Below are 144,179 nucleotides of genomic sequence, written 5' to 3' on the forward strand. Positions count from 1 at the left end.
CACAGGAATACTGAAGGCTGGCAGTATGTAACTCACAATAGGGAAAAAGAGAATCTATTTATAATATGTGGTGTGCTAGGTGTGTGTGAATTCAAAGCAGAAGTGTTTGGTTACAGCAATGACTTTCTTTTTCTTTTTTTTTATTGAAGTGCAGTTGATCTACAATGTTGTGTTAGTTTCTGGTGTACAACAAAGTGATTCAGTTATACATATATATACATATTCTTTTCCATATTCTTCTCTATTATGGTTAATTACAGAGTATTGAATATAGTTCCCTGTGCTATACAGTAAGACCTTGTTTTTTTTATCTATTTTATATATAGTAGTTTGTATCTGCTAATCCCAAATGCCTAATTTCTCCCTCCCCCCTTTCCCCTTTGGTAACCATAAGTTTGTTTTCTATGTCTGTGAGTCTTTTTCTGTTTTGTAAATAAGTTCATTTTTTTAGATTCCACATATAAGTGATATCATATATTTGGCTTTCTCTGTCTGACTTACTTCACTTAATATGATAATCTCTAGGTTCATCCATGTTGCTGCAAATGGCATTATTTCATTCTTTTTAATGACTGAGTAGTATTGCATTGTATACATATACCACATCTTCTTTATCCATTCATCTGTTCATGGACATTTAGATTGTTTCCAGTCTTGGTTATTGTAAATAAATGAATATTGGGATGCATGTATCTTTTCAAATTATGGTTTTCTCTGGATATATGCCTAGGAGTGGGATTGCTGGATCATATGGCAACTCTATTTTTAGTTTGTTAAGGAACCTCCATACTGTTCTCCATAGTGGCTGCAACAATTTACATTCCCACCAACAGTGTAGGAGGGTTTCCTTTTCTCCACACCCTCTCCAGCATTTATCGTTTGTAGACTTTTTAATGATGGCCATTCTGACCAGTGAGATGATACCTCTTTGTAGTTTTGATTTGCACTTCTCTAATACTTAGCGATGTTGAGCATCTTTTCATGTGCCTATTGGCCATCTGTATGTCTTCTTTGGAGAAATGTCTATTTAGGTCTTCTGCCGATTTTTTATTGTGTTGTTTTTTTGGTTATTGAGTGGTATGAGCTGTTTGTATGTTTTGGAAATTAAGCCTTTGTCAGTCACATCATTTACCAATATTTTCTCCTTGTCCATAGGTTGTCTTTTCATTTTGTTTATGGTTTCCTTTGCCATGCAAAAGCTTATAAGTTTGATTAGGTCCCATTTGTTTATTTTTGCTTTTATTTCTATTGCCTTGGGAGACTGACCTAAGAAAACATTGGTACAATTTATGTCAGAGAATGTTTAGCCTATGTTCTCTTCTAGGAGTTTTATGGTGTCATGTCTTATATTTAAGTCTTTAAGCCATTTTGAGTTTATTTTTTTGTATGGTGTGAAGGTGTGTTCTAACTTCATTGATTTACATGTGGCTGTCCAGCTTTCCCAACACCACTTGCTGAAGAGACTGTCTTTTCTCCATTGTATATTCTTGCCTCCTGTGTTGAAGATTAATTGACTGCAGGTGTGTGGGTTTATTTCTAGGCTCTCTATTCTGCTCCATTGATCCATATGTCTGTTTTGTGCTAGTACCATGCCGTTTTGATTACTGTAGCTCTGTAGTGTTTTCTGAAGTCTGGGAGGGTTATGCCTCCAGCTTTGTTCTTTTTCCTCAGGATTACTTTGGCAATTTTGGGTATTTTGTGGTTCCATATAATTTTTAGGATTCTTTGTTCTAGTTCTGTGGAAAATGTCATGGGTAATTTGATAGGGATTGCACTAAATCTACAGATTGCTTTGGGTAGTATGGCCACTTTAAAAATATTAATCTTTCCAGTCCAAGAGCATGGGATATCTTTTCATTTTTTGAATCATCTTCAATTTCTTTTATAGTTCTCAACATGTAAGTCTTTCACCTCCTTGGTCAGGTTTGTTCCTAAATGTTTTATTTCTTTTTATGTGATTTTAAAAGGGATTTTTTTTTTTTTTTTACTTTCCCTTTCTGATATTTCATTGTTAGTGTAAAGAAATGACACCGATTTCTGTATGCTAATCTTGTATCCTACAGCAGTGATTTTCACATGATGCTCTGAGGACAGACTCTCAGGGACTGGGGGAGGTCATGTGAGCTGGATCTCAGGCTCTCATCCCACCATGGACCTAGAACAGCTCTACTTTTATTTGTTTTGTATACTGAGTTTTCACACAAGTTTTCTTTTGAATACATAACTCCTTGGTTAAAAATCATGTTACTAAGTTTTGACATTGGATCAAGAAGAGATTATGATTTAGGTTAAAATCACAGTGTCCATCTCTGCCTCAGCTGACCATATAGGTATCTGGCTGATCTCTGTACACTTCTAGGTAAGGGAATTCAATGCTTTACTGGACTGTCTGCTGTCCAGGTCCCCCTGTTGAGGGAACCACAACTGGGACAAGAGATAGAGCATTTTTATTTTTTTTCTTTTTTCTAAGCTGTACTGGGAGACTTCTGGGCAGACACTGGCTAGATGAGATCCTCTTCTAGAAAGACAAAGTCTTATCTCCATAGAAAGTTCTTGCTCCTCAGGCTCAAAAAATACCTGCTCCCATGCAGATATTCCCAGGCTCCTCCCCAACCTTGTTCTGCTTTGCCTACTTTACTGGCTTCCTTGCCTAAATCTTTGTCTTTCTCAAACTCACATCCTCACTACCTCATTAAGAGTGGGAAATCATTTTAAGATGCTGAAATGATTGTAAGCCCATAACTTTAACCAGGTGAAAAAACATGGGGGTAAATAAAATAGGAGAACACATTGACACGAGATGCTTCTGGGAGACTTTGCAGATAAAGTGAATGAAAAAAACACCCTCCCTCCTTCCTCCCCACCATGAAGAGAAGGCACAGGTGCAGCTCTTGAGAGCAGAGCTGAAAGAGCGCCTGTTATATAAATACCATCTTATTCCATAACTGCCAGAGACTGTTTCTTTCTCTGTCTTCTCGAACCAGGACTTTTTCCACCTGTCCTGGTTAGAGAAGACAGAGAATGAGAGTGGTAGGGCTCTCCTGGTATCTCAATGGATAAGTTAGCCTGAAATCCAGTGCCTCTGTAAGGAGGAGGAAAAAAATGCATCTTCCAGATGTACCAGAAGCCCTTTATTTAGGGAAAGCCTGAAATTCCTGACTTTCAGACCTCCCCAAAGGATCACAATCTTGAAAAAAGACATTTTTAAAGATACTAATTCATGGTTTGAGTTTTTCTCCATAGCAGCAAATCTGTGACAGGCAGTGTTTTGCTCCAAGTCAGAGTTACATCTACTCAAATGCAAATTTGCTTGAGCCCATCTCAGGCCCAAATGACCCAAACCTACAAAACATGAGTTTCAAATGGCACCAGGGTAAATACTGAATGTTTTCACAGTCTTTGTCCAAAATAAATATTTGAAAAATCCCAGAGGTTTTAGTTTCCTGAAGTAAAGAAAAATCATATTTCCAGCTGTCATTGGAAAATATCACACAAAATCCCACGTTTTTATCTTCCCAAATATTTTTACAATTACTAAATACTTAAAGGACTATTTTCATTTGTTTTTATGTTGGTGAGCTGTTCACACAGAAAGCAATTACATCAGGAGTCCTAAGGTATTAACACAGATCAAATAAAGCTGCAGAAGAGGCTTCCTTACTTTACTCTCCTGGTTTTTGGGTGAAGTAAGAGTCTGATATAATTGCCCATGTGGTCAGTAAACGTGCCAAAGCCCAATCTTTTGTCTTCACTATTGAGAATGTTTTATAAACACATGGTGATCAGCATATGCTGACTTTCAGAAATATTAACTGCAAAATTGGCAGCAAACTCCAGCATTTGCAAAAATCCATATGTTCATTAAATTATTTTATTTGTGAGTGTGCGTATCTGTATTTGAAAACAATTTCTGTATCTTTTCTTCTCAAGATATTTGGACTCCTTTAGAATTTTAATTGAAAGTAAGGAAACCAGTGTCTTTGCTGAAATTCATGTTTATAAGTCAAGATTTTAGAACATTTCCTGAGGTTTGCAAGAGTGATACTAGTTGAGATTTAAAACTTTTTCATAGGGCTTCCTTGGTGGCGCACTGGCAGGGGACATGGGTTCGAGCCCTGGTCCAGGAAGATCCAACTACTGAGCCTGCCCTTTAGGGCCCGTTAGCCACACCTACTGAGCCTGCGTGCCACAAGTACTGAAGCCCTCACGCCTAGAGCCCGTGCTCCGCAACAAGAGAAGCCACTGCCATGAGAAGCCCACACAAAGAAGAACAGCCCCCGATGGATGCAACTAAAGAAAGTCCACGTGCAGCAAAAAGACCCAACGCAGCCAAAGATAAATAAATAAATAAATTTATTTAAAAAAAACCTTTTTCATAGATCAGCAGTTTTGCTCAATTTGTAAAACACACAAACACTATAATATATTATTATCTTTCAGTGACTAGAACGGTACATATATTTTAGTAGATATAACCCAGACAATCTTTCAGGATTTGACACTATGAAATCAAAGAACTGGAAAAGACTTGGAGAGGTTATCTGTCCCAGTGTTTGCCTTCAGCTCCCTTAGGACCACCCCGGAGAAATAAAAATGTATTCTATTTTTAAAGCTCTCCCCTGTACTCCCAAGTACTCCTCCTTGACAATTTGTTTTACATTTAGTAATCCCTATTGCCAGAGGATGCTAGCTAGCTAGCTAGGGAGACAGACAGGTAGGTAGACAGCTGCATAGGGAGATAGGTAGGAGATTGAGAGAGAGATTTTTTTCCAGATTTCTTCACACTGATTAGCTAATTTCAAAAAATCCCTTGCAGAGTGTGGTGCTGCCACTTCTATTTTATGGATGAAGACGCTGAGACACAGGAGTTAAGTTCCTGCTCAAGCCTCATTAGAGACATGAGTCACAGTTGGGAGTGAGAACACAGAGCCACAGCCTTCATTCCTGAGCCGTTTCCTCAACTCTGCATTTTTCTTTAATACATCAAAAAGCAAAAACAACCACATTTGAGTGACCAAACAAAGATAAGCAGACTGTGCACGAGCCAATGGCTACTGCGGGAAGACTTCAGCCACCTACAGAGGAGCGTCTGTCTGTGCGTGTGCAGATACCAAGCTTCCATTCTGCTCATGTCTTGATTTCACCAAAGGGAAAACAAAGGGCAATTACTGAGACCGAGGATACACTTCGCATTGCTTTAACTCCAAATATGAACAAGTGAAATTCAGCTACTACCATAAGGCAAATTATTTGTTGATTTGCAGCAAGCAGTGCACTTGAAGCTGGCTGTCTCTGTTACTATTGTTCTCCTATCAGTTCCATTGGACAGCTTTAATTAATACCAGAAACGGCACAGGAAACATCCTTTAATTATTCCTGTTAGGTTTAGAGAAAATGTAGCTTACTAAAAACAAAGTAAACTGCAAGCCTTTGAACTTGAGCGTTATCTTTGTCCTTTGGCTTGCTAGGGCTCTGTGTTATCAGACATGATAATTTGTTTTCAGTGATACCCTTGATGAAATTAATTGAGTTTTAGACTAGCATACATTTCCTCTGGCTGATACTTTCACTCTTGGCAAGGTCTTATCTGGGCAGTTAGTCCTGTTCTCGTCTGGTTCTGACTGCTGTGATTCAATAGCTCAGGGTTGTTGTTGTTTTAAACAAAGATATTTATTTTTGTTATTAATGTAATATTCAGTTCACTTCCCCTTTTTATCTTCCCATAACGCACAGACCAACTCCCTTTTTTTGATAGAGATGACAGTTTTGGACTTCAATGCTGTTTCCAGGCCTTTCCAAATATATCATCATCAGAAGGGGGAAAATCCTTTTCAGACACCCCTATCTGTACACTTGGCTTGAATTCAATTGATATCTAACTTCAAGGTCCTAAACATTTCTCTTTCTTTCCAACTGTGTTCATTTCTTTTTTCAAGCACCAAAGTAATTTATGCTTATTGGAAAAGAACTTAAAAATGAAAATAAGATCTTCCCCATCTGCACCCTGATATCACCCAGTGTCAGTTCATGCTGTGCATTGAATATCTTTTGTGAAATTTTTTTGCACATAAAGGATATTGCCATATATGAAACAGATTAGAAAGATGATAGCTCTCATCTATCATCATACTGTATTTACTGTATCTATTGTTATGTAATTAGCTTTTTTCATATGTCAATTCGTCTTGGACATCTTCCCAAATGTGTGTTTTATTTAATTAGTGCCTTATTGATAGAGATTAAGTTCTTCCCAGTATTTTTGCTGTTATAAAACAATATGAGTTTATTTGGAGCAAGGAGTAGGATGTTAATCCAACTTTAATATTTCAAAATAGTATGTTTTTTGAGTAATCCATTTTTTCCATGACGGTTTGAAAGGGAATCTCTACCATTTAATAAATGATACATATATTTCTCCAGAAAAACTACTGGTTGGACCACCAACTGTTGTTTACTGTTAAGCAACGGTGGTCCCATGGCTTATACATGAGCTACTGTAATTACTATAATAACTGTTGTGGGACTCTGTTATTTTTAGTGCCCAGCACCTTGGAACAATATTTTGACAGTTTGCTATTTCCCACATTCTGAGTCCTGCTTGCCCAAGGCAGAGCTCCTGATTTTACAGACTGCTTTTCAGATGGGGAGCAGACATAGAACCTAGATTTCATCGATCAAAAGCAGCACGAGAGTCGGAGGTAGAAGGGAGGAGCATGAGGCAGAAGCCCCATGACCAGGGGTTTGAACGCCAGACAAATTTGTTGGCAGAAGCGTCTGGAATTTTCCCAGGGGACTGTGGTGAGCCACAGGCAGCAGCAGCAGTGGTCCTGGTTGTGTCATCAACCCCAAATACTATGTCTGAAGAAACTGATTTGCTTCAAAGCCTATAACAAACTCATCTTGGGTAGTTACTTTGCAAAGGGGGGCAGGCCAATTTTCTTCACGGCTCGCTCCTGCCTTCAGTGCACCACCTGCATCTAGAGTCAGTTATTCAACAAACCCAAGAGAAGAAAGCTTATGCACCAAAATAATTGCATGCATTCTTTTTTTTTTTTTTTTGTGGCACGTGGGCCTCTCACCGTTGTGGCCTCTCCCGTTGCGGAGCACAGGCTCCGGACGCGCAGGCTCAGCGGCCATGGCTCACGGGCCCAGCCGCTCCGCGGCATGTGGGATCTTCCCGGACCGGGGCACGAACCCATGTCCTCTGCATCGGCAGGCGGACTCCCAACCACTGCGCTACCAGGGAAGCCCCATGTATTCTTTTAAATGAATCTTAACATGTTAATCCACAGGGCATGGCTCCCCTCAACCTGGAGCCCCAGATTGAAACCCTTCCAGAGTTTTCCACTGTACTTAGAATAAAGACTCAAAGCCTTGGCAGCCCTATGCATCCTCATGTGATTCCGCCTCTGCCTCTCTCTGCAGTCTCAATTTGCACCACTCCTATCATTGGTCTTTCAACTCTAGTTACACTGTCCTTCACACATGCCATTTTCCCCAACCTGCAGCTCCCCTTGAGCCCTTCATATCATCTGGTAAGTTTCACTCTTCTTTCAAATATCAGCAGAATCTTTCCTTGCTCCCTGCTCCCCCTCCCCAAATCTAGGTCAGGTTCCTGGATGATAGGTTTTTGCTGAACCAAGTGCCTTGTCTTCACAGCATTTATTTCTATACGCAATTAAACTCTGGCTTTTGGGGGTGATTACTTGACTAATGTTTCCCCCAAGAGATTTTAAGTTCTGTTAGAGAGCAGAGACCATGTTTGTTGTAATGCTCATCATCATATCTTCAGCATTTAGCATGCTACCTAGGTACATAGGAGACGCTCAATCAATGTTTGTTGATTGAATGAATAAAGGAACAAATCTCTGTTTATTCTCGAGGATGAAGATAATGACTATTTCACAGGCACTTTGCAAGTTCTGAGGGTACTGATAGCACATTGAAAAGTGGGCAAAGGAAGAGGGGCCTGTGAAGACCATAGCGTCATCAGAGGAAGAACAAGAGAAGGAAGAAAAAGGAGTGATGGAAGCCTTGGGAGAGAAAGTGTCAAGAAGCATAATGTAGGCAATAGTGTAAAACAATGTGGGTGACCAAGGGGTTACTTGGAAAGGGGTCAGTGGATTTGTAGAGGAGGTGCAGAAAGAAGATGCATGCTTGCATAGAAATCTGCAGCCTTGGTGTTAGAATCTCTATGCAGAACTCTTATTTAGATTTGAATAAAAAGAAAAAGTCACACAAATGATATCATTGTAAAAGTACACAAAACTATCCAGTCAGATGGACAGTATTGAATGTTTTTACACTCACCTCAAAACTGTCACAGAGTTAGAATAAAGCAGAGATGAAGGCTTCAGTGGGCCACACATCTGCTCTCCATCCTGTTTAGCTACATACAGGTATAACAAATACGTTCTTGACCCATCCTGTAAACAGTTTTATTTTTAGAAGGTAGAGTATAGAATGAATGGAATTACCGTGCAATTTCGAACAATGTCAGAATTTTTCAGTGTGAAATTATAGGTGGATCCAGTTTGAAGGGAAGCGTAAAGTACTGATTCTGATTTTGTTGCCTAGTGGGATCCTATAATTAGTTCAGATTTTAAAAGAACAAGTCATAATATTTTCAAAGGCTTATGCCTTACAGTAAAAGTCACTTAACTTTCTTATTTTATCCCCACCATAATTCCATGAGATAGAAATTAGCTTTCCCATTTTAAAGGTAAGGAAATAAATCAGGGGGATGAAGTAAGTAAACACTGATCACAGAGCTTGTTGGCATAGGGTTTCTGAGAAGCAGCAGATCAAAGAGTACACACGGGACTAACTCAGTAAGAGATGTGTACGCAAGGTCATACTGAATACAATTAATAGTTTCACTAATAACAATCAAATAAGAATTAACGCTCATTTTACAGCTTCATCAAGGACATTCTTGTTTCCTAACAAACCATGAAATCCAAAATAATTATTCAACACTGAAAATTTCAGCACCATTTGTGTTTGTTGCCAACAAGTCACATATCTTTAACAAGTTGATGCCATCATTGATGAAAAATAAGCAAAACCACAAGTTTAATCCTGTCAGTAGATTCACCCATCTTTAAGGCAAAGTATAATTCTGCAGACAATGTATTAACCTAGTCTTCATGTTTGCAACTAAATCTTTAATTTGGCGTGTTGTCATCTTGTTGGAAAGTAGCAGTACAGTTCTTCCTCTCACTAACTTTTCATGCAGCAGGCAGCCAGCAAGGCGAACTCTACAAAGCTTTGTTAGTGTCTCAGCTATTGGACGTGCTCCTTTGGCCAATGCAACATGATAAGTTAGCCTTTATAATGTCTCAGTGACTTTTTCATTCCTAGTTGGAAAAGCTATAACAATTATTTTTTGGATTTTACTGAGGTTATCCTTGTCTATTTTTAAACTATCAAATCTCCCTCCGCCATTTTTTTAATTTAAAATCATGCTGCAGGGGCTTCCCTGGTGGCGTAGTGGTTGAGAGTCCGCCTGCCGATGCAGGGGACATGGGTTCGTGCCCCGGTCCGGGAAGATCCCACATGCCGCGGAGCGGCTGGGCCCGTGAGCCATGGCCGCTGAGCCTGCGCGTCCGCAGCCTGTGCTCAGCAACGGGAGATGCCACAACAGTGAGAGGCCCGCGTACCGCAAAAAAAAAAAAAAAAAAAAAAAAAACATGCTGCAACTTAACCGGCATCATAATACTATTCAGAAATGTTCTGTTGTGTGAGACAAAATAAACTATTAATATCTATAAAGACAGCTTTCATCATATTTTATTTTTATTTACAGTTGCATTAGGAGTAGATTCTTCTCTTCTATGAGTCAAGAGAACTTTATGAAATGTCAGTTTTATCTTTTTCAATATCTTGAGAATAGACCATGGGTTGAGAAAGTGAGCCTTTAATTTTCCTTATTTAATTAAACAATCTATCACTAAATATAAATTTATTTATAAAATGATATCTTTCATTTAAAAATAAAATACTATACAATTGTAAAATAACATTCATAAGATTTCTAAATTTAGAAAAGTTCCACAAACAATTCAAAAGTATTATTACCAACCAAGATAACAAAATTTACTTATTCTTGATGTATTTCCACATATGGGGAAAACTTGATTTCAAAACAGTGATCTATTGGAATGATAATGGGGTTACAAAGTTTATAGCAAGTAAAACCAAAGAAGCATCATAAGAACACAGTAGAAATAGTGAGGAAAAGCTGAGTTAATCTCTGAAAATGCACATATTTATACTTTAAACTCATTACTTTAGAAAATTCGAGAAGACACAAGAATATAAAAGCATACATTCCATTGCTATCAGAGTGATCATATCATCAGACCACATAGCCTCTGAAAAACTCTGCTGTGGGCTCACAAGAGAATGAGAGTGCAAAAACGTCTTAGTGCTTTTATGCAAATACTTTTGATCTTACTAAACTTGGAAAGGGTCTTGGGGACCCAGACCATACTTTGAGAAATAGCTGCTTAAACTCTAGATCACTAAGCATCACATTAATTGGGGGCAAAATTTTAGAATGCCTTGGAATCCCTAACATTGTTTCTTCCAGTGACTTTCAATAAAGGCGTGTATTCTCTGAAGGTGATTTTGTGAGCAACTAAAGAAATAGTCTCCTGCCTAATGTGTTTTAGGGCAGGATTTGGAATAGTCAAATTGTCTTCCAAAAATATCACTTTTTTCCTTCACGGTTTGGATAGTAGTTGATCATCAGTACATTCTAGGCAGCGCGTGGCATACAGGTATCACGTGCAGTTAGGCTAGATATTGAAGTTTCGTCATCCAGGTGACAGTGCTACGTCTGTCAAGACACCTGTGAGACAGGATTCGCTTGGTGTCTCTCAGTCAAAGGGGTCACTAAGTACCTGGGCTGTGGATGCAGCAAGCTAGAAAAAAATGAAGACACAGTAAGTCAGTTAAAACAAACATACTGAAAGATTACAAAGAATAATAACAAGCCTAAAGGATCAAAACATACACAAACAGAAGTTAAATAGGATAGGAGATTATGGGACAAAAATCAAGTAGATTAAAAGAAAAATTAGATGGCTAACTGTGTAAGTCCCCAAGTTCAACATCCCTCATGCACTCAGGCTTCCTTCAAGTTAAATGTGTGGGCACTGCAATTTTCACAGATATTTTCTGTTAACTAACAGGTTTAAAAAATTGTATATGAATGTCTTTAAGAGGGAACTGCCTCTCCAATTCATCTTGAGTCCCACCATTCACTTCCCATTATCTTATATACTTACTTCACAGCTTCCGTATTTGCTTACCTGCCTGCCACTGGCATTCCTGAGCTATGGTGATCAGGATAGCTCAGCAGACCTTCCCCATGGGTTCAGCTAACCTAGTGTTTGAGAGATTAAAATATAGGTTCCTAGGATAAACTTTGGGAGGATTTTCTTTTTTCTCTTCCCTTCTGTTCTCTTCTTTCCCTTTCTTCTTTTTAGCCAGCACCTCAGCCTGCCATACAGGTGATCAAGGAACCACACTTTTGAGAATCACTGATATTCTTCTTGTGTACCTCTGACTTGAGTCTACAGCCCTAAACTCCTGCCTGTGGAGAAATTAATGGACTTCAGTGGGAGATTGGGATTGACATATATACACTAATATGTATAAAATAGATAACTAATAAGAACCTACTGTATAAAAAATAAATTTTACAAAAAGCATATCACTTTCATTCAATAAGAAACACACCCAAGATTTGATGCCTGCCTGGCTTCACACTGTCTCTACAGAATGCTCATTCTGAATGATGCTTCCATTTTGTCTGGTTTCAAAACAGTCTCAGTGCTTAGTGATAGAATCTTTATTTCAACATTTTTAGATAGTGATTTTTATGTGACCCAGGTCAACAAGGATTAATGCTTAAACAAATCTCTTACATTTTTAACTTTCTTGAAATCCCATGTAAGCCACACTTGCTATCAAAAACTTAAAAAAATAATAATGAAAATCTAAAATCTACATAGCAAATATTGACCTTGGATAAGCATGTCGGATTTTCCCCATTGAGCATATTGGGCACAGTTCAAGGTACACATCCATTCCAGAGTGCACTAGATAAAAATAAGAAATCCACATCCCTGTGAGGGACATGGACACATCTTTTACCCTCAGTTGCAGAGTGGTTGTTTTCAAAAATTAAATATTCATAGTTTGTTTGCAATTCTTGCTCTTATAGGCTAACTTGCAAATCTTCAAGGCTGCATTTAGCTGAAAAACTCCTGCAAGTGTCAGTGACTCATTCTCAATATAAGTAGTTTTCACAGCTACAATTTTAAGCAAAAGTTTGAGTGGTGTAGAGCATTAACCCCTTTCATTACAATCGTGCCTTCATTTAAATTTAATTTTCAAGAAAGCTAATGAGCTGACATGCAACTTCCAACAACAACAATAAAAAGCCCAAGTTCCTTGAATAGAATTTATTTCAAGGTTGTTTATATACTTTCCCACTTAAAATTATGTAAGCTATAAACTTGGTATATCTACTTAGTCAAAACATGTGATTGTTGAAGTACTACATTTTTTTTTTTTTTTTTTTTTAACGGTACGCGGGCCTCTCACTGTTGTGGCCTCTCCCATTGCGGGGCACAGGCTCCGGACACGCAGGCTCAGCGGCCATGGCTCATGGGCCCAGCCACTTCGCGGCATGTGGGATCTTCCCGGACCGGGGCACGAACCCGTGTCCCCTGCATCGGCAGGCGGACTCTCAACCACTGCGCCACTAGGGAAGCCCCTACATATTTTAACTTATCTGCTATATCAATTGTCTAATTTTAAAATACTAGCAACAATTTCTCACTGAGTATTTGTGCTAGAACCTTATGAACACCAGCAATGGCATTTTCATTAGAAAGTAATAATGTCTGAAAAGTAAAGAAATACTGTCACAAGTCCCGGTGGTGAGCTAGAGAACAAAGGATAGAGTAGGTTTTTTGCCAACACCATAATGAATTCAGTCTTAAACATACTGCTATTGAGATAATCTCTGCACCATGCAAGAGAAAAGTTCTAATAAGCCATAGGAAATGAGATCTGGCACTCAGAAACAAGTTTGGACTGGATATCTTTATTTGCAGATTGGGCTGGGGATAATTACTATGTACAGCCTGTTCACACCTACACCAACACCTCCCACAGCTCCTGACCCTGTTGATGAAAGTCTGAAGGAGGATGTGCCCCAGGGTGACAAATTTATGAACACATCTCTTACCTAATTTTCATGGCCTAGTTCAGAAGAATATTTTTATCAAATTCTCTTTGTGTATGGAACTTGAATTAGATAATGAGAAATCCAAAATGTGTTTGCCCATTAGAAAGTTCATGTGGAGATGTCATGAGATAGAGTTAAGGCTCACAGGGCCATGGGTGGTAAGCCAAAGCAACGTGGGAGCCAAAGTCACAGGGAGAAGAAGCTGATTAAGTAGAGAAAGCCATTGGGTGGCAGGACAGAAACAAGGGTAAATGTGGCTGAGCTGTGTCCACAGAGAAATTAGTGTGAAAATAATGAACTCAACAACATAGTTTCCATGAGTCACTTTGGCTCCAGAACCATAGTCCAGTTTCAGTGACTATTGGCCCAGCTCTATAATGGATCATATCTTAGACTTTCATAAAGTACATCTTTCTAATCATTTCAAATTCATTTTTACTATAAACCCTTCTTATTCCAATAAATATGAGGGGTCTCTGTTAAGAGCAACCAAATGTACTTGGCTAAAAAATGGTCGTCAGCATTTGGGACTCAAGAAAGCTAGATTTAATATTGATTTCCTACGTTTTTACTTGTGAGTTTGAGCAAATTTGTAGTCTCTTTGAGTCTCAGTTTTATCACCTGTAAAGTCATGTTATTTTGAGAATTATTGATATAATATGTGTAAAGTACTCATTACAGTAATTGGCATAAGCCAGGTCCTCAATGGATGTTCGCTTCTTCCTTCATGTCTTCTCTAAGTGAGAAGAGAAAAAGGTAAGGACAAGCTCCACATCAGCTGTCATCAAGAAAATGAAAATTAAAACAGCAGTAAGATGCCACATCACACCTTTTAGCATGGCCAAAATCTGTAACGCCAACAACATCAAATATTGATGAGAATGTGGAGCGAAAGGAACTCTCATTCATTGCTAGTGGAACTGCGAAATGGTACAGACACTTTAGAAGACAACTTGAGTTTCTTACAAAACTAAACATATTCTCACCATACAATCCAGCAGTTGTGCTCCTTGGTATTTACCCAAAGGAGCTGAAAATTTATGTCCACACAGAAACCTGCACACTAATGTTTATAGCAGCTTTATTCATAATTGCCAAAACTTGGAAGAAACTAAGATGTCCTTGGGTAAGTCAATAGACAAATAACTTGTGGTACATCCAGACAATGGAATATTATTCAGTGTTAAAAACAAATGAGCCATCAAGCCATTAAAAGACACGAAGGAACCTTTAATACATATTACTAAGTGAAAGAAGCAAGCTGAAAAAGCAACATATTCTATGATTCCAACCATATGACATTCTAGCAAAGGCAAAACTATGGAGATGGAAAAAGATCAGTGGTTGCTAGGGGTTGGGGTGTGGAGGGATGAATGGGTGGAGCACAGAGGACTTCTAAGGCAGTGAACATAATCGATATGTTACTGTAATGGTGGATACATGTCATTATATATTTTTCTATACCCATAGGATATATAACACCAAAAGTTAACAGTAATGCAAGCTGTGGAGTTTGGGTGATTTTGATTTGTCATTGTAGGTTCATCAATTGTAACAGATGTACAACTCTGGTGGGGAATGTTGAGAATGGGGAGGCTATGCATGTGTTGGGGCAGGGAGTATATGGGAAATCTCTGTACCTTCCCCTTACGTTTGCTGTAAACCTAAAACTTCTCTAAAGAAACAGTCTTTTTTTTTTTTTTAAGGTAAGGATAAAGCTCCAAGGATTATATCTGTAATGCCCTATATTTTAGCTTCAAGTGTTTCTGTAATAAGGGCATAAAAACTCCATTGGCTATGATTTAGTAATTCACTCAACAAACACTGTTTAACACTTACTATGTACAAGGCACTTTGAGGATGAAGAATGACATATATACTCCACCAAACGTAAAATAGATAGCTAGTGGAAAGCAGCTTCATTGCACGGCGAGATCAGCTCTGTGCTTTGTGACCACCTAGAGGGGTGGGATAGGGAGGGTGGGAGGGAGACACAAGAGGAAGGGGCTATGGGGATATATGTATACATATAGCTGATTCACTTCATTATACAGCAGAAACTAACACAACATTGTAAAGCAAGTGTACTCCAATAAAGATGTTAAAAAAAAAATGAAAAAGACATAGTCATTGCCTTCAAGGAACTTTACTGTCTAATAGGGCAGATAAAAATGATAAAAGTGATGGATGTTATACGAGAGTTAGGCAAAGTGCTATGGAAATGAAGAAGAGAATGAGTTTATTTCCAACGGACAGAACAAGAGAGGTCTTCATAGATTAGACATCATTTGACTTGAGCATTGGAGGATTACTAGGATTTGGAACTGTCCGGGAAGGGTGAGAAACAGTTAAGATGGGAGAAAAAGCGCGAAGAAATCCTTAGAGACTGAGACGCCTAGGGCACGTACTTGGACGACAGGTAGACTACTGGCTAGTGCTTCAAATGTGTGAGAGTTCTGGGTCATTATGGCATGAGAACAACAAAAGGAAGAATTTTTCATGATGTCTTCTTGGAAGTAGTTTTTGTTTTTTTGGTTTTTAATTTTTTTTTTTTCACAGTTAGGAGCCACCCATGAGTTTTACATATTTCCCACAGGATGACAAGGAAACAGTTCCCTAAATTGTTCATCAGTGGTGGGTATGAGTACATGTTCATTCTTCTTGTAGACTAACTATAAAATTAGGCATCAGATTATTAGTTAGATTGATGGATGGCCACTTGTAGCCACACAGTCATATACAGATTCAATGATTTGCCCCTGGCCACTTACGACTACTTGAGATCATTACACAGTTTATATACTGACAATGCGAGGGCCTTCTGTAAGGCCAAACAAGCAGTCAAATCAGTTACTGCCAATGACCACTAGCTATCTCCTACTGTAAATTTTATTGCTTGTCCTCTGAGCAAATACATTATTTGGGAGTATAAATTAATTTAGATTGAGAGAGTTTTTAAAATACACTCAGCTATACTCTGCTACGTATTGTAGAAAGAAATTGAACAAATTTCCCTCAAACTTAGGAGTTCAGAAATACAAAATAGATAATATCTATAACTATATTAATATTCAAAGTTGTAAAAATGCCCTAATATCAAGAAGTAACATGTGGATAATTCTTACTAATGAAGTTTCCCTATGAAGTCCCTGTAGTTTTTTGCCACAGGGAAGGGATAGCCCAGAGGTGTTTTGTGGCAGTCGGGCTTTACTCCTGATTTGTTAATACTGCTATCCACCAGAGCATCTTTTCTGATGAGAGATGATGGTGGTGGTGGTGGTGGTGATGATGATAAGCAAACTGGAAAACACGAATTTGACAATTACCTCAAAACTGAGTGGAGCTTCCCAATCTCCCAATTTATCCCTCCCCTCCCCCTCTTCCCCCGGTAACCATAAGTTTGTTTTTTACATCTGTGACTCTATTTCTGTTTTAATACATTCATTAGTACCATTATTTTAGATTCCACATACAAACGATATCATATGATATTTCTCTGACTTACTTCACTCAGTCTAACAATCTCTGGGTCCATCCATGTTGCTGCAAATGGCATTATTTTGTTCTTTTTTATGGCTGAGTAATATTCCATATACACACTACTCTATATAAAATAGATAACTAATAAGGACCTACTGTATAGGACAGGGAACTCTACTCAATACTCTGTAATGACCTATATGGGAAAAGAGTCTAAAAAAAGTGGATATATGTATATGTATAACTGAAATCACTTTGCTGTACACCTGAAACTAACATGACATTGTAAATCAACTATACTCCAATAAAAAATTAATTTAAAAAACTGAGTAGAGCTTAGGTTAATATGTTTTGAGGCATATGGAAGCCTTTTTGAATTAAGGTGCTTCTGGGGACTCATTAGCTGAGGTTCATTGGTTGGGTAAGAGCCCAAACAGAGTGCTCTGCGTTGTGTTGTGCTTCAAATTATTCTTCACATCCTATCCCCTCACCCTGCTTAAACCAGCGCTGACTTTCATATTTCTTTTTAACATTTTATGTGTAAAATATAGCCTACACACAGAAAAATGTAGAAGGATATACAAGTTTAATAACTATAAAGATACAACCTGTGTAACTACTGATTAAGAAATAGAACGTTATCGGCACCCTAAAATTTCCGGCTGTGCCCCTCCCTTACCATAACTCTGCCCTCCCCTCTTTAGGTAACCGCTTATCTTCTGTGCTAGTACTTCCTCCCTCTCCTTTATAGCTTGACCGTTTACATATGTATCGCTAGACAACATTTCTGAGTTTGGAATGGTTTGAACTTTATAGAAATGGCATCACACTTGAAGTCTTCCCATGTTTTTGGATTCTTTCACTCAACGTTATGTTTTCAAATGCTTTTATTTTATTGTAAGTAGATGTAGTTCAATTTTTCTATCGTGTTCAAGTACCAAAATAAATTATCTATCTTATCAGAGTTGGACGTTTGTGTTATTTCCAGTTTTTTGGCTATTAGCAACAAACGCTGCTATGAAGACTGTTGTCTAGAGGCTCTGGTACACACATGCTTACATTTGTCTGAAGGATATACCTGGGTGTGGGACTGCTGAGTCACAGAGTGTATATGTTATATTCAACTCTACTAGGCAATGCTGAACTGTACTCCAAAGTGATTGCACCAGCTGACAAGCGGTGAATGAGAATTCTGGTTGCTCAGTAGCCTCACCAACACTTGGTATTCTCAGACTTTTTCACTGTTGCAAGTCTGGTGGGTGTGTAGTGGCATTTCATTAGGGCTTTAACATGTATTTTTCTGGTTAGGAATGAGGTTGATAACCTTTTCATATTTTATTTTCATATATTTATTACTTGAATTTATTTATAATGTGCCCATTTAAACCCTTTCTATTTTTTTTTCTACTTGTCTCTCTTTTTTTCTACTTGTCTCTCTTTTTCATATTGGTTTGTAGCTGTTCCTTATGTATTCTGGACACTAATCCTTTGCCAGGCATATGTGTCGCATGTAGTTTCTTCTACTGATTACTTACTTTTTTACATTTTTAATGATGCCGTTTGGTGTACAGAAACTTTTCATTTTGTTGTAGTCAAATTTATTAATTTTTACCTTTGTGGTTAGTGTTTTTAATATCTTATTTAAGGAATTCTTTCCCAGCTCTAAAATAATGAAGATACTCTCTTATACTGTAGTATACTATAAAAGCTTTATACTTTTGACTTTCTAGTTTGTCTTATCCTATGGAAGTTCATTTTTTGTGTATTTTATGAGTCTTACTTCAGTTTTTTATCATCAATATTCAACTACCTTAGCATCATGTATTGAAGTTTCTCTGTATCAAACAATGTTACTACTCCATCCAGATCACTTTGTATTAAAAAATTTTCTTGAACAGGTAATGCTTTTACTACCAATTGGTGATACTTGCAGCTCTTTTATAGAGAACTATCCTTGGACTATTGGAGACCATCTTGCCTATATACTTGGAAAGCCTTGGAAATGCCTAGGAATTTACTTGGCCCCAAGGTGGCTCTTGACCCGTGACTGAGGATGTCAGAGTATACAAGCCCAGCTCCCTTGCCTTTTGGGGGACAATGCTGAGGCATGACTTACACTCCAGTGTTCCCCTTTGGGGTCATGCACATTCCTTTATACACAAATCATTGTCTCAGTGTCTGCTTCCGGGAAACTTGACCCAAGACATCATCCTTTTTTTCACTGATTTGCCAAGACACTCATGTCCGATATCAAGTGCCCACACATGCATTAGTCTATTTGGAGGTTCTCCATTCTGCATCCATATGTCAGTGTATGTACCCCTGAGACAAAAATTGTACTATGTTAATTACAATAGATTTGTGAGAATTCTTCATATCTGGGAGAACACCTTTTCACACTTTTTTCTTTTAAAGGGTTTTGGTTAGTCTTAGTGCATACAAACTTTAAAATCATCTTACAAGTTAAAAAAAAACTTATTTTCATTTTTATCTATAAATCAATTTTGGGGAAATTGACATCTATACAATATTGAGTTCTAATTCTTAAACATGGCATATTTCCCCATTTAATTAAGTTTTCTTTCATGACTTTCAAAACAATTTTATAACTTTCTCCATGGATGTCTTATTACCTTTTGTTGGATTTGTTCACAGCTCCTGCATATTTTTGACGTTATTGTAAAAGTATCTCGTGTTTCATTCATTCATTGTTTCTTGCTTATATATATAAATAAATTGGGTTTTTATTAAGTCCAAATATGTATCTACAGACTTGGGGGAGATTTTCTCCACACACAGTCATGTCATTTTTAAAATTCACTTTTCAGTAAGCCTTGTCCCATGAGGCTATCAAAACTGCAGCTCACTTCCACAGCCCTTTCCTTCAAATTGATAAATTCCCCACTAGCTGAATCAGCTTTGAATACTGGGTTGATCTCTTTGGGTTCTCATTTTCTGCAGATTTTGGCCTTATAATTCATTACTTTCTTTGTAGCTCCTTGATTTTTTTTAAACTTAAAAATGTGTATTTTGGGCTTCCCTGGTGGCGTAGTGGTTGGGAGTCTGCCTGCCGATGCAGCAGACACGGGTTCGTGCCCCGGTCCGGAAAGATCCCACATGCCGCGGAGCGGCTGGGCCCGTGAGCCATGGCCACTGAGCCTGCGCGTCCGGAGCCTGTGCTCTGCAACGGGAGAGGCCCGCGTACGGCAAAAAAAAAAAAAAAAAAAAAAAAAAGATTTGAGGAGGAGATGGGCCTATGAAAGTTTCCCATCCCAACATGAAGCAACAAAGTCCATGGGGTACTGAGGCCTGGAGTTATGTTTCATGATTTGCCTGATTCAGTATATCTTTACAATTAAGTTGAATAATCAGAAAAACAGTGAATTCTAGTTGATGCACTTTTTGGTCCTTTGCTTCCCTTTTATTTACTGTGAAGCTTTAGTCTTTGCTGGGAAAGATGAAGCTAGATAAGAATGAGTTTATGACACGTTTATTGAGGTCATGAGGTTTATATCATGCTGGGTCTGGAGTGCGGATGGACCAGGGAGATTGTCACTGTATTCTTTTCTCCAGGTGGTTTGATAGCATCAGAATCACCGGAAGTATCTCCTGTAGGGCCATCAGTTCTTGATGTTGCAACTACTTTTGGAAGACTTGCCAGAGCACACCTAAAGGACTTAGTGATTTTTGATCACCTTCTAAAGTAGAATGATTTGGTCATTTCCCCATCTCCCTTCTTAATTAACATCATCCTTTAACCCCCAAGAAGGGACTTGTGATGAGCTAGGAGGGTATCATATACATTTTTAAAAAGAGTCAGGTAATCAAGTGGGGAAAATGTTATGCTTCCAGGAAACACTGTGAACCAATATGGGTATTTTTGTTCCCGTAATGGAATTCCTGTAGTTACATACTGCAGCGATTTAGGCTGGGTTTGGCCCAGAGGAGCTTCGCAGCAATAAACTTTCATCTTGAGGAGGGTCTGCTCCCCGCTTACCAACTGCCGTGATCCACTAAGTGTGGTGAGGGTTAGAGAAAAACACCAGAGGCAGTATGTTCAGACAACACAGGGGCCAAGGGAAGCTGCCGCTTCACTTTCACTTCGTGGTGGAATTGGTGGGGAACTTCTAAAAGCTGGATGAATACTAAAAAGGAGGGATGCGGGTGAACTGGGGTTGGGGGGTGCTGAGAGCCCTTGGTGGACGGAGGTGTGAGTGAAAGCTACAAGACAGGGGGGACAACAGGTCAAAGGAAACGGGAAAAGGTTGCTCTGCAAGTTGCAGGTGGCTTGGAGGACCAACGGCACTTTTAAAAAATATGCAGGCTGATGATTAACACTTACCACATTTTACTGAAATTTTTACAGAGCTGTCCAAATGTCTCAACACCTGCTTTACATGAGGCAAAATCCTCTTGTAAACAGCAGTGAGTCATTACCCACGGCCTGTGCGAAAGGTGCTCTTGGGTATACGCACATTTTCTCCAGGTTCCCTTTGATGGACGGTGACTAAAAATATAGCATAACCTTCTTTGCCCTAGAAATGTCTGCTGAAAAAGGGAAAATTCTTGGGGAAGAAAAAAAACAGGACACGTATTATATACCTTAGCACATAAATAAATCCAACCCTTATGTATTTATGTAGGTGGAAAACATGATAATTACATTTCCAAATGGTTTTTGAAACCCCTGCAAATGTATACTTAAAAAGTCATAGCAATGAACGGAGACTGGATGGCTCATTAGTCGTGAGATAAAGAGCCATTCCCTTTGGATCGCCTATTCCAAGAAGGATGAGGCCAGAAGCAATTTGATTGAATAGCAAAAAGGCATCCTTTGTGAATAGGTGGGATTACAAAACCCACACTGCAGCTTTTAGGATCATTATTCATTTATTCCTTCTTTCAGTCCGTATTTATTGAATGTCTGTTATATGACAGGTATGTTTCTATGATAAGAGCTAGAAATGCTAAGAGGAATAAAGCATCATTTGTCCTCAAACAGCCCATCATATAGGGGAAGAAAGACAGGTGAACCTAAATTATCACATAACGTCATGGAGGTGATAATGGAGAATTTATAGATAGCTGTGGAAGTACAGAGGAGAGAGAGAATTTAAACTGGGATAATAATAATGCTTTATATTTTAATAGCTCTAAATGACTTGGTGAAAAAACCCAGCTTGGTTGGAAGCATGCTAGATGGCCTAACTCTTTCATTAAAGTGACAACTTAAAAGAATATCTACTAGGTTTAAAAATAGTGGCACTGTTGTATTAAGGAGTCGTTTTGCAATCCTTTATGAATTTTAATAATTTTGTCCATTTTCATGGCTTCTTACTATGCCCTTTACATTTCTTATTTATTTTAGCCAACTCCTCTTAAAAGTAAGCTTCATGAAGACAGGCACTACATCTTTTTTGTTCATGATTTTATCTTTAATATTTATTACAGTATCTACGAAGGAGGTTTTCAACGTATATTAGTGAGGAAATGAATGAATTATTTCAGTATGCACAATTTACAAATTTCAAACCCTGGGACTACCTTCGTGTGCAGCGGTAGGAGTTCTTGTCCTCTGCACAGCTGTCCTTGACAAGCTTTCTTCACTTCCATCTGAGATATTTGTGACGAAGCTCTTTTAGAATCTTTGTAGGATACCCAGAAATTCAGTTCTAAGCCCCAAACAACGCGTTTTCAGGACATTAAAACATCTGATGTTTCCGTTCTTCCCATGAATATGACATGACCCTGCACTACATTGCCTTTTAAAGAGACCTCTAAAATGGTAAGTTTATGGTAATATCAGTTGTCACCAGGGAAGGGAACTGGCTGATTGGAGGACAATAGTTTGAATCTGTACCATGTAATTCTATCCTGTTAAAAAATAATGAATTTTAAAAAACATGCTTATGTAAGGCACTGTGAAATTCTGCTAAATTTGTCTTTTGGGAAATTCCATCAAATACCCTCTATATGCATTCAATATTAAACTTGATTGACATCATTTTAAGCTAATGTATCTTTCTTAATCGTACTTTTTTTTGTTCAAAATAAAATAATATAATCCTTATTCTAGAGATTTTGAAGGGATGTGAACATAATATGATTCCCTCCTTTCTGAGTGATAATTTGAGGGAAAGATTCATCTTACATTTGTCATGTTAATATATAAATTACATCTTTACCAATCTATGGCCAATGCAGAGTAATCATTAATCATAACTCATGCAAATACCCTGATTTGGTCATTGGAAGGGTTGAACCATAAAATGCATCTACAGCTGTAATAATGAAAATGGTAAGATAATTTGGCCACCTGATTGATTTTCAATCAATTCTCTGGTTTCTTAGGACAAAGTGATGAACCTGCCAAAGAAGCATGGTTTCAAATATGACTTTTTATTTCTTTGATTGTATACCATAGCTCAGATATGCAAAATCAACAAGGAACAGAGACATCCTAAAGGCGATGAAAGCTTTTTAAAGCCATTTTTCCTTCCTAAAAATATTTTAGGATCCAGCTAATGAATTAAGTGACGTATTGTGACTTTAAATTTTAAAATATCCAGTTCACTAAGAAATAACAGGGTATACAACGATGACTCTCATCCCGGCTCAATAAAAAATTCTCCTCGTGACTAGGTGCTCTCTGCAATTTCATTGGCTTTTCCCCCTGTAATTCTTATAGGAAATGTCTTTGGTAGTAGTGATGTGCCAACTTCTTAACCAAATTTTGCTCTTAGTGCTGGGCAAAGTGTGTGATGCCCTTTTTTGGTTTGAAAGTGAACGACATTCAGACACAGTGGCCTATTGACAGAGGAAGCCTTAGCTACAGAAGAATTGCTGCGTCCAATTACTGACTCAAATAAAGAAAAATAGAGGGCAAATGAAAAGTTACCCTAAAATGTGATTCAAACAAAGAATAATAAACAGTGCCATTATCCTCCTTTTAAAGAAATACACAAATGTGTTCAATATGCCTCTATTAGCGCAATATAGTCTCAGATTTCAAATATACTTTCTAGTTTTATGGGGCAAATGCCAAGCTCTCAATGAATTTATCCCTAAGAATCATATTTTTGTGTGTTTTTACTCCAGTGTGTCCTCAGAAAACATCAACAGATTTCAAACCCCGCTAATCCCATGGAAAATTGCTCAGGGCAAAGCCATCACTGAAGCTCTCAAGGAGGCAAAGCTCAATAGCTCTATGCCAAAGCCCCCTCCTCTATGTTTATCTTAGAGTAGCAGCTGTCCCAACAGGCACGCCATTCTACATGTGGGAAGGAAGCAGCAATCGTAGTTTCAATATTCCCAAACTACTGCTACACCCTCATACATAGGATGCCATACACTGATTTTTTTAAGGTGCAACTTAGATCTGATGCAGCAGAGTACTTGAAATGGTATGTATTGGTAATGCCAGTTTACAAGGATGGTTTTCTATCCAAGTATGTGGAATTGGGAGTGAGAGGGTTGAGTTTGGAGAACTGGAAAAATAAGTAAGCCTGGAGGGACTGCAGTGTGACAGAGCCAGGAACATAAGATGAGCCTTGGAAATCCTGTTAAGGATTTTGAACTTTATCTAAGGGCAACGGGGAGCCTAAGTAACAGATTGGGTTTTAGGATTTCCCAGGATTCAGTGAGGAGAGTAGATCAGAGTTACTCAAAACACTTGCAGGCATTGAATTGACTTGGTTAATGTTGGCAAGTCCTCAGCCCTTACTGCCCGTTAAGTTTGCATTCCACATAAGCTGATCATATAGATCAGTTGAGTGAAAAATAAAAAGCTATCCTCAGCATCTCTTTCACATCACAGAAGCTCTAGAGATGCCAACATTAGACAAAAAGTCTGTTAATACTTTCATTTAATTTATTATTTTTGTAGTTAATAAACCATATAATAAACTGTGTTGCAAACTGAGTACAGAAAGTAAAGAGTTCCCTGATTTAAAGGAAGAAAAATCCATTTGGGTTGGATTTAAATCTCAAGAGACTAGAGTTCTATAAAATGCAATTTGTTGCAGCGTATTTCACAGAGTGTGTTTAATATAACTTATTGACATCATACATTTTATGTGGCCTTTAATGCAGCAATTCTCTACTATAAAAATTGCCTCAAGTTCAGAATAGTTTGAAATCATTCATTCAGAGGAAAGAGTAGGGATGGGCTTGCTTGCTGAATAACCAACACCCCTCTATGAGAAAAATAAAAGAGCCAAAATTCTAGTCACACAGCACGTGAGATTTAAAATATACAGTAGTTTTATTTTTATTTATTAAAATTTTTTCCATCTTTAGTTTTTTTTCCAGCTTTATTGAGGTATAATTGACATATAAAATTATAATATATCTAAAGTGTACAACATGAAGGTTTGATATATGTACACATTGTGAAAGGATTCCTACCATTCAGTTACCACATCCTTCATCTCACCACATTTACCTTTTTTTTGGTGAGAACACTTAATTTCTACTCTCTTAGCAAATTCAGTTATATAATACAGTGTTATCAACTACAGTCACTGTTAACATTAGATCACACTTTATTCATCTTACAACTGAAAGTTTATACCCTTTAACCAGCCTCTCCCTATATTCCTCACCTCTCAGCCCTTGTCAACAACCATTCTATTCTGTTTCTATTGAATTTGACTTTTTCTTTTTATAGATTCCACATATAAATGATACCATGCAGTACTTGTCTTTCCCCAGCATATTTCAGTTAGCAAAATGCCTTCCAGTTTCATCCACATTGTCGCAAATGGCAGAATTTCCTACTTTTTAAAGGCTGAATAATATTCCATTGTGTACACACAAACACACACACACACACACACATGCGCACACACACAAGCACACACACACACACAGCATCTTCTTTATCTGTTTCTCTGTTTCTCCGTCAGTGGACAATGTTTCCATACCTTGACTATTGTGAATAATACTGGAATGAACATGGGAGTACAGATGTTGCTTCAAGATAGTGATTTCATTTCCTCTGGATATATAATCAGAAGTGGGGTTGCTGGATCATATGGTAGTTCTATTTTTAATTTCCTGAGGAATCTCCATACTGTTTTCCACAGTGGCTGTACTAGTTTACATTCCCACCAACAATGTACAGAGTTACCTTTTCTTCACATCCTCACCAGCATTTATTATTTCTTGTCTTTTTAATAATAGACATCTTAGCTGTATGTGGTAATATCTTATTGTGGTTTCCATTTGTATTTTCCTGATGTTAGTGATGTTGAACAGTTTTTCACGTATATATTGGCCATTTATATGTTTTCCTTGGAAAAATGTCTATTCAGACCCTTTGCCCATATTTTTTTTTTTCTCTGGCTGCACTGCATGGCTTTTGAGATCTTAGCTCCCTGACCAGGGTTGGAACCCAGGCCACAGCAGTGGAAGCACCAAATTCTAACCACTGGAACACCAGGGAATTCTCTGCCCATTTTTAAATTGGGTTTTTTTTTTTTTTTTTGATATTGAGTTGTATGAGTTCCTTGTATACTTTGGGTATTAAACCCTTATAGAGTATGTGGTTTGCAAATATTTTCTCCCATTCCATAGGTTGCCTTTTCATTTTGTTGATGTTTTCTTTTGTTGTGCAGAAGATTTTTAGTTTGCTGTAGTCCCACTTGTTTACTTTTGCTTTTGTTTCCTTTGCTTTTGGTGTCAAATCCAAAAAAAATAATTGCCAAGACCAATGTAAAGGAGCTTACCCACTATGTTTTCTTCTAGGAGTTTTACATTTTCGGGTCTTACATTCAAGTCTTTAATCCATTTTGAGTTGATGTTTGTGTATAGTGTAAGATAGGGATCTAGTTTCATTTTGTTGCATGTGGCTATCCAGTTTTTCCAGTACCATTTATTGAAGAAAATATCCTTTCCCCATTGTATATTCTTGGCTCCTTTGTGGAAAATCAATTGACCATATATGCATGGATTTATTCCTGGGTTTTCTATTCTGTTCCATCCATTTTTATGTCTGTTTTTATACCAATGCCATACTGTTTTGATTACTATAACCTTGAAATATAATTTGAAATCAGGAACTGTAATATCTCGAGCTTTGCCCTTCTTTCTTAGGATTGCCTTTGCTATTTGGGGTCCTTTGTGATTCCATATGAATTTTAGGATTGTTTTTTTCTATTTCTGTGAAAAATGCCATTAGAATTTTGATAGGGATTGCACTGAATCTGTAGATCACCTTGGATGTGGACACTTAAAAATATTAATTCTTCCACGCATATGAAATATACCACAGGCTTTTATATTCTTTGTTTTCTTGTTTGATTTCTAATTATAAACACATCATTCTGTATCTCTGTATAGTTAGTACAGGCAGGACTTCATCTTCCCTTTCCCACAAAATTCTCCCATATTTTGCAATTTACAACTGATTGGCTCTTTCCAATGTAAAGTATGAGAATCAACAGTAGAATTAAAAATAAGGTCCCAAACCAGTTGGGGAGATTTCTCTAGACTAATATTTTTAGAAATTAAGGTATAACTCATATACAGTTAAAACTCACACTTTCTAGTGTACAGTTCATACCACAATAAATATATTGAAAAATCACATCACCTCCAAAATTCCTTCATGTACTATTTAGTCAGATGCATCTTCAGCTCCAGTCTTTACCCATTCTCACCTCTTTTGGAACCATATATCTTTGAATGACATATAAATGAAATTATAGAATATTTAGCCTTTGGATTGGGCTTCATTCACTTAGCATAATGCATTTGAGATTCATCGATGTTGTATATATCAATAGTTCATCCATTTTTGTCACTGAGTAGTAATCCATTGTATGGATGTACCACAGTTATTTATCCATTACCCAGGTGAAGGATGTTTGTGTTGTTTACAGTTTTGGATGATTATGAATAGAGTCTATAAACATTTGTGTGGGTATAGGTTTTCATTTCACTTGGGTAAATACTTAGGAATGGAATTGCTGGATTATCCTGTAAGTACACATTTAACCATCAAATTGTTTTGCAAAGTTGCTGTACCTTTCTGCATTCTCACCAACAATGTATGAGAGTTCCAATTTCTCCACATCCATATCAAACCTTGGTATTGTCAGGAATTTTTATTTTAGCCTTTTTCATGGGTATGTAACAATATCTCATGTAGTTTTAATTTTCATTTCACTAGTGACTAATGATGTTGATCATCTTTTCATGTTCTTGATTATCATTCATATGCCTTTGGCAATGTGTCAGTTCAAGTCTTTTGCTCATTTTTTTATTGAGCTGTTTGATTACTTGAGTTCTGAGAGTTATTTATATATTCTGGATACAGGTATTTTATCAGTTATGTGTTTTGAAAATATTTTATATAATTTTGTTGGTTTTCTTTTCATTCTCTTAAGAGCATGTTCTAAACAGCAGAAGTTTATAATTTTGGTAAAGTCCAATTTATCAATTTTTTCTTTTAGTGATTATGTTTCTGGTGTCATCCCTAAGAAATCTTTGCATAATCCAAAGGGCATAAAATTTTTCACCAGTATCTTCTTCCAAAAGATTTAAAGTTTTAGGTTTTACATCGGCTCTATGACCCATTTAGAGATAATTGTCTCAGGTAGGGGTTGAAGTTCAAGGTATGAATTGCAGTGTATGGGTTGAGGTTCATTATTTTTTTGTACTTGAAGGTACAAATGTTACAGTGCCATTTGTTGAAAAGACTATCCACTCTCCATTGAATTAATCTTGTACCTCAAAAATTTAAAAGCAGTATAATTTAAAATAGCACCAAAACCATGGAATACTTAGGTATAAATCTACAAAACGTGCAAGATCCATATGCTAAAAAACTATAAAACACTGATTGAAAGAAAACAAAGAAGACTTAAATGAAAGCTGTATTGATGGAATGAAATATTGAATATTGTTAAGATGTCAGTTCTTTCCAACTGCTCTATAGATTCACTACAGTCCCAATCAAAATCTCAGTAGAATATTTTTGAAATTGATAAGTTGATTCTAAAATTTATATGAAAATTCCAAGGATCTAGAATAGTCAAAACAATTTTGAAAACGAACGAAGTTGGAGGGCTCATACTACCTGCTTTCAAGGCTTACTGAAAATTGCATTAAGCATAACAGTATGATATTGGCAAATGGCTATACACAGAGATCAATGGAACATAATAGAGAATATAGAAATAGATTCATAGGGATCATCAGTTAAGTTTTGGCAGACTCAAGGGAAATTCAAAAAAGAATGATATTTTCAACTAATGGTGCTGAAACAATATCTATATTTTTAAAACAACAAAAACAAAATTAAAACCATGGGGCAGTTGTGGATAAGAGACTTACAGTAACCCAAAAGGAAAAGACTCACTTCTTTTCTCTATAGATTTCCAGTTCTCTCTTACTCCAAGTCACCTTTTCTTAGCCCCTCAATATGATTCAATAAGACAGAAGAACTCACCTTCCTATGAGAGTTCAGGCTTCCAGAGTTTTCTTCTATGTTTATATAACAAATACTTTGTATGTCTATTGGCATTTGTGAATTGTCTTCTCATTCATTTATTTTTTTCATTGGGAGTATTAGTCTGTCTCTATTTCATTTCTAAGAGCTCTTTATATATGTAGGATATTATACTTGTTTGACACAGCATTCAAGTATTTTTTCCAAGTTTCTCATTTGCTGTTTATTTTGGTTCACATGCTTTTTGGCATAGAGGAGTTCCATTTTTATGCAGAAAAGATATAAATCGTTTTCTTTTTGCCTACATTCTTATTCTGAATTCTCTTGAAGAGCTTCAAAGTGTCCATGAACCTTTCAGAAATGCATCCTAAAATTCGATGTACATATAAGCATATAAAATGTACATATAAAGTAGGTTCAATTTCCCTTTTATGAATTCTTGTATACTTTGGTGTGTAGTTTTCTTTTCCAGTATAATATAAGCTGAGTGGTAAGAGAATCTTTCTCTATATAAACATTCCTAAGATGTTTTAAAGAGCACTGGCAGGGGCTTCCCTGGTGGCACAGTGGTTGAGAGTCCGCCTGCCGATGCAGGGGACACGGGTTCGTGCCCCGGTCGGGGAAGATCCCACATTCCGTGGAGCGGCTGGGCCCGTGAGCCATGCCCGCTGAGCCTGTGCGTCCAGAGCCTGTGCTCTGCAATGGGAGAGGCCACAATAGTAAGAGGCCCGCGTACCGCAAAAAAAAAACAAACTCTAAAAGAGCACTGGCGATTACAAAGAAGTTAACAACTTAAATTGCAGAATTATAGTGCAAGCAAATAATAAAAAAAGATTTAGAAGATACTATTTGCTTATCTACCTCTAACTCTCATGTCTAAGTATTTCAAAGCATTTAATTGGCCCCATAATAGTTTACTATTGTCTTCCTCAAATGGTACTTTTAAGGTGTTCCTGTGATGTGGAAGCTTCCATGCTAATTATGTTGAAGTCTAGAGCCTGAAATAGTAATCAGCTCAATCCACACATAGGCACATAAAATAAGGTGGACATTTCTGAGCCCACTTTTAAAAGGGAAAATGAATACCAAGCTGCTAAAACTCAGTTTCCATGGTGAATTTTTTCCATAATTATTATTTTTTAAAAGCCCAGGTCCATGATACCCCGCCTAGAACTGGTTGATGAATAGAAAAGAAATGGGGAATTGCTGATGTTGAAAAAGATAAGAAGATTTGATAGTGACATATTGCACAGATGGGTAACTTGCCTATTGAGCCGTCTAATGGTGAGTTGGCTTGGACATGCTACAGCAAATTTTTTAGAAATCTAATATTTCAGTTATTGGAAAGAACCCAATGATCTAATCCTAACACAGTGTCATGTTTCATGGCTGAATAAGTCAATGCACAACATAGAATTAAGAGGCTTATTAATTATATGGTCATAAATTTCAGAGTGAAAAAGGCAAATTGGGTATTTTGGAGTAATTATTGGCTTTGGGAGATGAACAGCCAATTTAAGGTAATTAATCAAATGAAAAGCTCACCTAGGCTCCTTGGCAAAAAACTCACAGAGCCCTTGACAAGGATGGCACTTGTGTTTGCCACTTTCCATCCATATTTTTGGCTAGGCTTTTTAAAAAGTCTTTAAAAACCAAAAAGAAATAATTACAATTCTTAATTTATATCAGCATATAGGAGGAAAACACCTGATATTTGTCAGGAACAGCTCTGAGTGGGACTTGCTTTGAGAAATCTTTCTGCTCTGCATTCAATATGTCCCCTCATCCTGACCAGATAATACCACTGTAAATACACACAGAGAAGGAAAGGCCAGAGGGAAAATTCTTTTCTAATTAGAGAGAATGATTCTTTAAGTTTACAGATCACAGATAATTTTTCAATAGCTCAAGATGTCATAGCTCTGGAAGAATATATACATTTAACTGAATGGAGGTAAGTGTAGTATCACTTACTTTAGGCATTTAATTGATTCTGTAGCAATTTGATCAAAGCTTATTCTTAATACAAGAACAATGTTTTATAAAGTCAGCACCTGGATAACAACTCTGTAGCCAGGTGAATGAATCTTTACAGAAATGATTCTTGAATAAAGAGACTGTCAACAAAGAAATTATTTCCAGTTTCAGATCACAGGAAAAATATGTGTCAAGACATGAGTGACACAATAGCAAGTTAACAAGTGTTCGTGCACTATTTTAATGGGAAATATGATTAAGGATGAATCCTAAAAAATAGTTTCAGTACAGACAGACTCAAAAGCCAAACAGGTTTATGCCTAATCTGGGAAAGCATCCATAAGACATGTATCTGCACTATAGAGCACCAGCCACTTCCTATCCCACGAGCGGCAGGACTTCATTTGCAGCAAATGCTTTATTTTTATTTTTTTCAAAGGAATGAAGTTAAGGTCGAAATCAGTTATCTCAAGTCAACTATCTGCTTTCCAAGAAGGTCACATAATCATTATGCTTCTGTGTTTCCAGAGCAGACTGGACCCAAGGTGTCTGCCACTTGGCATTGAAATGGAGGGTCCCAGGGCGATTTTCCTGAGGTGCGTGTGTGCTTCAGCGCATGGGGCCCTGTCTCTGGAACCCAGCTCAACGTGTGAACAAAGAGAAAAATTAACTTGTCCTTTGTCCTCATGAGAGGAAACCTTGTGTCAGAAAATATCAGCCATATTTCCAAGCCGAAACTGACTAAACCTAAAGCTTTAATTGACCGAGGGTGTCCTACCTTCTGGAATGTCTGAAGCTCCAGAGTCTCACTGCCACTGTAGATTCACAGGGGATGTGGGGAAGCCACACATGTCTAAGAGGACACATCCTAAAGGATACATCACCAAAAATATCATAAGGACCTCATTAGAAGAGTGTGTCACCTGTAACACAGTCTATATGCCTGGGCTCCCCAAGGATTATGTCATAGAAATGTTCTGGTGAACCTCAAAGGTTAGAGAAGCAACGCAGTAATTTATCCTAACCAGAGATATTTCCATATTCTCATGGAAAATTTGAATTAGATGACCATGGGGGGGCAGTTAAAGTCATTCAGAGTATTTTTTTATTGTATTTATTCTGAATACAACATTACAGAAATCAATATGCATTTTATGTTGTATCAACCATTTTTGGGATATGAGGGCAGCACTGTTTGGACTAAGCTGCAGGCAGGGTGTGAGGTATGGAAATGTAATTTAGAATCAAAGCAGGTTAGAGCTGGGAGAAACCTTAGGAACGCTCGGGGCCAGTCATTTCCAAACCTCCAGGTGCTTAAGAGTCATTTAGGGAACTTGGTGACAATGCAGAGACGCCAGTTCTGGGAGTCTGCTTTGGTCCTAAAGCAGTATTAACACTCAAAACACTACTTAGTCCAACTACTGTGGTGCACAGTACAGGAAGTTGGGAACCAGAGAGGGTACGTGCCATGCTCAAGGACACACAGGAAAGTATTATCAGACATACTTCCCTCTTCTGGACAGAACACTTGAAGACTGTCTGACATCCTAAGATGGTAGGAAACCAGCCACTCACTACTGTCCCTGACTGAATAGTCTGCTTGATACCAAAACGGCAATAGCTTTTGTGAACAAAGCAAATTAGCTTCTGCCATTAGTCATGTGGGAAAAATGTGTGGGTAGCATTTTACTGCCCTTTCTGTCATAGGGACCCACTCATATATATATATACACAGCATTCCCAGGGAATCAGGAATGTTGGATTCTAGAGCCCGCTTCTCAATAAGATTTTCTTAGGCAAGTCGCCCTTCTCACTTTCACTTCGTGCGTTGATCAAGATGCAGCTGAGAGACCTCAGATTATGTTTTACCACAGGCAGAAATATCCAGCGTCCTTCTTCCGTTTTAGTCACTTAATTGTTGTGTGAATGATAGTAATTATACTAATAGTTAATAGTGAGTACTAAGTGCCAGACAGTATCCTAAGCATTTTTCACAATTTCTTGCACTTAATTCTTACAATAGCTCACTGTTACTATACCCATTTTTCAGATGCAGAAACTGAGGTAAAAAGAAGTTGATTAACTTTCCTAAGGCTACGTAATTAGTGCATTGTAGAGCTGGGAAGAAATCAGATAGAGAGGGAAAATAAGAAAAGCAAGATATTATGATGACATAATATATTTAAATATTAGTCTTTTGTCAGCATTTTACTTTGCCCTTTGCCTTTCCCCTACATAAAACAGGGGGAATGTATGCTTATTGCCTCAGAAATGGACATGACAGACAAAGGAGTCTTTTCTGGCTTTTATCTTTCAATCACTAAGACCTTTAGAGGAAAAATTATACAGAAAAAATTATACAGAAATGTAATCAACAAGAAAAATTTTTTTAAAAAGTTGATTGAACTGTCAGGAAGCTAGGGCTATCACACAGTGCATAACCTTTTCAATGCCACAGTGCTTACCTCTTTAATGCTTAGTACAAACAAAAAGACCTTCCTAGCCAGCCATATTCAAAGTTACTAGAACCTCTGGTCTCTTGTGTAGTAAGGACTCCAATACCCAAGACTGATAAAAAAATTTTTTAAAAAGACTCAACTTGGAAAGATGTTGCTCTTTTCTTTAATCCTCAAGGTAAGATGATCCGATTTTTTATTCCTTATTTACTTCTAAAGAATCAACAAAAACCCACTGCTACAATTTTATGTATTCATGGTATCAATACAGATATTTACATAACACAAAGTTCAAAGCTCTGTAGAAGTCTTTTATATCCTTTAAAAATCCCCCTTTCTATTTTAGAATAACAAACTAGACTCTTTTAGATCCAAGAAAAAATTATGTGAACATTATACTTTATATTAAACCAATTAAACTTAACAAATAGTAGAGTTGCTATCTAGTAATTTGAAGACGATCACCAAACTGAAACTACCTATTTAAGATTATATAATATCTGGCTACAATTTTAAAAGAATTTCCTAGTACTTTAACAACCCCTAAAAAATTACACTAATATCCTCCAGATAATATTCAAATACTTGTTTTCTAGAAACTGACTGGAGTTACATTCTATCCCATAGCCAAACCCTTTAGTGAAGAAATATCTTCTGGTTTACATTGTTTTCTTCTGATTGTCTACAAAAATTTGTGCTTCTCACTCATAAAGTAAAATTTCAAAGCACTCATTTTTTAGGGGAAAATGGATATATAGAAATTATTGGAAAAAGTCCAGATTGTACAAAAAAAGAAAGAGATGCCAGAATGAATTCTTTGCATTTGTACAGTATCTTGCACAGAGTAGGCATGGTCTATTTTAAAAGTTTATATAAAAGAAGAGTATTTTATTTCAAACTAAATTAGTTGGATGAGAACAGAAGGCTTTCTTCTTTGAGGCTACCTCACATTTGGTTAGTATTTGACACATCCTTCCAAATGCACTATATCATTTGGTTTTGCAACAGACCTTATTAGAGTTGGCCAAATCTACAGAAAAAAGAAATGAGCTCAGAGAGATTATACAGTTGGTAAGCTCACCTAGCTAGGAAGTAGCAAAGTTAGACTTCAGCTCAGGTTTCTAATTCCACATCCTGTGCCCTTCACTTTCCTTCCAGGCCATACGGAAGCCTATCTCTCACACCACATCTTTCAGGGTAGTTTGTCAACTGGGTTTACGTTACAATAAAATATAACTTTCCTGCATGATTCCTTGATCTTGAACTGTTGTAGCTAATCAAGGCCTATTTGTTACCAGAGTATAAACGGAGGCAAATAATATACTTTGATCTCTTTACACATAATCTATTTTCAAGCTTCAGTTCCTGTAGTATATACTTGCTAAATATCATTGAATATTAAAGGGGCAGGAAAGCATTTTACCCCATTTATTTTCTTGCTTAGCTAGAATGGCCAAGAAGAAGCAACTAAATTATAGTTGAATATATAGTAAGAAATGTTATCACCAGGAAATCGTCAGATGTGATGTTATCATTTTTGTAATTACAAAAGAAAGATCCATTCCACTGGAAGTTACCACAATATGGGGATAATTGCTATGCTACTACAGAATAGTTGCACAATATGGTTATTCTTTTCATACAAACTATAAATTATGTACTAAACATAATATAATTTATAATGAAAAACTTAACATGGCTTAAAGTAGCTGCAAAATTCAAGTGGCGTTCTGTGGTTGTTGCAAAGTAATTACATAATTATTTAAGCCTCACAAGCTTAGAAATTACAAAGGACTTATGAAATGCATCACCACAAGAAGTTAAATGGAACTTAAAATAGTTACTAACCTAATTTGGGTAATGTTTTCTGTTGTGCTAAATGGCAATCCCATTATTATCTTTCTTGAGATAGCATCTAATATATTTCAACAAATGCTTCTCATTTGTCTTTATTCACAGAATCCTAGACTCTCAATGTTGGAAGAAAACATTTAGACCAAGTTCTCTACCCAAACTATGAGCCTCTTCTACAGCATTCAAGACAATTTATTATTGGGCTTCTTGAATCAAAGCAGCCCAGAACTCCAGAAATTAAAAATAAAGTCAGTGAATTGGTTGAGATTCTTTGGTTGCATGTGACAGGTGATCAACTCACCCTGGCTTCAGGGAAAGAAGACATTTACAGGTTCAGGTACTTGAAAAGCCCAAGGTTATTGGCTTCGAGCCTGGTTCGATCTAGGTGTTAAAATGATGTTCTAAGTATTCAGTCTTCTTTTAAGTATCTGCTTGAGTTTCTCTGTTGACTTCGTTCTCAGAGAGGCTCTCCCTTTGTAAGTGGCAAGATGTCTGTCAAAAGATTCATGTACCGCCTACTGACTCAGTCATTCCAGTAGAGAATTTCTCTTTCCCAGTAGTTCCAGGAAAGACCTGGAATGTTCTGATTGGGATGTTCTGTATCATATGCATTTCTCTGAATCAATTACTGCATACAGGTGTCCATGGATCACATGAGCATCCCTAGAACCAGGAGGGTAGGGTGTTTCCCAAAGGAATACTGTGATCCTGTTAATGAAAGAAGAAAGAATGAATGCTGAGCAGAGAAGCACAACAGATGTCCACAACAGCCGAGATTTATTACTCTTCCTCTAACAGAGATATTTCTCTTCTTCCTCTTTTGTAGTGGGGGACCTCTGGGAGTTGAGTTCTGGTGAAAATAAAATGGATCCAGTCAACAAACTGGGCCAAGCTGGAAGCTGACATCCGTACTGTTGGCATTTACCACGAACACACCAGAAGGGTAAGTACAAGTTTACAGAAGCTCTCCTTTTATTTTTCATCCAAAATGCAGTTACCCTGGACACAATGTTCTTTAGCCTCAATCCACAGAGCATTGATTCACTAGAACCAATCTTTCAAAAGTACTTAAAATTTTCTTTTGTCTTCTTTTTTAAATAGTAGCCATGCATGACTCAGGATCTCTGCAGACACCATTCATCGTCCACAGAACACTGATGAACCACAAAGCACTGCTATCTAAGTGCTAATGATCTTAGAATCGCAGCGTAGGGAGACAGGAGCATCTTATGCTCATAAGGATGAAGGAGTAAGTTGTGCGGTGCTAGAGAAGCTTGCCACGCTATTTCTCAGGTGTAGCAGGCATCTGTTATTCCTTCTGGCTGCCAAGCATCTAAACCTCATTCCCAAGGGGCAGTTATCCATCTTATGGGTTTTTGATGGGAGACACAGACATCTGTCATCACTGAAGTCAAAAATGCCCCCAGCTCACTTTCCCAATCCCCCTTGCAGCTAGTGTGTGGGCATGTGACCTAGCCTCTACCCATCAAATACATCTACTTTGGTCTTTGACTAGGGGACTAAAGATGCAAGTAAGGAAGCACTGAGACAAAGTTCCTCTGGCAGTGGAGGACATTGCTACGAGATCAAGTTCTGGGTGAAACAGAGCAGCAGGTCCAGCAGCTGTGTTCGATGTCTGAGGTCATTCATGTCCACAGCTTAAGTGCGTGTTTAGGACTCAGCAACAGCACTTCCAGGGCCATCCTTCCTGGACCCATTTTGCGGTGTAAATTTGGTATTGTTCCTGACTGCGGTGCCTCTGAGCCTGGATTTCCAGTACCCCCAGAGCTTCTATGAGCTCCCCATTATCTTTTTTTTTTTTTTTCTAAAATAAGCCAGAATCAGTATCTGCTGCTTGCATCCAAAAACCAAGGTTGATATAAAAGTTCTCGTCTTATGCAGTCTAGAAGGATTTTCCAGCATAGTGGTTAAGGGGATAGGCTGCAATCTTGTCTTTCACATAATAATTCTTTGATTGTGCTTAAGATACATACCTATTCTCATTCATAATCATCTTTGTGAAATGGGGAGAATGGTATCTACTTGCTAAGATTTGCTGCAAAACAAAGCACTCAGCATGTCTCCAGAACGTAGTAAAGTCTCAATATGAGCTTTTAAAATTATGAAAGAATTCTTAGTGTGGTGACATGGCTTCTGAGTTATAAGAAGCATTTACTCGCATAGAGGGATGAAATGAGGGATTTATATTTAAAAGCTAAAATTCTGTCACGAAGGACACTTAAGCATTTAAAACTTTTATAATTTTTAATCTATTTAACAGTAGTGGCCTCAATAAAGGGTGGGGGAAAGCCAAGTTTGGCGAAATGACTCATAGATTTTTCTGAGGCATCTATCTCCCTGTGCAGGGTGAGTGCTCTCCACTGGGTTAGCTTACAGTTGTGATCACTATAAAAATGTAAAAACATTTGTTGTGACGCCCATCATTTATACTTCAGCATGACTAGTGGGTCTGATCAGACATTGGTGTAAAGGTGTGGAACAGAAGGGGATGGCTTGTGAATCCTGAGAGGGAATTGGAGCCTCACAGCTAAATTAGCATGAAAATAGTGTACAGAGGTGCCTGGGCCCCCCTAGATGGGAAGAGCGAATTTTCTGTCATACCTTCACTCTCCTAAAATTGGTGATTGACTCCTGTTTTGCTATGGAATTTTACTGAAACCGAAAACGTATGTGCTTATTTTCCTTTAAGACTATAATTAAGGCAGAAAATGCTCCCCCAACTCTTGCAGGCATACATCCCAAATACTCACAAAATTGTACCAGAAATTGGAGATGACAGCCATGGTAGAAGGATTGAGAAAGCAGAGGCAAGGAAAAAGCCCATGTTACTAAGTTAATAACCAGAAGAACATCTAAATAGGGGCAGTTCCCTTACAATACCACATACTATTTCTTAAACAGAGTGATTCTGTGGTTTGTAATCAAGTGTCTGAATTCTGAATTTATGGGCCCCAGGATGGTAAGTGTGGTTATATGGTATTTAGCAATTTTGTGTGGTGTTGTGCTAAATATGGAAAAGTCAGAAAAGTATTTCAGTGCTTTTCCTTTGAGTCTTCTCTGAAAGTTGGGTTGAGTGATGGAAAAAAAAAAAGTCTGGTAAGGGGCAATCAGGTATATCTTCTTTGGAACTTTAATTTCATTTGAGGGACATCTCTTTAGAATATGTCTAAATTAACTTCTTCCTTTTTAGCTCATGAAATTGCAATCATTTCTCAAAATCTTGAAGTACGTAATACACGGAGGAGAATTTCTGCTCAATATGCCAAAAATGATGTCCTGTTGGTTACAATCTGATCAAGGGTCAGAGATGAGGTCTCCTCGTCATCCCTGGAGGTTTTAAGCACAGGATGAAGGCTCACTAGCCAGGACTTTGGACTCTAAAAACATTTCCCAAAGTGTTTGGGGCCCAGGACACACTGGAAAGGACTTGCAATCTGAGTGTCTGGGGTTCAAAGGTTTGCTCTGCCACTCACTGATACGGAATTTGAAAAAAAAATTCAGTGGCCTCTAACAGCCCTTACAAACTTCTAAGGTTTGTCAAGTGTGGGATTATAGGTTTGATATAAAAGTAAAATGTTCACACTTTCTATACCTAATCCTACTCTTTCAGGATCTGTGGTGGTTTAGAAATTCCAAAACCGATGATATTTTAAATTATCTTTTAACTCAGTTAAAAAACCACACATCATTCAATGTGTTTCCTCCAGAGTCAAACTTCATTTTTGGTCCCAAATCATATTAATGGACCCCAATCTTCTACCATGTTCACCACGCTTGGTTCCAAAAGTCTTTTGACTCTTGACTATTTTTTAAACTCAAATTCATCCTGAAAGTAAAAAGATTCATTACTATTGAGTATATTAAGTGAATATACCTTAGGTTCTAAAAGCATTTCCAAATAAATGTTTTGAGTCAACATGGCAGAATAAGAAGAACCTTATTAGTTCTTAATAGTCTTAATTAGTCTCAAACTGAATTTTGACCAACAGCTAGCTCTGCTACTAGCTGACCAAGCTGTTGCCCTTTGGGAAGAAGTTACTCAGTTTTCTCATCTATAAAATTAAGATAGCAATGCTTACCTCCTATGAATGCTCTAAGATTAGAGATTATAAAGCATTCATAGCAGGGTCCAGCACATGGTAGGCATTCAATAAATCATAACGAAACAGAAATGGCAATATGATTTTCCTAAATGTGCAGTTACCTAAGGTAACTACTCGGAGAAAAAAAATAGTTGCTTACATGTATAAGTTATGGTAAGCGTTTTAAAGAATCAGTTCTATGTCACTGTGGTTAAATTGATTGTGAACTGTTGAGACCTTCTTCGATGGATGGCTTTCCTAAGAAAGCCCTCCATTTCTAGTTCATGTATTCATTCACTGATTCAACAACACCCTTAAACACACTCATCACTGCAGTTTATTTGAAATGTCTGCAGGTAGTGAATTTCAGAGAGTGTTGCCATGTTAGTCTACCACCTCCTCTCCCACCAGAACTCCTGAGAACCACTGAAATGCTAGACAGGTATTCTTCCCATAGAGAGATACAAACCACCACAACATAAAACAGTGTTAAAGCTGTGCTTGTGATGTGATGGTAGCAACTACCCTTTCCCTTCCGCCAAAGTTCCTGGCCTTGACATAGTTCGTCACTAGTTCTGGGGATGGCAGACAAGTAGGAAGTTCTTCCTCTGGAGGTTCTTTGCTTCTGTGGCTGCTGTCTCCCCTGTGTCATGTGTCCTTTGTTCCGGAGGACGTCGAGGAGCTTCCGCCTGCCCTCAGCCCGGTGCCTGTCCATCCTTCCTGGATTATAGACAGAGCCTGCTCATTCCCCGGGGGAAGTGTCCTTCTATCACCAACCTCATGATCACCATGTTCCTTTGCTGCAGGCAGTCAATCCTGGTCTCCCATGTGCTCACTCCCCGTGGCCTCTGCCTGTCGCCCCTCTCCATGGCGCTTACCAAAGTCACATCACCCACTGGTTGAATATCTGCCGTATTTCATGTCATAACTTTCTAAGAGATGTGAGTGAGTTATGCGCAAAAGTTTTGGAAAGCAAAAAAAGGTGAGAAAATAATTAGTTTGGCCTAGGGAGACCTAGGCAGATTCCACAAATGAGCTAGGACTTGAAGATGAATAAGAACATAACAAAGAGAGGAGGAAATGGAATTGGGGGCAGAAGGAATAAAAAAAAAAAAAAGGAAGGCATAAAAATCCATAGGGTCAGGAAAGAATGTTCACTATGAGCAATGTGTTGAATGTATGGAGAAGAATAACTGGAGATGAGACTGGGAAGGGAACTTAGGGTCAAACCACAAGGAGCTAAATAGGCCAGTCTATGGAGTTCACATTTATATGCAGGCAATAGGAAGTCATCAGAAATGTTGGACGTGGCAGTAACACGATAGAGCTGCACTTAGAGGATGAATGTTTTAGCACTGGGGCAAGTTAGAAAGAAGAGAGTCTAGAGATAGGGCAATTAGTCAAGAGCTACTGGAGAAATCCAAGCTAGCAAGAATGAGAGCTTCAACTATGGGTGGCAAGGGAAGAAGAGGAGGGGATTGAATCAGGAGACACTTCAAAGGAGAAAGTGACAGGATGAGATGACTAATTGAAACTGTGAAAATAGGTAGAAGAAGAAGTCAAAGAGGATTCTGAGATGACACTTTAAATTCCTGCATTCTCTCTATAGATAGATCTATATCTTATATATAAGATACCTCACATAAATATAGATGTAGGTATAGACAGATATAGGTATCTTCATCTTACTTTCTTTACCTGTACCCTTTGCTTAATCTAAACACCTGCATGTAACATGCCAGCATGATGATGAAGCACTAACTATTTGCAGGATAAACTAGAAGAGCTTCTAGGAGCTCATCATTTTCTCACAAAAACTGGGCATCTGGCGTACATTACAGGGAGGTTATGGAATTTTCTCCCCTGGAGGTCTTTTACAGCAAGCTAGATACCCATCTGTCCATGAAGGCTTAGGTGTGGTCCTCTCTGAAGCCTGGGAGATGGCTGATTGGAGTTCTTGTGATCTTTTCCAGGTCTACAATTCTATGCCTCTACATCACTTTATGGCTTAACCCCAAGGTATATTATCCATTTGATAAAATAAATAATAAGGTGAAATTTGAAATTTTTTATGGACACTGTCATAGAACATATTCTGGGAATTCTTAAAATTAACCTGTGGGTCCACTGAAAAAATTATGAATAATTTTATAGGTCAGGATTTCCCAAAGTGCGTTTGATGGAAGTAGTGCTGTAATATTCTTGCTCCAAAAAATGAGAAAGGACAAAAATTCAGTGTACATTACTATATAAAAGCCCTGAGATTTCCTATAGGAAAAAAGCTTCAAAAATATTCACCTAGAACTTCTCAAATATTTTAGGAGAAAGAAAGAGACATATGCATCCACAACTATATATATGACTGTCTCTATCTATCTATCTATATCTACTTTTAAATTTCCTACAAAAATGGGATTGTATAAAACACACTTTGGTAAATATTATTCTGACTTATTCTTCATATCATAAGAAAATCTGGGTTGGGTGTATCACCAATAACATCTAAGCTTGTCCAAGGATGATCTTTGGTTAATCTGATAATTTAGTTATTTTAAAATTACAGTTTGCTTCTCTATAAAATGAAGATAATAACACCTACCTCATAAGGTTGTTATGAGAATTAAATAAAATGAAATGTGTAAAGCACCTGGCACAGGGCCTGTACCTTGTAAGTTCTCCATAAATGTTAGCTTCCTACCCTTTGCGTCTCCATTAAGTTTTGGTAGCTAATACATCTGGCAATTAAAACCATTGGGTTCTGGTAAGCAATGGATATACCATCCTGTGTTAAATTAAAATGCAGAAGCTCAAGTGATTTTCCCTCAATAATCACAGCTATATGGAAATGTGTGTGTATGTGCGTAAGAGCCACTTACAAAAATGAGAATATTTTTAATAAGTGGTGGGATCATGGGTGGTTTGTTTCATATTTTTAAAAAAATTAATGGACTTTATTTTTTAGGACAGTTTTAGGTTCATAGGGAAGCTGAGAAGAAAGTACAGAGAGTCCCCACATACTCCCTTCCCCACGTACCCCCTTCCCCGCACACATGCAGCCTCCCTTACCATCAACATCCTACACATTGTGGTACAGTTGTTACAATCAATGAACCAACAATGACACATCATTGTCAACCAAAGTCCGTAGTTAACATTAGGCTTCACCCTTTGTTTTATACATTGTGTATGTTTTGACAAATGTATAATGACATGTATCCACCCTTATAGTGTAATACAGAATAGTTTTGCTGTCTTAAAAATCTCCTGTGCTCCACCTATCTTCCTTCTCTTCTCCCAAGTCCATGGCAACCACTGATCTTTCTACATAATATGGTATGTAGGCTTTTTAGATTGTCTTCTTTCACTTAGTGACATCCTAAACCCTCTTTAAAGACCTTCCAACTGATTAAGTCAAACCCACCTGGAATAATCTCCCTCTTCATTAACAAAAAGTCAGCTGATTAGGGACTTTAATTACATCTGCCTTAAAATTTTTTTTTAAACTGTCTTATTAGAATATCTTTTAAATGTAAGAAAACACATTGAAAATTGACAAGCAGAAGAAACACACCAAAGAAAAATAATGAGTATCATGAGTCAGGAACTCTGTACTGGAGTGGTCCAGCCATACTTGCTTCCCATTTCCCCAAACTGCTGAGTTCCACCTCCTGGCAGACAACTTCAAGTTGCCCTTCTCTTGTTCCCTCCTTGGCTGCTGTCCCTGGGCTTCTGCCTTTCTCTTTCAGGAGCTCAAACACCTTTTTTTTCCAGGGTTCTCTGAGATTCTGAGGACTGAACAGGTTGCAATCCATGAATGCAGAAAACCCAAGGGAGAACATAGAAATCACTCCTATTTATTTAGCAATACTATGTGCCAGGCACTGTACTAGGCACTCTGCATATATTATTTCACTTAATCTTCATATCAGTGCTGTGAGATGTGTTTATATATCTCCATTTTAGAACTGTGCAGACTGAGGCTGAGAGAGGTTAAATGACTTTCCCAATGGCACACAGGTAAGAATTAGCAGAACCAGGATTCAAATCCAGGATGGCCTGTTCCCAAACCCTTTATACTTAACACTCCTGTATGCTCAGAATGGTAACCCAAGTGCCATAGATCAGTGACTCCCAAATGTTAATCCTGCCCTTAATGATGAAGTTTACGCTGGTGTGAGCCATCCAGATGGCTCCTTGTTGGGCAATAATATCCCAGGATTCCAGGTGTGAGAGTTGCCCAGGGAGAAGCTAGCTTCTGCCCTCTCCCTGAAGCACTCACTGACTGCATCCTGGCCTACACCCCTGTCATAGAGTTTCCAGGCTCACAAGGAAAAAAGTTTGTAGGCCCTGCAGTTCTACTTCTTAGAACAAAACATGACTATTCTAAATTGAGCAGAATTGTACTGAGTTGGCTTCCAATTTTTATACGTAATTTGACTTTTGATAAGGAAAAAAAGGAGCTAGAACAAGATTGTAATAAAACCCAAGATAGACATCAAGCTCCAGCTCAAGGCACACTGACAAACAGAGCTTAGAAAACTCCGCGACACAAATGTCACATAAAACAAAATTTTAGGCTCTAATTTTCTGAATTTGAATTTTTAAATATGGTCCTTTAAAAACATCAGCTCTCTCAAGGGATAATATGCATATACTAAAATTCACCAATTTTAACTTAGTTCAGAATTTTGGCAAATGTAAGCAGTCATGTAACTACCACTGCAGTCAAGATATAGAATATTTCCATCACACCAAAAGTGCCCCCCACTTTGGCCCCTTTGCTTCTCAATGTCTACAGAAAACTTGCTGGGATTTTTGTTTGGGAATTCATTCACCCTATGGAAAATTTTGGGAACAATTCACATCTTCACTGTACAGAGTTTGCTTACCTGTCTCTCCATTGATTTGTCTCCTTTCATTTCTTACAGTTATGTTTTGTAATTTTCAAGATACATGTTTTACACACCTTTTATTACATTTATCCACATCTAATGTTTCTCATGCTATTGTAAATGGTATTGCTTTTTAAATTTCAAGTTCAAGTGTTATGCAAATTGTTAGCATATAAGTACAATTCATTTTTGTATATTGACCTTTTATTCTGTAACCTTGCCTATTTCACTTACTAGTACTAGTAGTTTATTTTGAAGACATCTTGGGATTTTATACATAAAAGTTCATTGTCATATACTAATCAAGAAAGTTTTACCTCTTCTTGAGAAAAACAAATATCATATATTAATGCATATATGTGGAATCTAAAAAAATGGTATAGATGATCTTATTTGCAAAGCAGAAACAGAGACACAGACGTAGAGAACAAATGTATGGATACCAAGGGGGAAGGCGGGGGTGGGATGAATTGGGAGTTGGGGATTGACATATAAACACTATTGATACTATATATAAAATAGATAACTAATGAGAATCTACTGTATAGCACAGGGAGCTCTACTCAGTGCTCTGCAGTGACTTAAATGGGAAGGAAATCCAAAAAAGAGGGAATATGTGTATGCGTATAGCTGATTCACTTTGCTGTACAGTAGAAACTAACACAACATTGTAAAGCAACTATACTCCAATAAAAATTTTAAAAAATAAATAAATGCAATGTGTTCTACAGATAGGACTGTAGAACAGAGAAAGGACATTTGTGGAAAAACTGGGAAAATCATATAAGGTCTGTGGCTCAGTTAACAGTATTGTACCCATGTTAATTTCATGGTGTTGCTACTTAATTGTTTTATGGCCTTGTAAGGTGTTAACATCAGGGGAAGTTGGGTGAAGAGTGTACATGAACTCTCTGTACTGTTTTTACTATTTTTCTCTAAGTCTAACATTAGTTTACAATAAAAAATTAACCCCCACCCCCGCCAAAAAATGAGAAGGTTTCACCTCTTCTTTTTCAGTCTGTGTACCTTTCATTGGTCAAGATATATTATCCTTTTTATATTTGTGGATTCAAATTATTAATGGTTTGCTAAAGATTTTTGCATCTATATTCATAAAGGATACAGATCTGTAATTTTCTTTTCTAGCAATATCTTTCCATTGTTGTGGTAACAAGTTAATGATAGCCTCCTAAAATGAGTTGGAAAACATTCCCTCCTCTTTTGTTTCCTGGAAGAGTTTATGTAGGATTGGTATTATTTCTTCCTTAAAAGCCTGATATAATTTATCAGTGAAGTTATCTGGGCCTAGGGTTTTCTTTTGGGGGGGATATTTTAACTCTAATTTCAATTTTTAAATATAGATGAAGGACTATTTAGCTCATCTGTTCTATTTCGAGTAAGCTTTGGTACTTTGCGTCTTTCAAAATATGTCATCCATTGCCTCAAATTGATGAATATGTTGGCATACAGTTCTTCGTTGTATTGCCTTACATTTCTTCTAACATCTGTAGGCTCTGTAGTTATATTCCCTTTTTTATTCCTGGTAGTGATAATTTGTGTCTCCTTTTTTTCCTAATCAGCCTGTTCAGAGTTTTCAATCAATATTATGGATTTTGTCAAATAACCAGCATTTGGGTTTATTGATTTTTCTCTATTGCTTTGGTAGTTTCATTTTCCTTATGATGTTTCATTGTTTTTGGTAGTTGTCTTTATTTTTACTTCCTTCTACTTAATTACGGATGCTCTCCTTTTTATAATTTCTTCAAGTAGAAATTTTGGTCATTGATTTGATAACTTTTTCTCTGTAACAATATAATCATTTAATGCTATATGTTTTTCTTTAAGTATACTACTTTAGATCAGTCTCACAACTTGATGTGTTGTGTATTCTTTTTAATTCATATCAAATTATTAATTTCCCTTGTGATGTACTCCTTGAGCCATGAGTTATTTAGATAAGTGCCATTTGATTTCTATTTATGGATTTTCCAGAAATATTTTTCAAAATTGATTTTTAGTTTGATGTCACTGTTGTCAGAGAAAATACTCTGCAAACATTTAAATCCTTTTAAGTTTTTAAAAACCTGTTTTGTAGCCCAGAATATTGTCTATCTGTGAATGTTTCATGTACACTTGATGAAATTATAGTATGCTGTTGTTGGGAGTATGGTGTTGTATAAATGAAAATTAGGTTAAGTTGGTGTATTAGCCAGTTGGGGCTGCTATAACAAAAATACCATAGGCCGGATAGCTTAAACAATAAACATTTATTTCTCACAGTTCTGGAGGCTGGGGAGTCCAACATCAGCAAATCCAGTGTCTGGTGAGGACTCTCTTCCTGGTTTGCAGATGGTCGGCCACCTTCCACTGTATCCTCACATTGTGGAGAGCTGGTAGCGAGAGAAAGCTACTTTATCCTCAGTAATACTTCTTTGTCCTTGATAATACTCTTTGTTCTGAAGTTTGCTTTGTCTGCTACTAATATAGTTATCCCAGCTTCCTTTCAATTAGTGTTTTATGTTACACATTTTGCAACTTTTTACTTTGACCCTATCTATGTCTTTATAGTTAAAGTGGGATTCTTATGGAGAGCATACAGTTATACCTTGCTTGTATATCTAATCTGACACTCTCTGCCTTTTGATTGGAATATTTTTTAAAATTTAAGTTTAGTGTACTTATCAACAAGCTTGGGTTTAATATTACTATCTTGCTATAGACTTTCCACTTATTCTATCTGGTATTTTTCTTTTTTGTACTCTTCTCCTCCCCTCTTCCGTATTAACTATTTATTATAAAATCATTTTCTCTCCACTATTTGTTAACTTTGCTTAACAAATAGGGAGAAAAAAAGCATCTTTATTTTGCTTTATTATTATCATTATCATATGGTAATAATAATATAGTGATAATAACTAATATGATATATATAATATATTATTGTTATTTATTATATTATTAATATTATATATATTATTGTTATTACTATTGGTTGCTCAAGACCAGGGGATGGCAAACTTTTTCTGTAAAGCATTGGATATTAAATATTTTAAGTTTCTGTTGCAATCACTCAGATTTGCCACTGTAGTTGAAAAGCATTCATGGACATCATGTAAAAGAATGGATATGGCTATGTTCCAATAAAACTTTAACTACAAACACAGGTGGCAGGCCAGATTTCATTCACAGGCTGTCATTTGCCAACCCCTACTGTAAGTTTCACAATATATATCTTTAACTATCACAGTCTAAAAAATTAATAGCATACTACTTTTAGTACAATTTTACAAAATTATCCTTTCACTTCATACCTCCCAAACATGGTCCTAGTCTTATCATATATTTTAAATTTAATGTTATGGCCCCCATGATACCTTGTTATTATTTTGCTTCAAACTTTGTTAGCTTTCAAAGAATTTAAAAATGAGGAAAGAAATAAAAATGAGGTGAAACACCTTTTTAAAATTTATCCACATATTTCCATTTCTTTCCTTCTTTATTGTCTAAATCCAAATTTCTATTTGTTATCATTTTACTTCTGTTTGGAGAATTTCTTTTAATATTTTTAAAAATGCAGTTCTGCAAATGGTTAATTCCACTTTTGTTAGGCTGAAAAAGTATTTCTCCTAAATTTTTGAAAGACTCTTTTGCTGTGTACAGAAGTCTTGGTAGACAATTTTTTTTAACACTTTACAGATATTATTCCATTGTCTTTGAGCCTACATTGTTTAGGATGAGAAGTCCATTAACATTCTTTTTCCCCATTGATACATATGTCTTTTTTTCTCTAGCTACTTTTATTTTTTTAACATATTTATTGGAGTATAGTTGCTTTAAAATGTTGTGTTAGTTTCTTCTGTATAACAAAGTGAATCAGCAGTACGCATACATATATCCCCAAACCCCCTCCCTCTTGTGTCTCCCTACCACCCTCCCTATTCCCTCCTCTAGGTGGTCACAAAGCACAGAGCTGATCTCCGTGTGTGATGCAGCTGCTTTCCACTAGCTAGCTATTTTACATTTGATAGTGTATATATGTCAGTGCTACTCTATCACTTTGTCCCAGCTTACCCTTCCCCCTCCACACGTCCTCAAGTCCATTTGCTACGTCTGTGTCTTAATTCCTGTCCTGCCCCTATGTTCATCGGAACCTTTTTTTTTTTTTAGATTCCATATATGTGTCAGCATACAGTATTTTTTTTTTTCTTTCTGACTTCCTTCACACTGTATGACAGATTCTAGGTCCATCCACCTCACTACAAATAACTCAATTTCATTTCATTTTATGGCTGAGTAATATTCCATTGTGTATATGTGCCACATCTTCTTTATCCATTCATCTGTCAATGGACACTTAGGTTGCTTCCATGACCTGGCTATTGTAAATAGTGCTGCAATGAACACTGGAACATGACTCTTTTTGAATTATGGTTTTTTCAGGGTATGTGCCCAGTATGGGATTTCTGGGTCGTATGGTAGTTCTATTTTACTTTCTTAAGGAAACTCCGTACTGTTCTCCATATTGGCTGTATCAATTTACATTCCCTCCAACAGTACAAGAGGGTTCCCTTTTTTCTACACTCTCTCCAGCATTTATTTTTTGTAGACTTTTTGATGATGGCCATTCTGACAGGTGTGAGGTGATAACTCATTGTAGTTTTGATTTGCATTTCTCTAATGATTAGTGATGTTGAGCATCCTTTCATGTGTTTGTTGGCAAACTGTATATCTTCTTTGGAAAAACGTCTCTTTAGGTCTTCTGCCCATTTTTAGATTGGGTGGTTTGTTTTTTTTGATATTGAGCTGCATGAGCTGCTTGTATATTTTGGAGATTAATCCTTTGTCAGTTGCTTCATTTGCAGATATTTTCTCCCATTATGAGGGTTGTCTTTTCATCTTCTTTATGGTTTCTTTTGCTGTGCAAAAGCTTTTAAGTTTCATTAGGTCCCATCTGTTTTATTTTTGTTTTTATTTCCATTTCTCTAGGAGGTGGGTCAGAAAGGATCCTGCTGTGATTTATGTCATAGAGTGTTCTGCCTATGTTTTCCTCTAAGAGTTTTATAATGTCTGGCCTTACCTTTAGGACTTTAACCATTTTGAGTTTATTTTGGTGTATGGCATTAGAAAGTGTTCTAATTTCTTTCTTTTACATGTAGCTGTCCAATTTTCCCAGCACCACTTATTGAAGAGACTGTCTTTTCTCAATTGTATATTCTTGCCTCCTTTATCAAAGATAAGGTGACCATATGTGCATGGCTTTATCTCTGGGCTTTCTATCCTGTTCCATTGATCTATAGTTCTGTTTTTGTGCCAGTATCATACTGTCTTGATTACTGTAGCTTTGTAGTATAGTCCGAAGTCAGAGAGTTCGATTCCTCCAGCTCTGTTTTTCTCTCTCAGGATTGCTTTCGCTATTTGGGGTCTTTTGTGTTTCCATACAAATTGTGAAATTTTTTGTTCTAGTTCTGTGAAAAATGCCATTGGTAGTTTGATAGGGATTGCATTGACTCTGTAAATTGCTTTGGGTAGTATAGTCATTTTCACAATGTTGACTCTTCCAATCCAAGAACATGGTATATCTCTCCATCTCTTTGTATCATCTTTAATTTCTTTCATCAGTATGTTATAGTTTTCTGCATACAGGTCCTTTGTCTCCTTGGGTAGGTTTATTCCTAGGTATTTTTTTCTTTTTGTTGCAGTGGTAAATGGGAGTGTTTCCTTAATTTCTATTTCAGATTTTTCATCATTACTGTATAGGAGTGCAAGAGATTTCTGTGCATTAACTTTGTATCCTGCTACTTTACCAAATTCATTGATTAGCTCTAGTAGTTTTCTGGTAGCATCTTTGGGATTCTCTATGTATAGTATCATGTCATCTGCAAACAGTGACAGCTTTACTTCTTTCCCAGTTGGGATTCCTTTTATTTCTTTTCCTTCTCTGATTGCTGTGGCTAAAACTTCCAAAACTATGTTGAATAATAGTGGTGAGAGTGAACACCCTTTTCTTGTTCCTGATCTTAGAGGAAATGGTTTGTTTTTCACCATTGAGAACGATGTTGGCTGCGGGTTTGTCATATATGGCCTTTATTATGTTGAGGAAAGTTCCTTCTATGCCTACTTTCTGGAGGGTTTTTATCATAAATGGGTGTTGAATTTTGTCAAAAGCTTTTTCTGCATCTATTGAGATGATCATATGGTTTTTCTCCTTCAATTTGTTAATGTGGTTTATCACATTGATTGATTTGCGTATATTGAAGAATCCTTGCATTCCTGGATAATCCCCACTTGATCATGGTGTATGGCCCTTTTCATGTGCTGTTGGATTCTGTTTGCTAGTATTTTATTGAGGATTTTTGCATCTATGTTCATCAGTAACATTGGCCTGTAGTTTTCTTTCTTTGTGACATCTTTGTCTGGTTTCGGTATCAGGGTGATGGTGGCCTCGTAGAATGAGTTTGGGAGTGTTTCTCCCTCTGCTATATTTTGGAAGAGTTTGAGAAGGATAGGTGTTAGCTCTTATCTAAATGTTTGATAGAATTTTCCTGTGAAGCCATCTGGTCCTGGGCTTTTGTTTGTTGGAAGATTTTTAATCACAGTTTCAATTTCAATGCTTGCGATTGGTCTGTTTATATTTTCTGTTTCTTCCTGGTTCAGTCTGGGAAGGTTGTACTTTTCTAAGAATTTTTCCATTTCTTCCAGGTTGTCCATTTTATTGGCATATAGTTGCTTTTAGTAATCTCTCATGATCCTTGTATTTCTGCAGGTCAGTTATTACTTCTCTTTTTTCATTTCTAATTCTATTGATTTGAGTCTTCTCCCTTTTTTTCTTGATGAGTCTGGCTAATGGTTTATCAATTTTGTTTATCTTCTCAAAGAACAAGCTTTTAGTTTTATTGATTTTTGCTATTGTTTCCTTCATTTCGTTTTCATTTACTTCTGATCTGATGTTTATGTTTTCTTTCCTTCTGCTAACTTTGATTTTTTTTCTTCCTCTGATTGCTTTAGGTGTAAGGTTAAGTTGTTTATTTGAGATGTTTCTTGTTTCTTGAGGTAGGTTTGTATTGCTATAAACTTCCCTCTTAGAACTGCTTTTGCTGTATCCCATAGGTCGTGGTGTTTTCAATTGTCATTTGTTTCTAAAAATTTTTTGATTTCCTCTTTGATTTCTTCAGTGATCTCTTGGTTATTTAGTAGTGTATTGTTTAGCCTCCATGTGTTTGTATTTTTTAAAGATTTTTCCTGTAATTGATATCTAGTCTCATAGTGTTGTGGTCAGAAAACATACTTGATATGATTTCAGTTTTCTTAAATTTACAAAGACTTGATTTTTGACCCAAGATATGATCTATCCTGGAGAATGTTCCATGAGCACTTGAGAAGAAAGTGTATTCTGTTGTTTTAAGATGGAATGTCCTATAAATATCAAAGAAGTCCATCTTGTGTAATGTATCATTTAACGCTTGTGTTTCCTTATTTATTTTCATTTTGGATGATCTGTCCATTTGTGAAAGTGGGGTGTTAAAGTCCCCTACTATGATTGTGTTACTGTCAATTTCCCCTTTTATAGCTGTTAGTATTTGCCTTATGTATTGAGGTGCTCCTAGTTTGGGTGCATAAATATTTACAATAGTTATATCTTCTTCTTGGATCGATCCCTTGATCATTATGTAGTGTCCTTCTTTGTCTCTTATAATAGTCTTTATTTTAAAGTCTATTTTGTCTGATATGAGAATTGCTACTCCAGCTTTCTTTTGATTTCCATTTGCATAGAATATCTTTTTCTATACCTTCACTTTCAGTCTGTATGTGTCCCTAGGTCTGAAGTGGCTCTCTTGTAGACAGTATATATATATGGGTCTTGTTTTTGTATCCATTCAGCTAGTCTATGTCTTTTGGTGGGAGCATTTAATCCATTTACATTTAAGGTAGTTATCGATATGTATGTTCCTATTACCATTTTCTTAGTTGTTTTGGGTTTGTATTAGGTCTTTTCCTTCTCTTGTGTTTCCTGCCTAGAGAAGTTCTTTTAGCGTTTGTTGTAAAGCTGGTTTGGTGGTGCTGAATTCTCTTAGAAATTAAAACCTTAACGTTTTAATTTCTCCATCGAATCTGAATGAGATCCTTGCTGGGTAGAGTAATCTTGGTTGTTAGTTTTTCCCTTTCATCATTTTACATATGTCCTGCCACTCCCTTCTGGCTTGCAGAGTTTCTGCTGAAAGATCAGCTGTTAACCTTATGGGGATTCCCTTTTATATTATTTGTTGTTTTTCCCTTGCTGCTTTTAATATTTTTTCTTTGTATTTAATTTTTGATAGTTTGATTAAAACTATCTTGGCATTTTTCTCCTTGGATTTATCCTGTATGGGACTCTCTCCACTTCCTGGATTTGATTGACTATTTCCTTTCCCATGTTAGGGAAGTTTTCAACTATAATCTCTTCAAATATTTTCTCAGACCCTTTCTTTTGCTCTTCTCCTTCTGGGACCCCTGTAATTCCAGTGTTGGTGCATTTAATGTTGTCCCAGAGGCCTCTGAGACTGCCCGCAATTCTTTTCATTCTTTTTTCTTTATTCTGGCAGTAGTTATTTCCACTATTTTATCTTCCAGGTCACTTATCCGTTCTTCTGCCTCAGTTATTCTGCTATTGATTCCTTCTAGAGAATTTTAACTTCATTTATTGTGTTGTTCGTCATTGCTTGTTTGCTCTTTAGTTCTTCTAGGTTTTTGTTAAACGTTTCTTATAGTTTCTCCATTCTATTTCCAAGATTTTGGATCATCTTTACTATCATTACTCTAAATTCTTTTTCAGGTAGACTGCCATTTCCTCTTCATCTGTTTGGTCTGGTAAGTTTTTACGTTGCTCCTTCATCTGCTGCATATTTCTGCATCTTCTCATTTTGCTTAACTTACCGTGTTTGGTGTCCCCTTTTTGCAGGCAGCAGGTTCATAGTTACCATTGTTTTTGGTGTCTGCTCCCAGTGGGTAAGGTTGGTTCAGTGGCTTGTGTAAGCTTCCTGGTGGAGGGGACTGGTGCCTATGTTCTGGTGGGTGGGGTTGGATCTTGTCTTTCTGGTGGGCAGAGCTGTGTCTGGTGGTGTGTTTTGGGGTGTCTGTGAACTTAGTATGACTTTAGGCAGACTCTCTGCTAATGGGTGGGGTTGTGTTCCTGTCTTTCTAGTTGTTTGGCATGGGGTGTTCAGCACTAGAGCTTTCTGGCCTTTGGGTGGAGCTGGTCTTAGCGTTGAGACAGAGATCTCTGGGAGAACTCTTGCCGATTGATAGTACGTGGGGCCAAGAGGTCTCTGGTGGTCCAATGTCCTGAACTCGGCTCTCCCACCTCAGAGGCTCAGCCCTGACACCAGGCTGGAGCACCAAGACCCTGTCAGCCACATGGCTTAGAAGAAAAGGGAGAAAAAAAGAAAGAAAAAAAAATTATAAATTAAAATTTAAAAAAATTATTAAAACGAAAAAGTAATTTAAAAAAAAGATGAGAGCAACCAAACCAATAAACAAATCCACCAGTTATAACAAGTGTTAAAAACTATATTAAGATAAACATAAAAATCAGAAAAAAGTCTGTCACAGACAGCAAACCCCAAGTCTACATTTGCCCCCAAATTCCACGGCTTCAATTTTGCGTTGATTCGTTGTCTATTCAGGTATTCCGCAGATGCAGGTTACCCCAGGTTGACTGTGGGGATTTAATCTGCTGCTCCTGAGGCTGCACAGAGAAATTTCTCTTTCTCTTCTTTGTTCGCACAGCTCCTGGGGTGCAGCTTTGGATACGGCTCCACCTCTGCGTGTAGACCGCGTCTGTTCTTCGCTCAGACAGGACGCGGTTAAAGCAGTGGCTGAGTAGGGGGCTCTGGCTCACTCAGGTAGATGGCGGGGGAGGGAGGGGTATAGTAGTTATAATTGGAATGGGGGGTGAGCCTGTGGCTGCAGAGGCCAGTATGACATTGCAACAGCCTCAGGCATGCTGTGTGTTCTCCTGGGAAGGTTGTCTCTGGATCACGGGTCTCTGGCAGTGGCGGGCTGCACAGGCTCCCAGCAGGGTGTGGATAGTCATCTGTGCTCGCACACAGATTCTTGGTGGCTGCAGCAGCAGCTTTAGTGTTTCATACCCATCTCTGGGGTCCGAGCTGATAGCCGCGACTTGCGCCCATCTCTGGAGCTCGTTTAGGCGATGCTCTGCCTTCTGTGGACAGACAGGGAAGGTATCCCCTCTCCTCGCACACCCCAAAACAATGGTCTCTTGCCTCTTCGGCTGGTCCAGACTTTTTCCCGGACTCCCTCCCAGCTAGCTCTGGCTCACTAGCCCCCTTCAGGCTGTGTTCACGCAGCCAACCCCAGTCCTCTCCCTGGGATCTGACCTCCACATCCCGAGCCTCAGCTCCCAGCCCCCGCCCGCCCCAGCGGGTGAGCAGACAAGCCTCTCGGGCTGGTGAGTGCCGGTCGGCACCGATTCTCTGCACGGGAATCTCTCGGCTTTGCCCTCCGCACCGCTGTTGCTGGGCTCTCCTCCGTGGCTCCAAAGCTTACCCCCATCCCCCGGCCACCCCCGTCCCTGCCAGTGAAGGGGCTTCTAGTGTGTGGAAACCTTTCCTCCTTCACAGCTCCCTCCCAGAGGTGCAGGTCCCATCCCTATTCTTTTTTCTTTTTTCTTGCTTTTTTTCCTTTTTTCTTTTGCCCTACCCAGGTACGTGGGGATTTTCTTGCCCTTTGGGAAGTCTTCGGTTTTCTGCCAGCATTCAGTAGGTGTTAGGTATCCATATATAGATGTATCCATAGCCATATATAGATATATCTTTGATGTATTTGTGGGGAGGAAGGTGATCTCCACATCTTACTCCTCCTCCATCTTGAAGGTCCCCCCCTCTCTAGCTACTTTTAAGGTTTTTTCTTTATCATTATTTTTTTTAGAAATTTATTATAATAAATTATATGTCTTTATGTGATTTTCTTTATGTATTTCTGCTTGGGGTTCACTGAGATTCCTATCTGTGGGCTTAAAGTTTTGTTTTGTTTTGTTTTTGAATTAGGTTAAATTTTTATGAAATGGAATTTACAAGACCTGGTAATTTGTTGAGTTGGATAGTGAAGAAGAGAGATGAATCAAAAACGATGCCCAGATTTGACTGTCCCTACTTTCACATCATAGTTACCCACTCATTCCTAGCCACCCCTTCTCTCACTAAATACTCCATATCCTGATGTACCATTTTCCTCTCCATTCCAAATCCTGTCACTATCCCAAGTGACTTCAGTATCTATTTGAACAACACATCCACTACCTCTGCCTTTCAAATCCTTTACCTTCTCAACTCCATGGCTTTCTCCTCTACTCCTCTTTATCCATCCTCTCCCATGACCACACCCTAGACCATGTAGCCACCCAACAAGAAATGCCACACTTCTGAAATCTTAAATTCTAAGATTTCTCTTTGGTAACAGCTGATAATCATCCCAGCTCTCTTTTCTTTTCTTTTTTTTTTTAATATCTTTATTGGGCTATAATTGCTTTACAATGGCGTGTTAGTTTCTGCTTTATAACAAAGTGAATCAGCTATACATATACATATATCCGCATATCTCCTCCCTCTTGCGTCTCCCTCCCACCCTCCCTATCCCACCCCTCTAGGTGGACACAAAGCCCCGAGCTGATCTCCCTGTGCTGTGCAGCTGTTTCTGTGGGCTTAAAGTTTTTAACCAAATTTTTAAATGGCCATTATTCCTTCAAAATTTTTTTCTGTCTCCTACTCCCTCATCTTTATTCTCCTTCTAGAGGTCCAGTTACATATGTTAGACCATTTTATACTGCACTACAGGTCACAGGATAGGACATTAATTTTTCTCTCTTCATTTTGAATAATTTCTATCCTTTGTCTTTAGGTTTACTGATCTTTAATTCTTTGGTGTACATTGTGATACAAATCCCACTGAATATATTTTTTTATTGTGGATAATGTAAATTATTTTCTCTAGAGGCTGTATTTACATCTTTAAAAATTATTCTTTATATCTCTCCTTATCATTTCATGTTTTCCTTTATATCCTCAAAAACATTTATAAAACTTTTTATAGTTGGTTTATGGTCTTTCATTAATAATTCCATAGTCTCTATTATTTGGGGGTTTGTTTATACTGATGGACTTTTCTTTTGATTATGAATCATATTTCCCTATTTTTTCCACACCTTTGATTGGATGCTGATCATTTTGAATTTCATGTTATTGAGTGCTGAATTTTATTTTATTTCTTTAAAGAGTGTTGGATTTGTTCTGGTGTACAGTTAAATTACTCATGAGTCAGTTTGATTCCTTTAAGGCTTGTTTTCATGCTTTTCTATGACAGGTCTAGGCTAGCCTTCATTCTAGAAATAATTTTGCCCCACAATTAATGCATGACACTTGTGACAACTGTATCCATGTCTGCATTTTTTGAGGAGGTCCCTCCACTCTACCTGGTAGAATCATATACTATGTTCACTCCTTGATGAGCTCTGAGAATTCTTTGGCCTATTACTTTATACTGACTCCCAAGCCTTAGGTAGTTTCACCCATGGATGTGGAGGTAAGTACTCAGCCATATAGACTCAACAGGACTACTCTGCAGCTCCCCTCAATTTGATGACACTCCTAGGCTCTATGTCAGTTTATTCTCCTTGCTCTTTAGCCTGGGAACTGCCCCAAGAAATAAGCAAGGTTATCATATAACTTACCTCATTTATTCCTCTTCTCTCAGGAATCATCATCCTGTGCTACCTGCTGTCCAGTGTCTGAAATCTTTTATTTCATGTACTGTGTCTGATTTCTAATCATTTATACTGTGAGGGCAATTCCTATGGCAGTTAATCCTGTAAGGGAAGAAGCTGATGTCCTAGCTTGTTTTTGTTGTTATTTTTGCATGACAATTTATTTATCATAGGTTAGTGTAGTTTGTTCAACTATCTTTGATTCTCATATTGTGTTCTTCCTCTTTTTTGTTGTTAAAATATATTAGCTTTTTTTTTTTTTTTTTTTTTTGCGGTACGTGGACCTCTCACTGCTGTGGCCTCTCCCGTTGCGGAGCACAGGCTCCGGACGCACAGGCTCAGCGGCCATGGCTCACAGGCCCAGCCGCTCTGCGGCATGTGGGATCTTCCCGGACCGGGCACAAACCCGAGTCCCCTGCATCGGCAGGCGGACTCTCAACCACTGCGCCACCAGGGAAACCCCAAAATACATTATCTTTGACAGTTGTATACAGATACTTTTTAATTCCTTTACCTGGTAAAATGTTAAAAACTGGAAACACTATATCAGTTCCTCAGTATTTTACCTATATATTTTGCTGGGCCATGAAATTGAAAAATGTTTTGCTTCACTATCTTAGATCACAATTATACCTATACAGGGACTGATGAAAAGGATAAAACAAAGGAGATTGGTGATATCTACAAGTTTGGTCAGATGGGCATCACAGGGTCTTAGTTCTACCCCTCTAGCGATATTAAAGTGACATTATAGTAGTTAATATAAACAGGCCTCTGCCAACTAATGATGTTATAGACAGGCTGTTTGTGTCAGTTCAGGTTCTTCAGGGAGGAGACACCAAGATAGAGCTAAGAGTCCAAGAGATTGTGAGGGGGGTGGTAAACCCATGAATTATAAGGGGAGTGACAGCAGGATTAAGCAAGGAGGGCCTTCAGACTCTTCTGACCCCTGGGAATGAAGGTGGTAGGGAAGGAGTGCGGTGTAGGAAGAGGCTCAGGTTGTGCTGGAGCTCTGAGAGCGTCTCAGTGGGGAGCTCCAATGCAAAGACTGTTCAGAGAAGAACCCTGCGCTGGGCAGAAATGGCCAGGTCCTATTAATTCTGCCATACTCTGTTATTGGCCAGGGTTTCCCAAGTGGAGGGTGGCCTCAGTTCAAATGCTGCAGCAGATCTTGAAGGCACTGCTGCTGGTGGATATCACCTAACTGCACTCACAGAGACAGGTTTGTTCTTGAAGAAAGATCAAAGCAGAGCTTTTCCATGGCTGTCACCCTATTCTAATGCACTAACGCTGCAAGCACGGTGGTCCTGAGAAGGAACAGGCCCACATCATAGAAATGCATCTGTCTTAGTCTGTTTGGGCTGCTATAATAAAATACCACAGACTGGGAAGTTTATAAACAGCAGAAATCTATTGCTCACAGTTCTGGAGGCTGGAAGTCCAAGATCAGGGTGCCAACATGGTTGAGTGGGGACCCTATCTCTTTTATAAAGGCACTAATCCCATTCATGAGGACTCTACCCTTATGACATAATGACCTCCCGAAGGCCCCACCTCCTAGTACAGTCACTGCTGGGAATTAGGGTTTCAACGTATAAATTTGGGGGGGACACAAAAGATTAATGATGTCATCCTCCTATTTCTCAGCATACATCCTAGTCTTCTAGAATAAGCACAGGTCTGGCACTGGAACAATAATTGCTACTTCTGTTTCCCCAGCTGATGTCTTGAATTTGAGCTCATTTTATACCACTGGGTCCTAATTTCCTTACCCATAAAATGGAAATTACAACAATATGCCCTCCTAGGCCAAACATAAATTCAAATAACATACTGGGGGGAAAGGGAGCATGTGGAGAGAAAAGGAAGATATAATCTGCATCTCTTTTAAGCCAAGATATTTTATAGAAAATCTATGTCTTCATCAATTAGCATGGTCTCCCCTTCCCCACCACATTCCAGTTTGTAAACGGATATTGAGATTTCATTTTTTTTCCAAAGTAAAAAAATATAGAACTACCTCTCTTTAAGTTATTAGAAACATCCATGAAGAGTCTTTTACTTTTAAAAAAAATTTTATTTGGAAGCACAAGTTAATTCTTACATTACATTATGATAGAATTACTTGGGTTGCTTGTGCCCCACTATTGCAGCATCACTGAACTTCTTATTTATTATTAGTTCTCAATTAAAAATTTGTATTATAAATCATTAGCTTCTTTAGCATTTATAGCTTGCTTCCCTTCAAGTAAAAGATAGCTTCATCATCTTTTCTGAAAGGTCATGATTCATTGTTCAGACCCCGTGTTCTAAATTTTAAAAGTCAGAGCATGCAGTTCTGTAGGAGAGGGAAAGACGAATACACTAAAATGCTGACTCATAATAAAGCACAACTCTGATCAAATCTACGACCAATCCAAATTATGATCTTGTTCAAAATGAACTTTCACCATAGAGAGTGAAGTTATTGAGAAAGCAAAAATACAAGCTGCATGCCACTGCCATCGACAGTGGTTTGAATTGGTTGCAGGGTGCCTTGGACTAAAATTCAGCTTCAACCTAAAACCCAACCCAAACCATTTTAGGTTCCTCTACAGTGGTTTGAGGAATGCCTCCTCAATTCCCTGACTTACAATCTTCCAGTCTCACTAGAATTTGTGGTTTAAGAGAATGGTAAAAATGTCATGATACATCAGGAGGAATGACTAAAACAGTGGAAGCACATCTAGGAAAGGGAGCACATCAAGAGATGTGAACGTGAGGACAAACATTTCCAGGGAAATAATACAATACTCTTTGCTGACCCGTGGAGGCAGAACCACTAAGAAGGAAGGTTGATGCTCAGACCTTACCTACTTTCATTGCATCACTGCTTGCTCTTGCTTATCCAAAGGCTTCTGTTTCTCAAGGAAATAAACTGAGGGTAAGGCTGGGAAGGTGGCTGCACCCTGACCTGCTCCTTTCATCAGTATTGTCCCTGGGAATACAGGCAAGAGATAATTTCTTTTTGTGGAAGTCAGAAGCAATAGAAAGCTGGCAGAAGCTCCAGTGTGTATCTCACACTGTTTAAGAACTGGGGCAATTCAAAGAAGGCTTAGCCTTTGCCCTCAAATATCTTATCTTCCAACAAGAAGATAAGGAAACCCATTTGAAACAAGAGTGAGCAAAATAAAGTTACACATAATTTACTGCTAAATCACTGCTCCATTAATCACATTTCATTTCATTTCATTCTCACATCTTCCCTTACTTAAATACTTCTCTAGGGTTCAAAATTCTCTTCATTCCTCTTACTGATTAAATGGTTGCTACTTGAAGAGATAGGTCCACGTCCTTCACTTGCTTTTACCTTTATGCGCTGGACTAGGTATAGATATAGATATATAGTAAAGTGGTTAAGACTAATAAAAGAAAGATGTTAATAGAGATGAGGTAGTAGAAAGTTCCATTGAAACATCTTGATCTTAGAACTCTAGGATTTAGCACATAGGAGGCCCTCAATATATATGTTATGAATGAATGAGTAGCTTGAAGAGATAAATAAAGTATTCCAGGAGAAGAAGAGAGACATGAGAATGACATATTAATGGAAGTGAGAGAGATTAGCCACACTAGAGCTGAAGTTAGGTAGCAGGAAGTAAGGATCACCAGGATACAAAATTATGGGTCTTTTCTGAAAAACCCAGAAAAGAAGCTTAGGTTTGATGTCCTAGAAAATGGGAAGTCTTTGAAAGTTTGGGACCAGTGAACTGTGGAGCAAGAGTGTCTGAGGAAGATGAATAGCCTTGCCTTATAGGACGAGTTAGGAAGAAGAGGAGGCCTCACCTAGTCCAGCTCTGAGCCCATGCCAGCTATCCAGGTGTGAAGTGATGGCTGGGGGCGGGGGAGGTGATGGAAGGGAAGGGGTATGGATAAGTGGCATTTCAAAGGAAGACTCAGCAGGATTTAATAAACACTTTTCAGTAGATCAAAATCACGGGGCTTACTGAGTCTGCAACAGAAGAGATAAGAACAGACTACAGACTAACAGTGTAGAAGGAGCAAAAGATAGAAGGCCTAAGAAATAGAAACCAGGCCTGGGAGTCAGAACCCATGACCTTGCCCAATGTACTTGTTAATTCATTCCTGAAAATCAGGAGGCAGCCTCACCATTACAGGCACGTGTGAGCCTCTTGCATGCTGCCTTAATGTTTAAGAGGCAAAGAGAAAAGACACCCCACTTCTTGTCATCAGCAGCCTTTTTGGAACTTTCTGGAACTGCCACTTCACAAGGCAGGATTCTTGTGACCTTGCCAAGGTCTCCTTACCTGAGTATGTCTCCTCTGAGGCTAAGACCACCCTGAGACAACACTCAGGAATGCCTTCACTTGCTGGAAGATTTGGGTCCATGAACAACATTAGCAGGTGACAACAGATCTCAGTTTCTTATTTCAGCATTTAAAATAGTCAGTGTGATGTATAGAAAGAGTTAACTCACCCAGTTGTAGAAATTTACCCCAGCACACATACAAAAGAAAGTGCAATAGAGTTAAAGCAGAAAGCGGAACTATTAAAGCATCATCCGTTACGCGTTTTCTTCACGTTTTCTCTTTGTGAGAATTTCTTTTAGGTGGGGATGTTTCATTTGCTGTGGATTCTGCCATCTGACGGTCTCATTAATGCTCCCAGTATTCCTATATCTGTTCAGGAGGAAAGAAGGACTTCCATGAAGGGATAAATTGTGGTATAGCCATGACGTAGGGTGGAAATGATGAAGTAGAACAATGCGCATGATAAAACTTTATCCATTACAAAAAAATAAATGATAATTTTGTGATGTGATAGAGGTGTCAGCTAATACTACAGTGGTAATTATATATTTTGATACATATAAATGTATCAAACCAACCAACATGTTGTACACCTTAAATGTATACAATGTTATATCTCAACTATATCTCAATAAAAATAAATTTTAAAAATATATGAAGGGCTTCCCTGGTGGCGCAGTGGTTGAGAGTCCGCCTGCCGATGCAGGGGACGCGGGTTCGTGCCCCGGTCCGGGAAGATCCCACATGCCGCGGAGCGGCTGGGCCCGTGAGCCATGGCCGCTGAGCCTGCACGTCCGGAGCCTGTGCTCCGCAACGGGAGAGGCCACAACAGTGAGAGGCCTGCGTACCACAAAAAAAAAAAAAAATATATATATATATATATATATATATGAAAACTTTATCCACATGCATAAAACTCAAAAATAAAATAGGCAAGTTGCAAAAGAATATATATATACACACACATATATATATATATATATATACACACACATATATATATATATATACATATATATATATCAAGATTTTATTTATGTAGTCTAAAATGTGAAAAGAACACTGTGTTTAGTTTAGGGACACATCAATGTATGAGAAAATCTAAAGACTTGGACCTGGAAAGGAGAGGAAGGATGAGGTATAGGAAAATACAATGGGGTGTACAAAGGGGCTTCAACTATGTTTATAATGAATCATTTCTTTTGCTGGGTAGTGTGTACGTGTGTGTTCATTACATAATTCCTTACACCTTTCTGTAGCTATGAAATATTTAACAATACATTTTCATTAAGTCTTCAGCTCTTTCCTGGGAAGAAGGTTGAAAGCTCACACTTCACAACATAGAGATAGATTTACTTTCCTCCTGCCCTCAGTGTAGAGGAGTCCAATTTCCAGGTAGGGAGACAAAAAAAGATGAGAGGGGACCCCTGCACAAAGGGTTATTAAAGGGACAAATAATCTTTCATTCAACCTTCGCTAGTAAGCTTTAAAAAGTCTGTATATTTTTATTTTTGCTGCACAGAAGTTCCCTTCCAAGAAGAGGAGGAACGTCATGTCTTGGCATTCCTCAGCAGGGGAAAGGGCTTCCTCCTATGACAGTGCTTAAAAAGGCAAATATATGAGAGTCACCCAAAATCCTCCCAAAATGCCGGCGCCTCGCTGGCCCACAGAAAGGGGATTAGTAAAGCACCATTAACCCCACAATGAAAACACATCAGTTTAGGGTTTTCTTTCATCCTAAACCCAGTTTATAAACACAGCCTTATCACAGGGAGAATGTTTATCTTCATGTGTTATAAGTAGATTTCCAAAAAGCAACAGTAGCTAATGAAATTAAATATGATGTTGGAAAATCTATTTTCTCCTTGCAGCAAAAATGTCACAGAAGACAGTTAAGCCAGAATGTGGTTCAGTTTAGGCATCTTCTACTCTGATTAATTTAGAGATTTTATTAATAAGTTTAAGAAAGCCAGAGATTTGAACCTAAGCATCTCCTACTTTTCCAATTACTTACACCAAATTTCTAAAACAAGTCAAGAGATAGAGCTTTTTGTGGCTTTGCAGTGCTGAGAGTTAAGACACATTCTAGTAATTTATGATCGTTTATCTGAGAAATGGTTGATGACAAAGGAAAGTTAATTACAGCTTTCCTCCCCTCCCCCTTCCAACCACCCAAGAGGTCCTTGAGATTCCGTCTTTCTTTTTATTTATATGTAAACTTCCAGAAGCTAATTTGTCTGAAGACTGTAACTAACCTTGACTTTTCTAAAAGCTTCCCTCAAGGGTTAATAATATGTTTCTACCCGTATCATCATTTTTTCACTTGAGGATCACATTTGTTATGCATAATTACTAATGAAATGATGAAACAAATGGAGAAAGAGTACAAGCTGTCACTCCCAAAGGGCCCATGTGCAAATTTAAATGTGTCTCAGCTCTCCAACATAGAAGTATATAAATCGGTACAACATGTTCCATACAAAATTTCTGACAATGAAACTAGAGTCTTTAAAGCAAAATGTAACTTACCACCTACTCTTTTCCCTGGTGTCTGGATGGGGCAGTGGGGGACAAGTCAATAATGGAACTCAGGATGTAGTACTTTCTAAACCAAAACATGGAGCTCATGGCACTGCAGAACTGATGCAATCATAAAAAACAAGACTATTTGACGTTAGGGCTTCCCTAGAATGTTTGGGGTATGTGATTTCCATGGATAGCTGACGGTAGAAGCAGGGACACCCAAATATACACATTAGGGCTCATATGTGGAGAAAGAGAACTTTTCTTTTCTATGACCGACAACTTTTCGTCTCCTCTGTCTTCCTGGGACAGACAGCGTATCCTATTCTTTTCAGGTATATGTAGTCTGATGTAATGATTTGCAGCCAAATCTGAGGATTATTATCGCAGCCACTAACTAATTGCCAAATCTGGTTTATCGGTCAATCACCCAGGGCTTCTACCCCTTTCTTTTCTTCGGTCTTTCACCATGCAGGTAATCTGATTTTCTGATTGACTTTCACATTGTCCTGGCACTGAGAAGGAATGTCTAGCCCTGAGTGGTCCCTGGTCTGGGTTTCTCATCTCACCTGGCATCCAAGCATCGGCCTCTCTCCTTGCCTTGCCCATTGTGGTTATGGCTTCTGCCTGGCCTTTGGAGTGTCTGGCTGGAATCCATAGATTTCTCTATTACCTCTGGCCTGTCATGGTGCTCTTGCCTCCTATCATGATCCAGACCCTTTCTAATCCACTAGTTTGCTTGTCCTTCTATATCTCTGCCTTCCTTATGGGCCTGAGAATTCTCAGCAGCTTTCTCTGTACCACTATATAGTGTGTGGGGTCTGGGAGGCTACCCAGACCTACCTCCAGGGCATCTCCCTGAGAGCTTTCTATTTTACTTTTCCAATCCCATGGTTTGGGTTTCTCTGAGTGATTTGTGGGCTTACAAAAAAAACCTAGCATGTGTCCTGATGTTTTCAGATTCCTTCCAAACTTATCTGGGAATTATCTTTCTGCCCCTAGCCCAGGGTGTTGATCTATGAAAGGATGGAGAAAATTAGGTAATAGATTAAGGATAATAGTTGGGTTTGGAGAAAGATTATCCAGAGTAGAGGATAATGAAAAAGGTTTTATTCATTCACTTATCTATTTATCCATTCATTTATAAATATTGACTATACTAAATACTGTGCTCATTATATAAGTATAAGCAAGACATGGTCCATGATTTTAAGGAATTCCCAGTCCAGTAGAGAGGAAGCACATTAGTAAGTATTTCCAGGGCACACTAGGGACATGCAAAATGTAAATGGATATCTCTACAGAATGGCATGATTGCATGGGGATTCAGAAAAGTTTTCTTAGAAAAGCTGATGCTTCCATTAAGTTTCGGAGGATGATTAGGCTGTCATCAACAGCAGAACAGAGCTTTTTTGGCAATGGGAGCAATGGGAGGAAAGAGATGGGGGCATGAAACAGCATTAGAGAGCGACACATACAGTATGATTTAGTATAGTCGGAGCGAAGAAAGTGACCTGGGGAATAGGAAGACGAAGAGGGTCAGGAGAGAGATCATGGAATCAAGAACTGGAAAACTATTGAGTCTTTGAATAAAGTGAGAGATATGACCATATTTACCCTGTAGAGAGACCGTTCTTGCCATAGTGTAGGGGATGGACTTAAGTAGGTCAACACTGGAAGTAGGGAGGATAGACAGGAAATGATGTGAATGTGAAGTAAGGGAGCAACAGTGAACAAAAGGAGAGAATAGCTGTGAGAAACACTTAGTGTGTAGCACTGAGAAGACTTGATTACTTACTAGTGTTGGTGATAGGAGAGAGGAAGAATTTGGTGATGACTGAAAGTCGGATGGGTGCACAATGGTATAATTTGCTGAGATGAAGAGTATAATACAGGGAATCGCTTTTATCAGGCAGGTTATTTAGTTCACTTTTGAACATACTAAGTTTAGGGAGTTTTTGAGATATCCAGATGGAACAATTTAATAGGTAATTGAACAAGTCAGGAACTAAGTATCAAGGTCTGGGCTAATTACATAGATTTGGAAGCCATAAGCATACAGATTACATTAATGCCTGTGGCTGTCTTTGCATGCTTGAGTACAACCTTATTTTGCACCAGTAATTTGGTTGGGCATAGGATTCTAAATAGAAATTATTTTCTTTTATGAGTTTTAAGTATTGATTCACCTTCTAGTATACAGGCTTGTTGATGAGGCACCCAATTCCCACTTGAAACTTGGTAACACCAGCATTTTAGGAGTTTAGAAAAAGAATCTTATAAAACAGTCTGAGGAAAAGAAGTCAAAGGATCAAGAAAGTGTTAAGTATTTGAAGGGAAAGGTTGAGAGTTTTCCAAGAAGGAAAATGATCAACAATGTTAAATTCCAGAAAGATCGAGTAAAATAAGCCAAGAATCGGCCAGTTAGATTTGGCAATCCGTAGGGCGAAGGTACATTTTACCAGAATATTTCTAGTGGAGTATTGGGTTGGGAACTCCCAATTCAAAATGGCAGACTGAGGACACCGTCTACCTCCCTTGTCGGTCTACTGAGATAACTAGAAGAATTACAAGAGTCTAACTCCATAACAGTACTGAAAATAGGGAGGAAAAGTCATCAAAACTTTTGACAAACTTCCAGAAAACAGAAAGTAAACAGGCTTTTTACTTTGTGACTAATCAGAGCCAAGTAAGCTAAAACCCAACACATACACAGAAGGGAGAAGGGAGCCGCTTTTCCTCTGGGACCTGGTAGGGTTCTGAGATTGGAGGCAGAAGGGTAATTACAACTCAAATCCAGAGAGAGATCTGAAAGATATTGCTCATGCATACAGACAAAAATGTAGAAATGTGTGAGGGAATCACTTTTGAGGTGTTGGACCAAGGATGGTAAAATGTAAGTTTCAAATGGGCTGAATGTATAGATATAGAGATTCTGATCAGAGATGCAATGCAATTCTGATTACACCACACTTGGTGTGGTGTAATTGTCTGCATGGTTGGAGGACTGAAACCTGGACTCAGCTATGACCCATGATACAAGAGGCTAAAATGCCACTAATACCTCACAATAATGTAGAGAAAGGAGTCTAAAGACTTAGGGACAGGGCTTCCCTGGTGGCACAGTGGTTAAGAATCCGCCTGCCAATGTAGGGGACATGGGTTCGAGCCCTGGTCCAGGAAGATCCCACATGCCGTGGATTAACTAAGCCTGTGTACCACAACTACTGAGCCTGCGCTCTAGAGCCCATGAGCCACAACTTCTGAGCCCGCATGCCACAACTACTGAAGCCCATACGCCTAGACCCTGTGCTCCGCAACAAGAGAAGCCACCGCAATGAGAAGCCCGTGCACCACAACATAGAGTAGCCCCCACTCTCCGCAACTAGAGAAAGGCCGTGAGCAGTAACGAAGACCCGATGCAGCCAAAAGTAAATAAATTAAATAAATAAATGTAAAAAGAAAGACTTAGGGATGGGACTTACTATGAGCTATTTACTCACCCTCTTTTAAATATGTCCTCTGAGATAGCTTAGGAGATAACTCTTTCACCAAGACATTGAGAAATATATTGGTAGAGAGAGCGCCAGCATCTTTGAAAAGTGTCACTGTGGCTTATAGGCTGAAAAGGCTGGTGGAAGATACTGCAATAAAAATGGGTTCCTGATTTCAGTAGGTGTCAAGAACTCTGTATGGTCTGAGATTTTAGCCTACTTCCAAGTTAGCTTGCTAAAATTGGCAGAAGACATGAGACTTCCGAGTTAAAGACAAGGGACTTTTTTTATTCACGGTACATCAAGCGGCATGAGCATATTTGCAGCAGTTCCCCCTGCCCCCAGGTTCCTCAGGGGTGATGCAGATGGGCCCAGGTGGATATGTGCACATGCAGTGGGTTGCATTAAAAGAGAGGAATGCTGACATGAGAGAACCCAAATCTTTAATAATGAGCAGGAAGCATGCCTGCCCTTTGATCGGGAGACACTATCGCTAGCTTCCAAGGTTGTTTGCTGCACAAACAGATGAGACGATATGGAGCAAAGGCAGTCAGTGCCTTGCTCACAAGACACGCAGAAGTGCAAGCGACCCATGGAGTATTATCACCTAACGATACCCACCTGCAGTTTCTACACTGTCTTAGCTTCTGGTAAATTTCCCCATTAATATGCCACTCTATTGGCCACTCTGATTAATCTGAATGGCAGGGGCTGGAACCAAATCCATTCAAGTTGCCTCATACAGCATTCAATTTGAGGCTACTATCAACAGGACTCCAAGCAGCAGGATGAGGCCAACCCACAGTATTGATCTCAACCCTGCTGAAGAAATCCCATCACCCATCAGCGTTCACCGAAGAAAGCCAGGTGGCTTTCTCCTTATGTTTCTGGATTGATCTTTCTGCTAGGCTTGAGGAATTGATCCAGGTACAGCAGGATGTATTAGCCACTGTATAGACTTTGTCTCAGTAGCCCACAAACAGGAAATCTAGGACAATTCTATCATCCAAAACAGCCCTGGCCAGGGAGTGGGTGCTGCTCTGAATGCCTTCCATAGCCAACTGTGTCACTGATCATTTCAGCTAAAGCCAGGAACAAATTTTGTGTCACCTTTTATAATTGGATGATTCTTTTCATAGGGATACCTGCCCACAACGTGTGCATAAATAAGTTATCCCTCTGGGAAGCTCCCCTGAATGAACAAGGGTAGCCTCATCTTGCAGATTTTTACACTTATCTTAGGTCTGCCTGATGGTATTTCCTTAAATGCTTGAAGGTCTCTCAAAATACCTCAAAGACAGAGTCATTTTGTTTTGGAGAAGGAGGCAAAGCAACGCCTAACTTTTACACAGGTATACTACCAGGACACATATGGTGCTTCCAGAAAGAAAGTTTTGTGTTCAGTGTGGTGTCCCTTGCAAATGGGACCTATATCATTTTAGGGTACAGGTTGACTTCCTTTGTGATGAGGAGTCCCAGTGATTCTGACAGAATCATTAAGGTGCATCCTTCTCCTATACCTAGCAGGTGTTTCTTTTCTAGGTGCCATGATCGTTGCTCTCCCTTCACTACCACAAAATTGTGTCTCTTTTCAGTAGCTATGATTACAACGTTTTTCCATTATCACCTACTTGCACCCAGACTCTCCAACTAGAAGCGTGAGATTCAGATAAACAAGAACATTTTTATTAAGCTTATAGACCCCTACATAGACCACCTTAGGGTTATTCAGCAAACACTGTACTCAACGAAGTGGTCATTATGATATAAGATCAAATTAGTCCAATAAGGGAATCCAGGTGGCCGAATCAGAATTAAGCTTAAATTCTCCAGACTACCTTTTGATTGGCCACCACCAGGAGAATATACCAACTAGCCAGGCTTAGAGTTGTCCCCGAGAGACAGAAAGAGGTATCATTCCAGCACAGGTCAGTGTGAAAACTCCAAAATTCCTTCCAGAGAGGTCGATATAATCTCCCCCACCCTTTGTCCCAATTACTTCTTAGGAAGCAACTGGGAGAAAATGATTTCTTTCTGCTAAAGGCTGCATTCAATGATTAAATTGTCTTACTAAAGTATGTGGGCAAGGAGAAGGTGAGGGAGACAGAATCAGAAATCTTTTCAAAGTAGATTTTTTAAGAGGCTGTTTCAACGTTGTCAGTATCAGATACCTGCAGAGAGTAGGATGGATGGGAAGGCCCATTAAATATCTTGACCAGAAACACATTGATGAGTGGCTTCTTCAACAAAAGGTACACCATTGTCAGGCTGCGAATGTGACACAGATTGGTTTTGAGAGCCACAATGGTATGTTGGGAATTGGCTGATCACATCAGACAGCAATACTGTACCCTGAAAACTTGTCAAGAGGGGTAAGGCACCACCAATAACACCCAAGAATAGGTCAAAGGTTCAATGTAGTCAATCTGCCAGGAGTAGGCATGGGACAACTAGATAGATGTGTGTCATAATTCTGACAATCTAGAGTACTTTAGTTTTTCTTAGCCTAGGGCAATAGATGAGTTGCTACATCCAGTGTGATGGTGGATTTCCAATGGTGGGAATATGGGTAGTACAGGCTCAATCAGCTGCCTCCTCAGAGAACAGGTCCTTACCACGGGCATCTACATAAGTGACACAGTCTGATCAGAAGTTGTGATTTTTTCCCCCACAGTTTGCAATACCAAAGAAGGGAGTCTTTAATATGCCATTCTGTAGTTTTCCAAATGGTAGACCAAACAGCTAGATCATTGGCAACAACCCAAGAGTCAGTAAAAACATTAAAAAGTTCATCAAGGAGGATATTGGCCAAAGGTATGAATATGGCCTTGAATTTTCCCCTCTGAGCAGACTAACCACATCTATTTTCAGTTCTGTAAAGCTGAAACAGGTTGAACAGCTACAGCAACCCAGAGGACAGCATCAGGTTACGACTTAACCAAACTGTCAGTTGATCAGGCCAAGGCATTTAGGGATAACTCTGTGAATCTAGGCTCCAATAGATCCAGCCTCCCATTAGCTGAATTTGGGTGCCCCTGACCCTATAGGACAGGGTAGAATAGAGATTTGGAGTGTCTGCATCCAAGTTTGAGGATCTCCCCTTCCCTAAGTTTTCCAGCATACTCAGATAGATTTGTATAGCCTTTGATGTCCCTTGGGGACAGGGGAACTTCGGCCCTATCCCTAAGCATCTATTTCCTTAAAGCAGCTGACGTTAGGGTAGAGGATGCTGGAGGAATCAGGGGACATGAAGATTAAAAGTGGCTTTGTACCAGTAAGCAAGGATTCGTATTCACTTTGTGTTTGAAATGAACTGTTAAGTGTTTTATTTCCACATGGAAATGGCCCCAAAAGACAATGGAGAAAAAAAATCATCCCAAAGAAGGAAGTTTTTTAGCTATGTACCTTGTTCTCTTTGCTTGGTAAGAGACATAGCCTAATGTTGGGCTCTAAGCTCATTTATGGAGCCTAGTCAGATGGCAGGCAGTAGAAGGAATTAATTTGGGGATTAATGACAAGAAAGTTGAGGGATGAATCTTTTAGAATGGTCCCAGAGTTTGTCAGTATTTGTGTTCCATATGAATAATCAGTAAAAGTTCCCACTGTAAAAGAATCTTTTTAATAACCAGTTGGACAAAGTGACCCATCCAGTGGATTTATTTTAGCCCCTCCTTTTAGTCACCCTAATATTTGCTTAGTGGGATCATATATATAATGCCCATGGTGATAGGAATACAAGGAACACTTAGGTTCAACAGTACAGACTTCTCGCCATGGGTAACTGCACTCCAGCTGGATGCCCAACTTACTTGCAGCAGCAGCAAAAAAAAAAAAAAAAAAAAAAAATCAATTCTGAGACTTTTACAGAATTCCATCATCTGGGATGGTCCAAATATCTTCTCAGGGCAAGTTAATTACATCGAATCTTTTCCATTTGGGGGAAATACAAATCTGTCCTCACTTGAGTAATTATTAAATTTTTATTTGCTTTTTCTGGTCCCCTCTGAGAGGACCACCATTCCAAGATTCACTGAATACTCTATCCTCAGTCACTTTAACCTGCACAACACTGCTTCTGACCAAGGACCTCATTTTACAGTGATCGTTTTAAAGCAGAGTGTCTTAACAGCAGCATCGTTGACATTTTGGGCAAGATAATTCTTCGTTGCAGAAGGCTGTCCCGTGCATAGTAGAATGCTTGTTATCTTCTCTGTTCTCTGCTCACTAGATGCCAGTCAGTAATGCTCCCCCACCCCACAAGTCCTGACAATAAAAAATGTCTCCAGACATTACCAAATGTTCCCTACAGGGCAAATCACCCCACTTGAGAGCAAATGATTTAAGACAATGTTCTATAAACCTCACACAAAGAAGAGCTGACTTTACAGAACAGTTGGATGGTCTATTTTAGAGTCAGTTACAGCATCAGCTGGGACACAATACACAACCTTGCTGGGCTGGAGTGGTGTTTTTTATGATGTGGTTTATTCTCTGAATCTATAGCCAGTAAGGATGATGATTCTCCCATAGCCAGAATACATTGGTCTGGGAACCAAAGTATGAAAGATGGGTATCATCTATCATTATTATATGTAATAATTCATTTACAAATTTTTTCTCTACCATCCCCACAACAATGGACTCTGCTGTGTTAGAGATTTGGTACCAAAGGAAGGAATTATTCCACAAGGACACAAAACAGTTGTTTCATTGGGTTAGAAACCAAGGTCACCACCTGGTTATTCGTGCTCCATTTTTTAGAGGGAAAAACATTCTAAAGAAAAGGTAGAGTCTGAGTCTTAGCGGAGGTAGTTGAGCCTGCCTAGTGAAGACTGTCACCACATAACAGTGGCAAGGGAGTGTAGAAGGAAAGCATCTGGATCATCTCTTAGTATTGTCATGCCCAGGAAAGTTAATGAGAGAATTCCGTGTCTAGTTAGGGAGCCTATCTTATAGAAGATTAATCCCCTCCACTGGCCATTAGAAAAGCTTGAACATTTTTAAAGTGGTTTTAAGGCATCAGAGAGCTACCAAAGCAGCTAAGATGTGGGGGAAGGGAAGCCTATTGAGGTGAGTCAAGAAATTCTGTGCTCTTTTTCTCTGAATGCATTTGCTGAAGGATAAGCAATGGGCTGGAGAGGTTAAGAAACTGAGTAAAAAGTAGCTGTGAAGAGTCAGAGAACTGAGCAGACCTTCAATTGTCTCACAGGGATGGGAAGTCAGATATTGGAGATCAAACTACTACAGCACATTAGAGGAAAGGAAAACACATTAAAGTGAGCCAGGCATTCTTCTGCTTTTTTCCTGGAGGCATTCATAAGTAGCACAAGCCTAGAGATGGAGATTATAAGCAGTAAGTGGAGGCTAAGAGGCTGAGACATTAACCAGAACTATCAGTAGTTTCATAAAAGATTGAAGTTGGAGTTCAGGACCCACAAGACAGAGCTCTGTGATAAACACCAAAAGCTTTGGGATCTCCCAAAGAACTACACCCTAGAAATAAGGAAACACTAGAAACAAATCAAACCTTACAGTGACTGAAAGGCAGCCTTGAATAAGATCAGTCCCTGATTGGATTAAGTGATTTGCTCCTATTGTAACTGCCTGCCAAAAAGCTAAAGAAAAGCCTCTTTAAAGAACGATAACATCATACAGATCTTCTACAACATACGTGACACACTATCCAACATTCGATAAAAATTATCAAGAAACAGAATCAAGCAGGAAATAAATAGAAATAGATGCACAGCAGATCCAGGTATTAAAGTTGGGAGACATAGACACTAAATAAACCATAGTCTATAAGATTAAAGGCAAAATACAAACTTTTACTGGAAAACTGTATCTATTTAAAAAGAAGAATCAAATGGAATTAACAGATATAACAAGTGAAATTAAAAATACAATAGATGGGTATAAAAGCAGATTAAATAAAGGAAAAGCAGTTATTTGGTAGATAGATCAGTAAAAATTATCCATATTAAAACAGAGTAGGAGAAAGAATGGGCAATATGGGATAGGGTAAAATGATCTAACACTTGTACAATTGGAGTCATGGGAGAAGAAAGAGAAAATGTAGCAGAAGAAATATTTAATTAGATAGAAGTAGAGAATTTTCTAAAACGGACAACAGCTACAGATTCAAGAATGCCTGAAAATTCAAGTAGGATAAATACAAAGAAAACCACACCCAGGTAAATCATAGCAAAATTGCTAAAAAACAGCTAAATACAAATACAAGAAAATCTTCAAAGCAGTCAAGGGGGGCTGTAGTACTTTCAAAGAACCTAAAGTAACAAAAAGGAGAGAAACCAGAAGACCAAAGAATGACATCTTTTAAAGTGTTGAAGTAAGAACCACCATCCAAGAATCCTACACATAATGAAAACGTCCCCTGAAATTGAAAGTAAATGAGCCAAAGACCTTAAGAGACACCTCTCCAAAGGAGAAATACAGATGGCAAATAGACATATGAAAAGATGCTCCACATTACCTGTCATTGGGTAAATGTAAATTAAAATAACAATGAGATACTACTACAAACCTATTAGAAGGGCCAAAATCCAGAACATTGACACCACCAAATCCTGGCAGTGTTGTGGAGTGACAGCAGCTCTCATTCATTGCTGGTGGGAATATGAAATGGTGCAGCCATTTTGGAAGACAGTTTGGCAGTTTCTTATAAAACCAAACATAGTCTTACCATACAATCCAGCAATCCTGCTCCTTGGTATTTGCCCAAAGAAGTAGAAAACTTACGTCCATACACACAAACACTGCACACGGCTGCTTATAGAAACTTTATTCATAATTGCCAAAACTTGGAAGCAACCAAGATGACCTTCATTGGGCAAATGGACAAATAAATTGTGGTGAACTCACATGTGGATTATTTAGCACTAAAAAGAAAGGAGCTATCAAGCCATGAAAAGATATGGAGGAACCTTAAATGCAGATTGCTAAGTGAAAGAAGCCAATCTGAAAAGGCAATATGTGGTGGAATCCAACTAGATGACATTCTGGAAAAGGCAAATTTATGGAGATCTTTTTACTGAAAGATCAATGGTTGCCAGAGGTTGGGAGGGAGGGGAAGGAATGAATAAGCAGAGCACAGAGGATCTTTAGGACAGTGAAAATACTCTGGATGATAACATAGGATGGATACATGTCATTATACATTGTCCAAACCTATAGAATGTACACCGAGAATGAATCATAATGTAAGCTGTGGACTTTGGGTGATTATGATGTGTCAGTGTAGGTTTATCAATTGTAACAAATGGCGGGAATGTTGATAACGAGGGAGGCTATGCATGTGTGGGGACAGGGGTATATGGGAAATCTCTGTATCCTTTCCTCAATTATGCTGAGAACCTAAAACTACTCTAAAAAAAAATAAAGTCTTAAAAAATAAAATTAATTAATTAAAATTAAAATTTTTAAAAAATTGAAGGTGAAATAAAGGCAGTTCCAGAAAACAGAAGCTGTGAGAATTCATCACCAGCAGACTTGCAGTCAAAAAAATAATTAAATGAATTTTTAAGCAAAAGAAAGTTAATATCAGAAAAAAAGCATGGAAATGTAAGAAAAAACAAAGATCAAGGAATGGAGTAATTATGTTGTCAAATCTAATTGAATATTGACTCTTTCAAACCATAAACTAAAAGACAGAAAAATAAAATAGTAAAAAATGCTTCATTAATCAAAAAAAAAAAAAAAACTGCAAGCAGGCAGAAAAAAGATTGTAGAGTAGATAGAACAAATAGAAAAAACATAGTAAAATAGTTATAAACCCAAATATGTGAGTAATTATATTAAATTTAAAATAACTCAATAATCCAATTAAAATACAAAGATTTTAAAACTGCGGCTTCCCTGGTGGCGCAGTGGTTGAGAGTCTGCCTGCCGATGCAGGGGACACAGGTTTGTGCCCCGGTCCGGGAAGATCCCACATGCCGCGGAGCGGCTAGGCCCGTGAGCCATGGCCGCTGAGCCTGCGCGTCCGGAGCCTGTGCTCCGCAACGGGAGAGGCCACAACAGTGAGAGGCCCGCGGAAAAAAAAAAAAAAAACCCAAAGATTTTAAAACTGAATTAAAACAACAAAACCCAAGTACACATTACTTAAAAAAAAGCCATCTTAAGCATAAGGAAAGTTAAACATCGATAGTGAAAGAATGAGAAAATACAGATACAATGTTGACATTATCCAAAAGAAAGCTGCTGTTGCTATAATATTTACAAAGTAGAATTGGCCAAGAAACGTGACTAAAGATAAAAGGGACAAAGAGGGAAAACTCATATATAGAAAAGGATTCATCCACAAGGAAGTTACAACAATTCTAAATTTGTTTGTACCTAAGAGCATAGCCTCAAGACATATAAAGCAAAATTTCATAAGATTAAAAAGATAGACACAGGGGCTTCCCTGGTGGCGCGGTGGTTGAGAGTCCGCCTGCCGATGCAGGGGACATGGGTTCGTGCCCCCGTCCGGGAAGATCCCACATGCTGCGGAACGGCTCGGCCCGTGAGCCATGGCCGCTGAGCCTGCGCGTCCGGAGCCTGTGCTCCGCAACGGGAGAGGCCACAACAGTGAGAGGCCCGTGTACTGCAAAAAAAAAAAAAAAAAAAGATAGACACAGAATCCAGAATCATAGTGCGATACCGCTCTCAGTAACTGAAAGAATAGAGAGGAAAAATTAGTAAAGATATAGACGGTCTGAAAGAAATTTGACCTTGTTGATATATATAGAACACTATATCCAACAGATGCAGATAAAATTCTTTTCAAAAGCACACAGGACATTTACTAAAATGTTCATTTTGGTCCATTCTGGACCATGAAACAAGTCTTAATACATTTTGAAAGATTGAAATCAACAGAATATATTCTCTGGCCATATTGGAATTAAGTTAGAAATCAGTAACAACTGAATAACTAGAAATAAGTAAATGTTTGGAAATTAAGCAATACACTTACAAATAATCTATGGATGAGAGAATTCTTAGTGGAAATTAGAAAATATTTTGAACTAAATGATAGTGAAAATACAGCATATCAAAACTTGTGGTATCATAACAACTAAATGCAATTTGTGATCCTCATATAGGCCCATCCTCTACATCCTACAACATTAAAAAATACAACAATGTTAGTATTCTGAATAAGCACACAATTTCCAAGAAAAAAGTTACCAAAATAAACTCAAGAATAATAACAACAAAAAAATCTGAATGGCTCTATATGTATTCAATAAACGAATGTGTAATGTAAAACTTTCCAGAAAGAAAACTCCAGGCCCAGATGTCATCCCTAGTGAATTCTTCTAACATTTAGAGAAGAAATAGCATCAGTTTCCAAAGATTAGAAAATTTAATGGAAGATTATAGTAACTCTGAATAAGCAAGACCATCAAGGTCTCAGAACTTTCAGGTATGAAGATATAATTTCATCCACTTAAGAGAAAACTGCCTGAAAGCAAAGAGAATATGAAATAGGCAAATCATAAACACTAACTATAGTTTTTAACCAACTACAGATATGTGGACCTGTATTTTTTCCATATATATATAATTTCTATTTTGAAAATAATTTTTCTCTTCCTCTCTTTCCCCCCTTTTAGTTTGTATAGAGTGTACTGGTGGTAGTTAACCTGGTAGTTTACAGGTTATGGGATATATAGCCAGGATCATAATAGAACAGGAGGAAAGACATGATCTAGAAATTTTAGACTTGTTGCTGAATATAGGAGCTGAGGACCCATGGTGAAGGATAGGTGGGTAGCAAGTGGATACTGGCCCAAGCACTGGCTTTCTTACTGTCAGGCTTAGGTGAAGGACCTATAGGGCTTATAAATTAACCTCTCCTGTGAAGGACCTATAGGGCTTATAAATTAACCTCTCCTATGGACTCATGGGGCAGCTGGAGGCTTGGAAGCCCAACATGGTGATCTATACTAACATGATCATCATGAGTGTAAAGAAGGGCTTTCAAAAAATAAGAGTTGCAGGTGGTCTATGTAGTCATGAAAGAATGAAGTACAGAGAGAGCTCCCTGAGGCCACTGAGGATCACACCCAGAGGCAACATATCTGAGTAATTCCTTCTGAACAACATAGCTCAGTGCTATTCTTGGATCTAGGCCTACTAAATATGTTGGGGTTTGATAGTGATCAAGATTACACAGCAACAGATAGTTGAATGAACAAACGGATTAACATCATACTTTAAGTATGAGCCCAAGAATGTGTTTGAAAGCAGCTGCTATGGGAAGTACTGGAACAGAGTCATGATAACAGACCAGCACAATCTGGCGCCCAGGACTGAGAGTCGGCCGTTTGATGAACTTAATAAAAGGGTTATGTTTTCTAATACCACTGCTCCAGCGAGCTCAAATCCCCCAAGAGCAGACAGAGAAGCTAAAGAATGAGATTCTAGGCGAGCCCTCATTAAATCAAATGAGAAGTCCAAGCCCAGGAAAGACAGGCCAAGTATCGACTCAGAGACATGGGTGGTTCTCCCATACTGCTTAGAGTTCCATTATATTTTGGCTCAGTTTTAAAAGTAGTACTCTGGTCACCTGTCATAAGCAGGAGATTTTTATCTTAACAAGAGATGATTTTCATGTACTTGGAAAATTCCCGTCTCGTGACAAAATATTATGAAATAACAATAGATAGCACATTTTCTTTCTTCCTAGGAAGCTGAAGTACTTTGACATACATCTTTTTAAATCTTAAAACAACCCTTTGGAACTATGAGAAAGAGGGGATTAAATCTATTTCGCATATGGAATACCCAAAGCTTGCACAAAAAGTTAGTGTCAAAAATGGTCAAGAAGAGAATGCGGTGTCTCCAGCTCCCAGCCCAATGGTCTTTCTCAGTCTTAGCTCTTCTTTGGTGACTTTCTGGACCCACTTCTGTCCACAGGAAATTCACTTCACAATCAATCCTATTCCATCAGCAAAGACTTGTTGATATTGCTATGTGCAATTTACTGTCTAGGTGTCAGGAGGGTATGGTGGACACTGTGCTTGAGAGGAAACATCCATCCCATCCCTCCCCTCATGGATGGTGTCAAAGCAGTTTGTGGAATTTCCAGCAGCTCAAAGTGTAGATCTGACTGGTCTAGAGAGTTATCCTATCCCCCATGACAGTGACTGGTTTAGGAATGGGCATGTGACCAAAGAGAGATTTTTCTGGAGGCCACCGAGGAAGTGCTTTCTCACTCTTAAGAGAGAGCAACGGGGAAGCAGACGCTCCCCTGATGATTGCTACTGGCAGCCATCCCACAGCCCCAAGAGGAACTGCCTTAGGATTAAACTGACACTGTGGACGGCAATGTGGAAGATGAAAAGATGCTGAGTCTTTGATGACATCATTGAACTTCTTGATCTACTGAAGCTGAAGCCCACCCCTACTTCCGATTTTCCTCACATATGTGAGCTGAAGAATAACCTTATTGTATAAGCTAGTTTCAGTTGGCGTTCCTATTGCTTACAGCTGAAAACATTCTAATGCAAAAGGACTCAGAAAGAACTAAGCTCACATGCAAAAGGAACCTACTTCTGCATTCCAGAACCTCCTTTCCAGTCTTCATTCCACCCAAGCAGGACCTGCTCTTCACTACCCCAGCAGCCCAGGATGCAGACTCTTCATGGCCAACCCCATGCTCTCCTCAGCAGCTTTCTCCTGGTACCGTCCAACAGTCATGGTTCGAGCCACTAAATATCCAGATTTATGAAGGGATCCATGCTCATTTATACAATCTTCTGTGTGAGGTTGGCCCAGGCACTCCCAGGGTCAGGGTTATGTTGGGAGTAGTCGACCTGTTACGCGCTTTCTAAATTTTAGCCCTGACTATATCCCTCTTGTTGCATGTTAAGGCTTCCTCCAGGTATTTTGTCTTTAGGGGGAAGGGAGAGGAAGACACTGTCTTCCCTGGGGTCACTTTCCAATCCTACATAGTGATTTTCACTGACTTTGAGCTTTCCAGTCTCCAGAGTACACACACCTACTCCCTAAGCTTCCCTGTGTCCAGGTGTCCCTGATTTGATGGTTTCCCAAGACCAACCCAAAAGAGACAACAGGTGTCCAGAGCTGAGCTCCCAAAGGGAGACTCCTCACAATACAATGGATCCAGTGTGACCGAAACTATGTGCTAAGCAGCGGCGTGAGTATTATACTGAGCCCTACAGAGCTGAGGGTCTGGAACTGGGAGTCAGCAGAAGGACAGGAAAGAGCAGACTTTTGGTGATTTCAAGAAGCAGGAACTGGCTCTGGGGCTGGAATCGTGGGTGGCTTCACCATGAGGGTGTGGAGCATTGATTCTGAAGTCGAACTGACCGAATTCACTTGTCACCTCCCAGATTTTCTAGCTTTGTTGCTTTTGACAAGATCCTTAACTTCTCTGAGCTTTGTGTAGAATGGAGCAATGATTGCTGCCTCTTGGGGTTGTTTTGAGGGAAAAACAGTGACAAAGCACCTGGCACACACCTTCTTTTGCGGCTCCTGTGTGAACCCTTGGCCCTCTTTTTCTTTGTGTGAAATCTGAAAGCACTCAGGGGAGTGCTCACACAGGGAGGAAGTGAGGCTTGGCGCTAGGGTACCATCTGATTTGAGGGGACGTTCCCCAAGGGAAGAAACACAGGTGAGGAATCTCACGATTAAATTCAAGACCCAGCTCTGTAAGCTGGATGAAACAGCACCCCACTCATCGTCTCTGTGGGCAGCCTCCTTCTCTGTAACTGACAGTGTCGAATGAAATAACCTCTAAGGTCCCTTCTGCGTCTCAGGTTTTTAGGAGGAAAAATTGAGAACTGTGGGCACGGCTGGCAAGGATCACAGGTGGATGTGATTTCATCCACACTCAGCTCCTCTGTTGGCCCCTTTGAGTACTTCCTACAGGTTCTGGGTCCTCGGCCACCAGCCCCACAATGTCCTGCACTCTCTGCCACCCTATTTCACACTCCTTCAAGAGGCACATGGTAGTGCCTTGACCATCCCCTTTAAATTGACCAAGTATCATGTTCGATCATATACTTCCACAGTTCTTTAAGGGCTGAGTGTTTACCTAATTATTTCTTCTCTTTCATTCTATTAGTTCCAAATTAGGGGTCCCTTCTTGCTTTAGGACTTTGTGCCTTGGGATTCTAGGTTGGAATTTAAAAATCTAGTAAGAACCCTTTCTACTCTCTCCCTGTAACATTCTCCCAATGTCTGACCTTCACTATCTTCATGGAGACTCCTCCTCTGTGTCCATCTAAATGCAAGTACCTTTCTTAGTTTCAACCTGAGCAGTTCCAATGGCTTCTTAATAACCCTGTCATGGTCTCCACAGTCTTTCATTTCAAGAAGATATTTTTCTCACTGGTCACCCAGGTTGAGGTCCCATTTTTTTGGTCTCTCCTTTCCTTATAGACTCCAAAACAGGGCTCTCTCCAACAGAGCTGCATGCTTGGAAGTTGAGAGAGAATGTGGAACTCAGGCCATGTGTGCTGAGAAATCCCAGGTGATGTGTGCTGAAAATGCAGATTTCTGACCTCAGGCATGGTGCCAAAAAGAAGTTTTAATGTCCAAGTGTTTTATGCTTCAAAGATAGGCCCTTGTGGTTGTTAGTTTAAACCGGCATTCACAGGAAGCAATCTGATATCCCACAGACTGGAATCCATAAGGTAATTCAAAATTGCTTAGATTGAGGCCAACAACTTTGCAGAAGATTTGATACTCTCCAGAGATTATTGCCCAAAATAGGTGAGCAAAGTAACAAGTTGCTCCACCAGCCATGCATTTTAGCATATTTCACACGTTACAGGCCAAATTTAAGAATTTAAGTATTAGGATAAACGAAGAATTTAAGTATTAGGATAACAAGGAATTAAGTATTAGGATTAGTTTTATACTTTGTATTTTCTAGCATTCCATAGCTTTTCAAACATTTCTGAACCCTCAATTCAAAAAGTTGATTATAGACCTCTTATCATTTGTTAACGGCAAAGCAAATAGATTGCTCCAGCAGAAGGGGTACGCTCCTGTCCTGATCAAATAATGGTATACTACTGCATTTATGATCCCCTTTCTAGGAGATACTTCAATTCCACATGGGGAGAAAGTTGTCCAACCCAATTAAGATACTCTTCTCAAATATCATTTAATTCCGTAAATATTTATTGAAAACCCTTATGTGCCAAGCACTAAAGACAATACCAAGATGAATACGACATTATTTCTCCTCTCTGGGCTTCCAGGTTAAAAGACATATATATAGGCAAACAGCTACATAAAAAAAGCGTAGAGTGAAAAGTCATCAAGGAGGAAATGAATGACCCCAGGAGAATCTGGCAAAGCCTTATAGAAGTGAAGTCTGAGCTGAGCCCTGACTAATGGGGATCACTCCCACCATTAGACGTGATGGGAGAGTGTTGCACCTGAAGAGCACCCCTGAGCCCTGGTTAAGGGAGAAGGGGGAATGTGGACACAGGTGAGAGACGGAGCATGGTCTGCACAGTGTGCCGGGAAACACGGTGCTAGTGGAGACTCCGAGGACATGTGAGAGAACTTCGAATGCCCATCTGAGAAGGGGGCAGTTTCTTCTGTCCTAGATGATCTCTCTGGTGTTGCTCAAGGGAATCATTCACTAACATTGTATAAATAACCCCAGAAAAATACTAGCGCAAATTGCCCACGAGAGAAGGAACTCCAGGGAAAATCAATACCTATTCCAAATCAGCATCTGCAAACCAGAAGACCTGTCCTTAAACATTCAATCTGGGCTCAGACTGGAAGCCATTCTTTGTTTTCTTTGTCCATGGCTGATTTTGTTAGCTTTGCCTCTTCCATGCAGGAGCCATGTGGGTTGGTTCAGCTGCAGGGTCCAGCTGTTCTGACGGTTAATGACCTATACCATTGAGATACCCTCCTGAGTGCCTCTGGGGGAAATCTGTGTAGTCCACGTAACTCTACATTTTAAATCATACCATCCTAAACACATTCTCCACATTTAATGAAAATCCTTCCAACTGTTTTTTTTTTTTTGTGATGCAGGAAGACTCAGACAACAGACACTTGATTTTATTTATCTAGGTTAATAAAAAGTATCAGCGAGATTGGTGGTACACTTTAAAAGGCACACGCTAGTGGCAGCGGGGTTTACGGATAATAGAATGGGTCGGGCTGTTAGGAGGGTTTTACAATGCTCCAGGCAAGAGGTAACAAGACCTGAATTAAAGCAGTGAGACTTAAAAGAAGGGGCAGATACGGGAGACGTTTTGGAGATAGGATCAAAAGGGTATGGCAGGGCTTCCCTGGTGGCGCAGTGGTTGGGAGTCCGCCTGCCGATGCAGGGGACACGGGTTCGTGCCCCGGTCTGGGAAGATCCCACATGCCTCGGAGCGGCTGGGCCTGTGAGCCATGATCGCTGAGCCTGTGCGTCCGGGGCCTGTGCTCCGCAACGGGAGAGGCCACAACAGTGAGAGGCCCGCGTACCGCAAAAAAAAAAAAGGGTATGGCAACTGATTGAAGGTGCAGGGAGAGGATGGCAGAAATGCTCAAGTGGTTTCCATAGGCGTGAGGCTGAGTTAATAGGACGATGATAATACCATTACACCAGGAAGGGGAACCCAGGAAGAACAGTAATTCTGGCACTAACGGGGAATAACTTATTTAGAAAATAACAAGAATATGCTTGGCTTCTGTTCACTGAATTAGGTATAATTAGGGTGACTATAGCATTTTATCATCCAAACTGGGACACTGTTGAGAAGGAAAGGGGATGCTTTCATAACTGCACCAGGACAATACGTCTAAACCCAGATTATTCCAAGTACATCCAGATGTTTGTTCTCCCCACTTGTAATGCCTTTTAGTGTTTGCTCAGTTAATAAACTTCTGTTAATAAAGCTGGCTCACAGTTCATCGAATTTAGGGTCTCAGGGTTAGAGGGTACCCTAGAAATCATATAAAGTAGCCTCCTGGCACTCCTAGAAAGTCCTATATATTCCGTTCCCCAAGTCCAGCCTCTATTGGAACAGTTCCCAGGGACAGGGGACTCACTATGACATTAAGAAGCCCATTCTATTTTTGGACAGTGCTAAGTGTTCTTCGAAAGCTAAGAGTGGCTTTCCTGTAAACTCCACACATTTTTTCTAATATACAGTTGACCCTTAAACAACATGGGGGTTAGGGGTGCTGACCCTCTGCACAGTTGAAAATTCACATATAATTTTTGACTTCCCAGATGAACTGGGAGATTGGGATTGACATATATACACTAATATGTATAAAATAGATAACTAATGAGAACCTGCTGTATAGCACAGGGAACTCTACCTCACTTCGCTGTACAGTAGAAACTAACACAACATTGTGAAACAACTATACCCCGATAAAAATAACTTTTTAAAAATTAACTTCCGAACAATATTGTGAGGTCTATGATTTCTATATTATCACCTTACTAGCTAATTTAAAAAGTGAGCATTTAGCCTAGGTTATATTAGATAAAGATGTCAAACGAAATATTTAAAACTTTGCTAAGATGTTCCACTGGGAGAAGTTGGGGGCGGGTGGTGTGCATAGAAAAAAATTTTTAAAAAGAAAAAAAAATTTTTTTGACTCCCTAAAAACTTAACTACTAACAGCCTACTGTTGACCAGGAGTCTTACAATACCATAAAGAGTCGATTAACATATATTTTGTATATTTTATGTATTATATATGTATTCTTACAATAAAATAAGCTAGAGAAAAGGAAATGTTATTAGGAAAATCATAAGGTGGAGAAAATACATTTATAGTACTTATATATTAATTGAAAAAAATCTGTGCATAAGTAGACTCATGCAATTCAAACCTGTGTTGTTTAAGGATCAGCTGTAATTCTAATAATAATGACATCACCAATATTAGGATAGCCAACATTTATTGAGCACCTACAAAGGGCCAGGTTTTACATGTATTATTTCTTTTTAAAACATTTATTTATTTTTGACTGCGTTGGGTCTTCGTTGCTGTACACGGTCTTCTCATTGCGGTGGCCTCTCTTATCACAGAGCATGGGCTCTAGGGGGCTTCAGTAGTTGTGGCACATGGGCTCAGTAGTTGTGGCTCACAGGCTTAGTTGCTCTGCGGCATGTGGGATCTCCCTGGACCAGGGCTCGAACCCATGTCCCCTGCATTGGCAGGCAGATTCTCAACCACTGCACCACCAGGGAAGTCCCCTACATGTATTATTTCTGACGCTCTCCAACAGCTGTTCTTATATTGAAGCATCCCCATCTTACAGATGCAGCAGCAGACACTGAGAGGGAATGTTACCTGCCAAAGACACACAGCATAACATACAGCAAACAAGTCATGGCCAAGCCCATGGCCAAGGGAAGAGGAGTATATTTTGCCTACCATGAGACCATGGTAGGGAGGTAGATGTATAAAACAGCTACAAGAGAGTGAAGAATTATGACCAAGAAATAACTCAATATACCAGAATGATATAGTCAAGGCCAATGAAGTTCAATTCCTGGACTTTCATTTGAGCTCTACAAGAAGCAAACCCCATTTCCGGTGGTGCTATGGTGAAATGAGCCTACAGTTTGGGACTACCACTCAGAGCGAAAATTGAGCTCCCCCAGAGAAAGGAGAACCTATAGATGGAGGCTAATGACGGAAGTTGAGCCCTAAATCAAGCTGCACCTGAAGTCAGAGACAACTATTGAGTATTTTTCAATTACATGAGCCAATATAGTCCCTGTTTTGCTTCAACCAGTTGAGTTGGGCTTACTGTCACTTGTAAACAAAGAAGTTCTAACAGCTACAGCAAGTGAATGAAATTATCTTCACAACTGAGTGACAACACATGATTATTAAGCCTGTAACTACCCTGGACAGTGTTTTTATAGCTCAGCCTTCCAGCCCATGCATCACTGTTGCAATCCCTCCTAGGTGGAGTGATGGCATGCAGTGCATGAAACTGGAAGGCCTTTGTTGTGTCTCAAAATCTTTTGAAACCATGTCTGATCATTAGTAGTCTAGACTGACTTTTAATGGTATTTTACCCCCATTAGAAAGCCCTTTTCACCTTACTTCAATTCAAATATTTCTCCATGTAAAAATATAGGGGAAATGCAAGTGAATTTAGAGTTTAGAATTCCAGTTCAAGAGAAAACAGAGTTAGTACTTTTCAGGCCAAAAAACGAAAAGAAAAGTTTTGTAATTTCATTGTTTCCTTGGCCTGTGGGATTGAGTTTTCTGCTCTGTGGTATGGTTGGGTAGTAGGGGTACTTCACTTCAGAAGCCCACAGCTTTGTCTAGGCACATCACATTATAGTCTCTCTGAGTCTCAGTTTCCCCATCTGCTACAAAGAGGATGGTTTCTGTCTCACATGATTTACAAGGTTGTTATAATAGTCATTTGAGGAATGAATAAGAATGGGATATTTTAAATTATTTTCCTTCTAATAAAACCATTTCCTAAATGTAACAAGTTTAGAGAAAAATTACTTAGTTTGAGCTAATAGAATGTAGTTTACTATGCTTTATACCATATGGCTAGATGATTTCTAGTATTACAACCTCAACAATGGAAGAAAAGGAGGCCATGTCTTCCAGTGCTTTCTTAGGAGCAAGAAAGCCTGTCCCAGAAGCTCCCAGTCAAGCCTCCTTTCATGATTCTTGGCCAGAGGTGGCTTCCATGTGCAATTCTTAAGCCATACACTGGCAAGGGGAATGGAACAGTTGAAGACTGGCTTAGAGCAGCCCCACTTTCACCCAGTGCTATGTGCAAGAGAGGGCATACCTGAACAAGATCAAGGTTTATCACACAAAGAGGGGGGATGGCACTGGGATTAGAAACCATTAGTTTCCAATTCCATATTTACCAAACTTTTGTAAATCGTCAGTTTATGTGTCTGACCTCCCATTACTTTCCAACCTCTGGAGCAACAAGGGCAAGGTCTTGCTTTATATCCCCAGCACCCAGTACAATTTCTGAGACCCAGTGGGAACCAGGTAAGCATTTATTGAATTTTATTATCATATTTTAAATCCATTTCAGCTCTAAGGCTCTATGAACATGCTTCAGCAGGAAGCTGACAATGGTCTGCACTTTTCTTGGTGCCGGGCAGAGTCCTAGCACAGAGGAAGAAACACTCCATGATATGTATAAAACTCCTGTTGGCCTTCTGTGACTCTTTGATTTCTAGAATGATTTCATTTCCCTTCCCCCTTTACATTATTATCTAAAGCCTTTAGATCTAATTAGAAGTGGGAGGATCAAAGATGGTATATTTTAAATTTGCTTCCCGCCTCACCCACTTAAAGTAAAGAATCCTGCATAGCCCATTAAGCTGGAGGTACTTGCTGACAGGAAGGAAACCATCTGGTGAACAACTTCTGTTAATTATGTTGGAACATACTAACGAGAATAAAGAACAGCCCTTAATGACCTTCCCCTTGGTGGCAGAATCCACTGCAGAGTAGACAGTCATGGCTCAGAGCCAAAAGTTAATGGTTAGTATTGGCACCAAACACTCAGGCTCACTAGTACTTAATAATCTCCCCTCCGTGGAGAAAGTATTTCAGGCATTCACAGCATAAATCCTCCTAGCACCTGCATGTAACTGAGCTCCAAATAGTCATTTAGGGCATTATTCGGAATCCCTTAGTAAATGTGAATCTGGGCGTTACCTTTTCTGTATCGTTCTTTGCACTTGGACATATTGGATCAGGCCAGACAAAGACTTGCATTTTGTTTCAACCAATAACAATGTTTAAATATTACTTGGCAAAGCGCTGATGCAATTATTCCATATCCCAGAGGGATAAAGATACACAAAAATAATTATCCTCATTATGACCTGGATGAGTTAATCATTTATAATAATATTCTTTCTAATTCCACTTTGCCTTTGGAAATCTAGGCAACCATGTACCATCCATGCAAAAAGGCAGTTAAAGCTTTGGCATTTGTATCATGAGTTAGCGCTAGGTGTCAAAACATCTGTATTTTTTATTTCATTCATTGCTGTGCTATTCAGTTTGAGAAAGCTTTTTTAAGTGGCTTATATACTGTGATAAGGTTAAGTAAAATTTAAAAGAAAACTATTCGAAATTATAAGATTTAATATTAACAAAATTTTAGAGAAAATTTAAAAAGAAAACAGGAGTAGGAAAATAATTTCAAACCAGGAGTGAAACTAGTATAGAAACATGCCTGACTTGAAATCCTATACATTATTGGGGGTGGGCCACAAACATGGTTCTAAGCCTCCTAGTATCCAACTAGAAGAAGCAAACAAATACTTTGGTGGGGAGTTGGGGGGCTCAGGAAAAGGTTTTCACAACATCTCAGGCGTAAGAGTTTCCTAGTATCAAAAGTACTTAAGTCTGACTGTATCATCTAGGGCATTCACAATATGTGTGCATTAAAAAGGAAACAATCCCAGAAATTGCTGCTTCAAATCAGGTGGGAGATGTTATTTTGATAGAAATCTTAAATAAAAGTTCCGTAACGAGGAACTGTCAACATTTAGCTCCTAAATTATAACAAATCTGTAAGGAACATGGATCTGTAATATATTAAAGTTTAATAACCCTAGATATTAGCCAAGAAACTGCTCTCTATATAATTTCTTGATGTACATTTAAGGCTTTTCATATGCACATCAAGAATATAATTTTTATAAAGGCAGGTATGTCCAAGAGTTTGCACAGAAGTAACAAAATAAAAGTTGTTTGTGCCTAAATCATCCCATCTGTGCCTCTTGGACAACATTCAGTACGCTTCGCAACCACACGCATCAAGGAATTGGCTAAATATCCTTGTAGACAGGATGTCTCCTATTTGCATTTGAAGTACTCTTCTGTTTAAAATATAAATGCAATTAATTTTCATTATTTATTTAATCTGTCTTTGCATACTAATGGCACAAAAACTGGAAATAAATGTCAGGTCATTATCAACATACCTCAGAATATCTTTGTGTTCAGTGAATTTAAAGTTTTATTTTCTTAAACTAACCTCAACTTTCTTTGAAGCTTTGATGCTTCCCCACCTCCTACTATCGGCTGCGCGGCCCACCACTATCTTTGAAGTTGGCTCATCTGGTAACAGACTTACTCCAAGCTGTGGTGCACACCTACCATTCAAAGAGTTAGATGTTGTCCATGTGACAGATTTAATCAGTCCCTTGGTCTCTCAGACATGCAGCTGTTGGTGAATTCTTTTTTGCTAGTGTAATATTGTAAGTGTCTTAAGTTAGAATTAAAGCTTCCATTAAATGTTCATCTTGTTTTTCAAGAAAACTGTTTGCTGGAAGTAGCATGTGTATACATTTTTAAGTGGCAGTGCCAAAGAGATATTTTATACTACATCAAATCTTTAGTGTTCAGAAAAAAAGGGCCCAATTTAATAGAAAAGTCAGTAAATAATCTAAGTTGTTGGATCTGGGCAAAAGCAGGTCGCCTAGAATTATTGGTAAAAAATAAAAATATGACCCTCTTTGGCAGTTTTACGCCACAGATGCTGCATTTAAGATGACAGCATTGAAATACGGAAAAACATGTGGGATTTATAGAAAGTCTCTCCATGTCCAGATTGCCTGGCCCCTACAAGTCAAAATGTCACTTCTGAAACACATCATTTACCAGTCCTTCAGCAAAACAAACAACCTTTAGAAAAGTCCCCCATGGAACCAACGAGGTAAACAGTAACAGAGTTGGAATGTCATCATGATCAGAAGAGAATGGAACTTCAGATGTTGCCAACATTTTATAGAGAAGTCAAAAAAGCAAAGGGAACTAAAATTGAATATTAAACAGGAAAAAGCCTTTGAAACAACAAAATGAATTTTTGACAACTACTAAGTATGTGTCCTGGGGGAGATGCTTGGTATGATCAGGGAGACAGAAAGTAGCAGTGTATACTTACTTACTTCAGTCTGTGAAGAAAAATGAGAACTCCAGGGATTGGAGAAACTTTATCTAAAGACTAATGTTTTGCTATAGTTGTTTCCTACGAATTCTGTATCTGAGCCTAAAGCAGGATCCACCTACAAATTTCCACTGCCATTTTGGTCAGGTAAAGAAGTATGTCAAATGTTTAATCTCATTTTAATGAAAGCTAAAGCACAGAAAAAGACATGTATTAAACTTCTATTATTCTTTAGGAAGGAGTTCTAATGATCTGATGTTTTGGCTTGCAATCTCATATTCAGAATAGTTGAGTTTTAGGATCAGACAATCTTGGGAGATTCCAGGCTTTAGTACTTGTTAGCTATGCTATCCTGACTGAGCACGTTTTCTAACCTATTGAAGCTTCAGACTTCTCATCTGTCAAATGCAGATAGAACCTTCTTCACAGTGTTTACAGAATAATGTGAATTATGTTGAGCCTCTAGCAAAGTGTGTGTCACATAATAAGTGCTTAATAAAGTATAGCTGGTATTATTAGAGAAAACACACTAGAACTCTACATCCCAATAAGTGGTATGAAATTATTCTCATTTAAAGCCCCAAGTACTGTGTTAGGTGCGTCCTACAAGACATAGATCTAAATATAGGACAGATTTAGAAACTAGTGGGTATTCCAAGTAATAACAAACTTCATTCCTTCTTTGTAAAGATTGTGATGCAGCTACAAATTGGTTAAGCAACAAAACACTACAGTCCTCCAAGTCCATCCATGTTGCTGTAAATGGGAAAATTTCATTCTTTGTTATGGCTGAGCAGTATTCCATTGTGTAATTGCGTATATATATCACATATTCTTTATCCATTCATCTGTTGATGTAAATAATGCTGTTATGAACACTGCATGTCTTTTCAAATTAGTGTTTTGGTTTTTGGGGGGGATAGATAACCCAGGTGTGGTATTGCTGGGTCATATGGTAATTCTGTTTTTAGTTTTTGGAGAGTATAACCTTTAAAAATTGTGAATCACTATATTGTACACCTGTAATATATAATATTGTACATCAACTGAATTTCAATAAAAATAAAATAGATAATCCTAAAAAAAAGATCACTGCAGTCCTGAGGTTCTATTAACCAATGAGGAAACAAATTCACACATGGTAAATATGAGACTCTCCCTTTTTGAAAACTGTATCATCACATTTTTATTTTGGATGATCTCTAGATTCTTGGGTAACTTGGAAGCAAAAAGCCATGGTTCAATTTTGCACAATCATTTTAAAAGGAAGAGTAAAGGCTTTTATCTTGGTTTAGCAATTAACCGTGTTTGTCTCAGAGGGTGGAAATTTGACTCCCATATCTACTAACTCACCTTGTTATGGGCAAATTGCTTAATAATCTTATTAATCATCTTCCTCATCCATAAAATAGCACAATAACATTTACCTTCCTCACAGGGTGTTATGAGTCTTTATTGATTAACATTTGGAAGATTACGATCCTTAAATGAAAGGAACAGTCAAGTATAATTATCATTTATTTTTGCATGATATGTTACGGAACAAGACTTTAAGATGCTATTCCTGTGAGCACGACCAATAAAGATATGCAGATCTCTGCATCTGATTCCCAAGAAACACCCTATAGAGTGATTCCCTTTGGAGATGATATGAGGGGTTTTATCAGATTCCAATTTTAGAATGTTTTCTTTTTAAGGAAATGTTTCCTTTCCTTCTCCAACTGCATGATGTAGCCAGCGATGAAGGAAGAGAATTAAAATTTCCCTCCATCATCAGAGCACCCTACCTTCAGTCTTCACCTCAATCATAAACACTCCTGAGACATTCAAAGTTCATTCTTTTCAAGGTCAGGTTAAAGGGAAGGGTCTCTAAGCATAAGAAATTAGTATTGAGAAAAGGAACATGAATAAGGCATTTCTCTGTGTTCACTTTTTCCTCCTTTCATACATTTTTTGCATCAACAATTCTTTTTTCCTCTTCAGGGAAAACGCCTCAAACCTTACCACTGAATGGGAAATTTTAGTACCCAGAGACACACTGACTAGAAAATACCCAATTACAGTGGTTGCTTCCCCCTTTCCTCTTCACTGGGGAGGGCAGTTTTGAAAGACGATCGCAGGGTTGGATGATAGACTTCTGAAGGAAGCAGACCAAAGCTCTTCTACCAAGTTATCCACCCTACAGACTTACTTACTACAACACACATCTCATCACATGCCTGGCTTGCTCAAAACCACCTTCCCAGAGATAAAGGTCATGATTTAGGGGCTCTTCACAAACTAGCACCAATTTTCATTACAGCCTATTGCCTACCGCCCTCCTCACCCCAAACCCTCAGCCCAAAACGCTTTTTCCCAACCTCAAATTAATCCTTCAAGACTCAGCTCAAAAGTTCTCTCTCCCACCATGCCCTAAAGTCAGTTACACCATCTTCTGTATTCTCATAGTATTCAAAAATTTGTGCATTAACAATTGTTGCATTCATGTACATATATATATATATATACATACATACATAGCACATATAAAAATGATATACAATGTATTTAAATGATTTTAATATATTATTTAAATTTATTTACATTATATTATAGCTTTATTTTTATTTAAACTTTAAATACTTATTTCTCTGATTTATATTTTGTCCATATATAGTTATTGTATCAATATTTTCATTAATTAGATATATTAAATTTTATTTAAATATATATGGTCATCTAAATATGCATGTATTCATAATGTATATATTTTATTTAGCATTTTATTTATTATTTATATTTAGAGTATGTTCAATTAATATTAAATTTGAAATAAATATAATGATTTAATAGCCTGTCTGCCTCAAGCACCGGGCTCGTGTGAATTCCCCTAGAATAACAATGCAGAATGAGATTCAGACTCAACTAACCATGATAATCATATCCACTTTTACTGAGCACTTGCTCCACGCCAGACACTGAGGTAAGTGACTAGTATACATTATCTCACTTAATTATACAACCGTCCAATGAGATGGATGTTATTATTGTCCACACACATAGCTGAAGAAATAGAAACACAAATAAAGGCGGTAACTTGTCGCCAGTATTAAGTGCTTAGTTGGGTTTCAGCCAAGTTTTGGTCTTGAATCCAAAAATCTGGCCCTTGACCACTTGGGCCAGGGTGGGGAACACAGGGTGAGTGCTACACATCACAGTAGTTAAGAGAAGGGGCTTGGGTGTCAGATGAGCCTGATGTGAACTCCTGTTCCATTATCTCTTAGGGGTATAGTTCTAGACTATTTTGCTGCCTTTCATGGTCATATTGTGAGCTGAGAGGGAAAGAAAGCATGTCAGCAGTTAGTAACAGAAAGAATAGACTTTGTAAATAATTGACATCTTTACTTCCCTGGGATAAAACTAGAAAGAGCACTGGCTACACATTAAACTTGAATCTCCTCTGTCCTTAGACAGTTTCCATCCTTTAGAACCTTGCTACTCAAGAACAGGTACTATCAGCCTCACCTGGGAACTTGTGAGAAATGGAGACTCTCAAGGCCCACTCGACACTCCAGAATCAAAATCTGCACTTAGACAAGACCCTAGGGTGATCCCAATGTACTGTATATCTTGGGAAGCACTGGTCTAGACCATTCTCACTTCCTGTCCAATTTGTTAAAACATGGTTCTAAATAGGGCTTGTCTGATCCTCCATTGTTGTTCTAACAACTTATTTCTAAAAGAGATGAGAGGACCATGAGAGAAATGAGGGGAGTGAGGTAGCAGGTAAACTGAGAGTCAGATTCAAGTACCAGGTTTGCTGTAAGTAAGCGGTGTGAGCTCGGGGAAATTACTGTCTCTGTAACTGAAATTGTACCTCTAACAAGTGTTTTTGGAAGGAGGAGATAGGAAAGATGGAAATTAGCATAGATTATTTTAAAGGTGACTTTTAAAATTCAAGTATTCATTAAATTAAAATTAAGTAAAGTAAAACACAGATCTGACTAAAAATTGTGAAGATTGTGACTCTGTCTTAACCACTGCTGTATTTTTAGCACATAGTAGTTGCTCAATAAATATATGAACCAAGAATGAATGGATGGTCACTCTTACATTCTCAGAAGTCTTCCCCAAAGCTAGCAGCACCTTCTTCTGTACTCCTATCATAATTTTCACGTATATTAATTGGCATCTAAGACAATGTAACAAAAATTTTCTAAGACACTTATATATTATTCATTACCCTGCCAACGAATAACATTTCTACACATTTTATTCCATAGGCATGCATCTTGCACATAGCTAACATCATAGCATACATAGATTTGAAAACTGCATATTCCTTTATTGTACCAGAGTAGAGATACATGGTAGGCATTCATTTAACATTTGTGAATAATTGCTTTCATAATTATAGATGCCATAATTATTTTAGGACTGCATAATAGTCCTTCAAGTGAATGTGTCTCAACTTTCAAAACAAGATCCATAATGTTGAACATCTTGGTGGTCTCTCATTTTTTTACTCTTACCAAAAAAAAAAAAATTACTAGAGTGAACATCTTTGATAATGTGTATCTGTGGGTCTGTTGAGTGACATTTCTTTGCAGTTCCTTGGAGTGTATTGACTGGAACAAAGGGTATGAGCATCTTTATGGTCCTTGTGACATGTTGCTGATTTTTCTTTCTAGTTCCAAAATTCTAGGATTCTTAGAGAATCTCACGTTCTCGAGTAGCTGCAGCAAAGACTAGAAGCAGCCAGCTACTGGTACCACCACAGTCCTTGAAAATGGCAAGACAGATATTTCCACATTCTTTTCTTTCATGGATGATTATAACAAAATGGAAACCTTGTGCTAGAAATTGGCTTAGAGCATCCAATGGATGAATATCATGTTACACAAATGACCAGAGACGAGTTGGATAAACAAGATAAACTCAAAGTTGCATTCTTTCCCAGAATCTGAGAGTAGTGCTTTAGAGCATGGATTCACAATTCTGTTTCTAGCCTATTTTTAAAATATCAAAGAGAAGGACCAGATGTCACAATGAATTAATATCCTAGACTTCCAAATCTGGAGACATAGGTTCCAATGCTCCCTGGTCGAAAGTAAATATGAATATTCTGTCTTCTTGGAGATCCTTCGTGGATATTTCATTCACCCCCAGATTTGACAGTTTGACAACTGTCAAACTGGTCTCCCACTCCCCTCACCACACATTCCTTTTGGGATTCCTATATACTTTTCAACATGTCCACTTTAAGAGCACTGCGTTACACAGCTGTTGTTTAAGAGAGGCAGGAAATAAATAAGGAGGAGCTCTGGCTCGTTGACTGACTTAGTGATGGAGAAGTCAAAAGCCATCAAAGTGCAGCTGCGAAATCCATCGGCTCGGCCAGGGTAGCGTTGCAATCAATCCAAGTGGTACTCCTCGGCAAATGTCCGTCAGTGACACACAGGTCTCTTCTCTGCTCAAGTCAGTTTCTGAGGCCTCATCACAGAGACTCTGCAATATCATTAGCATCCTTATCCCCAATCTCCACCTCTTCTAGGACATCTTCTTGCTACATCAGGGTTACACATCCATTTTTTTGTGCTCCCACGATATCCTTCTCCCCATCATAGCATGGCTCTCACTGGTAAGAGCCTGCACTTGTTTGTTTCCCCCACTGGACTCCATGGGAACAGTGAATGCACCTACCCAAGTCACTGGCATATCCCCCAGCGCGTAGCCGAGAACATGCCCATCTCTAGATCCATCGTTTGATTTTGTCTTTTTAAGCATCTCAGTAAGATCTTCTGGATCACCCTGGAAATCATCTGAGACATCTCTGTGAAAAGAAGAGTGGTGTGGAAGAGGCTCTCCTGATTGGTCCTGCGATGAGGGAGTTGTCTCAGCTCCCTGCCAGCCAGGCACCTCAACCCAAGTGAACTAGATTTGCACCAGAAACTCCATTGCAGGTCCTCACGTGAGAAGTGTGAGTGGTGTGATGATCGAAAGTGACAAGTGATCTTTCCCAAAGAGACAAGGGGATGGAAGGAAGCAAATGGAGCAGACTACTCCAGCAATGTCAGTATGCAACCCAGAATAATACCACCGAGGAAAACCTGGACTGAGGAATTTTTAATCAAAAAAACCAACTACATGTACAACCTTACTTTATATCTGCTTTTCTTTCTAGTGAAGTTGGGTCTTCCACTTAAAGTGTTTTTAAATAGACTTTTAACAAAGCAGAAGGAGCTCATTCTTTCATGTGTCTCCCTCCAAAAACTTTTCCCATGGGATCCAAGTGAAGAAATCCTGGCTGATCCTCGACTTTCTAAATAGGTGGGCTCGGCACTTATCTCTGACGTAGATGCCCTGCATTTATTTGAGTTCAGGTGTATCAAACTGTGAGCATATGTTTAAAAAAAATGTCCTTTAAGGCATACTAAAGACTGTTGAAGCATTCCTTCTTTCTTGTAGAAACCCAGGGATGAATTCCTCACCATTGAGGAAAAGTCCAAAAGAGAAAAGGAGCCAGCGAGGGGGAAAAGAGAACCCAGAGAGCTGGTCGGGGCAGATCTGGAAAGACCAGCTCCCCAGCCTCTAATCTGCAGTCATGGGAAATCCCAGAGAACCTGTCTCTTTCTCTTTCATTTTCCCTGAAAAATAGTATGCAGAGCTTCTCCCCTGAGCTTCACTTCACCCCAGTATTGGGGATAATTGCATCCCACCTCTCTTAGGCTTGGGTGCTAAAATCTCACTGAGTTGGGTTTTTAAAGAAAGCAGGTTTAAAACTGTCAGCAAGAGAAGAGAGAAGGCCAAATCACTCTCGTGCTTGAGCCCGTGGGCCAATTTGTTTGTAATTGGATTGGTATGCAGCGAAGATAGAGCTGTCTGGGGGAAATGCTCCATGACCCCTCTCTTCAGGGAACGTTCCTTCTGACGCTGCTGCTAGCCCAGCACCAGCCCCCATGGGGGAAAGGCAGAGAGACCTTGAGCCCAGAGAAGGGCCAATCCTATGTGTTCAGAAGACAGAAGGACAGCAGGGAATGCCCCCAAATAAACCCAGAAGTCAGAGCACACATTGCCAGGGCTGTGTCCAAAGTCAGAGACTGCGGGCCAAGGAGGAAGCTGCAATGAGGGGAGGGGAGGGGAGGAGAGAGGCCCCCAACATGAGACTAACAGCAGCCTCAGACCAGGAACCAAAGGAACTCTTTAAGAAAATGGAATTGCCACCACTTCTATTGCCCCCTCAGTTGGGCCCAGAGGGTCCAACTGTCAGGCAATCATATAAATTCCATCCCAAGGCCGGCAGCAGCTGCGGAGGCTGAAAAATGTAGGCTTGGGAAGAAACAGATCTGGGTTCTAATCTTGGTTTTGCTACTTCCTATTTATGAGATTTTAGGCAAGATATTTAACCCAACTGAACCCCAGTTTTCTGATCTGTAAAATAAAAATAATAATTCCTACAAGAAGGCTGACTTGAAAGGATTTTAAAAGTTTGAAGAGCCATATTGGGTACCATTCATTGTCAGTAGCGTTGTCCCCAACCCCTACCTATAGGTTCCCCTTTATCTCAGGGGAACCACATATCCCAGACTTCCTCTCCACCAAGGTTCTGGATATGACACGTTTAACAATAAAATTCATTTGTGAGTTTATTTGTAAGGTGGGAGACAGCAAGGGCACCTCTTCCTCTGTCAGCAGCAGTGTGGGTAACTGAGCGTGACTGTCAGTAAATGTGGCCAGTGAGGCAGCTGGCTGGTCTCCTTCACCGCCAGGCCCCCGCTTCAGGACTGTGAGTCAGTTGTAATTTCCTGCAGCTCCTGATCTCGGGTGGCAGCCTGTGGGGATATAACCTGAAAGCTGGGAGTAGCCCACCTTGCTTTCCTGACTCCAGGTTTTTCCACAATCTGGTAAGCACTGCCTTTGTCTCCTATCACGGAGTAGCAAGCTATTGCAAACTTAGCAGCCTGAGGCAACCCCCATTTATTACCTCACAGCTCTATAGGTCAGAAGTTCAGGCTCAGCTGGCTTCTATGCCCAGGGTCTCACAAGGCTGAAGCCAAGGTGTCAGACAGATTGGGATCTTAACTGGAGGCTCTGGAAAGAATCTCCTCCCAGGTTCATTCTGTTGGCAGAATTCACCTCTTTATGGTTTTAGGACTGAGGTCCACAATTCCTTGCTTGCTGTCAGCCAGAGGCCTCTCCAGCTCCTAAAAGCCACCCACATCCCCCCCCCCCCCCCATGGCCTCCTCTACCTTCAAACTAGCAGCTGCACATCAAGTCTTTCTTAGAACATCGTGGCCGGCAATAGGACCCTCAGGTCAAATGCCCTCACACTTCTGCTCTGACTCTCTTTTCTGTTCTCAGCTGAGAACATGCCCTGCTTTTAAGGGCTCTTGTGATTAGATCAGGCCACCCAAGTCATCTCTTTCTTAAGATAAACTATGCCATAGAACACAATATAATCACAGGAATGATATATGAGCACATTCAGAGCTTCTGGGATTAGTGAGGGAACTTCTTTAGGGGATCATTTTAGAAACTCAGCCTGCTATAGCACCTAATTCCCTCTATTAAATCATATTCTGCTTGAAAACCTAGAGGAGTTTCTGTTTTCCTGTACTGAACCGTAAGTGACCTGAGATCACTGTCTGCAAACAAACTCTTCTGAAGTAGAGAAAACAACCCTTCAGATTATAATGGTCTTACCCTTAGAGGATTCTGGACACTTAACCAACAAACGTCAGTTCAACAATTATTTAGCAACTGTCATGTATCAGTTTGTACCATATTTCAGGGAATCAAAAGAGAATAAGAAACCTTACCAATGTGGTCTAATGGGCGAAATAGACACATGAAGAGAGAATTTCAATGTATCATCACAGATGATAAGAGAGATTAGTTCAAAAGTGAGTTTCACTCATTTACTCAAGAAATATTGATTGATCTGACATCTACTCAAGATCAGGCATTGGCTTAGGTTCAAGTGATTTAAAGACCAATGAGGCCAGTTACTGCCCTAGAAAATCTCAACGCTTGTGGAGGAGTGATATGCAATCATGATAGAATGCTGTGTTATAATAATGTAACATTTTTTTACTTTTTTATGAGTTACCCCACACTATGCTAAATACTTTCCACACATTATCCTATTTAAACTTCACCTTAAACCCAAGAGTTAGATACAATTATTTTCTAAATCTTACAGAGGAGGAAACTGAGACTGAAAACAATTGTCACAATTCTCTAGGAAAAGATATATCTGGGTTTGCAACCAGATAGACTCAATTCTAATACCCCTCGTAGTGGATAATGTCGAATATCTAATGGCTTCACTTCCCACAGCCAGAACCTGCCCTCTATCTTGGAGAGCTATCCTTTGTGTCTCCTTGGCACACGCAGATGGAGAGACCAAAGTGCCTGGGAGCGCACACACGGCCCCTGGGTGGTCCTTAACTAGTTACTGATGGATGTGAGAGTCTGAAAGCTCTAGTTTCTTTGCCTTCATTCAGGACAACTGTAAGGCTTGATTTATAGAGTTAATAAGTTTGCCTGCAGATCGGGCAAAAACCACCCTCTGTGTGACTTTGTGATTGCACACTTACTTGGCTTCCTCCCCTCCCTGCCCTCTGCCCCCACCCACTACTTTCCTAGTTTCCCTTGGGAATTTCCTTACAAATATTTGCTCACAGATCTGAGAATCTGCCCTAAGACACCCCTGCTCTGATATTTATACTACGCCACTATGGGAACCCAAAGAAGAGGGTGATTAACTCAGTTTGAGGCAGTTGGCAAAAATTTTACAAAGAAAGTCATATTTCCGGTCTTGAAAGATAAGCAGAGAGATCTGCCGAGGTGGACGAGTGGGAAGAAGAATATTCCAGGCCAAGGAAATTACACATACAAAAACAGAGGGACAGGAAAATGAGGGCAAGTCAAAGGATGGATTAAAAAATTGTATATGCTGGAGCAGAGGTAGATGGAGTTGAGGGCCTGCCGGGACTTAAGAGCTCTCTGGCTGGGAGAAGCACCAAAGACTATTAAGGGACGATGCAGCATGATCAGATATACGTTCTCATGCAACAAATATCTATTGAGTGTTTACAACGAAGGTAGGAAACCAACCCAAGAACTGGGCATATCACAATCAAGACCAACCTGGTCTATGTCCTCACTGAGTTACAGAATAATCCTTGTTGGTCCAATACAGTAACCACTAAATACATGTGTCTATTTACATTTAAGTTAACTAGGATTGACATTTAGTTCCTCAGTCATATTAGCTGCCTTTCAAGGGCTCAGTAGCCACATGTGGCTATCTCACTGAACAGCACAGGTATAGGACCCTTTCATCATCGCAGACAGTTCTATTGGATGGTACTAGTCTAATCACATGAGAGGATAGCTCTGGGTTTTCCATCCAATTGTTAGTTTGTATGTGGCTATCTCCTGTTTAGTCTTTTTTAAAAATATTTATTTATTTATTTGGCTACGCCAGTCTTAGTTGCGGCACGTGGGTTCTTTAGTTGCGGCATGTGGGATCTTTAGTTGCGGCATGTGGGATCTTTAGTTGCGGCATGTGGGATCGAGTTCCCTGACCAGGGATCGAACCCAGGCACTCTGCATTGGGAGCGCAGAGTCTTAGCCACTGGACCACCAGGGACGTCCCCTATTTATTCTTTTTTAAAAGTCACTTCTTGTGCTTTTCTTTTTTGCACGGAGGAATCTGAGGATTCTTTTGATTGTGCGACCACCTGCATTTGGCAATCAAATCGTAGTGGTGGTTGTCAAAAGACCAGGATTGCAGAAATCCCTTTGAAAATGCACGTGGTCCTTTTATGTATTGGATGAGGGAGATATGCTCACACCTGCCTAGAGAACCCAAGTAGTGGGATCTGCCTGCCTCAGTCTGTTTACCTTGTTCACTCTGAATGTTTGTAGCTCAAAGTACATCCTCTAAAAGCAAAATAATATTCATGAAAGAGGCACAAACTGAATTACTCACCTGGAGTTCTGTCATTTCCAGGGCTACAAAAATGAAAGTAAAACAGCCACTAGCAACAGTAATCTCTGAAATCTGTATGGTAATGAAAACTGATTTTTTAAAAAATGTTTACATGGTAAGCTGATAGGAACTGGAGTAGTTTGCTTTGAAGAGTCATTTCCCTTTATTTCTTCATCATCCATTTTCTTAAAAAACCAGTGAACAACAAAGTTTTTACTGATATACTAGAATAAACCTATCATAAACATAAAAACTGAGCTATGTAATCAAATATTTCCATCGAAGTGTCACTACAGGGAAATTTATACCTAACAATTCTGAAGTATGCAATACAAAACTTAACGACTATGGCATTCAAAAACTAAATTCACCCTAAAGAGGCAATTTAATACTCAGTTGAGAAAAGATTATGTTTCCCTATTCCTGGTATGATACAGCTTTCAGGCTGCAAACAAACATTGCTGACCTTATGAAAGGCCCCGTCTTTATTACAATAATAGGAGGAGTTAAGTTATGCATAAGAGAAAATGATGTATTTTAAAATAATAATATCAAGTTTTCTTGACTGTGATGCCTGTGTGAGAACCTTAACTCAGCTCTGTAGGATTTTTAGTAGTCTTGATTTAAAATCAGCTGGTACACACTAGTAGACCAGCTCCTCAAGGCCTGGCGCAGCTGCAGGAACCAGCAGCCAAGTAGCAAAGATTGTATTATTTCCAGGGGAGAGAAGATGTCATCACAATCAATAGGATTGCTTTTTACAGATAGTTGGCTTCGCTTGGTTTGGGTTTTTTGTTTTTGTTTTTGTGTAGCCCTTGGTTAATTCTGTTGCCCCGGCACCTGCAGGCCAAAGGGTACAGGATCTTCCCTCTCTCCTCTTTGTCTCATTCCGCGAGCCTACGGGGGCAATAATGACCAAACTCTTGGAGTTTTCCCGTTGATTATAGAGAGGTGCATTGTATTCACAGTATATTCTTGCAGCCCTGCCCCCAGATGAAAGGAAGAGCATGAAAGCGCCAGCAGAGCCAGGACTCTGCTTTTCCAGCTCTAACATGCCATCAAACACGGACGGGGCGCTCGACTGACAGAGGCATTCTGTTGTTCATGTGCACCGAGTTCAGCTGGGAGCGGCGGAGCGGCTGAGATCAACAGGTGGCCTCGCTAATGGAACAGATTCACTCATTGTTTATGTGTTTAATGAATCATTGAGTTACCGATCAGCAGTGAGCAATGGAAGCTGTTCAAACAGAAGGGCAGCCCAGCCGTGAGGTGGAGCAGCCGCCGTGCTCCTTTGAAGCCCTGCTAGCCCCACGGGGAGTGCGGGAGGCTTGGGGGTTACTCCCTAGGGTTCCCAGAGAAACTGGTGGCGAGAAGAGGGTGTTGTTTCTAATTGGATGATGAAAGTCAGCTCACGGGACAGACCAAAGGGCCAAATATAGAAGCGAAGGGAAGGAAAACATCTGAATCAAAGGTTGAGGTAAAACCGAGAGACAGGTGTTTGCGGTGAACCGTGCAATAACCCTCACCTTGGCTTTCGCTCCTCAGGAAGGAACCAAGTGGGGAAGGTCCGAAAGAAGTGAGAAAAAGCAAGGCTCAGTATTCGGAGGCCGATTGTCTCACAAAGGGTTCATGGTACAGTGGCGATGCTCTGTCGTATCAAGAGGCAAAGCTGACCCTTCCTTGTGGGATTCCCATGTGTCGCACCAGGCCTCCCTGTGAGCAGAATTTGACTGGATTCTATACCAGAATTGTTTGTAAGGGGCTGTGATTTTCTTTTTTCCCCCACAAATAAGACTTTGTTTTTGTCACCATTAAAAGTCTGAATTTTAGGTAGAGAATGGACTTGAGGACACGGGGAGGGGGAAGGGCAAGCTGGGACGAAGTGAGAGAGAGGCATGGACATATATACTACCAACTGTTAAATAGATAGCTAGTGGGAAGCAGCCACATAGCACAGGGAGATCAGGTCGGTGCTTTGTGACCACCTAGAGGGGTGGGCTAGGGAGGGTGAGAGGGAGACGCAAGAGGGAGAAGATATGGGGATGTACGTATATGTACAGCTGACTCACTTTGTTATACAGCAGAAACCAACACACCATTGTAAGCAATTATACTCCAATAAAGATGTTAAAAAAAGGTCTGAATTTGGAGCAGATCTGTGGACTGGTGGCCCATCTCCATCAGCTCGCTCAACCTTATCGCCAGTCTCATCCCCGGGAGCTTTTCCAGAACCATCGCCTTCACTATGACGTGCCATGAGTTTCCCAATGTAAACTTGGGCTTCTTCAGCGCTTTTAGTTTTCTAATGAACACATCATAAAGCGGTGTTTCTAGATTGGCAAGCCTTTTCTATGTCTCTCCCAGTGCAATCTGGAATCAATTTATAGAGCCCTTCTTTCAAATCATTTGTCTGTACCTCTTGGGTCATGATTTCCATCATCTTTTTCTAGATTTGGGGGACCTATAGGTAGGTGCTGAGGGTAAGAGTTCTTCCAAATCTGGTTGTTTCTTTTTCTGTTTTTTTAATAAAACCAACACAACAGACAAAGCAAATGGCCATCAGTAGTCTTGACATCAACCTGAGCTTCAGTCATGGTCTGCCATTCTTTTGACCATGGAGCACGTTTTTTCATGGGTAAGATCCATGCCATGGAAGTTGGTCAGACAGTTTTTTGCCCTGAATATCCTTGGTAGTTAGCTTGGATTTTCTAAGTGCAACTTCATCCTTCTGTAGATCAACAAGGCTCACTTTAAAAATATGACCCTTGAGGCCATCAGATACAATTTTGGTTCCTTGAGTCCTTGAGAGTATTGTTTCTTGTACTTCTGATATTGAACATAGCTGATGCTGAAACCTTGCATAATGATTAGTCAAATCCATTTCACCTGCCTTCACTAATCAAGGTCATTTTAAGACCTGAATGTCCTCCAAGCAACATGCAGCCTAAACAATAAGATGTTTGGGGGAGTTTTTTCCAGGAACTTGGAGTCTCAGCTGCAACTAGTTGAAGCTGAGCTAGTTAAAGACTGGATAGGACCTCCGACCCTCCAACTGGGCATGTGCGAGTGTCCTCTTGGTGACCTTTTGATGGCAGAGGACTGAAAACTCCACCCCCAGATCGTGCTAAGTGCCTCCACTTTTGAACTACAGAGGCCTGTGCTTAGTTACGACTGTGCAGAACCACGATGACCGCACCTTTTCCCCATGCCCCCCATGCCCCTCACATGCCCCATGCCTCAGACGCCCTGCTTCCATATTCGTTATCCCATAAGCACTCCCAGCCCCTTGCCTACGGGGAGGCAGAATTGAGTCTTGTCTCCCATCTCCTCATTTGGTCCACCTTGCGAATAAGCCCTCTCTTTGCTGCAGGCCTGGGTGTCTCAGCATTTTGGCTTGCTGAGCGCCAGGCAAAACAAAGTTGGTTCAGTAACAAAGCTTTCTTACCGATCTTTCTTAGAAAAGGGACTAACAACTTTCTTCTTGGCTCCCTTTTAGCCACTTTTGTGGGGTTTTCTATCCCCCTAAGGTAAGAAACCTATGAGAGAGATGGCAGAGTGTGGTTTGGTGAGGAGAGCACTGTGCTTTGGTTTAAGAAATGTGTTTCAACTCTGCCACTGTCCTTGGGGCACCATTGGCCACATACTCTCTATGGTAGAGACTGACAGGCTATTCACCAAATCAGTATCCTTTCCTCTGGACACACAAGCTAAACCCAGTTCCCAGTCTTCCTTACAGTCAGATGTGTCTGTATGACAAGTACTGGCCAAGGAAATGTGAACCAGGCTCAGGCAATTGGCAATCAGGCCTGGATCATAATCCTTCTAGATGACCCTCCACCTTCTCTTTTTCCTCACCTTCAGCTATTGATATGTAGGGTTGGCTTTGAAGATCGCAGATCTCTTGAAGATCCCCTCAGCCCTCAGGGTGGCCAAGCAGGGCAGCGGGTGTGCCCAGCTTGGCACCTCAGCTATAAGCAATCTCCTCCGTTTACCTTAGTTCACTGTGCAAGCCTTAACTCTTCCTACCGTGTGCCTAAAAATCCCAAAGTAAGGAAGTATTCCAATGGCCTCTGCAGTTCCTTCCAGGCCTATCATTTTGGATCTGAAGCTGTCCCCTCATTTATACTTTCATCCCTAGACAAAGACAAGAAGGACACTCTTCTGTCCATTCAAGATCTCCTAGAGGAAGGAGTGGGACTCTTCTCCATTACCTTCTCCTTCAAAGATAGAGAGAAAAGGGGAGACTATAGAAGAGAGAGAAAACAAAAACTCTGTCAGTTAATGGAAAGGAAGCATAAGGGGCGGTGGCATGAAATCTGGGGGACTCCAGGCCAGAGAATGAGGGCGTCATTTGCCATTGCACCTCGCTGGCAGCAGATCTTGGGGTTATAAATGCTGAATGAATGAGGGGCTAGAGCAGTGACAACAAGCTTCTATTCCACTAGCGCATCTCTTGCTGTAGGTCTGTGCTTCATCAAGCCAGCCTCAAATCCTTTTAGAACTGAAGATCTCAGCTAGTCCCAAATAAATCTCCATTTATATTCCCTCTTCAATAAAGCCTTCTTCCCAACCCAGAGGAGGATGTGAAAGCCACTGCTCCTTTAGGCAAAGTCACTGCTATTTGAAAAACCAAGACATGTATATGCACATATGTCCTGTGTAAAGGTAACTTACAATGAGGTTTTCTGATTCTGAATGTATGTACAGTAGAATGATAACGCCTCTTAGACATAGAAGCAGCACCGTATGTCCCTGTAGTAGGAATACATCCCAATTCTAGAATGATGGGGTTGCATTTGGTGTGTGACGCTAAAGTCAAACTATGACACTAAAGTCAAACTAAGTCAAACTCACTATTGAAACGATGCATAACTAGTCTACAAAGATGTTGATAAGCCCCCTCCCTTTTTTTACAAGGTGGGTGAAGGATAATTCCATACTTTTCATGTCTCTTTTTAAATCTTTGAAACATTTATATAGTGTTTGTTATGTAACAAGCATTATGCAACAAATATTGTTCTACATGTTTTTTACAGATATTAATTTGTTTAATTGCCTATGAGGAGGATACTATTATGACTCCCTTTTATAGGTAAGAAAATGAGGAACGGAGATTAGATTATTTGCCCAAATTCACACAGCCAGTTAGTGACAGAGCTGGGATTCAGACCCATCTAGTCTAGAGCCACAGTCTATGTGCTCGGTAACTATGCCATACTGCCTGATTTTTGTTGTTGTTGTTTTGTGTTTTTGTTTTTGGCTGCATTGGGTCTTCGTTGTTGTGTGCAGGCTTTCCCTAGTTGTGGCGAGCGGGAGCTACTCTTCGTTGCGGTTCTCAGGTTTCTCATTGCGGTGGCTTCTCTTGTTGTGGAGCATGGGCTCTAGGGCACACAGGCTTCAGTAGTTGCAGCACGTGGGCTCAGTAGTTGTGGCTCGCGGGCTCTAGAGTACAGGCTCAGTAGTTGTGGCACATGGGCTTAGTTGCTCCGTGGCATGTGGGATCTTCCCGGACCAGGGATCAAACCTGTGTCCCCTGCATTTGTAGGCGGATCCTTAACCACTGAGCCACCAGGGAAGTCCCCTGATTTTTTAAAAATAATTGACCAGTCCTTACCCATGTTTGTCTCATACCCACACATACTCCCCTGCCCTCCCCCCGTGCTCATCCAGGTTATACCCAAGCCTACCAAGAAGTCTGAAGTGTGATCCTTGGCTATGAAAATTCTTCATGGCAAGCATGGCACCTGAACACAGGCTCTTGGTGAAAAAAATCGGTTTTTTCTTATAAAATTTCATTCTTAATGAGAAGTGAGAGTCAAATATTCAAACTATCCCTCTCTATGGAAAATAGAAATCTACTCTACAATATTGGCTTTGCCTCTGTGATTTTCTCATTGTCGAATATGAGTCAAGAAGACAGTACAATTGTGGCATATTTTAAAGACGAGGTGTTTAAGCGTTCAACGATTCTCAGGAGCCCCACCTTTTTAGTATTCAGGAAGAGTTTAATGATAAGTGACAAAGACTGTGGGTCCAAGATCTTGTTTCCAGTTGTAGCATAACCAAAGTTGGCTGGTGGAGATGGAGTGACAAAATCTCATCTCTTTTTGCTCTTTTTTTTTTTTTTTTTTTTGCGGTACGCGGGCCTCTCACTGTTGTGGCCTCTCCCGTTGCAGAGCACAGGCTCCAGACGCGCAGGCTCAGCGGCCATGGCTCACGGGCCCAGCCACTCCGCGGCATGTGGGATCTTCCCGGACCGGGGCACGAACTCGTGTCCCCTGCATCGGCAGGCGGACTCTCAACCACTGCGCCACCAGGGAAGCCCTGTTTGCTCATTTTTGAAGTAAGAAGGGCAAACTAGATGCATGCTAGGGTCTAATCCAATTCTAGGACCATTCTGGATTTGCTCTTCCCCTGGCCCACAAGATCCCTCATGATCTGGCTCCTGGCAAACTTTCCAACCTCATCATGTATCCCCACCTCGCTCAGCTCCAGCCACACGGGTCTCTCTTCTGTTTGTTCCAAAACACTAAGCTCCTTCCCAGCTTAGGGCCTTTCCACTAGCAGTTCCCTCTGCAGGGAAGCCCTTTCCCTGCATCATCACCCGGTTAGCTCTTTTTTGTCATTCAAGTCACTGATTAACGTCTTTAGTTAGTCTGTCCCCAACATCTCAAGCTAAGTTATTCCCACACCCCAGCACTAACTGTCCATCAATCACCCTGATTTACTATCACCTATCACCATCTGATATGTTCTTGTCTGTTTATTTGTTCATAGTCTGTCTCCTCTCACTCGGTATAAAACCCCATGAGAGTGAGACATTGTCTTATTGTCTTATCTCCAGTGCCTACATAAAAGCATAGCAGCCACTGAGCTCAGCACATCTAGTGCTGACCATAGGGACAAAAACAGTGCCTTGGATCTAGACACAGTAGGATTCCTTTCTGAGAGCCACATCATGGAGTAAAGAGCTCGATTAATGCTACATTTCCCCTTTTTTACCCAATTTAGTGGTTTCAGAGTAAACATCAGGGTGACTATGCACAGACCCCATCACAAGAGGTAGGTTTGTACATCCTTTCTCTCCTGCTGACCTACTTCTCAATGACAAACCATGAATCTTCAGTGACATCTTCTCCATTTACATTGCCTGTCTAACAAGCAGAAAATAGCATATCCACCTAAGGAGACCAGCCCCTTGGTGCTGTGGACAGCTGTATAGTTCTGGTTCTGCAGATTCTGGGCTTCAGGGTCTGAGTGAGGGAGGTTCAAGTCTAGTGGTCAGAGGACCTAGAGAGTCTGGATGTGGACCTCTACCCGGTGTTCTGTGATGGCAAGAAAGGTTTCAGGGGTCCTGCTACATCAGTTAATTGAACATTAACTGAAGATGATTCCATGCTGGTTGCTGTCCTGATGCAAGGGCATTCCTTCTCTCCTAATGGAAGAACAGGGTACCTAACAAGACCACAGTAAACATCTTTCTTGGGTCTCTGACCAGACAGAGAAAGCCTCTGGGGCTTAAGGAAGCTTTGTGGAGTTTCTGGGAGGGACAGCTACAGAAGCTGCTCTTCCTAGCTCAAAAGGGAGAAGTGATGCTCAACTCACAGCTGAAGGCAGGGCCTCCACCCAGGTTAATCACCTGGGATTAGAGTAGAATTAAGAGGAATAATTGGTGAAGTCGCAGGGCAATGTCAGAGTGTCACCATCTGGATTTCAGCAGTGGAAACTCCCTGATCCTGCCCCATGTCAGGAATCATCTCAACACATCCACGACCCAGGGATAGAGATCGTGTTATTGTTTTTAATGGTTAATTGACTTTGACTTTTCCTTCTCCCCTCCAACCAGCTTCAGAACTTCCAGATCTGTCAAGAGACAACTTCACACTCTCTCAGATTCCTCCACTCACCCCTCAGGACCTCCTAGATCAAATACGACATATAATGACAACTCAAGACTGGTGATCTTCTGTCCTATCATAAAAAGATTACAGGGTCAAACATTTCAGCACTTCCTTGCCCCAGTATTTGGTCAAAAAGTTCTTCCTTAAGCATTACTAACATATCTTTCGCTGCAGTGTCAGCTCGTTTCTTCTTTATAATCTACTGTGGAGAAGCCAAATGAGTATCTATATTATTTATGATACTTGAAAACCGTGAAATCAACCCTTACCATTCTCTCTCTCTCCACTAAATTCCATAAGAGGCCATGCTCCCACCACTCTAATCTATCTGGTAATACTTTTCTGGACTTTAATTCGTTGCATGTTTTAAAATTGTAGAAGTCAGAACTGCATACTGCTCTCATAAGGTCCTTTGGCAAGTCTTGGGGCAATCAGACTTTTCTTTCCAATTTGTGAAGTCAAATTCCTGTCACTTTAGATCTGGAAATGAACTGCTGACTCACATTCAACGTGCATTTGGATCTCAGCTCTCTTCTTCTCATATGTACTCACCCACTTCTTACCTTAACTGCATTGACTGCATCCATTTTTTGCTCCTGGGTGTACTGGTCTTGTCCCAATCTTATCCTCTTTCAGATAGTTGGCTTCCTAAGTTTTCCAAGTTTACTTACATCTATTGTTCCTTCATTGGAGGTTTCAGAAAACTCAGCCAGCTCAGAAGATATATCTGCACGTCATCCGAGAAAAATAGGGGAAATCCTGAACCCAAGAAGGTACGGCAATGATGTCCGCACCCGATATTAGATCAATCTGGGCCTCACTTCCCAAATGGTTTTTTGAAATCCATTCTCAGCTTCCTTTGTTCCCCTGACTTATTCTCACCCTCACACAAACTACCATATTGTTCTGCGTGTCTAGGTACTTTGTTGCCTCTTTCTGTCATACGTACTTGCCCGATTCTTTTCTAAACATTATTAACTGCATTCGATTTCTGTTCTAGGTATAATGCTCTCACCCCAACTTTATTCTCCCTCAGCTAATTGACTTCCCACATTAACGCAGTTTACTTACATTTTTCTTCCCCTTTCCTCAGAGATTTTGGCAGACTCAGCCAGTAAAGACTGCCTGGGAGAGTATCGGTTTGTAGTTGCATCATGAAGATTACAGAATTTCCTTTCACACTCAAAAATATCTTAGTTTGGATGGTAAATTATACAGTCACTCTACAGACAGGGCAGACTGACTCTCAGCTGTCCTTTCAGACCAACTCTGAGCCACACCACATACCTGAGGGTACCTTAGCTTCTTCCAGAGCTTCACGTCGAGGCTACACATCATCCTCCCTCCAGGACTAGTTTTGGTGGTCTTAGAAAATAAGTATTTGGGCCCTGTCAGGGCACTGTGGCACTGCCGAGGATTTTAGGCTGATCTCTCTAGCTATTAGAGCCGTGAGGGTTAGATGCTGGTTGCTCTATGTATACATCAGGAAGATGCAGTGTAGTGTACCAATTAAAAACTGGAACTTTGGAGCTGAGCTGCTTAAGTTCAAACCCTGGCTCTGTCACTTCCACCTATATTTAATTGGAGTATATGAACCCATATACATGTTCTTTATCAAGAGGTGCTCTGAAACAGAGTCTATATGCACAGACCCAGCACTTACTAAGTTGCGTCTGTTATCCAACAGTTGTGGATTTCCCATGCCACAAGATCTAAGTGTATGGATATGTCACGGGGGACTCAGCTTTAAGCCAGCTTGCTCATTCCACTCTAATTCATGGGATGGTAAGCTTGGCAAAGTCTCTCTGGCGCTAGAACTTTCCCTCCACAAGACAGACCCAACAACTCTTCCGCTCTAGATGCTCTGTAAAGGTTGAATTATGTCATTCATTTACTCATTCACGAAAAGGGCTGTAGGGGATCTAAAGAAAGTAATGTCCATGCCTAACCTCAAGGAGTTTATTATTGATCTGGGGATAGTAGAAGTATGCATACAAAAATTAAATGACAGGCAAGACACTGGACCTAGAAATGTTACAAAGAAATAGTATAACGATTAAATGTTAAATGAGTGGGGCCTCTCATAAGATCTGCAGGAGTTGAGAAAAAAGACAGATCACCTAGGAATAAAGACACCAAGGGAATCAAGACCTAGAATACGAGGGAAGTAATGGATTTGGGACGGAAACAGATAAATGTTAAATATGCACTAAACTTCAGGATTCCGGCTCAATCTTTTATTGGGCATCAGGTTCAGCCTCAGGTTCTAGAAGACCAAGTAGCTGAATGTCTACTTCAATATTATTTTTTACTATCCTGGAACTTGTAAATGATCAGTGACCCTGTGATTGTGTTTTACAATCTTATCCAATGAGCATAACGGCACTAGTAAGATGACCAAAACGTGACATTTGGATTACTTTTTTTTTTTTTTTGCGGTACACGGGCCTCTCACTGTTGTGGCCTCTCCCGTTGCGGAGCACAGGCTCCGGACGCGCAGGCTCAGCGGCCATGACTCACGGGCCCAGCAGCTCTGCGGCATGTGGGATCCTCCCGGACCGGGGCACGAACCCGTGTCTCCTGCATCGGCAGACGGACTCTCAACCACTGTGCCACCAGGGAGGCCCTGGATTACTTTTTTTAATAGAGATGCCAACTTTTTAATTTGCTAAGTAAGTATGTTGGAAAGGACAACACTATCATTTCATAAAATTCATTTCATATTTTGACACCAAAAGCAGATTAGACATAATTAGACAATTTTAATATCTCAATATTAACTTTCAAGTGTGGGTCAATGTGCTAAATATCATTAGAGTAAAAAAAATTACTTTATTTGCTTTATCTGCTAATATAATATCTCTCCATTAAAATATGAAATATATTTATCATTGTAAAAGTAAAATGCCTTACTAATTATTCATGATTATAATAGCTAGTAATTTGTATAAAAAATTAATAACTTTCTAATAGGTAACTATAATAGAGTTTGACTACTAACAAATATTAAGAGAAAGTGCATTTCCTAGATAACTTAGGAAGAATGTTATATTTTTTTCAAATGTACACAGGTTTATAAAAATTTAAATAATAATACAAGACAGAATAATGATGATTAGGTTTACTGTCATTATAACCTTTATATAATGTTTGCTATACTACTGAAAAAACTTTTCCTTAAATTATATTCTGCTCTTCACAAAAAGTTAATGTTATTAAATGTGCTTCCTTTGTATCTCATATAGCAGATATTTAGATGGGCAGAAACTACCAGAAATCTTATTTTTTAAGGTTGGCAGCATTTAGCATTAATGATGAATTGAACTAGTTTCTGCTTTACCTGGTTTCTGAAGGATTTCTGGATCTCAAACAATGATCATCACAGGGAATCTTACTGAAGAAATATTTATAGCATGGAAAAATCAGGAAAGAAAACTGTCATATAATTGTCATTGGCAGTGGAACAAACATGAAGATGCCATGAATGGTTTAGAAAATACAAACATGTCTGGTTCACACCATTCATATGTGTGGTCAGAAAATAATTCTAAGACAGAATAATGTAACAGAATAAGCAGTGATCAGCAAAAAGATGGTTATCACTCTGATCAGTCTTTTCTACCTAGACAGGAACTCCTTGATGCTTAAAAGATTTGAGAATTGCCAGGTACTTATGCATGGTATACAAACAAGATGGAATAGCAGCTAATACACGTACAAAAAAAAAAGGCCACTTGGCAACGGATGTCTTAACCTTTTCCTGACAGCAGTGCCAACACAACAGGATTTACTGCCACCACAGTACCTACGGGATGGAGTCTGTGTGCTGAGACCTGCTGAAGAAGTAGCAACCACGGAGTTCCCTAGAGAGGACAACCGTTCCTGCACGATACCTTCTCGAAAGATCCCCCAATAATGCCATGCCAGGTGTGCCTAAAATGAGAACAAGAATGCAAAAGGAAATTCTGAAATGCTTTTGTTATCTGGAGATGTACTTACTTTGTCCCACTGACACACTTCCACATCGAGATTTTTTTTTTTTTTTTTGCGGTACGCAGGCCTCTCACTGCTGTGGCCTCTCCCGTTGCGGAGCACAGGCTCCGGATGTTCAGGCTCAGCGGCCATGGCTCACGGGCCCAGCCACTCCGCGGCACGTGGGATCTTCCCAGACTGGGGCACGAACCCGTGTCCCCTGCATCGGCAGGTGGACTCTCAACCACTGCGCCACCAGGGAAGCCCCCACATCGAGATTTTAAGGACAGTTTTTTTCTCAAGTGATTAAGGGAAGCAGCAAGAACATGCAAAATATTAGAAATAATTTAAATGAAAGTGAAAATCTTAAATTAGCTTTTGGAAATAGAAAATAACTTCTTCAAGTTATTTGAAAACACTTCTTCAAGTGTTTTTTTCATCCAATAATCATTTATTGAGTACCTATGCAGCGCTGAATCTGGAACCGTACTGCTTGGGTTCAAATTCCAGCTGGGTCGCTTGCTGGCTATACAACCTTGGATTAGTTATTTAAATGTCTCTAAGTTTTCTCATCTATAAAATGGAATTAATCATTATATCTACTTCATAAATGGGATTAATCATAATACCCACTGGGTTTTTTGCTTTTTAAATTTTATTATTTAAAGGACAAAATAAAAGAGAATATACACATCCACCAAAGTGAAGTTCTCCATTAAACAGAAATCAGATACTTTGTAATAAACGCCATCCAACTATAAACAATATTAGATCAGTAAAACAACAATAGCAATTTGTGCTTTATTTCGATAGGTACTTCATTATCTGCAGGACAGTGTCACCCACTTTAGATTCAGTGAGTTAATTTTTGTAAAGCACTGGGAATAATACCTAGCAGGTTACACACAGGATGTAGTGTTTGTTAAAATAAGATGTACCCGGCATAACCATGCCTGTTACACATGCACAAAGCAACTTTTGTGAGGTTATTTCAATGGTGATTGTCATCACCATCAACCAAATCATCAAGTCCTGGAGTTGGAGAGGACATAATTCATTATTCCAAGTCGATTCGTTTTAGAGAAAGGAAAGCTTGATAATTTGGTGGCAATGCTGCTATCAGCCATGTCCCATATTGGCAGAATTAGCCAGAAAGTGTCTGGCTTCTTCAACCTCAGTTGAAATAAATGAATGGTGAATACATGTTGATTGAATTAAATTAGACTAAATAGAAGAGGAATCAATTAAGAAGACAGAACCATGAGGTGCCATGGATGCTATGGAAGAAAAAACATAGAGAAGGGGGCACGTGACAAGGTCATGCACTTCAGGAAAGTTATGAAGGACACATTTCTCTGGGGAAATATGAAAGCAAGGGGAAGGAAACATGGAGGATGATACCTGGAGAGGTTAGCGGGGTTAAAAAAAAAGTTTTTACTCTATGGGAAACACACGTGATTACAAGGAGGCACTAGAGAAGGCGAGATTGAAAATGTATAGTAAGTAGAGAGTCTAATTGGTGAAGGAGAATTCAGAGGAAGATAAAGGGGGATGAGATTAACAACACTGGCAGAGCAATTGTGAGGTGGAAAAAAGTGAATGTGAGGGAGCTCAGGTCAGATGTCCTTGATTTTCGCGGTAAAGAAATAGGAATGAGGGTGTAGAAGTTTCTTTGGAGACTTCAGGAAAATGGAAAAATTTAGAAATGCTACTATGGGGAATATGATGTGGCATTAACTAGACATGAATAAGAGGATATCCAATTAACCCTGGACACCCGACTGAGATGCAACAGCAGGGATTTGTGGGGAATCCAAGCACAACCTCCAGTAATGACCTGACTTCTGGAATGGTTAAAGATAAGGCATATGGAGATCACAGGCTTGGAAGAGCCAAGTCTGTAGAGGAGAGATTTTCACATGAAAGGATTTGGCCAGCCAACCCAGGCTGGAAACGAGGAAGTAAAGACAGAGGTGGGGAACAGGTGCAGATGGCGGAATTCCAGGGTGTAGTGAGGACATAGTGACGTGTTGGCTTGGTGGGCACAACGGGGAAAGACAGGGCATTATTATCAGATGGGTATCTGGGGAGTGTGAGACCCTGGAGGTGGCAAAGAAAAAAGGGCCAAGAATCAAGTCTTGAAGAAAATGTACACAGGGGCAGAAAGAAGAGAAGCTAGAAGATAAGAGAGAATCATCAGAGAGGCAGCAAAACAAAAGAAGGTCATTTTACAGAGATCAAAGAGAGAGAGAATTGCAAGGAGAGAGAAGAGTTTACACAGCATATTTTTACATAATAATCCTAACAATATGCACTGTCGTAGAATAATGATTATTGAATGGTAGTTACAAGCCAAGCACAGTGCTAACGGTTTTAGAGGCATTGCCCTAGCAAAGTGTTCCAACACTCCAATGAGGCAAGTGCTCTTATCGTTGATGCTTTACAGCTGAAGAGGATGAGCCATAGCTGTGTATATAACTTATCCAAGGTCACACAGCATGAGCTCCTAACCTTGACCCTGAACCTCTTTTACCTTAATAACAACATTATGTCTGAAGCAGTTTCTATAGTATTACCATCATTTTGCAAATGCTGTATCAAGCCCATGCATTATCTTCATTACCTTTCAGGCAAGTAACGGAGAATTCAAGGACTGAGACCAAGAAATGATTGTTGGATTTGTGCACTAGGAGATGGTTAGAACTGATGACAGGGCAGAGAGGGGGGATGTACAGAGCACGTTACTGGGAGACCAGGACTGAGCGGGGGTGAGGTGAGAGGGGTGAAAGAAGTACATAGAGTAGTTAGGATCATGGGGATTGGAGTTTGACACAAATGAGTTCAAATACAGCCTGAGTCACTCAGTTGCGTGATCTTGGACAAGTCTTTCCATGTTAACTAAGCTTCCTTTGCTTTAGGTGTACAATGATCATACTTCATAGGGTAGTTCTGAGAATCAATCAACACAATTCCTAGACATATTTTTGCTGTTCTGGGCTCACAATACCCATTCAAAAATGTTTTTATTATGCATATTGCATATACACTATGGTTAACTGTACTGTAATCTCTTGATTTTCTTTTTAAGATTCTCTTCTATTCGGTATTCATAATATAGCCATGTTTTGATGATTCTCTTACTACCTCTCTGCTCTCTGGTTTCTTGAATTACTGTAGCACATATTACATTTCTGAGAACTTTTGAATATATGTGTTTTTTTTCTCAGACAAAAGTTTGTGAGACGGGTACAGCAAATTCTGTTAGCTCCTCTAGGTTGGGAATGATGTATCCTGATTAAACAAATCTTCTGCTTTATACCAGACACAGATAATCATTTGTCAAATAATTAACATAGAACACATTTACCAAAACTGTGCTCCTTGTAATGTGAACACTGTTTAGTGATTCAAAAAGTCAACTTAGGATTTTTACTGTCTTCATATCTCTGTATCATCATTAAGAGAACTTATTTTCATCTTTCCTAGAGGTGCGGAACACCAGTTACACTCCTCGTTACAGAGAGCATCTGACCTCTATGAAGATAAATATGTACAATGTACCTTTACATGTACATTGTGTTCAAAAAGGACAAGTCCCTAGAACACTAAAAACACAGTAGGGAGATCAATTACACACATATTCGGGGTCAATATTTGGGATTAAGGAAACAGAGTCACCAGTAATTTTTGGAGCTCAGCATCAACCTTCTAGATTGTTCCTCCAGATCAGGGAAGTGTAAGTTTAGCCAGACAGGGAGAAAGCCAAAGATGACCTAGAAATTAAGCACATCTGTTATATTCATTGAGACATCAGAATTTAGCTTTTGGAACTAAAGGCTATGTTTTAGATAAACTCCATTTTTAAAGAAATCCTTATTAAGGACCTCTAAACACAGGACCAAATTCTGTCCTCAGATTCTTAAGCAAAACTGGGTCTGAAATCAATATAGGCACTGTTAGAAAGGATCTGAAGATTGAATCAGAGAATAGGATTTGGCCCCTAGGACACAAACCACGCTACTAATCCCGGAGAAAGGATTTGCCTATTTAAAGGATTATAAATTTTTGAAAAGCATATTCTGTTGATAATACTTTTCATTTCCTGCAAATCAAATTACTGAGGGATATTTTCATTGTGAATAGAATTGGACAATGTTTTCATTGTTGTTTTTCGAGCATAAAAGGGTACCAAATTTCAAAGTAATTAGATGTGAAGTTTCATGGCCCCAAATGGCTACACATCTGAAGATTCGAGCAAATACATTAGAAATAATGCCTACTAGCAAACCAAAAGACACTTACATCTCAAAGAAAGTCTACTTGATTTGTGATACTGGCACTTATGAAAGTGTGAAAGTATCTGCAGTTTTACATGACAGTGACAGCTCAGAGAGATCTGGACGATGAAGGGCAAGTCTAGCAGTCTTGCTTGGTGGGCTCTGTCACATGCTGGCTACTTCCCACTCTGGACTCATTTTACTCTAGTGAAAGACATGGCTTGTAAGTCATGTTGAAAGGTAGTGTTTTAGTAATAGGAAAATTCATTGGTTCTCGAACTTCCTTAATGGAATGAGCCTTCCAGAGGCTATTTGTCAGGCGCAGAAGAAAGAGAGAGAAAGCAAGCAAGAGAAACATTTGAGGTCATATAACACTTTGGTCTCTAATGTTCTCAATGCCTCCCTCTGTGCACAGACCTCACTTTGAAGTTATCACCAGCCATAGGCCTAGAAAATCCTCTCACTGGAGACCATGTCTAATGCTTTGTTCTAAAAGTCACCTAGAAGGTTTTCTCTAGAGTAGCAGTCATCGTCAGCCTCGGCATCATCCCCACAAAATTGCAATAAAGGTTTGCATCCTGTGGGCTTTTTCTTGTTCTGAATTTTCTGCTGTTGCTCAGACAATGGGCCAACCATTTATGAGAAAGGCAAGGCAGGGTCGGGTGGGGAAAGAGACTGGCAGAAGTCACAGCATAATGCTATTAGTCTGAACTCTCCCATGACGGAACCCTCACTGGGAAAGAAAATTATAAGGGAAAGGATGATAACCTCATGGGGCAATAACCATCCGAGACATCCTGTTCCACTGTGTACAGGTTATTAATTTGATTACCGTTCAGAGAAGTAGCCAAACTTCAGGAGCCCTCTCAGAACCTAGTCAATCCTTTCAAGGTTTGCCCATCTCTAATGAGCTGGGTCTTTTCAGCAATCATCTAACCACATGATTTCCTTAATTTTCAGCCGGTTGCATAACGACAAAGATAAATGTGGCTTTTCCCAGCTGCTTCTAAAATAAGTTCAAGACTGAATTAATACGAATGGAAATACTTCTTGTTTGTGTAAAGGGTAGGGGAAAGAAACCACATGTGTGGGGTTTGCCGACACCTGCTAAAATGTACCCTATGTGTCCCACACTTGGGACCCAAGAGTGGCAAAGACGGCATAATCAGCTCCTAGAACCCCAAACTCCTAAGATGGTGAAACTCCATCAAATTCATTCAGCACAAGCTAGAAAACTACAAAATTACCAAAATAGACTTAGTTGTAAAAGAAATCTTTTGGGGGATTCTTGAATCCCATCACTTGTCCAATGAAATATGACAACTATGTTATTTCTAAAAACAAGTGTTGCCATGTGTTGAAATATCTCCAATCTGTCAATTTATGTTCTCGTCAAGCTCTCATTTGTATTAGGAATATAATGGGTGATGGGAGGGCTTGGGAGTCTGAGAACAGCAAAGCTTTAATGACTGTAGAGGAAAAATATCCTACTTGAAATTGCACAGAAAAGTGGGAGCCTCATACCGAGTGAGAATCTTGACTTAACTGAAAAAAAAGCATTCCTTACTTGTTAAATTGACATTCTCACCATGTACCATTAACACTTATTTGGGACACATTTGTAGTGAATAGATGCCCTCCAATTAAATAACACCTGTGTGGGACACTATAAATTGAAAATTAAAAACAAACACACAAAAGACTTGTTCTGTCACAGGACCCCATAATCTAATGGGGGGAAATAGCTCCCACAGACCAAAGAACACAGAAGGTCTTGAAGATGGAAAGACACAAACGAGGGGCAAAGTCCCTGAAGGCTAAGTGAAAATGGAAAAGAATGATGAGGTCAGTCAGGATACTTTTTCCAGGGAAAGTTGAATATTTAGGTAGATTTGAGAGGATAACATGGCTGGATGGATAGAAGAGAGGATATTCTAGTGGAAATGGAGGACGTTAAGACCCTGAAGCTCAATCCATTTTATCTCTTTGTTCTATTCCCTCCATCTGAACTGCAGCCCAATCCCCTCCTCCTCGCAAGTAGAGGAAGAGTAGATATGGCTTCTGTGGTTAAGTTGTAAAGATCGTGTTGCTTGTTAGGTACTGCAAAGTATTTTTCTGTTCCTAACAAGCAAATCAAATCAGATCAAACTGTTCAAACTCAGTTCACTCTCTTATAAGAAGATAGACATGGGTTTCGGGGGGAAGGTTATCATTTGCTTTCTTATTGTCTCATCTTTCTTTAAGCTCCATCAAGTGGCTTTACTATACATCATGATGATTCCTTTCAATAAATTCTTTAATGCATCAAACTACCCCACGAGGCAAAAAATCTTCAGGGTGCTGAACCACCTTTAAGACAAATCCCTTTCGATTTCTTCTTAACCAGTTGCTTTAAATTCCCTTACTCTCCTCTCATCTGTGCTGTGTAAATTCAGATTAAAATGCAGTCAGTTAAATCCATAAATGCCCTAATAGTCAATTTGATATTCCTGTTAGTTATGTCTAAGACCAGAGTGTCTTAAGCATGAGTACCATGTATCAGCACTTTCTGCATCCAGGCCCTGGCCTAAGCCCTTCACATTCATTAGTTTATTCAATCCTTATAGCAACACTAAACAATGTTTCCAAATTCCCAACAGATATTAAGCTTTAGGAAACAAGAAATCAGAATTCCCAGAAATTCTTGTGAATTCCTGAAATCATAAGTTATTCTTTATTTTAGTAGTATTTACCAAGGAAAAGTATTTTAGTAGTGGTTTTTATTTTATTTTATTATTATTAATTTTTTAGTATTTTAGTAGTACATATTTATAAAGACCTATATGCTATACTGAATAATCAGAACCTGGAAAATGTGCCAGAAAAAATTATTGGATAATGCTAGAAAAACCTAACATTTGGGTATCCTAGCAAGATTATCAGCACTACACAGAATCATACGTCAAAATCGCTAATTTAGGGGGAGTAAGGGAAGATGGCGGAAGAGTAAGACGCGGAGATCACCTTCCTCTCCACAGATACACCAGAAATACATCTACACGTGGAACAACTCCTGCAGAACACCTACTGAAGGCTGGCAGAAGACCTCAGACCTCCCAAAAGGCAAGAAACTCCCCACGTACCTGGGTAGGGCAAAAGGAAAAAAGAATAAACAGAGACAAAAGAATAGGGACGGCACCTGCACCAGTGGGAGGGAGCTGTGAAGGAGGAAAAGTTTCCACACACTAGGAAGCCCCTTCGCGGGCGGAGACTGCGGGAGGCGGAGGGGGGAGCTTCGAAGCCGCGGAGGAGAGCACAGCAACGGGTGCGGAGGGCAAAGCGGGGAGATTCCCGCACAGAGGATCGGTGCCGACCGGCACTCACCAGCCCGAGAGGCTTGTCTGCTCACCCGCCGGGACGGGCGGGGCTGCGAGCTGAGGCTCTGAGGCTAGGGTTTCGGTTTCGGACGGAGCGCAGGGAGAGGACTGGGGTTGGCGGCTTGAACATAGCCTGAAGGGGTTAGTGCACCACAGCTAGCCGGGAGGGAGTCCGGGGAAAAGTCTGCACCTGCCGAAGAGGCAAGAGACTTTTTCTTCCCTCTTTGTTTCCTGGTGCGTGAGGAGAGGGGTTTAAGAACGCTGCTTAAAGGAACTCCAGAGACGGGCGCGAGCCGCGGCTAAAAGCGCGAACCCCAGAGACGGGCGCGAGCCGCGGCTGAAAGCGCGGACCCCAGAGACGGGCGCGAGCCGCGGCTGAAAGCGCGGACCCCAGAGACGGGCGCGAGCCGCGGCTGAAAGCGCGGACCCCAGAGACGGGCGCGAGCCGCGGCTGAAAGCGCGGACCCCAGAGACGGGCGCGAGCCGCGGCTGAGGGCGCGGACCCCAGAGACGGGCGCGAGCCGCGGCTGAGGGCGCTGACTCCAGAGACGGGCGCAAGCCGCGGCTGGAGGCGCGGACCCCAAGGCGGGCGGGAGACGTTGGGGCTGCTGCTGCCGCCACCAAGGGGCCTGTGTGCGAGCGCAGGTCGCTCTCCACTCCCCTCTTCCGCGGAGCCTGTGCAGCCCGCCACTGCCGGGTTCCCGGGATCCGGGGACGACTTCCCCGGGAGAGCGCACGGCGGGCCTCGGGCTGGTGGCCGGACTTTGCCGCCGCAGGCCCGCCCCGCATTCCGTGCCCCTCCCTCCCCGCCGCCGGCCTCCGTACGCCAGAACCCCCGAATCAGCGGCTCCTTTAACCCCGTCCTGTCTGAGCAAAAAACAGACGCCCTCCAGCGACCTACACGCAGAGGCAGGGCCAAATCCAAAGCTGAGCCCCTGTGAGCTGTGAGAACAAAGAAGAGAAAGGGAAATCTCTCCCAGCAGCCTCAGAAGCAGCGGATTAAAGCTCCACAATCAACTTGATGTACCCTGCATCTGTGGAATACATGAATAGACAGCCAATCATCCCAAATTAAGGAGGTGGACTTTGGGAGCAAGATCTATGATTTTTCTCCCTATTCCTCTTTTTGTGAATGTGTATGTGTATGCTTCTGTGTGAGATCTTGTCTGTATAGTCTTGCTTCCACCATTTGTCCTAGGTTCTATCCGTCCATGTTTTTTTCTTAAAATTTTTTTTCTTAATAATCAATTTAAATTTTAAGAACGTTATTATACTTTACCTTCGTCCTTTCTTTCTTTCTTTCTTTCCTTCCTTCCTTCCCTCCTTTAGACAACGAATCATCCCAAATTGAGGAGGTGGTCTCTGACAGCAAGATTTATGATTTTTCCCCCTTTACCTCTTTTTGTGAGGGTGTATGTGTACGCTTCTGTGTAAGACTTTGTCTGTATAGCTTTGCTTTCAACATTTGTCCTAAGGTTCTATCCGTCCCTTTTTTTTTTTTTCTAATTAAGAACTTTTTAATTCAATAACTTTATTATACTCTATTTTATTTTTACTGTATCTTCTTTCTGTTTTCCCTTCTTTCCCTCCTTCCTTCCTTCCTCCCTCCCTCCTTTCGTTCCTTCTTGCCTTCTTTCCTTCCTTGCTTCTTTCTTTCTTCCTTCCTTCCTTCCTTCCTTCCCTCCTTCCTTCCCTCCTTTAGACAACGAATCATCCCAAATTGAGGAGGTGGTCTCTGACAGCAAGATTTATGATTTTTCCCCCTTTACCTCTTTTTGTGAGGGTGTATGTATACGCTTCTGTGTAAGACTTTGTCTGTACAGCTTTGCTTCCAACATTTGTCCTAAGGTTTTATCCGTCCTTTTTTTTTTTTTTTCTAATTAAGAATTTTTTAATTCAATAACTTTATTATACTTTATTTTATTTTTACTGTATCTTCTTTCTTTTTGTTTTTCCTTCTTTCCCTCCTTCCTTCCTCCCTCCCTCCCTCCCTCCTTTCGTTCCTTCTTGCCTTCTTTCCTTCTTTGCTTCTTTCTTTCTTTCTTCCTTCCTTCCTTCCTTCCTTCCCTCCTTCCTTCCCTCCTTTCCTTCTTTCTTTCCTCATACGTCTACTAATTCCCTCTACTTTTTCTCCCTTTTATTCTGAGCCGTGTGGATGAAAGGCTCTTGGTGCTCCAGCCAGGAGGCAGGGCTCTGCCTCTGAGGTAGGAGAGCCAACTTCAAGACACTGGTTCACAAGAGACCTCCCAGCTCCAGATAATATCAAACGGCGAAAATCTCCCAGAGACCTCCATCTTAACACCAGCACCCAGCTTCACTCAACGACCAGCAAGCCACAGTGCTGGACAACCTGTGCCAAACAACTAGCAAAACAGGAACACAACCCCACCCATTAGCAGAGAGGCTGCCTAAAATCATAATAAGGCCACAGACACCCCAAAACACACCACCAGACGTGAACCTGCCCACTAGAGAGACAAGATCCAGCCTCTTCCACCACAACACAGGCACTAGTCCCCTCCACCAGGAAGCCTACACAACCCACTGAACCAACCTTAGCCACTGGAGACAGACATCAAAAACAGGAGGAACTACGAACCTGCAGCCTGCAAAAAGGAGACCCCAAACACAGTAAGATAAGCAAAATGAGAAAACAGAAAAACACACAGCAGATAAAGGAGCAAGATAAAAATGCACCAGACCTAACAAATGAAGAGGAAATAGGCAGTCTACCTGAAAAAGAATTCAGAATAATGATAGTAAGGTTGATCCGAAATCTTGGAGATAGAATGGACAATAGAATGGACAAAATGCAAGAATCAGTTAACAAGGACCTAGAAGAACTAAAGATGAAACAAGCAACGATGAACAACACAATAAATGAAATTAAAAATACTCTAGATGGGATCAATAGCAGAATAACTGAGGCAGAAGAACGGATAAGTGACCTGGAAGATAAAATAGTGGAAATAACTACTGCAGAGCAGAATAAAGAAAAAAGAATGAAAAGAACTGAGGACAGTCTCAGAGACCTCTGGGACAACATTAAACGCACCAACATTCGAATTATAGGGGTTCCAGAAGAAGAAGAGAAAAAGAAAGGGACTGAGAAAATATTTGAAGAGATTATAGTTGAAAACTTCCCTAATATGGGAAAGGAAATAGTTAATCGAGTCCAGGAAGCACAGAGAGTCCCATACAGGATAAATACAAGGAGAAATACGCCAAGACACATATTAATCAAACTGTCAAAAATTAAACACAAAGAAAGCATATTAAAAGCAGCAAGGGAAAAACAACAAATAACACATAAGGGAATCCCCATAAGGTTAACAGCTGATCTTTCAGCAGAAACCCTACAAGCCAGAAGGGAGTGGCAGGACATACTGAAAGTGATGAAGGAGAAAAACCTGCAACCAAGACTACTCTACCCAGCAAGGATCTCATTCAGATTTGATGGAGAAATTAAAACCTTTACAGACAAGCAAAAGCTGAGAGAGTTCAGCACCACCAAACCAGCTTTACAACAAATGCTAAAGGACCTTCTCTAGGCAAGAAACACAAGAGAAGGAAAAGACCTATAATAACGAACCCAAAACAATATAGAAAATGGGAATAGGAACATACATATCGATAATTACCTTAAATGTAAATGGACTAAATGCTCCCACCAAAAGACACAGATTAGCTGAATGGATACAAAAACAAGACCCTTACATATGCTGTCTACAAGAGACCCACTTCAGACCTAGAGACACATACAGACTAAAAGTAAGGGGATGGAAAAAGATATTCCATGCAAATGGAAACCAAAAGAAAGCTGGAGTAGCAATTCTCATATCAGACAAAATAGACTTTAAAATAAGGACTATTAAAAGAGACAAAGAAGGACACTACATAATGATCAAGGGATCGATCCAAGAAGAAGATATAACAATTGTAAATATTTATGCACCCAACATAGGAGCACCTCAATACATAAGGCAAATACTAACAGCCATAAAAGGGGAAATTGACAGTAACACATTCATAGTAGGGGACTTAAACACCCACTTTCACCCATGGACAGATCATCCAAAATGAAAATAAATAAGGAAACACAAGCTTTAAATGATACATTAAACAAGATGGACTTAATTGATATTTATAGGACACTCCATCCAAAAACAACAGAATACACATTTTTCTCAAGTGCTCACGGAACATTCTCCAGGATAGATCATATCTTGGGTCACAAATCAAGCCTTGGCAAATTTAAGAAAATTGAAATTGTATCAAGTATCTTTTCTGACCACAACGCCATGAGACTAGATATCAATTACAGGAAAAGATCTGTAAAAAATACAAACACATGGAGGCTAAACAATACACTACTTAATAATGAAGTGATCACTGAAGAAATCAAAGAGGAAATCAAAAAATACCTAGAAACAAATGACAATGGAGACACAACGACCCAAAACCTGTGGGATGCAGCAAAAGCAGTTCTAAGGGGGAAGTTTATAGCAATACAAGCCCACCTTAAGAAGCAGGAAACATCTCGAATAAACAACCTAACCTTGCACCTCAAGCAATTAGAGAAAGAAGAACAAAAAAACCCCAAAGCTAGCAGAAGGAAAGAAATCATAAAAATCAGATCAGAAATAAATGAAAAAGAAATGAAGGAAACAATAGCAAAGATCAATGAAACTAAAAGCTGGTTCTTTGAGAAGATAAACAAAATAGATAAACCACTAGCCAGACTTATCAAGAAAAAAAGGGAGAAGACTCAAATCAATAGAATTAGAAATGAAAAAGGAGAGGTAACAACTGACACTGCAGAAATAAAAGAGATCATGAGAGATTACTACAAGCAACTCTATGCCAATAAAATGGACAATCTGGAAGAAATGGACAAATTCTTAGAAATGCACAACCTGCCAAGACTGAATCAGGAAGAAATAGAAAATATGAACAGACCAATCACAAGCACTGAAATTGAAACTGTGATTAAAAATCTTCCAACAAAGAAAAGCCCAGGACCAGATGGCTTCACAGGCGAATTCTATCAAACATTTAGAGAAGAGCTAACACCTATCCTTCTCAAACTCTTCCAAAATATAGCAGAGGGAGGAACACTCCCAAACACATTCTACGAGGCCACCATCACCTTGATACCAAAACCAGGCAAGGATGTCACAAAGAAAGAAAACTACAGACCAATATCACTGATGAACATAGATGCAAAAATCCTCAACAAAATACTAGCAAACAGAATCCAACAGCACATTAAAAGGATCATACACCATGATCAGGTGGGGTTTGTTCCAGGAATGCAAGGATTCTTCAATATACGCAAATCTATCAATGTGATAAACCATATTAACAAACTGAAGGAGAAAAACCATATGATCATCTCAATAGATGCAGAGAAAGCTTTTGACAAAATTCAACACCCATTTATGATAAAAACCCTGCAGAAAGTAGGCATAGAGGGAACTTTCCTCAACATAATAAAGGCCATATACGACAAGCCCACAGCAAACATCATCCTCAATGGTGAAAAACTGAAAGCATTTCCACTAAGATCAGGAACAAGACAAGGGTGCCCACTCTCACCACTCTTATTCAACATAGTTTTGGAAGTTTTAGCCACAGCAATCAGAGAAGAGAAGGAAATAAAAGGAATCCAAATCGGAAAAGAAGAAGTAAAGCTGTCACTGTTTGCAGATGACATGATCCTATACATAGAGAATCCTAAAGATGCTACCAGAAAACTACTAGAGCTAATCAATGAATTTGGTAAAGTAGCAGGATACAAAATTAATGCACAGAAATCTCTGGCATTCCTATATACTAATGATGAAAAATCTGAAAGTGAAATCAAGAAAACACTCCCATTTACCATTGTAACAAAAAGAATAAAATATCTAGGAATAAACCTACCTAAGGAGACAAAAGACCTGTATGCAGAAAACTATAAGACACTGATGAAAGAAATTAAAGATGATACAAATAGATGGAGACATATACCATGTTCTTGGATTGGAAGAATCAACATTGTGAAAATGACTCTACTACCCAAAGCAATCTATAGATTCAATGCAATCCCTATCAAACTACCATTGGCATTTTTCACAGAACTAGAACAAAAAATTTCGCAATTTGTATGGAAACACAAAAGACCCCGAATAGCCAAAGCAATCTTGAGAACAAAAAAAGGAACTGGAGGAATCAGGCTCCCTGACTTCAGACTATACTACAAAGCTACAGTTATCAAGACAGTATGGTACTGGCACAAAAACAGAAAGACAGATCAATGGAACAGGATAGAAAGCCCAGAGATAAACCCATGCACATATGGACACCTTATCTTTGATAAAGGTGGCAGGAATGTACAGTGGAAAAAGGACAGCCTCTTCAATAAATGGTGCTGGGAAAACTGGACAGGTACATGTAAAAGAATGAAATTAGAACACTCCCTAACACCATACACAAAAATAAGCTCAAAATGGATTAAAGACCTAAATATAAGGCCAGAAACTATCAAACTATTAGAGGAAAACATAGGCAGAACACTCTATGACATAAATCACAGCAAGATTCTTTCTGACCCACCCCCTAGAGTAATGGAAATAAAAACAAAAATAAACAAATGGGACCTAATGAAACTTCAAAGCTTTTGCACAGCAAAGGAAACCATAAACAAGACCAAAAGACAACCCTCAGAATGGGAGAAAATATTTGCAAATGAAGCAACTGACAAAGGATTAATCTCCAAAATTTACAAGCAGCTCATGCAGCTCAACAACAAAAAAACAAACAACCCAATCCAAAAATGGGCAGAAGACCTAAATAGACATTTCTCCAAAGAAGATATACAGACTGCCAACAAACACATGAAAGAATGCTCAACATCATTAATCATTAGAGAAATGCAAATCAAAACTACAATGAGATATCATCTCACACCAGTCAGAATGGCCATCATCAATAAATCTAGAAACAATAAATGCTGGAGAGGGTGTGGAGAAAAGGGAACACTCTTGCACTGCTGGTGGGAATGTGAATTGGTTCAGCCACTATGGAGAACAGTATGGAGGTTCCTTAAAAAACTAAAAATAGAACTACCATATGACCCAGCAATCCCACTACTGGGCATATACCCTGAGAAAACTGAAATTCAAAAAGAGTCATGTACCAAAATGTTCATCGCAGCTCTATTTACAATAGCCCGGAGATGGAAACAACCTAAGTGCCCATCATCGGATGAATGGATAAAGAAGATGTGGCACATATATACAATGGAATATTACTCAGCCATAAAAAGAAACGAAATTGAGCTATTTGTAATGAGGTGGATAGACCTAGAGTCTGTCATACACAGTGAAGTAAGTCAGAAAGAAAAAGACAAATACAGTATGCTAACACATATATATGGAATTTAAGAAAAAAAAAATGTCATGAAGAACCTAGGGGTAAGGCAGGAATAAAGACGCAGACCTCCTAGAGAACGGACTTGAGGTTATGGGGAGGGGGAAGGGTGAGCTGTGACGGGGCGAGAGAGAGTCATGGACATATACACACTAACAAACGTAGTAAGGTAGATAGCTAGTGGGAAGCAGCCGCATGGCACAGGGATATTGGCTCGGTGCTCTGTGACAGCCTGGAGGGGTGGGATAGGGAGGGTGGGAGGGAGGGAGATGCAAGAGGGAAGAGATATGGGAACATATGTATATGTATAACTGATTCACTTTGTTATAAAGCAGAAACTAACACACCATTGTAAAGTAATTATACCCCAATAAAGATGTTAAAAAAAAATAAAAATAAAAAAATAAAAAAAAAAATCGCTAATTTAGGGACTTATTTTGTTTCCAAATGTGTTATTTCTGAAAATACAACTCATAAGATTTACATAAAGTATGCTATGCATACAGACCTATTGATATTGATAATACTTTGTTCACAAGAATGGCTCACCATGAGTCACAGAGAAGGCCACAAATAAGTTCTTGTAACATGGTTCGTTGAATTTCTATTGCTGTGTAGCAAATTGCCACAAATTTAACAGCTTAAAACGGCTCACATTTATTATCTCATAGTTCTTTAGGTCAGGTCCACTGGGCAGAAATCTAAGTGTCAGCTGAAGGCTCAGTTCTCTTGGAGAGGGGTGGGTGGCAGGGCTGGTTCAGGGTCCAAGCTCACTGGTTGTTGGAAGAATTTATTTCCTTCTGGTTTTAGGACTGAAGTCCCCATTTTCTTGCTAGCTATTGGCTGAGGACCCCTCTCAGGTCCTCTCAGGTGTATATCCTTGTAAGCTTGGAGTAGGCAATAGTTTCTTAGATATGACATTAAAAGCAAAGCAACCAAATTAAAAATAGATAAATTGGACTTCAACGACATCAAAAACTTGGGGGTTTCGAAGGACACTATCAAGAAGGTGAAATGCCAACCCATAAAATGGAAAAAAAATGTTTGCAAATCACATTTCTGATAAGGGGCTAACATTCAGAATATATAAGAACACTACAACTTGAAAATTTAAAAAAGACAAATTACTCAATTTTTTTAATGGATGAAAGATTTGAATAGACATTTCTTCAAAGAAGATACACAAATATCAATAAGCACATGAAAAGATACTCTACATCATTAGCCACTAGGGAAATGGAAATCAAAACCACAAAGAGGTATCACTGCACATGTACTAGGATGGCTATAGTATTAAAAATATCCATTCATCAACTAGTGAATGGATAAACAAATGAGGTATAGCCATACAATGAAATTTTAGCTAATCACAGAAAGGAAAGAAATACTGATACATACTACAACATGGATGACACTTAAAAACTCTATGCTAAGTGAAAGAAGCCAGACACTATATATTGTATGATTCCGTTTATATGAAATGTCCAGAATAGATAATCCATAAAGACAGAAAGTAGATTAATGTTTGCGAGGGGCTGGGGGGTTGGAGAAATGAGAATCGTTAATGGATATGGGGTTTCCTTTTGGGGTTATTAACATATTCTGGAATTAGATATTGGTGATTTTTGCACAACTTAGTGAATATGCTAAAAACAAATTAATTTTTCACTTTGGTGAATTTCATGGCACGTGAATTGTATCTCAATTAAAAAATAATAGAGACCATAGAAGAACTTGGCTTTTGTTCCAAGAGGAAGGAGATAGAAAAGGAAATAGGAGAAGGAAGAGAAAGAAAGAGCTTTTGGGGCAACATGGCTCAAGACTGAGGCTTACGTGTTGAAAGGGACAAGGATAATTTTAAGATTAAGAATGTCCAATATTCCATGTTAAGATGTTGCAATATTAAATCCTCTCCATCTTACCAAAACCTCAGTGAAGTCTGATAAATACATAAAGACTTCATATAAATAGTTTGTTTTGTTTGTTTGTTTGTTTGGGTCTTTCTTCGTGTGTAAGAGGTGGAATTGTAAGAGCTCAGAGTCCCAGGTGTAGGTCAACACACTGTGGAATAGGAATATAATGTGAGGAATGACGTGACCAACCACAAACAGAGCTAACATGGGAACTTGGAACCAGAGGTGCGCATGGGAATGTGAGCCCTTGGAAATTTGCAGAAAACTTGGGAAAGGTGCTCTACTCTCCACAAACAGGGAATGGAGTTTCTAGATAATATTATCTCAATATTATCTCAATATTATCTCCTTACCCTTACCCACAGAGAACATGTGAGTAATCAGTAAAACTTAGTCTAAGAGAAATTTGTATTGCTTCTCTCATAGGAGATTTAGTCCAGGCCTGCCCTCATGAGGGCTATGTGTATTTCAAATCTCTATCCTCAGTTTCCCAGTTTCTATAAAGGGTTGGTCTAGGTCCTTTTCCATCCCCAAATTCTTAAACCCTAAAAAGTTTTAAAAATGCAGCTGAGGTATTCAGTCCAAAGCTTTCTGGGTTAAAATTTTTTTCACTGACAATTTACCCTCAAATCACTAAAATTTCAAATCAGTCAGTTAGGAAAGTCACAAGGATGCCAGCAAGTACTTGCTAACAGATATAAAGCAAAGTTCTTTTTCAACTGGACACGTAAGGCAGGAGAGAACATCCTCCAGACCTACAGTTCTTAAAATCAGTTCTTAAAAACTCAAGGTCCAAGTCCATGTCAATGTATTTAGAAACAGTTTTAAATTTAGAGTAACCTAATTTGCAAAATGGAGAAGGGTAACTTCTTCATAAGAATTTTTCTTTCCTTCTTTGGCAACTTTTTTCTATCCAGAGAACAATATCCCATGAACAGCCTTGTTCCTGTAACTAAACACTCTCATATGAGCCAAATCCCAAAAAAATCAATATAAAGTTTTTATTCCTGTCCCTCTACACCTAAAAACCACCTAGAAAGTGTAGAGCAGTCAAGAACAGGCTCCCAGGAAAGAAAGGTCTTCCATCTAGAATATAAACTCTGTGAGGGCAGGAGATGTCTTATTCTTCATTATATCCCCAACACCTAGAATAACGCCTGACACAAATCAATTGTTTAATAAGTGTTTATTAAATAAATGAATGGTTGAAATAGCCACTCTACCACCATGACTTAATTCACTGAACCTCCAATTCTTCATCTGCAGAATGGAGATGATCACACTTCCGTCATAGAACTTTCTACAGTGTAGGGTATGCAATGAGCTTAGCACAGGGCTGGCACGTAGCACTTGCTCAATCCATGGTGCCTCTTGTTGCTATTTTTATAGCAACTTGTCTTTGAAACATTTCCTGATACACATTATGAAAGAGTCTTTTAAAAGTCACACAAATCTGACTAGCAGAGCAGCATAAGGATAAAGAAATTTCAATTTCAAGCAAAAGCCAACACAAATAACAACAGAGAGAACAGTTTTAATGGGGGAGCCACTGTTTGCCCATCAAAGTTCTCAGATTTCGAAGGGGCAAAAATGACATTTCCAATTCTGATCTCTCACAGCCCCCAGAAACACTTCAGGAGGAAAAATAGTACTGCCACGGCCTTAAAGCATCCACCAGACTGTTCCCAGCTTTACAACTTTAGAAACTGTGATAGAAATCAGGGGTATTGATGGGAAATCTATGAATGGAGTAATCCCACTGCTTTAATTCATACCACAGAATGTCTGATTGTTCAGTTTTGCAAATTAGCAAGTGAACGAACCAATTTAAAGAAATAAGGACAATGCCACATAAAACACACTCCTCTTGTTTATCTTGACAAGGCATGGTTCCATTTTAATGATTTATGTTAATGTTTTATTGTACAGTGGTTATGCCCCGAAGTGCATTTTATAAGACTAATGAAGTCTTAGTAATCCCAGACGTCTTCTCCAGCATTCTCTTATTATGTCTTTGCTGAGAACTCGTGTGGGAGAGACCACCAACCATCGTTTGAGTAAAGAAGTTTGTGAATTAGTGAAATGAAAATCAGTCAAGTTCTACAGTAGTGAGGAGTCCAGAGGCCACTCCGATGGGATTCTGTGTTCTCACACAAAAAATTGTCTATTGGTCTTCATTACGAGAGATGAGCAAACTCTGCTGTATTTAGGGTTCATCAAACATCAAACCAATTTTTTTCAAATGTTTTGGGTTTGCCAAAATCCAAAACACGTTTTGCCCTTAGCATTTTTCCCTTCATTTTCAAACCCCTGTGTATTTTAAGGGAAATTTAATCCTTATGTTTCTGACTCATTTACACTTAACACGTGAACATGTTGTTTCATAAGATTTATTTGAAGTCTATGAAGCCTTGTAAGTCTTTTAAAGTCCTTTTTCCATAGTGGCAGGAAGCTGAGTGTTCCAAAGACATGAAAACTTGGACTCCCAATGAGTGGAATGGGTTTGAAACTCAAGATTTGTTAAGACCCAATGTTAGATTGAGTTAGTCTTAGTAAAACCCACCTTCTCTCCCATAATTACCATCCTCTACTTTGGTGCATGGCTTTTAACAATGAAATTGCTGAGGCTACAAAACAGTCATTATTGACATTCCTGTGATATACGCCATCAGCTGGATTTCCATACAAGAGAAACAAGTGGAGGTCATTTATTACCTGTGGCCAGTGGAGTATAGTTTAAGTTCTGTGCTTTCTAGCTTCTAGTCACAACCCTCCATGGACGCCGTTGTCTCCTGGCTGTTTAAGCTAAAAGTCCCTCCGCAGTCCTCACCCTTAACCTCTTCGACCTCCCCCGGCCTCACAAAGGGCTGGGTAGTGTGTGGGGAAGCCCATGTACACTGGCATTCTACCAGTGCTACCACTCCTCGGAAGGCATATGGGATGGTGGAGGAGGGCTGTCGGAACAGAGTCTTTCTTACCCTAGAGATTCAGAGAGTGAAACCCAAGGCAGTGATCAATGCATCGAGGTTTATTACAGATATTGTGGCAGTACTTGGGGTGGCGGGGGGCAGGGAAGGAATGGCGAGGCTTTGATTCCTTCCCTATTCTTATGTCCAGTCCTCTCATGTATCCTTTATCCCTAAGCAGCTATTTCCACTACAGTGGGACCCCAGACGGATCTACTAGGTTGATATAGATGGGTCGCTCAGAGCCATCTCCAGATTCTTCCTAGAATGGATACAATGCATGGGCCCCCTGATGTTTCTGGAGGCCAGAAATGATTTGGAGTAATTAGCTGTAAAGCACAAGAATTTTAGAGTTTATCAAATCTGAACCTGTATATTGCCTCCACCACTTCTTAGTTGCTTGGTGCTTGGGAAGTTAACTATGTTTCTGAACTCTATTTTCTAACTGCAAGTGGAGATTTAAAATATGCCTACCTCATAAAGTGATTGCACAAATTAAATGAGATAGAACATGGTGAGTGCTTTAAATGAGATAGAACATGGTGAGTGCTTAGTGAGCACGTATTAAAACCACAATGAATGGTACTTGTATACATTGCTATTACTGTTGTTGTTGTTCTTATTTTCAAACCAACTCCTAGAGGATTTCTCATACCTGGAGTCCTTCTCCTCACTATTTACAACCCCTTTCCCCATTCCAATATTTGGATGGGACTGAATATCCCAGAGTGGCATTTTGCTCTATTTATTTTTTGTCACTGTTGGATGTCCTCAGGGTGTCAAATTAGGAAAGGGTCATCCTGAGCAAGGCATTAGGAAAATCTTTAACCTAACCTTTAAGCAGTGGTCTTCAGTACCATCTCTTCTTAGGTACAACAGGTTGAATTCAAGTATATTTGACTTTCTTTTGAGATGGTCTTCCACTTTTCTCCATTTCAATCGATTCCTCCTCTGTTGTCTCTCCTCTACAAGCAGACACATGTATTGATGGCCTTCTTTCTGCCTTCATGCCCTTCAATACCATTTCCTTCCGTTGTTTATGGAGTGCTTTCTCACTTCCCAACTCCTTCAAGAGGTATCCTCGGTTTAATTCATACCTTGTTCTCAAAACGAACCCCTCTATCCTTTTCCACAGTTTAGTAAATGACGCTACCACCTTCCCAGATACTCAGGCCAAAACTCTGGAGCCACTTTCGTTCCTCCCTTTCCATATCTCCCTGCATGTAATCACTCCATTGATTTCACCTTGGCAGCAAATGTATTTATCCTTCCTCTTCTCTCCACGTTCACCGCTAACACCCCAGGCTTATCCACTATTACCTGATGTCCGCACAACTGTAACAATTTGAACTGCTGATCTTGTTTCCTTTCTTCCTCTCCTACAATCCATTCTCCACATGGTAGACCCATCTTTTAAAAATGAACTTCTGATCATGTGATCCTTTTGCTTGAAGCCTGTTGTGGCCTTCCCATATTTCTAGGATCCTTCAAGGCCCACATCATCTAGCATATGTTGTTTTGCTCTCCCTCTAGCTCACTGTGCACCACACATACTAACCTTTCAATTCTCCAACGGTGTTGATCTCTTTTCCACATGGGGGTCTTCCCTCTGTGGGTAACAAGTCTCTCCCATTTCTCTCTCAATCAGGTCAATTCCTACTCTTTCTTTCTGTCAGGGCTGAAACGTCACTTCTTCTAAGAAGCCTTTCCTAACTTCTTCATACACGTTCACAGCACCCAGACTTCTTAGCACCCAGAGGCTTATCACAAGCATCACTGACTAATTTGGGGGATGACTTTTGTTTACTAGCTCATAGTTGTGTCGTAAGCCTAAACTCCAGGAGGGACTGTGTCTCTTGTTCACTGCTGAATCCCCAGGGCTGACAGGAATGCCTCAGCCTGATTTATTCTTAATAAAAATGTCTTGAGTGAATTAACCCCCCCAACTCTGTGCACTCTTGCCTCACATCCCTTCCCATGTGAGTTTCAGTTTGCACAGCTGAAATTTGTACTATTCTAAAGGTCCTTTAGTGGTTGTAGTCAAGGTACTTGATCTGGTTCAGGATTAGATTGTAAGCTCTATGTGGAAAAATGCCACATTTTCTATTTCTTTTGTTTTCACCAGTATTCATTATTCCCAATACTATGACATCATATTTACTACTGTTTACTGAATGGCTGGTAACTCACACTCTTCCTGGATAACTGTTTACTTATCTGCAAGATTCATCCTTTCTACAGCATCCAGTTATTGATATAACTCTGGTTATATATAGCTGATAGATTTTTCTACATATATATGGTTATATACAGATATGTATATGTTGATAGATTCTTCTGCCAGCTGAGTGGCAATATGAAATCAATGTTGTCCAACTTCAGTAATCATTTTAAATTTTTAATAAATTATTAGCTTAATATTCAGTAACTTCATATTTCTGATAAATCATATTAATTCTAAGGCATGACCTAATTACATGAGAAAAAATAGCTCTAGGATACAAAGACATTTAAAACACATCGTTTAAATTCATTAACTGATTGGTTGAGGGCCACCCACATTAGGGAGGGCAATCTGCTTTACTCAGTCTCATGTTAATCTCATCTAGAATGTTAATCTCACCCCACAGACACACCCAGAATAACGTTTGACCAAATATCTGGGCACCTCATGGCCCTGTCAAGTTGACACATAAAATTAGCCATCACACCTTGGTTTTCCTAAATCTTTCTGCTCTTGTCTTTAAGAATTTTTTAAAGATTAAAAGATGAAAGTCTTCCCTCAAACTTTAGACTAGATTAAATCCCCTTAGTCGTATTCATTCCTATAGTCCCCTGTCCTTTCGTTCTGTTTTTTTTTTTTTGGCTGCATCAGGTCTTAGTTGTGGCACACAGGATCTTCGTTGAGGCATGCAGAATCTTTTGTTGCAGTGTGTGGGCTTCTCTCTAGTTGTGGTGTGTGGGTTTTCTCTCTCTAGTTGTGGCGCATGGGCTCCAGGGCACATGGGCTCTGTAGGTTTATGGCACGTGGGCTCTCTCTTTGAGGCACACGAGCTCAGTAGTTGTGGCACGTGGTCTTAGTTGTCCTGCAGCATGTGGGATCTTTGTTCCCCGACCAGGGATTGAACCTGAGTCCCCTGCATTGGAAGGTGGGTTCTTTACCACTGGACAGCCAGGGAAGTCCCCCCTGTCCTTTCTTATTTATGACATTTATCGTTCTTGTAATCAATCACACGTTTAATATCAGTAATTCTCCTGTCCTATAGTTCCATGGCTGCAGAGGCTATATTTCACTTAGTTTCTGCTACTGTCCTAGGTTCCAGCCCTGTGCCTGACCCAGAGGAGGCACCTGATAAAAACTGGTTGAATTGAATTGACTATGTTCTAGTTCCTTGGTTTTATGACCTTTGAACAATTGTTCTCCAGGTCTGCATCTATGCTGCACTGTATCCCAAGTATAAATGGTGACAGTCTTCTTCCCATCTGTTTTCTACTGAACAACAGGACCATGACTAAAATTTTTCTCAAGCTTTGGGTTTAGCCAAAATCCATACTCAGTCAAACAACCAACATTCTGGATCTGTTGCTCATTCTTCCAGCACAGAACAGTGGTTTCAGCAGCATACAACCCAGCCTGTCATTGTCTACCCACACCACCCTCAGAGAGGAAACCCTCTCTCTTGAGGAAGAGCACAATTAAGGTGATTGTGACTACAATTATTTGCCAGTCCAGTCTTGCATCCTTGATAAACTTTATTATCAAATGTAATAGAAAAAAACAAAAACAAAGGAAATCCTGAGGCACTTCTCGGATAAGACAATCTGGGGCATCTCCCTCCTAAAAAATTTTTTTAAAAATATGTGTTCCATGTTTAAACTTGAAATATTATATTATGAAATTTCTCTACATCTTACTATATTTAAACCATAGCTACTCTTTCATTTTTACTAGGAGATGAAAGCTTAGCAATACCCTAATTTACATTAATTTTTAAAAAGAAAAATTATGACAGCAATTACCACTAAAATGCTGCCCTGACCTTTAAAGTGTCACACATGCAAATGGAGCTATTTATTATTTTCCTCTCTTTCAGCACTATAGTAGAGAAGGAATGAGGTCAGCCTAAGACTCAAAAGACCTACTTTTGATTCTTGGTTCCATCTCTTTCTAGCCTTGTAACTTTAGCTTTCAACTCATCAACATGTAAAATGACGATGGTTAATGCCTTTCCTACCTGTCCCCCAAAGAGCTATATAAATTAAGAGAAATCCTATGTAAACATACTTTATAATTATTAAGGACTACACATGTGAAGCTAATACTGATGCTATGTTAAACAAGTATATTTAACCTATATTTTTAAATAAAGGTTTTCTCAAAATGAATTTTCCATTAAGATATGACATAAATTGTACTTTGAAACATTTTCTCCAGAGTTCATACTTAACTTTTTTATACAGCAACTTCTTTTCCTAACTCCATTAGGATATCTTGTACTTAATGAGTAATGAACATATAATTTGTTGAATGAACAAATGATTACTTCATCTTTTCAGGTGGGTAGTTATTTGATAAAGCAACACCTTTAGTTAATTTCTTACCCAATGCATATATAGGCAACTGCAATTTTCAGGAAGAACTCTACAACTCAAGGAATTCAATGAATTTTATTTAAGTTAAAGATGCTCTGATATAAAGCACCAGGCAAGATGCTAAATAAAAGGCAATGCTGGCACCATGTTTAAACTTCTCAGTGAGGCTTCCATCTTAGAAAAGGATTCCTTGATGGTTTATTTCCACCAGGGCATCAGAGACAGCAGCCTGCTCTCACCATCTGGGTATAATAAAGGAAGAATTTGAGTCATAAAAATTTCTACCCAATTTAAGATGCACAGTATTGCTTTTCTCAAACTAACCACCCCTGGTGGTTCCAGTTAATACTTCCGTTCAAAATTTTTTTAAAAAAAACCTTAAAAGCCTTTTAAGCTGACACTCAAAATAATTTGGGAAACAATGCTAAGATTTAATCTTTTTACATCAAACCTCCTGTGAGATACGACTGTGTAGGCTCTCCCCAGTTCTCCCCCACTTATGGCAGACCTGCTGAGAAGCAATGTACAGGGTAGGAATCAGTCTTCCCAGGAAAGTGAATAATGAGACAATGTTCATTTTAGATTTCTCCACAGAGCCGGGTTTAATCAACAGCAAAAACAGCAAATCCAACAGAGGATTGGATTCTGTCGAGTCACAGGCAAACTGAGTCAAGAGAAAAATATAATTTTTTAACTGCTTTTCCAAAGTCTGAATCTTTGTCAAGCAATAGCCCAGGATTTTTTACCAGCTTACGGGAAAATATTCTCTACTTAACCTGGCTACTGGATATACCACAGACTCAACAAGAAACTGGTGTGAACCAAGAGTAGAAACTTTGGAATTGACAAAAACATATTTTCCAAACATTGGTCTTGAATTGCCTTGGATTCACATAGGTTCATTTGAAGTAGGAGGAGAAAGAGCAGGAGAAAAGAGAGCATAATGATGAAGAAGCATCTCTTCTACCTCTCCTTGGTAAAAAATTTAGTTTCTTATACAGATTTTTAAGATAAACAAAATTTCAGACTTTCTAGATTGAAAAACAATGAAAGAAATCACAAGTGGAAAAAAATTTTAGACCGACTTTACAAGAATGGAAAATTCATGGGCATCAAAACCAAACAGGAATAATTTGGCACAAATGTGACCAAGAGTTACTATCATTACTGTGTAAAGAGCTCATTCGAGTAGATAGAAACGACAAAACACCCCCCTAAAAAAAATTGAACAAGGGGTACAGACTATCACAAATGGAGAAATCCAAAGCAAAGAAACATATGAAAAAAGCTCAGCCTCACGAGTAAGCAAATAGTTACAAATTAAAGGAAAATGCTATGCTTCATCGGTTAAACCGTCAAAGGTTTTAAAATAACACTAATTTTAATGAATATAAAGTGAGATGTATAAAACTCTTAAACATTGCTGGCAAGAGTATAACTTATTTTAACTTTTCTGAAACCATTTTAACCATAAACATTCAAAGTTTTAAAAACACCCTTAATCTCTTTTTTTTCTTTTTTTTTTTTTTTTGCGGTATGCGGGCCTCTCACTGCTGTGGCCTCTCCCTTTGCAGAGCACAGGTTCCGGACGCGCAGGCTCAGCGGCCATGGCCCACGGGCCCAGCCGCTCCGCGGCACGCGGGATCTTCCCGGACGGGGGCACGAACCCGTGTCCCCTGCATCGGCAGGCGGACTCTCAACCACTGCGCCACCAGGGAAGCCCAACACCCTTAATCTTTAACCCAATACATTCATTTCTAAGGTTCATTATCCTAAGGAAATAATTAAAGAATCTCACAAAGACCCATGGGGAAAAATACTCATCATCATTTTTATATAATAGAGGAAAATTATAAATAATCTAAGTTATAACAATAAATGGCCAAGGGATTTAATATGATGGAATATGATGTCAACATGAAAAGCAATGTTTTTAAAGAATAACTGATAGCAATGCAAAATGCCATCCCATGGAATCCAGTGAAAAAGTAGAACACAAAACTATATATTCACCATCACCATATTTTGGTTAAAATACATGCATAGGAAAAAAAAGACAAGAAGGAAATACAAGAATATGTCAATAGGGGATAAAGGAAACTATATTTTCTTCCTTGTACTTGTATATTTTCTAAATGTTTTATAGTAAACATTATTTTATGATTTTTTAAAGTTCTGATTATGGAATAAAAGACCCACTACTGATAAATTCTTGTCAGATAGGTCAGTGGGATATCAACTTGGCTTCAGAAGGGAGTCAGTGAGTGCAAAAACAATAATATTTCTACTTGTTTTGAACTTCGAAGCTCAAAATCAACCTCATCCAAGCGTCCATGGAAATATCCCTAAGTATTCTAACTCAAAGAAATCTCCCCTTCAAAAATTCACACTTTCTTTACATACATCTTTTTATTTAAGAGCTATCATTGCTCTATTATCCTAAAAACATTAGATGTGTTAATTAACCATCATTATTCCCATTACAAAGATGGGAAAATGAGGCATAGAGCAGTTAAGTGACTTGCCCAGAATCACACAACTAATAAGTGATAGAATGAGGATTGAAATCCAGTCAGTGGATTTCAATCCACTTCTACACCACATCTCTCTATAGCATTTTCGTATGTTCTGTCTGCTGTGTCACCATTTCATGTGTGTTTAGTCTCCCCAGTGAGAGTGTAGATCCTTTAGGGGCAAGTATAGGACCTTGGACTTCTTCATCTTGTCCTCAATAAAGCCCAGAATGTTGTTAGAGACTAAGGATGCTGATTTAATTGGATTTAATTGTATCAAAAAGCCAAGTCGCATGTGTTTACTCCAAGAAGAATACTTTAGAAATTATTACTACGGGTTTTCAAGACTTGTTTCCTAGACAGATATCTCTAAAAAGCAAACAATAGCTGGTCTAAATATGCTCCAGCCTTAACTTCCCTGATTCCGCAACAAAAAGACAAATTAACAAAAAAAATTTTCACTGAAAAAATCAAGATGTTATGAACGGCCTTTCGTATAAACCCATTCATTATCTGTGGAATTCTTTAGGACAAATGCAATTCAAAGGTGAGAAATAAAGAAGGATAGAATCAAAGATCCTCCTTTTGCATTCTTGCCAGATAGGCAAATGGTTTATAAACTTAGCTTCTGAAAGGAGGTGGTAAGTGCAAAGCACAATTATCGTACTACCTGCTGCCTCAGCCAGCTTGGTGGGGAAACATGTTTAATAGTATGTAACGTGATGCAAGTTTGGCGGGGGAGATGGCCAAGAGAATACAAAAACGCAATGTGTTATCCAAGTGAAATTACTGGAGAATTCTGGGTTGGTAGATTACCCAAATTGTATTTTGGCCAAATGATTGAACTGAAGGTCTCCTAATGGGTAGAAAACCCTGCTGGACCCTTACTGACCAGGGAAGACTCAGACTCCATGTTGTAACAACCACCACCAGAAACCAAACTTGCAGTTATAGGGGTCAGATTGGTGGTAGCCAGAGTAGAGGTGGCGGGGGAGTGTGAAGGTGAGCAACATGGGTCAAGGGGGTCAAAAGGTACAAACGTCCAGTTATAAGTCATGGGATGGAATGTACAGCACGGTGACTATAGTTAATAATACTGTTGCATATTTGAAAGCTGCTAAGAGAGTAGATCTTAGAAGTTCTCATCACAAGTAAAAAAATTGTAACTATGAAAAAAAAAAAAAGACTCCATGTTGTAAGTCAGTTGAAAGCCAGTCCTTCCAGCAGTGGCCCCTGACACCAAAGTTGGCACAGGCCTGGTTCAGAAGAAAGAGTGCCAGCATATTGAGTCACCAAATCATTTTCTGGAGCAGATTTTTCTTGGATGTCTCCCATGCAGTTGTATCAAGGAATGGATCCGATTTCATTTATGAGCTCATCGCCCTAGGCGATGTCTCTATGAATATTCAGAGAAGGGATTAAAGGAAGTGTCAAGAATATTTTTAAAATATCAAGGTGCTGAAGGCAATTTAAAAAATCCTAGGCTTCTAAGACCATGCGCTGAAATCAACACCGGCATGAACTCATACATTGCTCTAGCCATGTTTGCCATTTCTAGTGACTGTTGCCATGCTTCTTACATCCCATATCCCTTTCTTATGTTATTTTATTTTTTAATTTTTATTTTTTTAACACCTTACTGGAGTATAATTGCTTTACAATGCTGTGTTAGTTTCTGCTGTATAACAAAGTGAATCAGCTATATGCATACATATATTCCTATACCCCCTCCCTCTTACGTCTCCCTCCCACCCTCCCTATCCCACCCCTCTAGGTGGTCGCAAAGCACCGAGCTGATCTCCCCTGTGCTACTATCAGAATGGCCATCATAAAAAAATCTACAAACAATAAATGCTGGAGAGGGCGTGGAGAAAAGGGAACCCTTTCTTATTTTAGAAAGCTTTTAAAGTTATTTGCTAATGGGAACTCTGGCAGCACCTTCAGTGAGACAACTTTCGTAAGTTTACATCTACTGGATCCTATCTGTTCTTCCTGTTCCCAAGTATGTAAATAACACAGTGCTCAGTACTTGGTAGGTACACCATGTATGTTGTTAAACTCTTGGTTCTTTTTATTGCCCTGTGGCCTAGTCTAAGAATCTCCTCTCCCCCTAAAACCTCCCTAAGCTCATTCAGTCCTTCCTTCCTATTATTAGTCTAGTATCTTCTACACAAGATGATTCCCCTGTTGAAGGATATTTAGGTGAAGCATCTTCCGCTTCAGCTACAGCAACCAAAAATCCAACTCAAACATCTCTCCGCAGGGAGAATCTTAAGGTTGTCCAGCAGTTTGCCTCTTCCTGTTTCACCACATCCACATCTTCACGGCCACACCTCTCAAAATCCTTTGGACATGATTCTCCTCCATTTCTCAGATTGCAGTATTTCTCCAAGTGCTTGTATCCGCAGGGGACAGAGACCAATTTCCTCAGGTGCTACAGTGCATCCCTGTCATATTTTAATTGTCTTCAAGGAGTTTAGAGAGAAGAATCCTGAACTTGGAATTGGAAAACTTGATTTCTAGTATTGAATGATGGAAACCACTTAACTTTTGTCTCATTTCCAAATGGGAAATAAAGATCCCTATCCCAAATATCTCTTGGTAGCAAGGATCAGACTCTTTAATATATTTGAAAATGCATAAAGCCTATGGAATTATGCAAATAAAATACATACAGGTAAATTCAAACAATTTCAAAAATGTTAGTTGATTCAAAGTATGGAGTCACTCTTACGGTCAACCAAAATTTACCTGTAAATGGCCAGATCAATCATATTCAAATTAAAAGAGACTTTTGCCCTTTTACTCTCCAAAACATTTAAGAGTATTGCCCTAAAAAGGTAAACACTATAACAGGTCTTTGAAGTAGGAACTGGTTCTGCTGCCTTTCCCCCTCATTCCAGCCCCTTCAAAGTCATCAAAGCAATGTTCTTAAAGTGTGACTGTCTTACAAGTAGCTTCTAATGGATTCACTCTTCACTCTGTTCCTCACTAATCAGAGGTAATCTGACTTTTACATTCCTAATTATGCCTTTTGCAAAGAGCATTAAGGCTAAGATTGGTTTTAAATGGTCCTAAACGCATCTCCACATCTCCGCTTTCGACCTGGGCTGCTCTGGCCATCATGCATCCTGATATTAGAGCAATCCTAAGGACAGTATGTCTCAAGGGCACCTAGACAGTAGGGTTTTTTTCAGGGTCACTTCCCTTTCTTTTCCCTCAGCTAACTGCGGGATGTTCCCTAACTGATGATTTCCTTAGACCCCTCCCAAAAGAAGATCAAAATTTTCAAAGGATCACCCTTGTCTGAAAGAGTGATTTTCAAATTTAGTGCACATTAAAACAAAAACAAAAATCCCAAATCTTTGGGGAATATTGTTCAAAATGAAGATCCCTAGCCCCATATCTCAGATATTTTAATCTGGTTGGGTGAGGCTAGGGATGTGCTTTTTTTTTTTTTTTTTTTTGCGGTACGCGGGTCTCTCACTGTTGTGGCCTCTCCCGTTGCGGAGCACAGGCTCCAGACGCGAAGGCTCAGCGGCCATGGCTCACGGATCCAGCCACTCTGCGGCACGTGGGATCCTCCACGGACCGGGGCACAAACCCGCGTCCCCTGCATCGGCAGGCGGACTCTCAACCACTGCGCCACCAGGGAAGCACAGGAGTGTGCATTTTAAATAAGCAGATTAACCTGTTCACAGATGTTGGTAATCTGCCTTTTGAGAAACACTGTACTGCATAACAATGTCTATCCCAGGCCCAACTCACCTTCCAGGCTTAGCTCCTACATTAATTCTGAACTCCCATTCTTACTGTGTACACGACGTATGCATGCACACACATACGCTCAAACACACACGCACACACTCACACATTGGGCCACAGAGGATGATGGATAGTCCAACGTGTATTCTCCTCCCCTGTTCTCTCAGCCTTGACTGTCCTTGAATGTCCTTCTGTGTTCCCCCTGCCACATGAAATCTGTATGTTTTCAAGGCCTTGCCCAGACACCAGTTCTAAAGCCTGCCCTGATATCCCACTTCAAGGAAAGATATCCCAATTCTTTCCTTGAAGTTTCTGGAGAACCAGTTTATATGTCATTTGATCCTTACTTAAATATTCTTTGCATTACACTGATGTTTCAGTCTATCAATGTTCATTAGTAAACTGTGAAATACTTGGAGTTAAGTATCATACGTCTTTATCGTTTTAGTCCTAGCAGAGGGCTGTGAACCTAATAATTGCTGAATAAATATTTGTAAAATTAAACTTACCTTAATTGTGTCTATTAGATGTATTTAAAGTTAGTTACTTAAGCATCTCTCTCGTCTTCCCTTGGAATATTGAGGTAGAGACCATCTCTGACGAACATGTAATAATGCACAGCCCAGCTAGCCAAAAATATACATTGCTATGTCTCTGTTTTGAAAGGGCTGCTTACCTTGTTTTGGCAACTTTGGGCTCCAGAATCTCATCCATAATAGATAGGCTGTAACTACAAGTATCTAAATATAGAAAAATACTTAGGATAGTTCTTTAATGAAGAACTTAAAAGATGCCAGGGCTTCCCTGGTGGCGCAGTGGTTGAGAGTCTGCCTGCCGATGCAGGGGACACGGGTTCGTGCCCCGGTCCGGGAAGATCCCACATGCCGCGGAGCGGCTGGGCCCGTGAGCCATGGCCGCTGAGCCTGCGCGTCCAGAGCCTGTGCTCCGCAGCGGGAGAGGCCACAACAGTGAGAGGACCATGTACCGAAAAAAAAAAAAAAAAAAAAAAAGATGCCAAAATATTAACTTGGAAATTAAATAATCC

The 144,179-nt window shown here is 39.5% G+C and overlaps 1 pseudogene; it reads right to left on the reverse strand.

Annotated features, from left to right (window-relative positions):
• Window positions 1-20,776: 20,776 nt before the first annotated feature.
• LOC101323526 (small ribosomal subunit protein eS1-like) lies at window positions 20,777-109,704 on the reverse strand (annotated as a pseudogene).
• Window positions 109,705-144,179: the final 34,475 nt, after the last annotated feature.

Source organism: Tursiops truncatus, chromosome 2 (genome assembly GCF_011762595.2).
Source record: "Tursiops truncatus isolate mTurTru1 chromosome 2, mTurTru1.mat.Y, whole genome shotgun sequence".
Lineage (NCBI taxonomy): Eukaryota > Metazoa > Chordata > Mammalia > Artiodactyla > Delphinidae > Tursiops > Tursiops truncatus.